Source organism: Epinephelus fuscoguttatus, linkage group LG1, assembly GCF_011397635.1.
Source record: "Epinephelus fuscoguttatus linkage group LG1, E.fuscoguttatus.final_Chr_v1".
NCBI lineage: Eukaryota > Metazoa > Chordata > Actinopteri > Perciformes > Serranidae > Epinephelus > Epinephelus fuscoguttatus.
This window is the reverse complement of record NC_064752.1, coordinates 41,773,916-41,908,558: the sequence shown is the minus strand read 5'-3', so window position 1 is coordinate 41,908,558 and position 134,643 is coordinate 41,773,916. Positions and strand designations below refer to the sequence as shown.

Genomic DNA, 134,643 nt, shown 5'->3' with positions numbered 1-134,643 from the left:
GTAAATTTACAAAGACAGTACCAATAGTACTCTTAGAATGATACCAATACCAATAGAGAGCTTTATTTGATACCTTTTTACCAGCAACAAAAATGTTGCAACATCTGCTACTGATTTAACCTTGTGAGTCTGTGTATGTGTAGCCTGGTGTTGCCAGACCCAATTCGCAAAACGTAAATGGGTCTGGACGCAGAATATACATTTCCTCTATTCCCAAGGGGCGGTATCAACGGCTGTCACTCAAAGTGCCCTTCACACAATTGGAAAGACGGAAAACTAGTCAGAGTAAACGAAACGTGTGATGTAGGCTAGCACAACGCCACTGTAAACGGACTAGCAAGCTGCAGCGGAGATGAGCTGTGATGATGTCTGGGAAAGAGTGTTGCCATCTTTGCAGATTTCCTCCTCACTGTGGACTCTGAGTTGCATGGCTGTGATTCCCAGCTTGGTCGCTTCCCTGACCTGCTCCTCCATGAGAGCAACTAGCGGAGAAACAACAATAGCCACTGGGTTTTCACTGAGTCCCATCTTTTTCCCGATCAACTGAGCCAGTTGGTAAATTAAACTTTTACCAAACCCCGTAGGCAGGATGGCAAACACAGCAATTTTTTTCAATAAAAGCTTTCAGTGCAGCCGTTTGCTCTGCTCTTGAAGAAAATGTACATTCCAGTTTGTTCAACACATTTACCATAGCAGTTTCAAAATCAGTAGCCATGTTGGTTGTTTACGAAATGCATTCACTCCGGTCCTTGTCCCTCCTATTCTGATGACGTGATTTCAAATAATCCGCTCCAAAGTAATAAACGGTTGTGACTGGCCCAGTTTTAACCGATGCCAGAATTCGCGTTTATGATTGCATGGCCAAACTGATCTGCGGAGCAAAACAGAACATGAGCTCGCGAGATCAGGAGTTTCCCCAGACTAGTGTACCGTGTGTCATGGCGAAATATTATCTTGATGACACTACTAGGGACACATGATATTGGATTTCTATGCCGATGTCCGATATGCTGATGTGTAACAACTCATTTGACCAATAAGTGATACCGATGGCAATATATTCACGTTTTCCCTACCTACTCAACTATAGCCCAACATAAATCAAATTTCATACAGTGAATTGGCTTACATAACTATTAAACATGAATCTCCCTCAAACACACAAGTTGACTGCAAAAATATCACAATATTTATTTCACACCCCCAAAACAAAATTAAAAAATAATAATGAATAATAATAATACCCAGGATTTTCTAACTCAGTCCATGGTACCATGTTTGTTGGCGCGCTGTTGGAGCTCATATATAACCCACAGGTGGAGAAATGTTCGTACTCACGGTCCCTTGGGAACTCAGAAAGCTGGTAGTAACAGTCCATTCAAACCCTCCATGCCGCAGCGAGCTGAAGGAAGAAGAAAAGCTCTGTCCACGTGCACGAAGTCCCTGGCAGCGGCAAGTCCTGAGCACCTCTATTGCAGCAGCGTGAGTGGCAATGTCCGAAGCACACTAACATTAAAAGTCAAAACCTCAAATGAATATACTGTTGGAAAACCATAAATGTGCATAATTTTACAGTTCACACTATCTATACTCACTCAGAAACTTGTACATAAACCCAGGCTTCCCACATGCAGCCTGACGCAGGTCTCCTCCGCTCCTGTGAAGGCGCACGCTAGTCAGTTAACTCAGTTTCACGTGCTAACAGTATCAGCTAATTCAGCAACAATACTCACTCGAACATCTCTCAATACGGTTCACACTCCCGCCGGTTTACATTACACACAGTCACAATCCCGCTGGGTCTGACTTCTTACAAAATACTGCATTTATGATGACTATAACGAACTTAAAACATCGTATCATCCTCTCTTTCTGTCCTCGCGTTTCTCCACGCTCCGTCTCATCTTGTCTGAACTAAGTCCCCCCCTTCGCAGAATCCGACAGGTCACAATCCTCACCCTAACTTGACTGATTGACACCTGTCTATCCAATACACAAAACGGACATGAGAAGTTCAAGGTCTGCTCTAAATGTGGGATATTTGAAGATCTCCAAATAAACAAAACAAACAAACATACCTTAACAAAAATACACATTTTCCATATTAATGCAGAAATCGAAAGAGATAAGTAATAAATGAGGTGGTATTTCACGAAATCAGCATAAGGATAGAACTACAATACAAATATCCAAGTACTACAGCATGAACTAAAATCAGTGGGGCACTACAGTAATATTTATTAATTGTTTAAAATAGGAAAAAGCATATTGGCTGATTCCGACATTTCATTTTGAAGCCAATATCGGCCGATACTGATGACGTGCAGATATTATCGTGCATCCTTGGCTGTAAGTAATTTGCCAAGGGTATATGTGACCCAATTCCAATCCGGCCCCTAAAGACTCAAGCCCTGAACCCTCACTGACTTAACTGACGTCAGCTGTAAGTGATTGAGTGTGAGAGTCTGAAAGGGCTCCGGATGCTACAAATAGGAATAGGACAGCACTTATCCCCCTCTCTACAAAATGTTGTTGACACTGGCGCCTCTGGGCATGATCGTTTATCAGTTATTGTCAGCATATATTCCACACACAAAGAATATCTAGATAGATAGATAGATAGATAGATATAGATAGATATAGATATAGATATATATTCTTTGTGTGTGGAATATAACCACTGGTATTCCTCTGACTTCATGTGTATTTATGTACCATCTTAAATCCTTGTTAAATCCTCCAATGTAATGTTTCATTGTTTATCTGTTTTTTTTTTGCTCTCCTTCCATAACATTACCGTTTGCATATCTGCCGACCGTGTTTTCATTGTTTTTTTTTTATAACACTTCCGGTGTTCCGAGGGCAACCCCTGTATTTGACATCACAATGCTATGAACTGTGGGTAATTTCCTGACCGTAAGACCGCATCGATGCTGACCTACGGTAAGGGGGCATAAAGGGCTCACTCACTGATTCTCTGACTTGACGATTTGACAGTGGGACAGCCCTCACACACTCACACATTTCACATGAACGCGCCTCTAAGTCAGTGAGTCTGTAAGGGATCGGTTTGGAATTGGGCCTTTGTCTCTTTGTCTGTCTTAACAGGTGTGTAAATGAGATCAAACGAAGGCCAAGTTAAAAGATGGGTGTGGTCCAAGCAAGAGAGTACAGGGATAGGAAGGAAGGAAGAGGCCATTGCCCCACCCTACGCCCCAATTTCCGCATTTGGCTTACAAAACTTGCACTGTTTGCAGATACTCCCATAAAAAGTTTGGACATATCCTCTGTAATTATGAGCCAGTAATTCATGTACAGCCCATGTTATCAGGAAGACCGATGCTGTGGGAGTAAAGAAGGAAAGGGTACCATGAGGAGGCCGGCTGAGGTAGTGGATGGGTCACAAAGCACATAACAAAACATGGGACTTTGCCTGGGACTTTCTCCAGGAGACCAGTGTTGGGGACAGTATGAACTTTGATTGAACTTTAAGTCATTTTAAGGTACACCATCACAATGTTGTTGTTTTTCCCTAAACCTAACCCCAATAACTTCACTTGCCTTAAACCTAACTTCTGTAACTTTACGCTAAGGACATAACATAATTTATGGTGCGCTAATTCACAGGATATCATGCAAACTGTTGTATGAGGATATGCTGCAAAACGTGTGTAGTTGAGATCAAAATGAAGGCAGGATTTAAATATGGGCATAGTCTGAGCAAAGGCACTGGAGGGAGGGCCAACATTCACTTTTAGCTGCAGAGGACCATTTTGCAAGTACAGTAGAGCGATCCAATCCAAAAATGGTCTCTGGTTTCCTACTTCATTTGATGCCCAGCCATACTTTTCAACGTTTTGGTAGCATCTTGGCATGCTGAACAGCCACCTCCCTCAAATACACTGCGTTCTTCACCACACTACAGGTATGGGTTGTGGTTGCTGCGGTAGTGGGCCAGTGACACGTCACATCAAATCAAAGAACGCTGAGTAAAACTACACAAATGATCCGTCTTTTGTAGATCTGGGTACTGAAAGGATTGAATATAGGTATTGTTTGACTGGAAAGGATATCCACCATATAAAACAACAACGTCCTTCGTCTCAGCCCTGCAGCACTAACTGAGTATCAGCTAATTCAATTTTACAATTAATTTGAAGTATGAGGTTACAGCACGACAACTATTTTAGCTGCCAGTCACCACTGACTGTACAGATTTCACAAATAACCTTCCAGCCAAACAAGCTGTTTTTCCATTAGTCCAAATGAACAGATGCTCTCATTCTCACATGGCCTCGGCGCAGAAGCAAGTTAAGTCAATCTCATAAAGCCTGTACACAGTACACGTCTCTTTCTAGTTAAAAACTGATTTACCACAGCCAGGATTCAACCCAGTTCATGAAAAGTTTTATATTTGCTTCTTTTTTCCACACCTGGTGTCTTTCCAGGGAGTCCACAGGGACCATAACATAATATTTTTTATGTTTCCTGCAGCAGGAACAGTGGTTTACTTGTAATAAGCACCATCTAAAACTGCACCAACAGAGAATGCAAAGAAAAAGACATCAAGGTGCTGACAGTTGATGCGTAAGTGTAATGCAAAACACAATAGCAGAACAGCAGCTCACTAAATTATAATGATACAGTCACATAATAAATGGGGATCTTGTAGAGTTACTCTTAGAGTGAATATTACAAGCACACACACACACATTCACCTATTCCTTATTAGAGGTCAGAGGTCTATATGGAAGATTCAAAACACCTAAATGCAGTGAAGGAAAAACACATGTTAAAAAGGACAATTCACTCACATCCCCTCACACCCTGATCTGATTCTGATTACTGTTCGGAGTCTCCAGTTGTTCTTTTATATATAGGCCCCCCTGTGACCTTGTGTAAGTTATAAGTTGTTATGACAGAATAGCTAGAATGCTTCAGCTTCCATTTGACATGAATTCTCATGTAAATTAGCATCATCTCAGTTTGTCACTGTGTCAGCTGAGCAGACCTGTTCCCCTCAAAGTAATTACAGAAATTAAAAACATTAACAGTCAAACACAGAGGAAAAAAGACAATAGCATTTATTAAAGATCAGTCCGATATAGTCAGGGCTTCACATCTGTGCAAATGTTATCTTAAAAATCCTCACATCCCACTTACAATGTGAGCATGAATGATTGTCTGTCTCTCTGTGTCAGCCCCTTGTTGGTCTGGCAACCGATCGAGGGTGTAATCAGCCTCTTGCCTAATGTCAGCTGGGATCAGCCTCAGTCCCCCTGTGACCCTGAGTAGGATACGGCTACAGATAATGGATGGATGGATAGACATCCCACTTACCAGAAGTCTTTGTGTTGCTAAAAACTTCAATAAAACAGTCCAATGTTAATGTACAATAGACTACCAGCTGATAATTGGTAATATGAATGTATTTAGTCTCTGTTACTACCATCACAGTCTCTTCCCATGTCATCACATGTTGTCACTTTGTCAGTGGCCTTTCACATTGACATGTTATGCACTTAAAGCACGTGGCAACCAACGCCAGGATTTCAACAAAAGCACATGGTTAGGTTTAAGAAACAAAAGCATGTGATTAGTTGTAGAAAAAAAACATAATGGTTTGGCTCAACATTCGCACAGGGAACAAACACCCAGCTCCCCGGTGAGAGTCCAGGGTTTGTTTGACACAACCACTACCCCACCTGCTCACCCTTTAGGGACTTTCCAGCTCCTTATATTACATTGCTACTAAATGTCACCATCAGCCACACAGTGTATTCCAACTCTCATTTACAGGTCATTTGTTAGGATTGCACCTGTTTTTTTTCCTTTCCCTCTTCCCTTCCCCCCCTCCTTTCTGTGTGAGTGTGAGCAGGTGAGGCAGGCTGCAGCAATCATCTCCACACCTGCAATCACTCAGCAATCCACCTGGAGTATTTGAGAGGCTGTTTACACATGGCCGGCTGTTTTCATAAACGGACATTTCACTGTCTCCGTTTTCAAAAAGATCTTCGTTTACACTTACCCGTATATATATACACAAGAGCATGCCAAACCTGTAGGTGGCAATGTAACGAGAAGCTCAAGCCTTCCATGTATCCATTGTCACCATAGCAACATAGGTCGCACTTTTGACACAGGCGCAAGTTCCGGCGCATACTGTGATGTCGGCTGCCTATAACTCCATTTATCTCCGTTCATCTCAGTTTACATGCAAACGCGCAAACGGAGTTTTCCAAAATCTCCACTCTGGCCGGAGTTTTTAGAAAGACTCGTTTTCAGAGGAGAAATCTCCGTTTGCGTGTAAACAAAGGGCACAAATGAAGGAAGATGTCTCTGTTTATCAAAATCACCGTGTACATGTAAATGGCCTCTGAGACCGGCTCTTCTCTGCAGTCGTCTCTAGTTCATTGTCAACCTTTGTATGGTAAAGCCCTTGGCACCTGTCTTGCACCAGATTTTGTGCATGTTTGTTTGTGGCCGTTTACCTTGCTCCTAACTCTGATCTCCTCGGTTTCCAGTTTGCATCTCCAGAACTTCAGCTGCTGACCTGCCTCGCCTGCAGCGGGCACCTCAAGCTACATCCTGCTCTGCTCCTCTGCCTGCTCCACTCCTGATTCCCAATCCTGGGTTTCCCCCCACCCTGCCTCAGCCCAGCTTCGTCCTCTCCCAGGTCTTCATATTAGGTATCCTCCTGTGTCTGCTGTTAACATTTTAGGATGCTGCTACCAATGGCACGACATCAACAAAAGCACATGGTTAGGTAACCACCCGTATTACAAACTGACACTGACAAAGCAGTGGTATTCGATGACTTCGGAATGAGAACAGGCTGGACACACCGCTGAAACACATTGTAACACACTGTTAATGTCAAACAGTTGCATCTATGTTTACACCAGAAAATTACTTGAGGTTTACAATAAAGATCATGATTTGCGTTAAAACACGTACGTTTCTTACGTAAGGCAATGTGACATAAATACATGTCACATTATTGAACGACAACTGTATGTGAATTGTGTAACATTACGTTAAAATAACATTGATATTTGGTTTCATTCGTGACACAAACTGTGAATAATAACCTTGCTTTGTTTGACCCATCCCCCTCTGCACTACAAGGAGTTTCTTGCTCTTTATACTAGGTCAGCTGCTCTCAGTGTCAAGTGTTGCAGCTGATGGCTTTACATTGCATGGTGCATCTTATAAAGAAGCCAAAAGCCGCCTTTGCCATCAATATCGCACACCCAGGGTTGTTACAATCGGTATATGATGCACTGGGAGTCATTGTTAATTTTGAAAACTATTTTGAATTTAGTCTAGTCTTGAGACGAAAATGCTTTTTAGTTTTAGTCACAGTCATTGTTTTCTATATTTTTTAATCTTTAAACTAAATAAATCCAGTAATTCTTATTCTGGTATCAGAAATTAGAATCAGTGTGACAGGTTAAACAAACATTTCATTTAGACTTTTTTTTATACAATGACAAATAATTCCTTCACACTTACAAACTTGCTTTTCTCCAGCAGTTTCTGACAGGTTTAAAGGGTTGATTTACGAGCACACACAGTTACTGATGATCATTTGAAAAGCTCAACATTTCTCTATTTATGCTCTCAAAAACTTTGACACCACAGATAAATTGTATGAGACAACTAGGATTTGTCCCCAGGTTCATTGTAAACTCTGACTGATCCATCTCACTGTATAGAAGCAGAAAAATAACTTCTGCAGCATGTTAGTCTGGAGGTTTAAACTCATGTCTCACAGAGTTGGTGATTAGAAATAAACTTTCAGCTCTGTCAGAGAAAACTCTGCAGAGTTCAGACTGTTTACTTACAGCACAGCTACACTCACAGGTAACTGAGCCTCCTACCTGCCTGTTAAACAGCAACCACACAATAAACCTTCTCGAGACAGTCCGGATCTGAGTGTTCTGCGGAGATCAGCTATGAAGCCCGGCGACCGGTGGCCGCTAGCTCCGCTGCCATTAAGCAGCTGACAGGAAGAGCTAACTGCTTACAGTTACTCACACTGGTGTGAGTGTTTTTGCTGGCTAGCTAAAAATCCTGGCGCAGACTTTTTAGTGGGGTTTAACAGCCTGTTGCTCATGCTGCATTCAAGGATATTCAACAAGCACGGCCCTTCTAAGCTTGCAATGTCCTATAGTCCACCACAAACATTTTTTGTCATGTCTTGTCTCATCAAAGAAAATGAAACATAGATTTCTTCTTAGTTTTTATTATCAAGATCTATTTGTAGCTCGTCATCATCTTGTTTTCATCATGTTAAAAAGGTTGTTGATGAAAAATTTTGTCATAGTTTTCATCAATGAAATGAACACTGCTAGGAATGAGAATGGGCTGTGTATCCTGTAAAAAAAAAATGTCATATTGTTAAGTCAACAACAACAGACCTGGCTCATTTCAAATGCCAAAATGAAAAGCTTTAGATATTTAACGTTTTGTCACAAAAGGCTAACAAGTGGCTAAATGAGACTACTGAGCATCATCACATCAAACACAGCTTTACAGCCTTGTTGTGGTGGTGACGTTTAAGTCATGTGACCATGGTGTAGTTTGTTTATGGCCTAAAGTTAGCTTTTATTTATCACGATTTTATGTGTCAGAAATAAAAAGTGAATATTATCTTGGTGAGCAAAACTTGCAAGTATCAAAAAGTTTTTTTCCCCATAGCTTATTTTTTACAATGATCCCATCCAATGGAAAATCCTGTTTGTTTTTTTGACAAGGGAACCAGGGCGATGTTAACTTCCATGTTGGCTTTCAAATAAACATCATCCCCTGCAGCACTCTGTCCATAGTCCACCCCCCAAGCTGTGATATGCATATTTTATTTCACTGGATTTCTTTGTTTGATTTGTTTTTATGTGAGCATTTTAAATATACCATACAAATTTAAGGTGGATATAAATGGCTATTTTCAATGTATGCTACATTTCAGACAGATTTATAACTTTACTATGTACTTTGTAGCTCATACAAAACCTTTAATCTTTTATTATGCCTTTTTAATATATTGGTAAAACCATATAGTGATGACATGTACACAAATAATAAGATACAAATATCCAGTAACAGTCTACTGCCACTTTCAGTTAGGTTAGAGTGTATAAAATGAAAGCAAGATAAAGTATGAGCTCTCACACTAAAAGTACAGCATCAAAACTTCTCAAGCATGATGGTGATGCTTCACAAACACAGTGTGAGAGTGAGGACAGAACTGCCGGCCCGTTCAAACCACTTTGGCAACATGGGGTGTAAAGAACAACACAGTCTCTGGGGCTGATAGTGGGGGGCAGGCAGTGTGTTTAAAGAAAAAAGAGCAACAGTGCTGCTGAAAAGCAGGCATGCATTACAAACAGTACAGCTTATCATATACAGTCAGAGCGGGTGCATATCAGGTCACAGGGGCTCTACTGAAATAACATGGAACGTCTGTGGTCAAAACATTTACGCTGTTCATGATAGCCGTTGGAGATTTAAATGTTGTAGTTTTGGTGGTTTTATTGTAAGAAGGACTGCCTGTGTCTTGGTTGATAACCTGCGTGCTCCAGTCAGCGTCAGTAAAGTTGGTCAATATGTGCAGAGGCGTGAATTGTTTGGTCATCCCCCCGCAGAGCGATGGGCGCCACATTTGGGGGGCTGGTGGCAGATGGTGTGGGGTTTGAGATTAGACTGGCATTGGCACATGGCAGGAGGCTGCGCTGGTGTGAAGTTGCTGTGGGTGAGAGTGGAGTTCAGAGATCTTCTCCATGGGAATTAGCACAAGAGTTGAGGAGGAGGGGATTTACATACGTGTGTGTATCAGCCGTCCAATTTCAGACAGTGTGACTCCAGCACCTTGGGGGAACAATGTTAAACGCAACATTTTTTTTTCTTGCTTTTAAAAGAATCCAAACAGTCAGCAGAGAGTACTGTTTGCTTTTTATGCTCCATTTCTCCCTCTGGACTGAACTGCGTGCCAGAAGTTTATATATAACAGGATGAATTACTAAGTAATCACTGACCAGCCCTACTTTGCATACGGCTGCGCTGGGAAAAATAGACTTCTTTATGTTATTGCTATCATAAAGCAGGATGATAGTGCTGCAGGAGTTCATTAATAACAATCCCAGCCCATAACTCTTTGAGAAATATGATGCATTTTATACATACAGGAGCACATTGGAACAACTGTATTTTTACTGGGGCAATTAAGGACAAGAACCTTGCTCAAGGGCATGAATAGGAGTGGCTCTTTGGATTCATCTCCCTGGTGTTAAATCACTTGGCGATTGACCCTGTGAAATCTCCCGCTGCTGACACAGTAGAAAAGGGACTTTAATTATATATTCAAGAGAAAATGGTGGGGGGAAAATAATGGGATACCCCAGTGGCAAGGAAAGCTCAAAGTCAAGAGGAGCTTGAAAAGAATATTGAATTAAAAAACATCACATTTTTTTTTATAGTGAGAGTGCTCTCTACCCCTCTGTGCAGGGCAGGTGTTAATAAATTATGATGCTTGATCATTTTCAGGCTTTTGACCAGGGTGACACTGTGTGATAAAAAAATTTTTGCATCGTGATGTCTGGATGTTAAAAAGAATGATAAAAACCAGCCATTTCAACACTGTGAGTGCATGTGACATTAGTCCCGTGGGTTTCGAGGATTTTCAAGAGGACTGTGTAGGAATAAATACCACCATAGGGGGGCGACAGACTCAACAAAAATGAATCGAGAATAGGTTTTGCTTGAAAGTTGTAATTCTTAATTCTACCAACAGAGGGAAGCAGAGCACAACTTATACCAGCAGGCTCATGTTTAAAAGCACGGTCTGCATTTTGGGAGCTTTGAGACTTTCAGTGGATCTCAGTCCATGAATCAATTTGTGTCAGTCACTGCCCACTGCGGAGACATCTGAGGTTATCTTTTCTCAACAGTACACCTTTAAATTCCCATTATCTTCCAGCGATCAAGATGATGTTTGACAAGGTAGACTGCTAAACATTAATCCCGAAGCACATCACTGATCTTGCCACTGATGCAAGGTCACACTGTGACACAAATTATTAGCACAGGGCGAATACAAATCTGCTTATCAATGTCTGCTGCTTGTTAGAGCAGCCAATCAACTATTCAGCACACTAGAGCTCATGTCAAAGTAAAGAAGCACCAAAAAAGGTTCAACAAGAGCAGAAAAAAGTCTTTTTTTCTGTTGTGAAAAAAACTTGAAGCCCACAGCTACAGAGTCCCAAAATCGTCAATATAAAAAAAATTCATTAAATGAATAATGAATTGCATAAAATATATAAATAAATGAACAATTTGGGAAATAATTTGCCTTGTTATTAAGATTATGACTTGATCATAGACAATTTAACTTAAAATGTTTTTTTTAACGTCTGTTATTATTTCGTAATAGTATTATCCCCAAAAGACACCATTATTTTATATAACTTTTTCTAATTTTATAATTATAATAATCATTATTTTTATTACAAAGTAAATGGTATGAGGTCACACATCCTAGACTTCATATATTGTCAAAAAGACAAATGACAGACTGAAAATAATCATCAGGGTGCTGAAAAAAAAAAAAACAGCATTTTGAAATTATGTGTTAGACAGATCACCAAGTGGTTATAATGAGAAATGGTAGACAAACTTTTCTAAATATTAATGTGTTCCATAGACTGTATTAAAGCAATAAAATCCAAAAGTTTTAAACAGGAGGATGACTTGGCAAATTTAGATTTGTGTATATCAAATTTACCCAGCAGGATTATGAGAATTCAAGACTCCTTTTAATAGAGTGGCCTGTTATGTTTTGTTACATGTCACATTTTATGACAGTAATGATGTCACCATCCCCCTCACCTGTCAGCCAATCACATCAAATTTAGCAGGCTTGCTCCTCTTACGTAGAACAACAATGATACCAAAGTAAGGCTGACTCAACCAAGTGGCAACGTCTGGGGCTGAAAAGTGGAGCCAATGCAGAAGTGCGGAAAAGTTGTGCAGTTCCTCAAATGGCCACTTGAGGCTGGCTTCAAAAACTATTCAGATCAACTTTTCAGCAAACATAAACATGTTTACAGCCTGTAAGGGGGAGAATTTACTCTCATACAATGGTTGTATAATATTGTATAAAAATACACACATAACTGTTAGTATGATATCCTACAAATTAGAGCCACATGAATGATGTTACATATATAATGTACAGTTAAGTAGATTAGGTTTAGGCAAGTAAATTCACTATGGTTAGGGTTAGGAAAGGGTGATGATATTCCTTAAAATACTTCAGAACACCAGTCTCCGGGGTAAAGCCCTGTGTTTTGTGACAAATCCACCACCCTAACCTGCTTCCTTATAGGGAACAAATTTTGGTGTATTACTCTTTTTTAGGAAAACGTACAAACAGTGCATGAGAACAGCCTGAAATTTCACCAGACTTAAACTTTAACATAGTTACAGACACGACCTCTTTGAGTGACGGGTGGATGCCAACTGTTGACAAGTCGCTATCACAGCGACAATATTGGTCAGTAGCCTAATGTAACCATGGCATAACTCCAGATTCAAAAAGTATAGGCATAGCCATAGCTGTCACTATTTCAGTGTGTTTTTAGTTCATGGAAGTTAATTGTAACATTTTGGTTGCTTTAAAAACTCTTGTTCATTGTTTGTTGCACAAGACCCTCTAATCTTGTGAGTGAATTACATGTGAAATTAACGTAAAGATGCAATTACACGCGTTCTTTCTTCTAAGTGGCGCGATGGACACAACACAAATGAATTTACACTTATTACATGAAGCAGGTCAACACAAAATATTCTAGCGTCATAGCGTTTGGTGTAAATACAACACAAGGAGTCGGATGTTCAGTTTTTCTGCTGAGTACATTTTGTTTAATAGTTTTCAGCTTGTTTGATGCTAGCAAAATTAGAATTAGCATCATCACGGTTAACCATTGCTGTAAATGCATCGTTCTAACCAAGCTAGCAGTTGGTGTTAGCTCTAGCGATGGACAAAATGCCAAATTTGAGGCTTCAGAATGGTAGTCTACAAACCAGTGGGTGACAACACGGTGGCTATGTTCCCTATTTTATACAGTCTATGGAATCAATCACCTGTCCACTATCACTGTCAGTAAACACAGAACTACAGTACCTAAACCTTTGCGGTTTTTTTTTTAGCTTTGCTAAAAAAGAGGTTGCACATGCTACCTACCCTGCTCTGTCTCTTCTTTGATGCTAAGTAATAATCCAAACTCAACTGCAGCTAGCAAGTTAGTTAACTAGGTGAGAGGGCAGATTGAATGAAAATACTGAAAATTAATATTGTACATTTGACTGATAGGAACATGTAGGTTACCCAAATCCATTAGTAGGCTCAATGAAATAAACAGGCTGTGAATTAATTATTCACGATTGCCATGCTTTCATTCGAAAAAAACTCCAATCAGCGTTGCAGAATACCATAAGCATTTTAAGTGATAAGTTTTACAATAAATATTCATTATGTGTGCTGAAGTGGGAAATAAGTAGACACAAACACGTTAAGGGGGCTGGTATTCTATACAGGGGGTGAGGGGGTGTGGAGGGGGGAACTTCATCAGATCTTCATCTGAACACAAAGAGGCGAGACAGAAACTCAATTACTGGGAAATGGAAGTCTCCTGTCGTGTGACAGTGACAGTGTGGGGGGGCTACGACTCCGAGATGATACCATCAAAGTCCTCCTTTATTTTGCTTGAAGAGGGAGAGATGCCGCATCCCCAGTGCTGCCCTAGGGCACACTGATGTCATCTGCCTGTCAGACACAATGACAGGAAGCTTCGCTGCTGCCAGGAGAGACATGTAAATGAATGAATGAACGGACTGGTGGATTCATCAGGTCCTACAATGAAACTGGCCAAGGTGGTGATAATGGACAGAGAATGCATTAGCATTTTCCTGGATACTTGTGACCCGATATGTGCTATGATATATCCAGTGCTGATGATAAGCTCTGCATTGCCTTTGGTGAATCCGTATTGCTTTTCATTAGCGCCGGTGTGGTGCCGTTTGGAATTCACATTGCAATATCAGACGCTGCTCTAAGGTGCATCTGGGGGTTGGTTGGGTGATGCTGTTGCTTACTGCTCATGCTCCACCCTTGATCCTCAGAGACACAATAGAGCTGCAAGAGACAAAAGCAAGCAACTTCTTTAGAGTGTTTTTGGAGGCTCATGCAAATCACGGCAGGCTAATCATGTGTGTGTGTGTGTGTGTGTGTGTGTGTGTGTCTTTTGAAGACTTTGTTGCACGGACAGATTTATCAGCAGGGCCTTTTGTGACCGACCCCAGCCTACAGCACAGGGAGTGGAGACAAACATGTGGTCTATCCAGATTATACCTCATTTGAGCTGTACAATAGCCACATTAGAGCATCTAAATGGAGCCCTGAGTCGTCAACCTTCACACCGGTGACAGGTCACAGATGCACGAATTGTTAACTGACCGTTGCTCGTTGAAGCAAACCACAGGATAAGACATCCATGAATGCTTATAAGGGTAATTCTCCCTGATAAAAAATAAATCCCAAACTCAACCGCTCACCGCTGCCAGACAACACTTAATGAGATGCAGCCAGATTGCTAATTGACTTCCTGAATTCCATGTAGCCTATATCTCCATGGCAACTAAACCAGCCATCTCCTTTCATACACATAGGAAAAGGAGAAAAGTTTCTGAAAGCCTCCATTCACTCTGTTCTCTTTTCTTCTCAGGATAATACATTGGTGATTACATTTCAACTCATTCCAAACTATTATCTGCTAATGTTATTAGAGGAATAATGAGTTTAATCAATGCAACACATGATTACACTGATTCTGTCTGTGAGGAGCATGAGTGTTAATGACTCAGATGTACAAGGCAGGATTGTGAGAGGACAAGACTGTGAGGTAAGGCCATTAAAAGAAGTGGAGAGAGAGGGAGGAGGAGGAGGGTTTGTCTGAGTGTCTGGCTCCCCGCTGACACCAACATGGCCCTCTCTGTTCTCTGTCAAAGTGACATCAACCAGTCCTGAATCACTACTCCCGGCCTCCTGACGGCGCCTCTGTGAATCCCTCTTCCTCGCAGACACACTGACCCCCGCATAGATCAGATCATGTGTCCACATCAGATGAGTAACAAGATCCAGAAGGTCTCATCCAGCTCGTGCAACACAGGAAACAAGCTCCGCAGGAACACGCTGTAAATTGCATGAGAACATGCTGCAGACAGCAGGTCCTCTAAACAAAGTACTGATTTGTTTTTGGTTTGCTACACTTGGCTTTCTCTGCTCATGTATACATAAGCATAAACCTGTATTTTAAAAATACATATTATATTTCATGCACTTTTTCAACCCTGGCATCAGGGCCATATGTAATGACTTCAAAGACTCATTTATTTAAATGTTTTATTTAAAGAGGAACTTAACTAACGTAATATTGCACTTCTATAGTTGGAGCACTGAGCTATACATTAACAGAAGCAGGAAAGGTCAAGATATCCTGACTTTTAGTTCCTGGTCAGGCTTCAGAGACGTTTTATTGTACATTTCCCATGCTGCAACTTGATAGCATCTTGTAATCAAACATCCCTAGCTTTCAAATCCACTCCTTTAGTTTGTAAGACAGGTTTTCTGTTGAAGCTAACCCTGGTGACATCACACTATCAGGTTTATTTTTTCAGACTTGACAAAGCTCATTCAGAGCCACAGAAAACATCACACAACCATTTCTACCAATGTTCCTTTGTTCAACAAGATTTCAAAAAAAAATATTTGTTGTCAGTGTTTTACGATGAAAATGGGACCAAAACCTTGACAGACAAAGTAACCCATTAAAACCAAAAATGATATTACAGTTTCCATCAACAAATAATAACAACAATAATTTGCTACACAGCAACAGAAAAATAACGAATAACTGCTAAAAGTCTTATTCAGTTGCCTCTATCCACACACTGTATACTCCTGTTTGACTAAAGATATTCTCCATCACCCAGAACACATATACGGAAGCCCTGAGAGGCAAGGTGAAGATAAAATTAGCAGGCATTTGCCAAAACTTATACACGTTTGACATAATATCTCCTACACAGAATAATAATACAAAAAAAAAGTTCACGTTTCCTCGCTTCCATAACACCTGTTGCTCAGATACTGAATCAGCTGCATGACCTGTTACACTACATAGCAGCTTATGTCTGCCACAAATGTTAGCTAACATTACCAGTTCTTAAAAGAAACAATGAAAGGACTAAATCAATCCACAGTCCCTAAGTGTTGGCAAAACAGCTTGGACAAATTCAGAAAAACGTAAGCTAACGTTATCATAAATGAATCAAGGGCTGTGTGTGGATGTGCTATTAGCGTTATTTTCAGTTAGCTATCTTTAATGTTTTGATGCTAATGGTGGGAGGGAGTGCAGGATAAATGTTGCAATTGTTAACCATCTAAATTTTCCATCTGATGTTAGCTAGAGGTACATTACTGCATTGAAATTAGCTGTTAGCTGTAAACCCAGAGAGTGAACAATATGACAACTGGTACACAGAGCAACACTTGAAATCATGTTGACTGTAGTCCTACACATGATGACAGCTGTAGTCTCAGAATGTGAAAAGACAGAATAAACTACAATTAAACTAAAATTTTACAAATGAAAATAAAGCTAAATGTCGTCAGTTTTCGTTGACAAAAATAAAATGAAATGAGTCCAGTAGTGCATCATTCCTGTCTCTGGGGGTTCCCCAGATTTATATGGCACATAATGGGAACATGATAAAGGGTCCTAAGCTCACAGGGTCTTGTATTCCCCAGTTCTACATGTGTGCTCTGCCAGCACCCTATGCTATTAAGGTCCTATGTTTGCCAGCTTTATCACATAATGGGAACCTGAGAAAGATGTTTTGCAGCTCTGTATTTGCTTATTATGACATGGATTAGGTTAGGGGACTATAATCATGGCTCCTGAGAGTGATGAAATTGCACTGGCACAGATCTTTGTCTAAATATAGTTGCTATTGCTGTCATGAGAACAGTTCCGAAATTAATTGCAGCCAAAGAAATAAAAAAAATAAAGAAACAAATGAATCCATTTAAAAAATAACAACTTACCAACTAAGGAATGCATAAACTGCTAATACGGTAAGAGGTCTAGGGGCTGGTTTCAATTTCCTGTTTCTATACAGGTTAAATTTAAAAAGGTCAGGCTATTGTAAACTATCCATAACCACTGACTTTTCCCATTTCCAAAAAGGTTAAGAGTAGGAAAGAGGTCAAAGGTCAGGTTAAGGTGAGATATCCATAATAACTAACTTTTCCCTTCCCCAAACAGGTTATGATTAGAAAAAAAAAGGCCCAGAAAAAGGGTCTGAAACCTTCACATGCAAACTTGCTCGTCAATGTTAATCTTACATTTGAATCTTTTTGTGACTCTTTGTCTTCTGTACTGATATGAGAAGTAAATCAAAGCTACTTTAGGGACAGAGAGTAACAAGAAAGTGGCATGAACACAGTATGCGGGTTGATGTGAAGAGAGTATCGTAGGAACATGGGAACACAGATACGCTCCCACTGAGTACTACTTTCCATAAAATACCATATAGCACCACATTAATATACAGGACATCTAAATGGAGCTCCATCCATGCTCTTATCACTGGAGTACAACATATCATTCTGAAATCCACGCATAACCCTTAAACTGCTGGGGTTTAGGGAATTTTGAGACCTAAATACAGGATCAAGGACCAGAAAAGGCAGAGAAACACTAATGCAGTGTCTTCTAATGGATTTTTTTTTTCACCCAATGGCTGAAAATGTCACTTGTCACACTTAATAATGTCATGACAACACAGCAATTGTAACGTAGTGTCATGTGTGCTATCAAATGCAAACGTCTTCATATGCCATACGGGCAGCTCTTTGTGGTTACAAATTTTTTTTCATTATCTTCACAGATAATAAGAGAATGTGAGAATTTTCACTCTGACTAATGCCCCAGATATTAAAGTAAAAGTGTGAAGACGGTGAAGCAAATGTGCAGGATTATTTCTATTGATTTCCATTGTTTCTTTTTAATTAGCCCCAGGGCTTAGGTCTTGATTAGATGGGGTTCTGGATCTAAAGTTATTGATTTGTTGGTAGACTCCTTAACAGCCACTCTGCTGGTTATTACCAATCCCCCCTGCTCCCCTGTGGGCAGCGTTTGCCCCTCTTCCAAACATGTAGTCGCCCCCTCGGATGACTCCCGAAGACATTTAATTGAAACAGACAAAATAACACCCCTGTTATCCCGTGGGCCCAATTCTATTACCTTCTTATGCACCTCCCCTGAGAGCGCTGTGCAGCCGCAAACCAAGACTAACACCAGTGCATCATCCACACCTACAGATCTCATCTCAGAATGCTCATACAGCCTGCAGGGCCCGTCAGAGCAGGAGACATGTTTTCCTATTGTACAGCTGCTGTATGACATCTTCCTTATCAGAAACCTGATGAGGTTGTTTATCCCGGGGATCCATTCACACAATAATGAATTAATATACAAACATCGCTGTGTGTAAATTTGAGCCCCGCTTGTGTTGCCGGAGATCTGATATGGCCATGCCTGCCGACCTATCTGCCTGAGTACAAGCGGAAAGGCAATTATTTGCATGATCACACAGTCATTGTGTTGCATCCAACCAAAGAGAAATTTAATTATCTAATGGTAAATTCTTTCACAAGAGGAGTGCGGTGACTTGGGCCCCATCTTTTCTTGCCATATTGCTTCATTTCTTTCGCCGCACAGCATGGTCAGTTGCGTTTTCAAGTCTTGGGTATGAAGATAAAATGCTCCAAATGTGAAATTCAAGCCAGAAACTCAGGCTCTTGAAGCTTGGTGCTTAAATTGTGCCAGTGTTCTGTGCAGAGTTGGAAGTGCACAGCTTCACCTGTGCTGATTTGCCTCTGATTTTAAGCAATAAAGGGTTTTCTAAAAGCTCTGGAGTATGGATCCTGCACTACAGTCGAATCAATTGTTTGAGTTCAGTGGTCACAGAATACTAAGCTGCAACAGAAAACCAAGCCCCTGCATGCTTATAAGAATCACACATCTAATGATAACACTTCATCTTCATCAAGTGGTCCAGCAGTTATATTACTGTAGAAAGAGAGGGGAAAGCTTATTCCCTATTTCCTCCTTTGTTAAATGATTGACGGCCGCTTGGCACCAGTCTCCCATCTCAGCTCAAATTTCATAGCTGCAATATTTGGATTGCTATGGAAACAGCTTTCATACTGTGAGCCCCCACCCTCTCCTGCCTTCATCCAGACACCACGGTATCTCCCAGCCGTTATTGGATGAGAGGATGCTCCTTGTCGCTCTCATAAAGAGTAAATGATTCCACGAAGGCATGTGATGAAGCTCTAGGAGCAGAGCGATGCGTTGTCTCTGGGGGGAGCGCCCACGCACAGAGCAATCTGCCACAGGAAAACGCCCTCTCCCAACCTGCTGCTGATATTAATTACGAATCGAAAGCTATGGCTGTGCCTCCAGCGCTTCCTGCATGAAGCTGGGAGGTGCTTCAAGGCTGGTTCGACAGGAGCCACGGGGAAGCCACAGATGCTGTCTGCACATTCTTATGGTAGAAAGTGGGAGAGGCTCTGGCTTTATTCTGATCTCTTTGCTGCAGGTGGATTGGAGCCACTGGATGTCTGAACAGAAAGCCGTCATGCAATAAATCACAGCTGCCCTCCATCATACAGGGTGTGCTCAGCCAAAGATTCTTATGCGTCGACTCCCATGATGTATTCCTGCAATATAGCCTACAGTGTTCTGTAACCTTCATCGGTTGTATGTCTGGTTCCTGTAGGAGGATCTTTATGTATGCAATAGCAGTGTTTCATTCAGCAGGATAATGCCTACAAGGTTAAAAATGATACATTAATAAATTATATTTGCAAAAGCACATGCCAAACCAATGCAATCTGTATTCTGAAGCATCTGCCATGCAGGGACTCAGAATGTTATTATTGGATTTTGGGGTTCAGTACTTCCTCATTACTACGGTAATGTTTTGGACTACAAAAAACTGAATTTAAAAAGACTAGCAAATACACTTATGTGCTTTCTTCTAAAAGAGAGATATGACATTTGATAGCACTCTCATGTCTGTGCATTAGTTATGGAGCTTTAGCCATGGGTGTATGAAGAGAACAGGATACAGTATTGGAGGCGGGACCCTGTTCTTTCCTATGAAAGTTGCTCAGTGACGCATGAAGCTAAGAAATTTCATCTGCTGTGTACAAAATTACCCAGATGATCGGCACTGCTTCTGCTCTGTGTGGCCCATAGAGCAAGCATGCTACAGACTTCTGTTGGCAGAGCCGGCTACTTCTGGTTTAGCACTCTGCTAACTTGAATGGGAGTAAAATGATTCAATCATGTGGCTCTTCGAGACTTTCCACATGGACTGAATGAACTGAGTTCTGATAGTGAAATTATCCACTGATTTCAGACGCCTCTTTCACCAAGAACATCAGTGTGAAAGTCTTTCTGGGCCAAAGGGCATTACATGATGGATGTAATTCCATTGTTTGGCCACTGAAAAATTTGGCTTCAAAGCTTTGTGCATTTCCTGGGGTTCTAAGCAAACTGCTAGCTTTTGCCAAAGTAACTTAAGTTATAAAGATATAACCTAAAACCACCTCTAAAGCTGACTTGTTAACAGGAGTATTTTGTTTGTTTAATGGGTCCATAGAAAGAAATGTGAAAACAACAACTTAGGTGAAGTTGTGTGCTGGAGCTACTCCTCAATTAACAACAGTTTATCCATCTGCCCAGTACTTCTGTGCACCTTCTCTAGCTACAGTGTTATCGATAGATATGATCAGGGAGCATAGATTTTATATGTCTACATAAAGGTAGATAAATGCTACACCTGTAACCTCATTGTGACGACATGTAACTCCTTTTCCCATTGAAACCAGTGAGCAGTTACAAGAGGGATTCAAGTAAAATCCTTCACATTTGATTGGACTGCTAAACAGTTTGTGGGCTTAGAGTTTAGTGCAATACGGAGCTGGAGCTCACATGAGAGAAGTTTTCTTTGTAGACTTTGTCACAGAGAGCCTTTAATGACAGAAATCTATTAATTTAACCCCAAACCATGACTTTTCCCCAACCTTTTTAACCAAGAAATCCCTTTCTGATAGAAAGCCCACTAGGAAAACTTTGCCTAAACATGGCACAAGTACATAAATTGGCTTCATTTCAACTCACAGGATTACACATTTTTTGCTGGACACATTTTCCCCACGAACAACATGCAAACGTTATTAGCACAAGCCTAGCGTCCTTCACTCATATGAAGCCAGGGACAACAGCAACATTGACAACAGTAACGTTACAAAATTCAGCTCCATTAAGGTTCACCGACAAAACAACTGTCTTATAATTAACACGTCTTCCAAACAAATACATCATGCTAACAGTATTAGCACAAGCCTGTGGCATTGTATACATTAGCCTAGCAGAGATTTCCTCTACTCATATGAAGCCAGGATAAATCACACACAAGACTTAAAATGCTTTTTTGTTGGGACTTTACTTTCTTCACAATTTATTGTTTCTTATCTGTGAAATAAAAGTTAATTAAGGCTTTGCTTCCACTGAGGGAAATAGCTTTCACTTTACAGAAATAAATGGGAGGTATGCCTTGCCACAATGTGTATTCTTGGGGAGATGCATGTCAGGCTATGGCGTAGGTATGGCATCGATTGGACATAGAAGTATAAATTCCACTCAAGGAGGCATCTCGGGGTGGTGGAGGAGTCCAACAATACAGGACTTTCTCCCAGGAGACAAGTTTTTTATGTCCCATGTGAAACCAAGGGAACTTGAGTTATTTGAAGGTACGTCATCACCATGTTTCTTTTCCTAAGCCCAACCAAAGCAGCTTTACTTGCCTAGACCTAACCTACGTAACTTTACATTAACTACGTTACTTTATGTTCAGTACGTAACGTCAGCCCGTCAGTCTGTTAGCTGCTACAACCTACAAATGGTGAAGTGCTACTTTATATGACTGTCTTGTGTCTAGCTAGTTGCCCACTCAGGATGAGTCATCACACTGTTGGCATTACAGAAAAAAAAGAAAAGATTTTGATGTAAAAATACAGTGATAATAATTTTTTATTAACACACGGACAGAGGATTAAAACTGGGAAGATATATTTTTCATTTCACTTGGTCTTTAAAAACACAAACTGACATAAAACAAACAGGATACATAATATTACTTCAGGAGCTTTAGTGCTGTGGAGAGCATGCACAATACCAGGACCTTGAAACTGAAGCATCTAAATGGAATTCAGCATTCATTAACTGTATTATTTACACCTGCGCTCTTCCTGCAGTGACATGTAAAGTATTCCTCTGTGAAAAATGACTGGTGGTGGTAAGCGTACTGTGTCATGATGGATTGAGGACATGTTGTCTTTTTGAAATATATTCTACAGCTATACCCAAAGTCTGCCTACAAAATAAATCAGGACATAAATTATCATAAACTGCCTTATACTTAAACACATTAACCATCTGAAAATTCTTATTTCTCTGCAAAGTCTGTGTCCGTATGCGATTCCACAACTACATTTCCTGCATGTTCTTATCAGTGCAGTATATATATTAATATTTGTCCACCAGCAGCTATGAGTGAACAACTTGCAGCTCGGAGCGCACACAATTTTCGATAACACACTCTTTAAAAGGAGGTTTGCGTTTTCTCTCTAGTGGCTTCAGAGCTGACGAGCAGGACTTTAATCCACCCTGACAACTTATTGTTTGTTTACATCATGTGGTGTGTGAGTGTTGGCCTGCGCTGTGTTCTTGTTTGCAGTCAGACTAACAGAGCAACTCATCTTGTGTCGTAACTCTTTTGCCTCGATGATATTCATGAATATTTCAAGCGTGGGGTCCTGTATTGCATCTTCTGTATATGAAGAGCTGTTTTGCCAAAAACAGATCTCTCTAGTTTTATTTATTTATCTGTATCATATTTATTTTATTGCGCATGCAAAGGGAATATCAATCAAACCGGTGTTGGTTTACTCATTTCAAGAAGGACTTTTGCGGATGAGCTCCTCATAATTTCCCCGTTGCAGGAGAAACTGCTAGAAGCCATGACTGAAAAAGTGCCTCCCTGGCCTGTATAACATATAAAAATAATTAAGCCACCAACTGTGTTACAAGAGGCTGGGGGAGGAGCAGCTGAATGAGATAGTGGTGATTCACATCCGTAGACCACCACAGCTACACAAGGTTGAATACTCTTCCCTTCAATGTGATACAAAAAACACATGTTAACTGTTTGTTTGAGTAAGTGGGAAACGACGCTGCAAATGCAGTGTCACATATTGGATCATCACCATCTTACTCACCTCAAATAAATATCAGCAACAAAGATAAAAGCATATAAACACAGTGTTCCACATGGAAATGAATGTGTATATTAAATCCTTTGAAATGGCCTTTGAATTTTGCTTTAGATAAATAAAACACTGTGTGGCATTGTCATGGGCTTTTGGCAACACAATCTATCTTAATTTTTGGTGAAAGCCTATGGGCTGACTGGTATAGAGCGGCAAACAGCACACAGCCTGCATATTTACTTCCAGCTCATTTATTCTCATTATGCAGCCCTGCAGACGTCAATGAGGGGATTTCTGCCCCACAGTGATATTCCATGATACAGAAGGAGAGGGAAGGAGAGGGAAGGAGAGGGATGGGGGAACTCTTCAGGAAAAACAAGACGGAAGCAGGGCGATGGGGGGTGGATTCATTCATGCTCTGCCCATGAACTCTGACACCTTTGACAACGTAGGGACTGTTTTCAGACCCTACGTTGACGGCACCAGCTCATTCTTTTCCCCTCGCTCAGTCTCCATTGGAAATTTCACATTCGCTGTCACGTAATGAGGCCCTGCCCTGTCTAGCTGGGGAGGTGCCATGATTTCATATCTCGGGTTTACTTCCCTCCAGTAATTATGGTTTATATGGTCAACAACATGTCACCTGAGAAATAATGAAGTCTGAACAACTGTTATTTCTAAAGGAAGGAAAATATCGGAGAGAAAATCTGTATTACAGGGTATTTTAGAACAAGCAATACAAAAGTGTGGTCTGCCATCCAACCATATGAACAGCAATTTAATAGATAGGTGAAAAGCTTAAACCTCCCAGACATTTTATGGCTGATACTAGTGGGAAACATAAGCGGTATTTTAATTGAGTAGTTTTGTTTAAGGATAATTATTTTTCTGCAAGTATGCTGGCATTTGCTCACTGAACAGAAATGGGAAATTTGTTTCATTGATGTCTGCATATAAGCACCTAAAAACTTGGTCAGATAATTAAAGTATTTTTCTGTTTACAGTTGTCAGTCTGGCTTATTTGGCAACACCTGTGGTTAGATTAAAAGAATCACAAAATGACCATTTGTATGCATGACTCAATGGTGAACGAAAAAGCCAAAACATTCCGAAAACCAAAAATCCCAAAACATTCTTGATGGCATTTCACAACAGCAAATGTATAAAACATCTTTTACAAACTCTCATACTACTTGTGCAGTGAAATGCAAATCTCGTTTATCCAGTCGTATGCTCAGTACTTCCCAAACACATGCATTTTCGCTAAAACCTTTCTGTTTAAAAACTACAACAGATGTAGCATGACGAGAAGCACAAACCTGGCAACTGAATGAAATGCAAAAAATTCAAACATGTGCCCTTACCCCTACTCATATGCTTAAGTATTTCAAATTGTGATGTTTTAGCAAAAATGCATGTGTTTGGGAAGTACTGAGAGTGCAACTAGATGAATGAGAATGCACGAGTTGTGTTGGACATTTAAACAGATGTTTTTTTCATATAGTTTTGCTGTATCTTAACACTTACCCCCCTCACTTTAATTCATCAAGATTCATGGTTTATTCATTCACCATTATGGCATGCAAGAAAATACAGTTTTCTTCACAAAATCAACGTAGCATGTGGTGAGTAATGAATATTTAAATGATCATTTTGTGGATGATGCATACCTTTAAATGCTGTTTAATACCATTGCAGCATATAAGCTACAGCATAATACTCCTTGAGTAGCTGTTTCAATCAGGAGTGACAGAAGAATGAAGTAAAGATAATGTTTAATACAGAATATGAGTGTACAGATTAACAGATGAAGTCTTTGGCGCTTGGACACCAGAGTGAGATATTTTGTGATCGAGGGACATCTGAGCAGCACCAAGATAAATCCCCTCATGGAGTCAAGACACTGCTGTTGGTGGTGGTGGCTGATGGCTCTGAGACTGATGGCTGATGGGGCGGATGAGGCTGATGAATCTGAGAACACTAGGGGGTGATGGGGAGATGGAGGTTGCGCATGATTGTAGCATGAACGAACTGCAGGCAGAAAAATATACCCTTAAACAAGAAGCATTAAGATGATAGGCTAATGGAGAAGGTGTGTTGCTGTGTACTTGAATGATTGAGAATCAGCTGTAGAACAGCTGATGACTCAAGTAATAGCTCCGGACAATGACAGCAAGAGATAGCAAGTGAGCATGTGTGCAAGGAGTGAATGGCAGGGTGAGAAAGATAGACACACGACAGAGGGGCAGCTAGCGTATCTGTTTACAGTGCAGCCAAACTCTCGTGCTATTAAAAAAATAAGTTAACAATACTTGTAACTGCAATCTAATGTCACGCCGTACACAGTGAGAGTAGTTTTCCACACAACAGCTGGACCAAATGTTGGCTACTTTGCTGAGAAGATAGAGGTGTGCAGCCTGTCGCCTGTCACTCCTCATCGTCTTGATTTGCAGATGCATTTTTGATGAGCGCTTACCTCAGTGACATATGCATTCTGTTTATTGTACTTGGTTCACAATAAATGTCATCCTATGTTTCCCCAGTTGAATGCTCCTAATGGGAAGCAGCAGCAGTTTGTGTTGGCAGTAAGTAAATGCAGCTCTGACACAGCAGTAGAGAGTAAACAGTAAACTGTGACACTGACAATAATGAGATCAAATTACACTGGATTGTTTCATGGCTTATTTCCTGCAAAGACCTTATGTTTGAAGGTAATGGCGGACTCCGCCACTATCAGTCAAAACAGCTATGTAGCCTACTGTTGAGAAGTTATTGCTTAAGGTTATTGCTGAGAAAGCAACCATAAATAATATAGTTTGATTCAATAAATGTCTTAAGGATTGTAACTTTGCGAAAAAAAAGATGTGTGTAGGTGTGGTTTGATAAGATCTGACTGAGAGGGGCCAAGAAACACACAAACAGCTGTCATCAGATTCTGATTCAAAATAGCTAAATTCTAATTGGTGCAAGGAAGTATGTGACATCACTTTATTCCAACTGTACCCACCCACTGAAAACCTGTGAGCGCAAAGATAAAAGAAAAAAAAAATACAGAAATGGTGTGAAATACTAAAAATGACTAAATTGTGTGTTTATGTGTAACCCCGTTATAATAACCCCAAAATGGGTTTTCAAGGCCCTTAAGGAATTCTTACCATGACACCATCTGTAAAATAGAAATCAACTTACATATAATTATATTTTTTTACCCAAACCTCTACAGGGTCAGCTGAGAACTAAGCCTTAAGCTACTGTATTGCATTTACCACTTATAGATGAGGCAGTTCCTGCTGAAAAAAAGGAAGCAGATGTTCCACCAAATTAAATTTGTTTTGATAAGAGCACTCAGTGTAACATGGAGCACCTCACAAAGATATCTTGTTACATTTATTGCTCAGTCAAGCCATTGTGTAATCCATTCAGTGTGATTATGATACCCTAAATCAGGTTATTTGGATTCAAGTCAATCTGTTCACTTCCCTTCTTTGTGTAACAGAGAGGTCTTAGTCTTTCCTCTGTGCTGCCAGTTGGATGAAGATGAATCCACTGTGGACAGAATAGAAACACGACCTGGCTCAGAACTCTGCATTCATGACTCGGTTACCTTTAGCCCTGTTTTGACCCCCTCCTTGTTCGGGTGTCCTCCACATGTGAACCAGCTAGCCATGCTGGAAGAGTCTCTTGTTTTGGAAGATTTTTGCAAGGAATAATATGTTTACCTGTGTTTCACTCCAAACTGTTCAAAAGGAAGCAATGTTGATGCATGGATTCAGAGTCGTAGCTTTACTGAGGACAGTGAGGTCATTTATTTCCTAAATATTCAGTGGTTATATGCTGTGGAGAATCCTGGGAAATAAAATTCACAGAAAATATGATTAAACAATTAACTGAACAAATAAAAATATCCACAAAATTAAAAAAAAAAAAACATTAGAGACTTTAATTTTGGTGCCAGTGGGAGCCCTGGAGGACACTGGGAGGGACTCATGACCTCAGTATTTCTAAAACCCTGGCTATGGCTCCACGTGGATTATAACAAAAATAATAAGATTATAATAAGCAGTGGTACAGAAACCCTTACTGTGCTAAAATTAGCAGGTTCAGGTCCACACTGAAAGTCATCACAGACCACTGCACGGGCGACAGCTGTCTCCTGACACTGACATTCAGTCACTGATATGAGGGGTGAAGATGGAGGTGAGCTGAGAGAGGTTGAAGCTAACCATTATATCTAAAGAAGAAGAAAAAAAAATCACAATTCCTGCATTTTATCATTAAATACAATATATACATTTCAAGAATGGACCCAGTGAGTCATATATGACAGTAAGTGAGCCTCTGAGCCTGACTGGCAGTGGTGAGAGGCCCTTCCCACCTCGTCATTTCCAGGTTGCATGGCCTCGCCTTTTTCTGTCTCGGGGTCTGAGGTTATTGGATAAATTGATTTCTAGCTGACCTTTACTGCCCACTCCTCTGATGCAAAGAGTTCTTAATGATCTTGTGCTGTCAGAGCTGCAGAAATCACACATCCCTACAGAGACTATTAGTCTACAATACAAGGGTTAGCACTGTGATGACAGGAGTGAAGAATGTTGATATACAGCAGCTCCAAACAACAATGTGAACACCTGTTATTGTAATGCAATCCAATACAGCAGCCAGGAGATAAATACTACCTCTGTAAAGTTTAGTAGAAACCTCAGCATGTTGATTAAACATTGTGGTCATTTCGTAAGATTTTTTGATATATGTATCTACTTTCCTTTTGCTGATACATCAGCATGATAATATTAGCTAATTTCAGCCTTTTACAAATACTGTATAAAGATATGGTGACCAATAAGTAACAAGAAACTGCAATATGGAAAGACAATGACATACCACTTTGCTTTATGTTCATTAGCTCTGTATAATTTGTTAAATTAATGATTTCTTTTAAAGGGTTAGTAGGCTGCATTACAATAATTTAAAGCCACATTATTCTAATTTCAACCTTTTTTATTGTTGTTGTACTTGTGTTGTTTTAATCCAAACATTATTCCCAGTGAAATCTATTCTTTAGATTTGACTTTGCTTAAATTAAACACTGTTAGTGTTGGTGTGTTTTTTGCCAAGTTGACTTTCAGTAGTAAAGTATATTCATATCTTATTTGAACAGCTTCGATTGTGACTCAGTTGCAGAGTTAAACATTCATAAAAGAGCATCTGCTCCTCTGCCCTCGTTCAAAAATTAATAACATATGAAACTGAAAACTTTTTTTATTGAAAAAGTTAAACTTCTGGTCACAAGATGTCTCCTGTAAAGAGCCCATTCTTGGTGTATGTGCACAGGAGGTTTCAGGTTTCAGCATCACATGTGTGAGTTGCATAGTTGACCACAATATGTCTTTTTAATGGCAGACATTTTGACATGTCGCAGGTGTAATTAATAACTTAAAAGAACAGAGCTGTCGTTAATGATATTAGTAACACTTTTTTCCCTATACCGTGACAAGTTTGTCTGCTTTCAGCCTTCAGATGATTTGTGATGTGACAAAATCCACTCAGCCACCTAAACTCTGATCTAAGGTCAAACATTTAGCTCACCTTAGGTAACAGTAAGCAAGACAGGCTATATTTTTTTAAGGCCCGCTTTTCCAGATGTGCCTGGTTGTAGGGTGTAGGTTTGCAACTTTGTTGGGGGGGACCATGGGTGCAGATCCTGGGGGGGATGGAGGGGACATGTCCCCCCCAAATTCTGAAAAACACAAATTGTCCCCCCCAATTCTAAATAGCTTAAATGATTGAAATTGAACAAATGTATACAGTAGTCCTATATACTGGGAGAAAGGGAAGATGATGAGGAGAAATGGGAATCCGTGAGAGGCAAGAGATGAGAACGTGAGTGGACATAACATGCCTGAGACTCTGAAACTAGAAGTAGCATTAACTAACAGCGAAGCAGTGAAAAGGAGGGTGATGGCTGGTTCCATGTACTACCGGCTGCTTAAGAGAAATAAACAGTAAAGGTAAGCATATGATTCTCTTTGTAGTGTTTTTTGAATGACGTGGTGATGGTGATGAGCGTCTATGAAATCGTGAAATATGCTGGCAATCTCAAGCACTCTGTGGACATGATTTGCACGCGTGCAATTAAAAAAAAATCACAACTGATTGTGTCCCCCCCAAACTTGTCATCAGATCTGCACCCATGGGGGGGACGGTGATGTATGAAGCACTTCACACATCAGACATTTAATGACCTGCACTTTGGTATTTTTATCCAACAATTAATGGTGGAAATGTCTTAAATTATGTCAAAATAAAGTCCTTTGTCACTTTCATGTGTCTACTGGGGGTGACAAATGCACATTCTAAATGTTGAGGGGGTCATGTCCCCTGCGTCTCCCCCAGAATCTACACCTCTATGCATGGCACATAGACCAAAGGTGATCAGGGAGGACATTCCTCAATACCAAGAGTAAATTTTTTCTCACTTGCAAGATCATCTGTAGGATTAGGTCTTGTTCCACTGAGAGTCACACCCAAAATTAAATAAATAAATTTCATTAAAATTCTTATTTAATAGAATCAGTATAATTAAACACTTTCTTTTCCAAAATATGCAGATGGTGAATAAATAAATGGCATGGCTGGGTGAGAACGGGTGGGGCCAATGAAAAACATGCAGTCCATGGACTGTAATAAGCCAGGATAGTGATTTGGTAAACTTTTACGGGTGAAATAAATAAATAAATACATTTCATTAAAATCTAAATATTTAATAGAATGGGCAGAAATTAAAATTGATACTTAAACCAAAACTGGTGAATGAATGAATAAATAAATAGGCAGAACATCCCATTAGAGATATTGGGCACTACACCAGAGTCTATACTGGACCAACACTGAATTTAAGTGTTATTTGGTCTCATGTATATTTAAGCACAGAGCAGTTTAGTGCTCCTCTCTCCTCCTCCCACTAAAACCTGCTCATTCTGAAGCTTGGGAATAATGTCGCTGTCACTGTTTGGGGGGCTGGGGAGCGCTTTAACCCGGTCACAACGTAGGGAAGTTGCTCACGGTTTTTCCGCGTTGCCATGGGGTTTTGTAAAACCTATTGACTGCGATAGGGTCCCTTCTTTTCTTTGAGTCTGTCTTTGTGGAGGAGGAGGAAGAAACCGCTATTACTTTTTCTTTCCAGAGGCGGGTCGGGGGGAGCGATAGTAGCATCCAGGGGAGGAGGGAGGTGCTCCGGCTCAGACCAACTGCGAGGCACCGCGGCGTTACGTTAACAGTTAAACCTGCCTCTGCTCTCCTCTTCCAGCGGTGGGGACAAATTCAACTTTCTCAGCGGCTGTCACGACATGAGTTGCACCTGAAGGTGAGTTTTCGCAGTATCTGTGTTTTCCTGTCTGAGAAAAAGGAGTCTTTCCCCACATTTCCTTCCTGTTTAGTGTTGTTAGTTGTGGCACTTGTTAAAAATTTCAGCTAGCTTTGAACACGGAGCTCTCAGTTGGTGCCATGATTTGAGCCGGCACCTGTGCAGACTGTGTAATAGCAGGTGGGTGAAATTTGGAATTAAAAAGGGGGGTGACAAGAGAGAGAAGAGGGAACTGTAGTCACGACTGCTTTTGTAATATCTTCAGTTTTCATGAGCTGAATATTAACAAGTTTATTCATAAGCAGTGATGCTGGAGATAAACAGTGGAGTGCTAACCTAGCTTTAACAGGTTTACCCACCTTGCAGAGGCAGAATTATCCCACTTTTTAACATAAATATTATCATGAAGCTTTCACACCTTCCATCTGATGCAGTGCTATCTGTGTTGATAAGTATCAAATGATGTCATTCTGAGAACATTGTTCATTTCCCCCCCTTTTTATGTGACTGCCTGTGATGCCTGATAAGAATCAGTGACTGGAGATCACTCTCTGCCATCCCTCTTATTTACCACTGCACTGCCCATTACACAGTAATGATCTCAGCCTGCTTATCACTGGCTCTCATGCTGAATACTGAACCGCAGGAGTGAATCATACCTTGTCATCCAGTGTGGTGAATAGCATTATCTCAGTCTGTATTGGCAATAAGTGCATAAATTCCCCCCTTTTCTGCATGTGATGAGACAGGCTCTGGGATAGTTCTGTTTAGCAGGAGAAATGCATGAGCAGACATCTGTGTAGAAGCCCTGCTCATGGCTGATACAGTCATATTTGGAGGGCAGGTTATTAATGTAGAGAAACTACATGTGCCGTTTCAGCAGGTTTATTCTTGTACTGTGAAAAGGTAAGTGGTGTCATGTGGTAGTAGAAACGGCATTGAAAGTCTGTGTTACTCTAGAGAACAGGGAAAAGGATTTCTTATCATTTGTTCTGACGCAGCTGACACCTCTGACAGAGCATAAACAATGCATTTAAGAGAAAGTTGTTCTCGCAATCTACTTCCTCTTTCTGTAATCCTGCTCCACACTTAAGGAAATTGCTCTTTATTACGTGCACTTCTGTTGCACAAGTGTTGAGCATGCATGACAAGATTAGAATGACTGATGAGGCGTCAATGGGTGTGATTAAAACCGCATTATAATGACATTTAAATCAGAGGCTTGGTGTTGTGGTTGGTTACCTATAGCTTTGGTAATTGATGGGGATGTGGATGGAACAGTTGTGCATCAGGCTTGGGAGCTTGACGTGTTGCATTTAAAGCCCAGATATATCTCACGTGGTTAACATAGTGATTCCCTCAGTATGAATATTTACAAGGTATGCAAATTCTTCACACACTGCATGGAAGTGCTGCAAATTCACACACTGGTTTCCTCACTGTTGTTGTGTAGTGTCTCATTATAGATTATGCCTTTGAGGGAATCCCAGGAAACAGAGAAATGTTTCATAGTTTACCCATAATTTAATATTTGTATTCCTTTTGATGCTTTTCTTCTGTTGTTCGCAACAAAATCAGCTTGGCCTATATTGTTTGTGTTTGCTTCAAAAAGTGAAGATAGCGGTAAACACCCCCTACTCCTAATATGAGTAGAACTAGCAGTGCTGCTACTCCTAATACTGATCCTGCTGCTGCTTCATGTTAAACACAAAGACCTTCTGAAGGTCAGACAGCCATTAGCGAATGTAATCATGTCAAGCTGCTCTTCAACAAGAGGAGATCCTATTTGTGTTGTCACTCCCGTTCATCCCATCAGGCCAATCCACAGGCACATACGTTCTCCAGTGGTCATAGCCAGAATTATCCCACGTCAGGTAAGTTGGCTGATTTTCATTTCTAGGCCAAAGACAAGAGCCTCTAATGGCACTTGTCATCACACGTGGTCCCCAGCCTCTCTGTATTCAGGGCAGTGGTGCTTTGTGTCCAGAAGTAGGTCGAATGCTTCTCACCAAACAATTTGAGCGAGAGCCAGTAATTGGACAAGCAAAGTGTCGACCATCTCCCAGCCGGTCCATGTCAGCCAGCCCTCTCACCACTTAATATGCAGCTCCGACCCGACGCATTTCATGGACCTTTTTCATCCTTTTAATCGTTTAGATTACAAAATGCAGGAAACAGGACATCCTTTGTAGCTGCAGACAGACTCATTCTTAATATGTTTGTGGCTGCCATACTTGGTTGCTTGCAAATGTCAGCGCATATGTTGAGGAACACCCAGTTACTGCTTCTGTAACTGTTTAGTGAAATTAGTTTTATTCATATAGCTCAATATCACAAATCACAAATCAGCCTCAAGGGGCTTTACTATCTGAAAAACATATGACACCCTCTATCATAAGAAGAAGAACTCCCCAAAAAAACTTTGATAGAGAAACTTCAGATGAAGCAGCTGAGGAGGCATCCTTCTTCCAGGATGGACAGACAAGCAATAGATGCTGTTTGTACAGAACTGACCAACATAGTAAAAAAAAAAAAAATGTGTGAGTCAGGATGCCAAAAGTATAGAAAGACTGTGACGATATGAAGAATAAACATATCCAGGAGGATACTGAGCATCTTCAGATTTTGCCAAACAGACCTCCTCTCTGCCATGAAGACCTGGAAAGAGGACAGGCTATACAAACTCACAAGAGGCAAAGCTCAAGCACACCATTCACACAGGTAGGAGGAAGAAAACAAGCACACAAACGGAGAGAGAGGCGAGAGGAGAGGCTGAGTCTCCTGGAGGATGAGGACTCAGATCCAAACATGTGGAATGAGGCATCGACTGCCAGGAGAAACAGAGAGAGAGGATGGCCGATGGTCTAGCACAGAGAAGCCTGAGTGAAAAGAGAGCACAAGAAGAAGAAACTAGGAGGAGAAAGAACGGAGAGAGGGAGAGAGAGAGAGAGAGATAGGTGCACAGCTCGGATGCTCTTGTGCTTTTGGGACACAAACAAACAGAGGGTCAGAGAGATGCAGAGGTTTTTAGAGAGTTCACAGGATTCTGATTGGCACCACAATCTGAAGATGAAAAGATGAGGCTTAGAGAGATATTTCATTGCTTGAAAGATGTTTTTTTGTTGTTTTTTTAAATCAAACTTGTCTGTCTATGCAGTAAAGAGACAAACATACTTTAAATTGGTGCTACATGACCAGAGAAAACTGAGAAAAAGAACTGTGGCATTTGCTTTAGCTCAAGAGGTAGAAAAACTAACAACTACAAGAATGCACTGCACTGCACCGGACCAACAAATGCTCTTGTTGGTGGGTGACATAATGCAAGCTCATCCGTTTTGACACAAAAACCAATATGGCGGCTGGCTAGTAAAAACAGTCTCATATTACGGTAAGATAGAATATGTTCTGACAACATATACAATACAGGAAACAGTATGGTGCCACTGCTTGTTCACGAATTCTCGTATTACAGCCAAACAGTGCACTAAACACTAAACTGTTTCTGGAAACATTTTAGGTGAGAAATAGGTAACACAGTAACCTAATCTTGATTCATATTTGATTAGTATTGCTGCGTTTCACCATTAGATCTCAGATTTTTTCAGCCTCTGTTAGACAATATAGGAAACTGTATGGTGCCCAGCTTTCTTGTATTACAGCCAAACAGTGCACTAAAATATGTTTCTGGAAACATTTTAGGCGAGAAATAGGAAACACATTCACAGAATCTTGGTTTATATTTGATCAGGTCTGCTTACTTTTATAGTATGGTCTGGAGTTTTTCAGTCTTTACATTTACAATATAAGAAACAGTATGGCAACCACTACTGATTCACAGATTCTCAGATTACAGCCAAATAATGCACAAAATATATATTTCTTAAGGCATTTTAGGGGAAAGTAAGCAGTACAGTAACAGAATCTTGGTTTATATTTGATAAGCACTACTTAGTTTTACAGTTTGAACTAAGTTTGTTGTTTCGCTTCAATACTCTTTGTGTCCATGGTGGCAGCAAAACTGAGGAAGCACAATCTGTGGTTCGAGCAACAGCTGTATAGCCAGTGAAAATCTGCTGGATGACATGTTTAGTGTTGAGCAGGGAGATGAGCAGGGAGATCTGGTGCTGTCAAGATGAAGGGAAGTTTATTATAGTTCATTTAAACGCACATTGTTATGGTACACAACTGGTCAAAAATGAGTAAAGTATCCCTTTAATAGCATAATTAAGAATGAGACTGGCTTGCTGGATGGATAATGGTTACGTGCCTGACCTAATTAAAGAATTAGCAAATAATTAAAAATTAAGGTGAATTTAGGGTGAGTTTTAAGTTTTGATTTTAAGGCCGTAGGAGATCAGACAGACATGAAGGGGCATGCCCATTTACAATTTTGTAAGCCAACCAAAACACCTTGAAGTCTGATCTAACATGGATATGAAGTCAGTGAAGGCAAGCTGCAGCATTCTGAACCATCAAGACTTTGAGTACGAACACACAAATTGAAAATCAGTCAGACAGACGAGTGATAAAAACACCTACGCTCACACCTCACACCCACAGACATCACAAACTGGCAATTTTTCAGTGGTAACAAGTGCAGTGAAGATGTAAAAGATGTTTTACCTGTTCATACAGGTGCGTGTTTGCCATGTGACCAACATGTTTGGACTTACAGTATGTATGTGGGCTCTGTTCTGTTGTCCTGTGTGTATGAGTGAGGTAGGGCTTGAAAGCGAAAAGGAGAAAGGGAGAGACACAGAGAGGCCTTTCTTTGTGCCGGGGATGTGTACACCTGGCCTTTAACAGTGCAGACTGAGGGCTGAATGTATCAAGATACAGTGAAGCCAAGGCTCCCAGCTTCAGTGATACGTGGGTGCAAGTTGAGCCAAGTTGGAACCTGATTTTATGTACTTGATTTAGAGGGTTTTTGTGAATTTGTGCATCTAAACTACTGTAAATGTTCATCTGTGTCTTATCTTTGCACAGTCTGAAGCATCTCTTATCAGCAGCAGCAATGTAATTTCAGGCTATGATTCAGTCTGTCAGATTGAATCTGGAGTATCAGATGGCTATTAGAGATTAGACAAAGCAGTGTAACAGCACTGAGCAGGAGTGAACTGCTGCATCAGACTAATTGTCCGTTTAAGCTCCCTCGTTATCAACCTATCTAGAACGTGTTGCTGGTGGTGATGTAAAAAAGTGATTTTTAGGAAGTGTTAGAGTCGTGTATACAGGTACACTGATCCACGGATACAAAATGTAAACTTAAACTGTGATAATGACAAACACTGTACAGATACAAGGCAGTGTTGAGATGTTAAGAGTGTGTTTCCAGGAGTGGCTGGCAGACATGGCGGGAAGGTGTGAAGCCTAGCAAGTACCCAGGCCCCTAATTGAGGTTCTACTCAGGCTCCAGCACTACAAGCAATTACAGTGACGACTCATGCTCCCTGTGCTGCAGGCAGAGTTGAGAGTGCTGCAGCGCCGGCGTACCTGAGCCCTCCTCTTTCATGTTTGTCACCGATGACAGGTGGAAAAGGCAAATTCTAGCCAGTATGTTCTGGAAATGTGTTTGGTTACATGAAATATTCATTTCCTTGCCTGCTTTCCGGCAGTGTGCATATTTATTTACCAGATTTTTTATGATACCTGTGACCGGGACTGAGTAGATATGGAGGAGTGTTGGAGATGATTCCCTCCATGCAGAGTCTCCGATGGGGGATGGAGGAAAAATGCAAAGATAAGAGGTGCTGATCATCAGAATCAAGGTTTATTTCTTATTTAACAGGCCACTGCATCATTGGGGCCACTGGGTGAACATGATCAATGGCTTCTCACGCTGCACGGACAATTAATCAGTAAAGTTAATACTGAAGGACAAACCTGCAGTGAGGTCAGTGTTATCTCATATGTTCAGCACTTTTTTTCCCAGCAGGAGGGAACGAGAGGTCAGCAGCCAAACAGTGGTGATGTGTTACGCATGCGTCCCTGCCTGAAGGTATAGATTGGCCTGTCATTGTCCTTTCTCTGTGGTACTGAGGCTGTTTTCTCACAGCCGAAACATTTTACCCAGACGTATTATTTGCTGCCAGCGTCGGGACTTGCAAGCTGTTCATGTCTTTCATAACGTCTTGTGTTTACGTGTCATCACTCAGAAAAAATAAGAATGTCTCCGTATCGTTCTGTCCAAGTGACAACATTTACACATATCCTTCACTTGCTGTGTTATTACCCTTTCCTCCAGGCTGTTTGTGAATGTGTTTCTTTATGGGAATTTTCCATCCTCTATTGGATTCAGTGCAGAGGCAGCGATATGTTCTGTTTTTCCTGCCTCTTATGGCTTTACAATTGTAATTTTTATGTTTAATTAATCAAATTAGATTATGCTCACTTGAAAACCATAACCAATAAAGGGAACCAATATGATGGTGTTTTATGAGAAGACTTCTAATCCCACTGTGCATTGCTGTCAGCTTCAAACTCATTTTCCAATCGTGTTGTCCCCATTCTTGCACGTCTGCTCAGATTTATAAAGCTGCTGTTGAATCACAGGGTACCTATCCTCTGGATTCAGTGTTTGTGTTAAAAGCCTCGGTGAAAAGGGCAACACAACCATACGATTCTCCAAGGAACAACAAACATGACAGCTATGCCTCAAAGAGTAAGAAGTTATTGCCCTTAAGTCTCTGGGATACAGGGATGATTTCCATTTCAATTGCGGGCTCAATTTGGGATAACTCATGCATACAGAGGTAAGACGAACAAAGAACCTAGGAATAAAAGTGACAAATGTAGAGAATGGAACAGAGAACAGCGGTATCATTGGCTTTGTGTCCCATGAAGGGTATTGTGTGTGGCTGCTTGGATAAGGTTACAAGGGGACCCCTGGGACATGGAAGTGAAGGGCAGCAAGGATGAAGAAGGACACATGCGACAGGCAGAGGACATAGAGGAGGTACCGGGACAGAGGTGAAACAGGCCTAATACTATGTTGCTGTGATACTGGTACCATTTGCCAGTTAATTTGATGTAATTGTCCCTCACGGTTTCCCACACCCCACATTGCTTGTTAGCAAATAGCAGTCCAAAACCCAAAACCTCATTTAATTCAAACCGTAAAAAAGAGTGCAGCAGATTCTCCTATTCGCTAAGGTGAGACTAGTGTTTTGCATTTTACTTTGATGAATAAGTTGGATGCTAATTATTCTCAAATGATTTAATTTGACTAATTTCTATGCAAGATACATTTTCTGTACCTGAAACATGATTCACATGCATAACCATGGAATTGCATGTGCATGTAGCAAGCAGCTAATTGCCAAAAACTGCAGTTCCTCTAACAGCCACTTGAAGCTGGCTCCAAAAATAATTTGATACCCCAATTTAAAATGCCCAACTTGGCGGCAAAAATTAACATGCGTGCAGCCTGGTACAAAAAACGTTTTCCCCATCCAGCTGTATGTGGGGTGCATTTCTATATAACTAACCCATTTAAATTAATCAAGGCTTAAAGTTACACAAAATTAAGGGTGTGCCACTCTGAGGCGTCACCACAGTCTCTGATTCAGATCCATCCCTTGCTTTTCCATAGCTCCGCCCTCTCGTCCAAATACAGTCAGTTCCGGCTTCAAAAGTCCAAGATGGCAATGGCTAAAATGCTGAACTCAAGGCTTTAAAACGGGAGTCCACAAACCAGTGGGTGACATCACGGTGGCTACATCCATTATTTTACACAGTCTATGGTATATAGTCATCTAACTGCCTTTTTATGTTACTGTGGTGCCATGGTCAGCATTGAACTGTCCAAGAAACTGACAGAAACTGTCACGTACTTGATCTTTGATAAGATATTTCTTGATATAACTCAATAATTTGCTAATTTTAGACTGTATTTTATCCATCCAGACTTCTTTAATGGCTGCTTTGTCTTGTGAATATATTTTGAGAAATTTGGCTTCTATTTGTTGAATAGAAAACAGGATTCTGTAGGAGACAAGCTACAGCTCAGATCTGTGAGGGTGGCATACTGGTGCTTTCAGCTAAACATTGACAATGCTAACTTGCTGATGTTTAGGCAGGTACAGTAGCATGCTAATATACAATAATTAGCACTAAACATCTGTAGAGCAGGTCATAAAAGAACGCACGGGACAAGTGAATGATGATGAGGGATCCTCAAAGTTTGTATAGTTCATCCTGAGGGGCCATGAATACCTGTACCAAATTTCAGTACATCCAACAATTGTCAAGACCTTTCACTCAAAACCACATATATCACCCTCATGGTGGTGCCAGTAGAAAAGTCAGGAGATCAGGAATGTCAGTTGGCTTTATCATCTGGGGACTATGAATGTCTGTACAAGATTTCAGGCCAATCCATCCAATTTCATTGTGGATTAAAGTAGTGGACTGACATTGCCATCTGTTGATCCATGCTGCTAGCAATGCTAAAATATATATACAGTATAAGGAGTCAAAAAGGTATTGTTTTGGTTTTAGTGTTGAAACTTGAAAGGCAAACAGACATTTTTCACAGCAGACATTTTGACTTGTCATAGCAGGAAAAGCACAGATGAAACACATTTTCTTAAAGTTGCCTCAGTTCCATCAAGTGTCCCAGTAAGCGATTATAGTGAGCCAGAATGCACAATACCAGGACCCTGGAAGTAGTTCACCTAAACAGAAGGTTGTCATGTATAATGTTAAATTACGCCTGTGCTGTTTGCCAAAATCTCTGCTGTGCAAAGGCTCACAAAGTCAAGGAGCTCATGCTGCTTTCTGTTCCCTGAGACCTTGTCATAATTTACAAACTTTAGAAAAGTATAGTTTCAGATTTTCACACAACACCAGAGATTTTCTTTGCATACTAATAATCACTATCAAAGTGATGTGGTACCATATAAATCTTTACTTAATCATTTGTATGAGATAATATATCCCTTAAGTGCTGTGGCAGTCTGTCTCGAGGTACAGTAGTATGTGACAGTGTGACAGGGTATGCAGTGAGGGCAGCAGTGCTCTGTGTCCAGAGGCTTCCCCTGGGACCTCATTACATAGTGTTGGGCTCCGTTGGGTTCTGTAAGTGGACTGCTGGGAGCCCCAAGCCAGTGCAGTTCCACGTGTGTTGATTTGGTGTGAACATGCGAGCCTGGTGTCTGCTCTGCATAGTAAGAGCCTGTTTACTGGCCCAGTGCGGCCTGGAGTCAAGCACAGCACTATCCTCCAAATGGAAGATTAGAGAGCAGATCAAGCATGATTAGAATCACGAAACAAAGAGGATGTGCTGCTGAGTAGTCAATTTGCTAAGTGGGCTAACACATTAGAAAGAAATATAATCCTTTTAAGTTTTTTTGTTGCAGCAGTTGCATTGATTCATTTGTCCTTAATTGTCATTTAGGTTCGATCATGTGTAGACAACAAATGATCTCGTCTTTCCTAATAGGGATACAAGATTTCATAGACTTTGTAATCAAAATAGAAAACTTTGACAAGAGATAGCCTGGTCCCAAGGCATTGTTTTGCTATGCTCCAAGGACATAGTGGTCCTTGTAATGTGTCAGAACTTAATTAATTTCTTCCCAACTAACATTTTCAGCAGTTTTCATTGTGATAGTTTGTGAAAGTCTTTGCAGTTGTCCTTAAGGGTCTTCCAGAACTCAGCATGTCTATTTCTTAATGTACTCACCCCCTGATAGAGCAAATGTTGAGTGGAAGAATCTTGCCAAGCTGGTACGAGTCCAAATTAATTCATCAGCTTGGGGGAGCTCCGCTCTCCATTTTTACAAGCGTGACCCGCAGACCACCAGCTATGAACTGCAGACCTTCTTGACCTCATTATTTTTACAGCTCCAGACTTTTTGGGTCCAAACCAAGACTTCTTGCAGAGCACGTTTTTATAGCCTCATATCGGATTGCAAACGATCTCACCTTGTAACATTTTCTGCGGTTTACAGTGGATTTCTAATGAGCATCGGGGGATGGTTTTACCCCATTCACGGTGTCTTATTCTGGTTAGGTAGAGCTATTATGATGGTGCGGCTTAAAGGAAATAGCTTGGTGCCAAATTACTAAGCATTTTAGTCACAAATTGACTCATTTGAGCACACAAGAGGACAGTGGTAAGGGTAAATACTGTTTAATTGCATTAGCTAATCAGTGTAATGCAGGCTTTCCTGAACACATCTACTAGAGTAAAGCTAATTCTGAGTGTAGTGCTCATTATGAAATACCATCCACTATAATTGGAATTATTTTCCTTTTTGAAAATAGCATGGAACCAGTGTAACGTAGCAGCTTTGAACTCCTTTCTCAGGGAAAAGTGTACTAGGTAGATTAAAAGATGTTTTTACTTTGATAGTTTTTATGAATATTATGCCTTAAAAGCTCATTCCTTTTTGTAGTATAATAGACAATAGATTACAATAGCAAAATAGTTTTACTGTTAGACTAGACCCAAAGTTCACCCTACAAATCTTTTAAGGTTTTCCTTGAAATAGCATCCATGTCTTGTGCCTTTACAGAAATACAGCTGCAGGGTCTTTCTTTCTGCCGTGATCCCAAGTGCAAGAAAACAGTGTATTTTGTGGTTTGGGTGTTGTTTGAATTGTGTTTCTCCAGAGCAGAAAGACAAAACTACTACAGTAAACTTATCATAATGCACAACCTAAGAAGAAAATCTGTTCAAGGGAGGGGCGCAGGAAAATAATGATGACATTGTTCTGTCGCAGAGGCAATGCATGATTAATAGCCAAATGCTAATTTACTATGTTGGAGAATTGCAGATATATTGGGGGAAAGAAACAGATGTTTATTTCATATTAATTCCGTTGATATTAAGGGGAACAAATACTTTATAGATAAAAATAGTGCCCTGCAGCTTACTAATAACTTCTTTTGGCTTGTATGTGTACATTCATCAATGTAGAATCCTCATATCTAGGGTTGCAATTGTATTGCTCATATTCACAAATGGTTTCAGGCTGACTTAACACATTATTTTATGCCTAAAGAACATCAAAAAAACAAATAAGAAGAGGACAGACTGAGTTTTCCCCAGCAGAGAATTTAAATCGCCTCTGGTTCCAGTAAAACAGCAGACATCTGCAGGCTATTGTAAGAATCTGGGTTAGATCTGGTTTGGGTTCACTACATTCTGCAGTAGTTCAAGCTCTGGTCAGGTTAAAACAGAATCCACATTGGTGTGAGCCAGAATTTTTTAGCTCTATAAAAATTTTTGTGCATGAACAAACCCTACACCATTTCAGTGTGAGAGCTTTGCCAATTTGAAATGGCTTAAAGGCTTGAGGCAATGGCTTTTAGAAACAAAAACAGATCAATAGAGGTGATCCTAGAGAAATCCGACTTTGATATCCTTGGCTTCAGCCTGGAAATGCGCCCATCAGTCTTCGTGTGACATATAACACAGGCTTTCTTGTCTAGATGGATTCTCACTTCTCTGTGGCTTTCTGCTGACCCTTCCGGTTTCCTGTGGCATGTTTCACAAGCCAGAGGATGTGTGTCATCTTCCCAGTAAGGACATCAGGGTGGTCTCCTGTTGTATGATTCAACTTCAGCACCACAACTCCTTGAGATACGGTACTGTAGGCAGCTTGTTGTCTTAAACATTGACATTTGCATTTAAATTGACTTCATGCGGCCGTGATTTATTTTCTTGAGAGAGTGGCAGAGTTTTGTCGGCGGCTTTGCCTCTAATTCTCTTGCATCTGCCACAAGTATGATAACAGAAGCAGGATTATTTATTCAGTGGAATGGTAGTCTAACTTTGTTTCATAGTGTGCTATAGCCACACACCAGCCACAGACCACTTGTGTCTCACACATTATTTCAAAACTGCAGATTAAATTCTAGTCAGTCATGCATGATGGCTTTTCTCATGAATTAATTGTACTTGAGAGAAAAATATTTCTTCACATTGGAGAGAAAATACAGAACAGTGTTCCTATGAACTTCTAACTTTTTACTCACAATTCTCAAACCAAGGTAAAGACCACGCTACGACATTATATTGCAGATTGTGTCTTACTGCAGTGCACATGTTTTTCACATACTTATATGTGGTCCTGCACTAATCCCCAAGGGCTGGGTATAGGTACTCAGTACTTTGAAGGTGTTAAAATAAATAACCCAGTACCAAGTAGTATTGAAACGTCTCGCCCGAGGTCTGGTCCCTGTCCACCCTGACTCCCCACTGGATAAGCAAACTTTCTGTTGTTGCTCCCAGCAACAAACTCGAATTGACACTGAAACAGCTTGACTTTGTTGTTAAATCCGTTAATAACCAGTAGGTTACTTTAACTGTTTGATGGTAACATTTAGCCCTGTCACAGAATCTCACAACTGTCCTCACTGTGGAGCTCACACTCCTGCAGCAGCACCTTCAACTAGGGTTATCCTGAATACCAGTTTTGGGGCATCAGAGCTTTGTAGAGAAGTATTTGCGATTAAACAAAGTTTTGAGGGGGTGAAGGATTTCAGGGTTGGGGGAGTGGACGTAGAAAAAAACAATTCTTTGCAAAATGGCTAAGCTGTTACTTACAGTTTGTAGGTGATTTGCCAAGCTTGTTATAGATTTGTGGTATGCCAGTTTATTATGGTGCTTAATCTGGCACTTGACTTTTAAATCATTCCAGATGCCTGACTTTTTTGACATCTTGCTATCATATTTGTAAGCCTGTCATTGGTTGTCAAACTTTCAGAATACAAAACAAGGCCTGTCACCATGTTTTAAATGTCCTTGTCTAAGAAGAACTAATAATTAATGTTGAGCATTCAAATACTGATGGCAGTACAATGGCAACAATCAAAGCCTCAAAGCATTCAGGTCAGCCGTAGCTACAACCCACACAGTCTGTGGTGTGGTGAAGTCACGCGCGGTGTATTGACGCAATGGCAGCTCAGTGTGCTGAGATGCCACCAAAACACCACTCCATTCACATTATGGGTTTCAAACAAAGTACCGTATTGGTATTGGTGTTACTTTAAAGTCACTAGAATTGTATTTTTTACACAAAAAATACCCAGCTTTACTATCCCCTGTAATTCCAGTGTCACTACAAGGGGAATAACACCTGTAAAGCGTATGTTTCCAGTTGAAAAATACATGTATTAATCTCAGGCGCTTTGAAGTCATGTTGATGTCACTCCTGTGATTTATCCACCTTACAAAAATAGTCAGAACTAGAGACTGCCAGCTCTGCAGGGGTCATGATAATTTACAGGGCTATGATGCTCATGGGATGACAGTTTGACACAGGATGTTTGCGGAGATCACCTCAGAAAGCACGAATAATTGACACCATTAGCCTTGAGGTCTGTCAGTTTTCTGACAGTTGATGGATTCACGTGCGCCGTCCCCCCACTATAGATAACAAATTCATACCTCCTGTTTTTAAACCATTTTACACCTCAGTAATCCCTTTCTAACAACCACTTGCCCCAGCTGAGCCACAGTTTGCACCCTGTGCCATGGATTTGTGATTGTCCTTTTCAGAGTGTGAAGTGGGTGAAGCACCGGCCAACATGCCCTCATGAAAGTCTCTCCACAAGTCTGATTCCCTCAGGGTGTGCATTCTTGTCTTCTTGTTGAACTGGCGCTGTATAGGCCCCTTGGCTCTGCTGTGTGGTGTAACTCACCTGCTGCTGAAACATTTGGATCATATCCCTGAGCAGTGAACACTCCCTGGTTCCCCATTTGCAGCCAAACCAAAGTTACAGATGGCTTTGCTTCTTCCTGTGGTTCAGTGGAAGAGGTATAGAAAGTCTGAAGGTTACGGGCAGGTCTTCCTCCGTTGTTCCATGTCGAATGTCATTACTAACACACTGAGGCCTGCTTAACACTTGAGCTCCTCTTTTTCTTTACCACCTGCAGTGTGATGGGATTTTAGCTGGGGTCGAAAGTGTGCCAGAAGCGCTGCTATTAACCCCTGTGCATTGTGCCTTTCTATGAAGGGCAGTCCTCTGGCAGACACTTCCCCTGTTCATAATAGAACAGACTGCATTCCTTCCAGCGAGCACGGACATACTTTGCTGGCTCTCAAAGAGCCTTCATGCAGATTTTGCAACAGTGGAAGCTCTTTTCTTCCCATTTACACAACCCTCATTTTTCAACCCTGTTTAGACCAAAGTTTCTCCTCCTCCGGGATGGTTTCAGCTATCTCAGTATTGAAGTAAACACCGTCCTTCCTCTTCATTCGCTACACAACCGGAGTGTAAAGAACTATTCACATAGAGTGAGAAACAATGGGTCTTCTCCTGTGTGTGTGGGAGTGTATTTTAACTTCACAAAGAGAGGCTGATGCTCATTTTGTAAACTGACAGAGGCATGTTAGCATCACAGTGAAGAGAGGAGGATTTCTTTCAGCAATCACAGCAGTGGTATTTTGATCTACTGCACTGGGGAGATGTAAAGTACTTCAGGAACGCTGTTTGCACTTTCTTTTTCTTCCCAACTGTGTTAGAGATAGCAACACTTTTGAGAGGGATTTAGATATGTTATTTAAATACATTTCTATTATCCCTCAAACAAAGGGACAGTTCACTCCCAAATAAAAAAGACATCCTCTTATCTAAGGTGCTATTTATTAGTCTAGATTCTTTTGGAATGAGTGTTGGAGATAATGGCTGTAGAGATGTCTGCCTTCTCCTGAATATAATGGGACTAGATGGCAGCTTGTGGTGCTCACTCTGCCAAATACAAGCACATTTGAAAAACTTACCAGCAATGTCCCTTTCCAGAAATCATGACCTGTTTACTCAAGATGATCCACAGGAACTATTTTCTTTCCAACAATGTACATCTGCCAACTGTGTCATGGCACAGAAGGAAGCGTGCATCTACTGCTAGCTCACGTAGCGCCACTGAGCTAGTGAATGTCACAGCTCAGTTGAGAAGAGCGCCACTAATGTTTCAATCTTGTGCTTACAAGAGAACAAACCTCTTGTCCATGAGTAGGTGCACGCTACCTTCTGCGTGGTCATATGGTTGTCAAATGTAGTTGTAGTAAAAAAAAAAAAAAAAAAATTCCTACATGAAACTGCTTAAGACAAGATGTATAAATTATCTTGAGTAACCAGGTTATGATTTCTGGAAAGATACATTGCTGTTGTGTTTTTCAATAGTACATTTTTGGCACTTTGAGCACCACAAGCTGAGTGCCATCGTATTTCATTATATTTAGGAGAAGGTACACATCTCTACGGACGATATCTCCAACACTTGGCAACTCACAGCAGAGCAATCCAGATTGGTAAATAGCACTACAGGTAAGATCAGAAATACATATTTTTGATGTTGGGGTGAACTGTCCCTTTTAATTTTCAGAGTGAATTATTATTTCACAACATTAGTCTTTCACGGACACACACTGACACTGGCTGCTGTTGGAGCTGTAATCTAAATTCTCTTCATGGTTTTGTAACGCAGATGGTAGAGCATCTGTGATTGAGAGAATTAGTCAAAAAATGATAAAATAATCTACTAGGTCTGGACCGCGCTGCATCATAATTTGACTGAATGCTTATTACCCCAGAGAGATGGGAAAAATACTGAATATGTGGTGTGAGTGATGGATATTCTTCTCTTGTACAGAGGCTGTCAGTGAGGTGGTTCAGATAGCTGGAGGAGCATGCTGTTGCTGGGAGTGTGTGTATTGCCAGTGGAGTCACGTCCGTCTGTCTCTTTTCTGTGAATTGTGAAATGGGGGCCAATACTGATGAAGCCAACCATAAGCATAGCTCTAGGTGGGGGATTCTATTATAATGCTCAGCCTGAAAAGACCCCACACTGGCTCCAACATGAACCAGAGGGGGATTTGTTTTGCTCAATAAGTGGCGAAAATGGTATCAAAATGGTTTTCCCCCCACACAGTGGCTGATTTATAAGTCTGTGTGTCTCCAGTTTCCTGCTGCTGTGTTATAAAGCTGGAGGTGGGGCCATTAAACTGATGGCAGAGCTTTGCTTCTCTGTCACTGTCAGTAAACAGTACCCGGTTAGTCGGCTGGGGTTGGCCACAGCAGCCTGCTGCTTTGATTTTCTGAATTTGTAGATGCTTTTTCTTTGCACTGCTTACTTTTATAACAAGATAAGGCTGAGGACTTAAGCAGTGTAAAACATTTACATGAAAAAGAGAGAGTAAGAGAAAAAACAGGTTTGATCAAAGCTGCATGTGCTTCAGTGCATCAAAAGAAACATTGTTCTGAGCCATTTGGTTCCAGTCTTGACCCAGTAAATGCAGCAAGGCTACTGTCTACGGAGGAGCATGTTGGAGAGTCCATCCCACAGCTCTGGTGCCCAGAATGCAGAGCACAGCAAGTCCACAGCCATCATCATTAGAGCCGCGCTGCTGTGGACACTAATGGCTGTCCCTGTTCTGCTGCCTCTGCACATTCACAGGGCTCATCTGAGACTTCAGGGTGTGAACACATGAATTAATTCAAGAGAGATGAATTCACGGTTCCTGTTCTCACTTTAAAGCAGGACGTAGAGCTCATTGTAGCGAAGCACCACCACGAGTGCATTAGTGGTGACGTCGTCTTTCAACCAGCCTCGCATGATGAAAGGAGGCTAATTGGAGAGTTTGTCCTCGTTTATCTTCATTTAAAGGCTGGAAAAGATGGCGTTGTTTACTTGTTTCAATATTGAGAAGGGGGGAACGGGGAGGAGAGACAAACAGTGGTGGCAGTGTTAAACTGGGGGATGGGGCTGGTGAAATTGATGTGCTGTGGATGTGCTATCCCTAGACTCCTAATTGCATTTTAAGATTTCAAATAGCCGTATGAGCACCTTCAAACGGAAAATATTCCAGCATCAAAATGGTGGGCTAATAAATGTCTAAATGCATATTTCAGCAGAATGAAGATTTATCACCTCTATTTCTCAAGAAAGTGTTAAATGCAATACTTGAAAATCAATACAGGGTCGTGACAAGACACATTCATCAAGTTTGTTTATTTCTTCAGTCATGGTGAAAACCTTTACATGGCCATCTTTTTCCAATTACATGCAAAGGCGGACATATTCCAACCCCCTTTCTGTAGGTTTTGTAGTGGCAGTATAGATTTTCAGCCATCCAAATGAACTCTTGACTGAAGAGCCTGCAGTCATTGTGCGTAGCCCTTTCCCTGGTTTTAAGCACAATCATTCCCTCCTCTTTACAAATCAATAAGCTTTCACAGTAATTTAACTCTGTGTGCCCCTGAGAGGCTGCAGTAAATTCACTGCATTATCATAGTAAAAAAATGAGTGTGGTTTCCTCTTGTCCTTGCCACTGAACAGGCTGGTTAATTGATGTCACGGCAGAAACTGTGTTTCTGTTCATCTCATATGTTTATTTTATTCTGTCTTATTCAGGGTCAACCAAACAGGATGCAGAAAGATAGTAACTGTTTTTTCTACATGGTTTGGCTGCATTTATCAGCCCCAGATAGTGCGTGCTTTAATGTGATTCTGGCAAACAGGGTGTCATCGATGATGACTGGTCCAATTGCTGTACTCTACCTGATGCGGATCAATACTCATATTGCAGGAGATCAATCCCCCAGAGGCAGGGATCCCCCCAGTGCTGCGTTTTGGATGAAGCCACACCAAAACTGGACTTCCGTGGTCCAGTAAAGAAAAAAAAAAAATTCTACAAGAAATATGAGCTGACATTTCTTTAGTTTTGATCATCAAAGAGTGGTGATAAAGGGCACTATATTTTACAGCTGAAGAATTAACATACTCCTCATGTTCTGATCTGTAATATGCTGCTCAGCCAACTCCAGAGCCTATGTATTGTGATACCAATCTTGCTAGTTGCAAATACAGTCTCAACATGGTTGCTAATTAGATGTGTTTTTAGACATGCACCAAATTGTTATCAAGGTATCAATCAATCAATCAATCAGTTTTATTTATACAGCCCAATATCACAAATCACAATTTGCCTCACAGGGCTTTACAGCATACGACATCCCTCTGTCCTTATGACCCTCGCAGCGGATAAGGAAAAACTCCCCAAAAAAACCCTTCAACGGGGAAAAAAAAAACAGTAGAAACCTCAGGAAGAGCAACTGAGGAGGGATCCCTCTTCCAGGACGGACAGACGTGCAATAGATGTCGTACAGAACAGATCAGCATAATAAATTAACAGTAATCCGTATGACACAATGAGACAGAGAGAGAGAGAGAGAGAGAGAGAGATGCAGGTAATGACAGTAGCTTACAACAACATTATTGAAAGTAATAATATTATAGTTATAGTTCTGGCTACTGTGGTACAATATGTTGAAAGTATGTATTAATATCTGGCAGTATACATGTGTGACAATAGTCGTGTATAATAACAGTAGAAGTATGACTAATGACTAATGATGGCAGCAGCAGCAGCAGCAGGAGGCATCTGGCAGGACCACGGCAGCAGCACAACCACACACGTCACGCTGTCCAGGCACCGCTGCGATATGAGTTAATCTGAGAGACAGTGGAGCACAAAGGCTCCGGAGAAGAAGCCGAGTTAGTGACATCCAGAATGGCCGGGTTAGCAAGATGCAGTAATAGAATACGAGAGAGAGAGAGAGAGAGAGAGAGAGAGAGAGAGAGAGGTATTCAATTCAATGGTATTGAAATGAAGGTAGAGGATTGTTCCACAGGAACATAATTTATATTCTTTTACGATGCCAAAACAGCTTCTTACCCACCTGCTATCAAATAACCAGACTTTTATCATTATAAATTCTTAGCACATACATCAGTTTTGAATCTGGTTGTAGTAAAGAAGAAAATATCACAAATTTCATCCAAATATAAGGAAAAAAACTCAAAAATTAAATGTACTGACATGGTTTTACGATTGCCTGTTAGATGTACTGTTTCTAGTTCACTTGTATTGTAATCAATTGTGTTTCTCAATAACCTCATTCTGGATTAGCAGCTGAGCATTCCAGCACGGCAGACAACAGTGATAACAAATCAAAGCTGCCTATTGAGAAGTGTACGCATGTTGCTAAGATGCAACCATTGTTCATCATCAGGCAGGGCTGAGGCATATGCATTATGGATGATGTAGTCATTGGAAATGTGACACATAAAGTGTTTAAGGCTCGGAGATGAAAGCTAGGATGTCAGACAGTGAAGAGCCTGCCTCGGACTGACCACACATCCTGCTGCGGCCACAGCATGAGATAGAATCACAGATCAATCAAAGCCTTCATTAATGGAGCCAGCAGTGTGGAATTCTGCTTGGTCTGTCACCAGCTCCCTACAAAGCTACAAGGTGGAATCCATTAAACATTCCTGTCTCTATGACATGTTACGTCTGTAGGCATGTGGAAAGTGCCAGTTGACATGTAAATTGTAGCTATGGTCTGGTAAAGGCATATACAGTATATTTTCTTTTGGATATGTGGTCAAGGTTTTACGCTGTCACAGTAGGGAAAGATCCTAAAGAAGCACAGTCTGCTCTTATTGACTTGTTCTATCTAAACCCCCTTCAGTCACACACTAACCATCTGGTGGGGACAAACAATATTTAGTGTGCAGTATTTGTATCTGTATGTTTCAACCTTTGACAAGCACTGGCAGCAAAAACACACCAGTGTTTCTTGAAACATTGTGAGGATGTTTAAACACTGGAAAAAGCCAATTGCTTTTACTAGCCCGTCTTTTTTATATGTCAGTGGCATTTCTTTGTGTTCACATACAAATAATTATAAATCAATAACCCCGAGATGTTTTCTAGGAAAATCTTCGGTCAAATGTTCTCTTCATGCTGCCCCAACTTCAACATGTCCAAAACAGAGCAATTCCTAAACCTCCCTTTAATAGAGTCTTTCAGGGAGGCACAGGAAGAGGAACAAATGCCTCCATTCAGTAGCGTCCAAAATGCTAATGCCTTCGGCTCTTAACACGTTTATAAGGGTTCCCATGTCACGACATGGCATAGTCCACCCTAATGGGGGCTGTGGTTGGGGACTGCATGAAAAAGTCAGACAGATAACAGAGCATGAGAAATATGACAACAAGACAGCTGGTTTCCTGGGGAACAGGATGTCTGAAGCTGCTATTTTCCTCGTGGAAGAAACACGTAAGCATGTTATGTCACAATGAATATTGAGGTTTCTTTTTTGGCAAAATGACTTTGGAACCTCTGTTTGGGGCCTAACATGAACTCTGACATTTAGAATATCTATAAAAGTGACTGGCCTTGTGTGGCTTTCTTACTATAACAGCCCACTCATCAGTGTAGTCACAGACCTTGTGGGATTGTTAAAGGGGGAAAAAAGAGGCAATAAAGTAACCGATAGCACCGGTGCTGTCAGTGGAACTGTTGGCCAATCCAGTGGGTGATATTGAATTCCAGTAACTATGTGCTCCCATATGTAAATGATGGCAACAAAAGGTTGTGTATTGAAGAAACTTTCTGCAAGCAAATAAATGAAGGGCAGGCAGGCTTTAGTGATTGCTTGGGAAAGTAATTACTCCTTATCTGTATCTCGAGTCAGGCTGCAGCCTCCAGGCCCCTTTGGATTGATATTATGTCAACTGCTCAAAAGGTATTTCTTCAGTGGCATTTTGGTCAACCTGTGGAACAGGTTCAATGTTGCATTGACCAGTTTGAATGATTAGACAACAGAGTTTGTCAAACTTCTCTCTGAACTCTTAATTCTATTTTCAATATGTCATTTCATGATCCAAAGCATACAGCTGTTAAATTGAGACAAGTGTTGACAAGACAAACATTGGATTGACATTATTGAGGACGAGATAGAATCGCTCAAGACAATACTCTCAATAGTCCTATTGACACAAAGTACATGATTAACACTAGCAGTGATGATGCTAGGTTTTCCCTTATTCGTCCCTGACACATTTAAGTCTGAGATGATGCAGTAAACTCTCTACTGATGTGTCCACAGGATGCATCTTATTATTTTCCCTGATAATGCAACACTGTGAACAACAAGTCCATACTGAAATCATTTTGAAAGTGTTTATATTGTCACAGAAACCATTGACAGTGAAACTTGTGTTTTTAGATTTGCAATTGTATTTGTTTAATTGCCAGATATATTGACGATTTCAACAAATACTAGCTTAGTTATAATCATATAACATCAAACTTGAGTTTACCATAACAATTTGTCAAAAAAAATATTGGGGGGGGGACCCACTCACATGACCACTTGTGCTTCCCAGGAAAACCTATCAACATTGCACTAGTGTAAATGGCTATGAGTGACAAATTGCCATTAATGTGACTTTTTTAACAGGATGGTATTACTGCGTGTGAGTGCCTTCCCCATGTTTTTCCCTGAGCAGTATCACTGTTGGATCATTTAAGCAGTTCAAAAACCTTAATTACACATACCAGTCAACATTTGTGCCCAAGTGTGTCAACTTCTGTGTTTCCACTATCAGTTACATTCATTCTGTCACAGCCGGCTGCCTGCTTTGTTTCTGGTGTCACAGTAATCCCTGGCCTCATGTTACCTTATATAACAATGATTCCAGTCACAGTGAGGTATACAGATTTATTGGGATTGGTACTCAGTATTTATGTTGAGGAATTCATATTTTGGGAGAAACAAAGTTGGACTGATGCAGTATCAATATTGCATCTAACAATTTATTTTCAATATTCAAAAATAATAGCAATACATGTCAGTGTCATTAAATGTTGTTTTATAAAACCAAATATTATGAGTTATAAGTACTAGAGATGTTCCGATACCTCTTCCAATATCAGAAATGCCTCTGATACTGCAAAATATTCTGGATCGGGTATCGGAAAGTATGTGTCTCTGCATCGATCCGATACAGTATACTTTATTAGTAAAATATAAAGTAGTTTCACACCCAGATAACAGTAGCCTACACAAAGAGTTGCTTTGTGCAGCCACTGGCAACCACTGTTTTAGAGCAGTGAAGAAGACTTGATTCCCGATAAATAACGTAACGTTACCATTTAGAAAATGTGAGCAATTTGGCAATATTTGACATTTATTTGTTATACATTTAATTTCATTTTATTTTGTTACGTAATGGTTAGTGTTGCACGGTATACTGGTACTAAAATAGTACCGCGGTACTAGAGTATTCCAAACGGTACTATACTGCATTCGGAAAATACCGGTACTTTGAAACTGATTCAATTCATTAATTTAGTTAATTTATTTTACTCAGTTATGCACGTACACAAACGCATTTCTTGTTGCTATTGGAGCACAGATTGCACAAGTGGTGTGTATGACAACACCTATATCAACATTCGCAGCTGGCGCCCGTGAAAAATGACAAGAGAAAGTCTGCCTCGCAAAGGGAGACAACATGAGACAACACAAACTTGGTGAAACATTTGAGCAACCAAACCATGACGTCCGTACTGAGGTACTTACCAAACCATGATTTTTTTGGTACCGTTACACCCCTACTATTTATTGTTCTAAAGGTTTGCATCCAAAAGGACTTTTCCTTAGGAAAAGTACAGAAGAGTATCAAAAAGTATCGAAATTCATATTGGTATTGGTACCGAAACAAAGATTTTGGTATCGTGACAACACTAGTAATGGTAAAGTTTAAGTATCGGACTTAGTATCAGGAAGAAAAAAAAATATTTGAACATCTCTAATAATATTTCTAATATAAATACTGTAAGTCAGTATTGTGCATGTTTCCCACCATTACTGAAGGCCATCTTTTAGAACAGTTTGGTCAAATATTTAAGCATTCTGCCATTAACAAACAGGCTGCTTTTGTACCATTGCAAAAATCACTTACCATTGTGCAGTCGATGCTACATCCTTTTTGATGATCCACCTTTGTTGCCATTGTTCCAGTTCCTTTTCTTCTCTAACACTGAGTGTTCTGCATCTTCACCATGACATCATTGACATTGCTTTTAATCTGTTGACATGTGCATCAAAAGACATAATTAGATTGAGGTTGCTGGTGCTTTTAGTCACTTTTGTGTTGTTTGCTTTTGGGCAGCCTGTTGTAGAGCTCACAATGTTGTGTGTTCAATCATCAGTTAACCTGATTATTTAGCCACTGCATGGAACCACTGAGAGGTCAGTTGTGTACCTGCCTTGTCATCGGCCAACCTGTTACCAGGATGTGGTCCAAACCACATCACAAAACAAATCTATATTGCGCCACTGTTTGAGGTAGCATTTATGATTACAATACACCTTTCTTTCCAAAGGATGCGTCTATAGATACAGAGGGCATGCCAACACTAATGATTTTTATCTCAATTTCCCTCCCTCACTCTGTCCTGTTGTAGGTTCGATTTTATGATTAAACAAATTAGATTTTATCCCACTCAGTGCAGATTCCAAACCGCAGCATAGCAGATACAGTACTTGACTATATACTCAGAACCTGAGGACGGCATCCTCGTTTTGCTCTAACCATTCCATACCTCTTGAGACCTGAATTAACACCCTCTTTGCTCATTTGAAATTTGCACTGCTATTACCTCTCAACCTCCCACAGTTTAACCCTTTAAGCAGCATGTAACATTGGACATTAAATACACAGTGTGCTTGACTTTCCCAGGGTTGCATAGCTTACATTTTTTGTATGCTCTGAATTCTCAAAACCGGCTTGAACAAGATACGAGTTTGATAAATGGAAACCCGAGAACTGCAGCCAAGGTCGCCGCTCATGACACAAATTGTACTGATTGGTCTACAGAGGGGTGCTATAATCTTTTCCTCCAGAGCCCAACTCACTGTGGTGTTAGTTATTGAGCTACACAGCGTAGATATGTCTGGAAAAGCCAACAGTATGCTAAACATTCTAAAGTTTGCTAATCACAATGTCCCAGACAATAATCTGAGCTTGTCTAATTGCTGTCCAACTGAGTGAATGGTAGTCAATATTTTTCACAAAAACAATCTAGGAGTTTTTGTGTGTGTATTTTGAATATAAAAATGGACAGTTAGTTCTCCTCTATGTGACTTCTAGTACAACAAACAGAAGACCTCCACCCACACACACACAGAAAACACAAAGCTATATTCTGTCTTCAGGCAGAGCTTTTGATGTTAGTCTGACAAAGGCACCAACTCCAAAAGCCCCTTTCACTGGATTTTTCTAATGCCCCATGTGTCCTTTCAAGTTGTGAAAAGATAACTTTCTGGGTGTGCCTCGTGTTTCAGTTTGAAGCGGGCATTTGTTTCATTTGTTCGAGCATCCTTTCAAGTGGCACCAGCTCTCAGAAACATTGAGAGCTTTAAGCTCTTGATTTGGTGAGGCACTCCACATCTGTCGTAATGGTTTGATGTAGGGTAGATATTTCTACATATTGTCCTGTGGTTACATTTCCTGTTCTGTGATTCGTTCCACAGTTATATCACTGCACGTTACCACTAGTGCTCATAAACAGTAAAATAATAATGGAATCCAGCCATTTTTAAGACTGGCCATTCAGTATTACACCCAAAGAGAGAACTGTACCTGCTTTGCCCCAAGTCACAAGGTGCTGCTTTATGTTCATCCATAAATTTCTCAGGTACTCCTGTTATTTATTAAGCTGATCATGTCATTCATGAGATTGTAGGCAAATGTCAGGTTCTTGCAGGTCCTAAACAGTCCCCCCAGGCACAGTGAATAATTTATGTAGGTTTTATAAGCCACTACTACCCTGAGCCTCAAGTATCCCATACTGTGAACCATGGACTGTAATAATAAAAAAAAGAATGAATGTAGAGAGGGTGATGGAACTTACTGGTTTGTGGACTCCAGTTTTGAGGCTGGGAGTTTTGCATTTTGGCCGTCACCATCTTGGATTTTAGGGCCACAAGTGACCATATTTGGAGGAGGCTGGAGGTACTCTAATGCTAGCTGCTAGCTTGATCTGCACTTTTTTTCTTTCAGCTATGGTTAACTGTGATAATGCAAATGCTAATATTTGCTAGTGGAAAACAGGCTTGACAGTATTAGAACAAAACAGGCAAGGTGAAAAAAGTTGAACATCCGACTCCTTAGAAGGTCTTTCAGTACAACCCAGTGCTGAACAAGACTATATGTGATAAAACATTACATTCAACTTTCATGACGTGACAACACAGTGAAATAGCACCTGCATTTGTGAATCTGGGGTTACGCCATGGTTACAATACCTAACTAATGTTGTCACTGTGGTAGCAAATTGTCACTTTACTTTTCAGACCTGGAGGTTGCCACCTGCTGTGAACATATGAACCATAAAAATGTAACTAGACACTGATAAGCATAATCCACCAAGTAAAGCCAGAAGGGATATTTGCATTCAGTTCCTGGTTTACCTTGTAGAATTGTGCCTGTGGGCTACTACACTTGACGTTGGCTAATTGGCTATCAAGAGAGGCTTTGAGAACAATAGAGCTACATGTTTCCCACCACCGCATGCTTCCCATGCTCAAAAGTAAAGATATGTGTGGTACTATTGCATGCTAAGTTCTCCTAAATGGACACATTTTAAAGTAAATATTGGAGAATCAAGGATTTTCGCAGTGTTGCTAAGGCAAGTGACTGCTAGACAATACTGTCAGCCCACACACACACACTGAAGTAGACCTGCCAGTGTTCTTTTTATGTGCTCAGTGAATGGCCATGAGGATGAAGCCTGAAAAGGTGTGCAGCCAGCCTATTGATGAGCATGTCTGTGTAAAAACACACACACACAGACGAGGCCTCGCCCTCTACACCCCCAGTCCGCCACACACACACACACACACACACACACACACACACATCTTTAATTCGTCTCAAATATTGGTCTGCCTCATCTCTTGCTGTGCGTCCATGTGAGACGGATCCCACCGACATTTTCCACTGCAGGATTAACTGTGTAGCGCGACGGGCTGCTCTGCCTCAGTGCACCTAAAGGGCTGACCCCAAGATGTGTGTGTGAAGAGGTGGCCAGCAGGCCGCTCCTTAAAAGGCTATTAGATCCTTAGTGCTTATTATGGGGGGCGTGCAACTGAATTATCTGCCCTGCTTTCCCTTGTCATAGGACTATAGGCGGAAAAAAAGCTTGTTTTCCGGAAATAATTAATCCTACTTGTTGGCATAATAATATTGAGGAGAACACTCAGGCTGTGCCTTGAGTGTTTCCTCATGAACTGTCTTCTCCGACAGGTGGGCAGTTGCTGATGGAGATCATCTTCTCTTGTAGCTTTTTGCCTGCAGGACCTTTCAATTCCATTACAACTGAGCCACTCTCTTGAGAAGGGGATTTGATTCAGACTAGAGTGTACATTTGTGCGAGCAGATTTGTGCATGTGTGCGTACGTTTGCGCACAAGGCTGTGTGTCCAGGGTGTATCTCAAAGGAGAGCCAAGCCTGGTTGCCATGCCTACACATTTTACTAAGAGACATTGCATTTATCTTAATGAGTTCATTTTCAAGCTCATGTTTGCCTCTGCCTTCTCTGTCAGCTGTGTACACACTCTAAACAGCTATAGAGTAGAGGCCTTTTCCATCGCTAAAAGTCACTTGGGTGAAATAGCTTATTGATTCTTGGCGGAAACATGATTAAATTGAGGTCTAAGTGGACACTTTATCTGAACTTGTCTACAGCAGAGAATATAAGAAAATATAAAAGCCAGACTGCTTTTGTCTATGTTAAGTTTTACTGTTTTCTCTTTGATATGGATAAATTAATTGCTTCCTTCTAAGTTTTTGGAAATAGGTTGACAAATTTTAACTTCAAGTTTGAATTAAAAAATGAGGCTACAAAACTCTGGTTAAACATGTAGCCTAATATATTATTAGTCTGAAAGATTACAATTATTTTACCGCACTTTTACAACTTGCAACATTACAGTATGAACCTGAATTATGTTAAAGACCAAAAGTAAATATTTTTTCCTCTCAGTGCTTTTTATTAGTCTAGATTGTTTTGGTGTGAATTGCTGAGTGTTGGAGATATCAGCCGTAATGATGTCTGCTGTTTATCCAATATAATGGAACTAAATGGCACTCAGCTTGTGGTGCTCAAAGTGGCAAAAAAAATACATTTGATCAACTCAACAGCAATGTCTCTTTCCAGAAATCATGACCTGGTTACTCAAGGTAGTTAAGGGACCTTGTTGTGAGCAGTTTCATGTGGGAACTATTTTCTAAATGTTTCTTAATTTCACCTAGGTAGTTTCTGCTAATGCAACGTTACACAATGCTTCATCTAAGTCTGTTATTCGGCTGCGCACAAGTGAGAAAACGGCTTAAAATAACGTTACAGACTGCTGTTACAGTCTAATCGATGAATTAGTTGTTAGATTAATCAACTAATAATTGTTAGATAAAACAAAAATGGCTAGATTAATTGATAAAGAAAATAGTCGATAGGTGCAGCCCTAAGTCTGAAATGTAAATATTAATGGTGTCCTTCTTGGCTGAGCTGAATTGTTAGCTAGCTAAGTGGTGCTAGGTGAGCTAGCAGTAGCCGATGCTTCGTTCTGTGCAATGTTATGGTTGGGGGTGTAGTTGGCAGACAGAAAATAGTTCCTGCATGAGCTCACAACAAGGTCTGAGGATGATCTTGATTAACTGGGTCTTGATTTCTGGAAAGAGACATTGTCATTGAGTGTTTCGAATGCATTTTTTTGTGCTTTGAGTACCACAAGCTGAGCGCCATAGAGTTCCATTATATTGGAGAAAAGGCAGACATCTCTACGGCTGATATCTCCAACACCCTGCAACTCACACCTAAACAATCTAGACTGATAAACAGCACTACAGGTTAGAGGAAAAATATGTATTTTTGAATTTGTGGTGAACTGCCCCTTTAAATTTTGAAGCCATGCTTTCACTGCCGTGCATTTTTTTTCCCAAATATGAATAGTTTTAATTAAATGAAGAATATTTTGCATTATTATTGGTCCAGCTTTGTAAGAGACAGAGCGTTTGCTTGATTTCACAGTTTGTAAAAGTGATGTTTGTTTGCTTACTGTTTGGTGTTGTGCAGCCAGAGATGGAACAGACGTTGTTGTGCACATTGTGTTCAGTAGGTGTGCTAATCAGGAGTAGAGATCCCCTGATCACTGCCATGATCACCGAGCACACCATCTGTGATGCTCTGATGGCCGGCAGTCTGGCTGAGAGAGCTGGATAACAGTCTGGAACAGTCCCTCTCCTGTGCTCTCCGTGTCCTCACAGGGCTGCAGTCAGCTCGCCTTCACACCCTCTTGTGAGTGTGCTGTTTTACTATCTCGAAATAAACTGGAACCTCTTAACTCTTCTTAAGCTACACCACTAATACATTATTAAACATTTTGTGGAGTTCAGATAAACCACAAAATGTGTGCAACACCCTATGGATGTTTTTTGATTTATCTGCTTTTAGATATCTGTTGTTTGATCAGATCCTCTGTAGTACACCGCACTGAATAAATCAGCTGTCAACGCAGATCTGGAAATAATTGAGGAGCCTGTTAAAGTGCCACGGATAATGGAGAATTGCTCATAAATGTGGGCAATTTCATCGCAGGAATTTAGTCTGTTTTTCATTTGCAGTCACAGGTCATAAACAGTACCAGTCACATCTGTGGCATAATGCACGGGCTCTTGCTGAGTTCAAATAGAGTCACAAGTTGTTTGTAATGGAATTCCCAAACTGTGACCTGAAATAAATGTAAACACATGCACATGTAGCATGCTGAGGTAAACAACTCCACAATGCATCAACCCAGGACAACTTCTCATCAATGCCTAAGTGATCAGCAAGAAGATAGGAGCACCTGTTACCATGACAACTTATAAAAACCATACACAAAAATGCATTGGTTTTCATACTGATTCAGAGCTCAGAGAATAAAGCGCATGGTATCAGCCAAAAGCAGGTTGCCCCACTTCTATCGGCGAGTGCCAGGTTAGAGGCTTATTGACCGTTTTTGACAGACTGAGTAACAGATGACTTTTTGGTGAAATGGGCCGTGTGCCCAAAGTTCAATTAAAAGCGCCACACTGTGTGTAGTAAGCATATTTGCCAAATGGTGGAAAAAGTGTAAATCAGTCTCTGCGCTGCCTCAGCAATTTGGTTGTCCTTCAGGGACATTGATGGCTCTCCCATAACTCATTTTTTTTAAACATCTCTTTGGTGCTTCAACATTTGTCTTAACCTGACAGGTCGAAGGAGATTTTAAGGTATCACGTGAAACACATAGCTACATTTCGAGGTTTTAGTGGGGTCATGAACTGTGGCTAAAACCACCTGCATTTTTCTTTCTCTGCTCTCAAAGCAGACCGTGGGGGAGCAACATGGCTCTGGCTCTGAATGCGCCTGGTGTTATTTGTGCTTTCCACTCATTTGGTTTGGTCTTGCCCAAGGGGGGCAGCAGGTCAAGAGAGCATTATTTTAATTCCACTGATACAATACGGCTGCAGACCTCCATCTTGTAGCAGTCAGATAACATTAAGTGATTGCTGCTTGAAGGAGATAAGAGATGTGTCATAAATTATAGATGTTGTAAACATTTTTTTCCGTGAGAGTGCGGTGGATTATCTCATTTTAAATTGAATTTCTGAATGAGTCCCACCCAAGCGAAGTCAGAGTGTATGCTCAAAACTGTATCAGACTGGCAAATGTGACAAATGACACGTCAGGTGCCAGTGAAGCATGGTGACAGCAGAAAATAAGCCAGTTGAATTCATGAGAGTTTATTGAGTTGCGCGATCTGCTTACACTTTCTCCCTGACTTCCTTTATGGCATTTTAACAATCCGTTCAAAGTGTGAATAAATGTTTGCCTTCTCGCCTCTGTAAGTCATGTCCAAATCAGTGAATCAACTGGGCTGGAAGTGTGAATGAGCCAGGGTAGTGGAGAGAAAGGGGAAGAGGCTTTCCCCGGGGCAGTGCCCAGGACAATGTCAGGTTTGTCTGGCCCGAGTGCATGAACACTAAGCTTTTCGGAACTGGCAGCCCGCCCCGGTACCTACCCATCTCCCCCGGCTTCCAGAGCTGTCCAGCCCCGGAGCACTAAGCATTTGTGCAAAGTTCATAAGGCTTCCCTCTGTTTGTGTGGCCATAATGGCAGCTCCATCCTGTTGTAGCTCAAAGAGTGCTTATGGGCTCTAAGGGCCTCGCGCTGGCGCTGCAGAGGCGTGTGAGTGTTCTCAGTTACTGACTTTGGCTGACTGCTCTCATTATGAAAAGACCAGTGTCCCCCCCTCACCCCCCAGCCCCCCAACAGCTCCGAATCCCAGCCATCAGTATCAGCATTTCCTTTATCATGTTCTCTGTCTGCCTTTTAAACCCAATTTGCTAAATGGAAACCTCAAGCTAAATAAAATGAAAAGTCCATCCGCTCTCTTCAGTCCATTCATTTACTCAAAGAGCGGGCAAAGAAAGCTGCATCTGTGGGTTAAATCGAGATGATTTATGTTTAGGGATGCACCAATTTTGAAAGTCTGTGCTGATACTGATGTTGAAAATAACAATATGGCTGTTTTTGTTTTTGTTTTGTTGTTGTTTATTCCTCCTTTCGTACCAAATAAATCTTAATTATAGAAATAACTGCACAGTTTTAAAGTCATTCCGCCCTTTATTATATTACCTTTGAATGAGCACAAATTCAGTTGTACAGATTTATGAAGCAACCTTTAATATAACCTTTTTACTTGAAAATCATTATGAAAAAAAACTGCTTGAAAAGCCTTTTTACTATATATGATGTATCATAATTCCCTCTCTTAAATCTTTTTTATATTGCTGTGAAAACATCAACAAAGTTTACCCTCAAACAGCTGCATTAATTCAAGGCTTTTGTCAAATACAAGATTTCATGAGAACAAATCATAAGTTTAAATTTCCCTTCGGCCATTACTCATTTTTTTGTGAATAGAGCTTGAACGCATCATAATGTAACTCAATGCAACCTTTAGGATATTGACAAAAATAATCAAGTACCAAGTAGTATTGGAGCTTCTCCAGTCAAACAGTACTTGCATTCAGTCCTTTTTGTATCTAGATTTAGAAAAACAGAATATTTTTATGGTTTTACTCTTAGCCAATCACCACAAGCATTCTTCAGTGTAATGCGACACGTAATTGGCCCACTACTGCAGCAGCTACAACCCACATACCGTTTGTGGTGTGGTGAAGTAGAGCCTGGTGTATCTGACAGAGCTGGTCGTTCATTGTGCCGAGATGCTACCAAAATGTTTGAAGCATAACTATAGCCTATTACACATCTGTAGTAGAAAACAGAGGTATCAAATGAAGTACTCTCTTGGTTCCACTTTAAGGGTACTGGTATTGGTACTGGTATTGTCATTTTTTTGACAATACCCATCCCTAGTCCTTTCACCCTGAAGTCATCCTGGGAAGCTCTCTGGTCATCCCAAACACATTTTCATTGTCCCTGGCACGACAAGACACCATTACTCTTAAACCCTGCTGGTTAGCCTGCACAGAATTGATGTAATACAACAGAAAAACATTGGTCACTGCCATCGGTGAATCTCATCTTATTGTAGATAGGCTGATGGCAGACACCAAGGTGAATATTGGCTGATATGAATAGATAGGTGCATCCATGTCGAAAATCAATATATAGAGAGAGGGCAGGCAACATATGTTATTGTAATTTATCGTTTTCAGTTTAAATAAATTTAGAATTTAAATTGCCCGTAACAAGCTGCTAAATGACTACATATATCTGTCCAGTACTATAAAGGTACACAATCTCACCTCCAGCATTTCCCAACTGTCAGCATTTGTGAGGCCCGAGTGATAATAACCTCGTTATTTGTGGCTGCAAGTTCCTTGGAAGCAGCCCTGCCTTTGGTTGGTTTTCTACCGCGGTTACGACCCACATCAGCATAATTCAAGCATGACCCTCCTCCCCCCTTTCATTTTCTGCCTTTCTCCCTGGTAAAACCCAAGTCTCAGACTAGGGTCCACACCATACATCATCCAGACCGGGGGTGCTTCCTCCCTTCCCCCTCATGTGTCGTGGGAGAGAGACTGCGGCTTTTTTTTTTGTCGGGCTGGTGGAAGGCTCTTATCGACGGTCTCAGCACTCTCTGTGCACTGAGCTTTCCCCTGACATGTCACCCAGCCTCCATTTAGGTCCATATGTATGGTCATGAAGTTGAGTCTCTCTTTACCAGCATGGAACAGTCTAGGTCTACTTGAATCCAGATGCATACTAAAACAACCCTATACGTTGATTTTTCAATCCAATATCTATTCACAGTAGGAAGAGAGGAGTGTGCTTCAGTGCTTTAATACCAGGCAAATGCTGAGCGACAATCTCCAGCAGTATTAGCAATTAAGGGGATTGTTACTAGCTGACAAAAGAAGATTGCAGATTTTCACACAGCAGGTGATCTGTGCTCCCACCATGTATACTCTTCATATTTTCCCTTCAGTCCATCATTGCAAATAAACACTTTGCGTTGCGACTTCAGGTGCAGCAAACATCTTTCATGACACTAAAGGGGGAGGCGAGATGGAACTTGCATTCCTCCACTCTCTTTTGTACACACCCGGTGAATAGCCTTCAGATCGGGCTTTGTGGGAATGATTGTCAGTGGCTTAATGAGCGTCTTTGCCAAGCTAGAGGCTTTGGCAACATATGTGACTACAGTGCCTCTGTTCCTCTCTGTCTGTAGCCTGTATGACACAACACACAACCGGCTCAGCAACTCTCTATTTTTTTTTTCTTCAAATCTGATTGTTACCTATAATGCATGGTTTCTTTTTCCTGTGGATATTATTACCTGGAAAGGAACAGTTACTCCTCTCATGGGGACCTGAACTGAGAATGAAGTAAAATCTTGTAAGTATCCTGTAGTATCGAGGAATGTCTGTAAAGCTTTTGCAGCAGATTTGGGTTAAGCATGTGTTGGTGTTTCCATGTGGGCTAGACAGGCAGTAGGTTTATTTTCTAGGAAAGCAAAGACAGAAATCAAGTTTGTGATTCAAATTAAGAGTTAGTTGAACGGTCATAGCTACATTAGGTCGTTTTCTTGCTTTTTGTAAATGTAATATCCTTCAATTTGAAAACAGCTCCTTAGTATATAGTAGAAAAACCTGCCATTACAGTTTTCTTTTAATTAATAATCAGTATTTTTTTAAGTGTTAATGTCAAAAATGTTCCTATTACCCCAAATCTAAGGTCACTTTTAGAAAGTTTTGAACAATCAAGCCAGAAATCAATGACTAAACAAAGTGGTGTTAAACACTTTGCAACTCCAGATACTTGTGTTATTCACTAGTCCAACACACATCTAAATGGGGGGATACTTAATTTGTGAAACATTCACAAGTGCTCTATGGGAGATATGTCACAAGTACCATCTGTATACAGCTGCTGATTTGGAATTGTGCTGAGTTGCTTGCTTGAGTGCTTGAGTATGTCAACATGTAAGATAAAAGTTCCTTGAGTCAACATAAGATATAATCATAAATCAGATTGTTTACTATGCTGTTGTTAAACAAGCAAATGAGGTTAGTGAGATTAGACATACAATTTACTTAAGTAATTATAACAGCTGGCTACACCAGTTCATTGATTTAGCCCATTCAGAACCCCATTATGTTCCTAAGACAAAAAATATTATAATGGTGGATTTCTACTCTACATGCACTCATAAATCATTGGCAGAAAAAGAATCAATTAGGCACTTTATCCAATGTTGTTGTTTTTTGTCTGTTCCAATGGACGGACAATCTGAAAGCAGAAACCATTTAATAGAAAAAAATAACAATAAATGGTCTTAACGGGATCTTTTTTAACAAAACATGAATTTATTTATTTTTCATGAATGGTTAACTCATATAAATAAATAAATAAATAAATAAATAAAGTGATGCTTTGAAACACATTGCATATATAGTTTGCATTGGTATTCGTCATCCTGGGTCAAAAAATCCTCAATTTCTGAAATACCTCCAGAAAATAATATGTTGAAAACCATCTAAGATTAATATTTTGTGCACATAATCAGTAGGATGCCTGGTGATTAATTTTTAAAATTCAAATCAGAACAATATCTCCCCTATTTATTTCCCAGTGACATTCAGATCCACCATCCATTCCAATGGACAGATATTTCTGAAAAAAGTAAAAGCCATAAATCTTTCATATTATTTTTTCACATGTATGAGTAATATAACATCTCCTGTTATCTTTAAACACAGTTTAAACACAAATTATGTTCGTCAACAATATGATTAATAGACTGAAACATGTCCTGTGCTTCCTCCTTGCCTCACGATTGGCCATGCTCGTTAAAAAGAAGGGGTTGCGGCTCTGCTGCAGTCCACTTTAGATGATGTGGAACACTGTGATTGGTTTATAAACATCCCATCAGTCTTTGCCTTTGGGCGGAGTCAGAAGAAAGGGATTGTAGATCTAGACATCAAAGAAAAGTTATGTCCATTGGAATAGATGGGGGATATAAAATAGCTAGATTAAAGTTCATCCCTTGTTCCACTGGATGAATCAGAGTCTAAAATACACAGTCTAAAATATACTAAATTTATATACTGTGTAGTTAAGGACTTCAAAAAGCCTGACCTCACTGGCTTAAATCTAGACCAGGTGTATTGTATTGTTCAACAATTAAACATACAACATAGTACAGTATGCCAGGATCATCTGTGGAACACTCACTAAACAAATACAGATTCATGTTTACTTGAGTGCACTCTGCCTCCTGCCTCTTGCCAAAGCAAATTTGCATCACACTTGTACTGAGCACTGAACAGTAATGGTGATGACCTATAGGTGCATCACTCCAGACCTCCAAATACTTTTATTTATATTTACCATGGACTGAACATACGTAGTGTTAGAATAAATAACACAAAATGAAACTTGGTTCTCATTTATAGTGCAACAGATTTATGTTCATTTTCTTGAAGTGATAGCTGTGTTTTAATTCATACTGCTAAATAAGTTGGTGATTGTGTTTTTAAGCTGTGGTATGAGCCATGACTTTGCATTGTACTGTAGTTACTCTATAAGTATAACCAAACTATAGTTAGAAATATTGTTGGTTTTGGAACATCTTTCCATTGGTTCACTGCCTCAAGCTAGTGTCTTAGCTCTTAATAGGAAACTTTAATAAAAATAACTTTTTGTCATATGTGCTGCAACTGTCACTAAATCCACACAGTAGTGCATGAGACAGACAATCTGTCTGCCTCCTTGTAGTGCTTCTAATGGCATTTGCAAGAATCCACCATGTCAGAGCCGAGGAGTTTCCAACACAGTTGTCAATCATGCCTCTCACAGCTCGTGAACTACAGTGAAACTGTCAAACTAAGCAGCGCTGATCAAATATGATTCAAAATTCTGTGACTGCATTACCTATTTGTCACCTTAAATGTTTTCAGGAACATATTTTAGTGTACTGTTTAGCTGTAAAAGAGAGAGTTTGCTCTGGCCAGTGGGCAGTGCTTAGTTTTGCCTGTACTTTTTTCAACCTGAGGGCAAAGTTTCTCATTTTACGGCTAAACAGTACACTAAAATATGTTTCTGAAAACATTTGAGGTGAGAACCAGGTAATGCGGTAACAGAATCTTGATTCATAATTGTCAGCGCTGCCGAGTTTGACAATTTTACCACAGTTCACTAGCAGTGATTGACATGATTGACAGCTACGTTACAGACTTCTTGCCTCCGATTGGTTGTTTTTCTATCCAAACAAATGCCTTTAGAAGCACTATAAGGAGACAGAGGACCATGATATTTTTCACAGACTATCTGTCTCATGTAATACTGTCAGGATATAGTGACGCTTTCAGCAGATATGACAAAAAGTTATTTTTTATAAAAGTTACCAGCTACAGCTTTAAAAGTCTTCTTAGTTTTATTTTAGAGAGGAAAATAGAGAGAAGCAGGAAGCAGAAGAATGATGCCTGTTATTGCCTATAAAATTGTGTGCATTAAAAACAGTGAGTGAAATACACCATTGCTTACCGCCGTTACCATTTGTTATTTGTTTATTAGGTACACTTGACCATGTCATCCAGAATGAAGGTTAGCACATTCGCTTTTGTTAAGACTAGTTTGGAGGCATGTTGGTTCAACTGTGTGGTCATCTTGGGGATTGTAGTTTGTGCTGCTGTTTTTGGACTCAGTAGTGGATTCAGGGACTTTATGATGATGGGTTTACTGTTGTTGTGTCTGCAGGCAATGAGCAATAGTGAGTTTCTGTCATGTCATATCTTGAAATCTTAAATCATGAGTATCTGGTCTTGCTTCAGCTCATTCCACTGAGTTTGTCTCAACACAACCTCAGCTCGACCCTATTAAGTGATGGAGAGGCACAGGAACTGGGCCACATATCCGACAGCTGTGTCAAACAGCTTACCCAGAGTAACGCTGTCCAGATGCTCGGCTGGAGCACGGAACAGGAAATTCAAATGTTGAATTACAGATAGCAGAGAAGCTCTCATTTCACAAGCTGAAATTATGATTTTGACTGTATGTATATTGGACACCTGAAGGGATTAAAAAATGGATGAAGCGGCAAAGGTATTTCTGTAAAAACGTGGTTTTGCAGCTGCTCCGCGTGCGCTACGGGGACATCAGAAATTCTCGGTTGTTGGCAGAAATAAATTCCTCCGGGGTCTGATGGAGGTAAGGATTTGGGATATAAGAGCCATCGATCATGTCTTGCTGTGGCACAGTTTCGTTTGGGGAAATTGCCAGCATCAGTCAGACGAAGTGAATGAATGCGGAGTGGAGCACGCTGTGTTAGTTCACACAAAATAATATTCCAGTCCCTGCAGTCCAACTTGTGAATTCATCTCTCTGCCGGCTACTCAGCGAGGATCACACACTAATGTGATTATTGTCCTGGGCAAGGGGCACTCCTGTGGGACTTCAAAGAGAGCAGATCAGAGGGAAAATGAGAAAAAGCTGTAAGCTGTGATGCACACAGGTGCAGTGCACTTTCTGAAGCCTTTTCTTTTGCTTTAAACATATTAACAGGTTCAAAGTGAGGACTCTGACAGCATCGGGTGTAGTTTTAGCCTACATACAGTGGCACATACAGTCCATGATTTATTATAACGTCATGTGATGTGCTCTGGTGATCAGTTTAAGTGTTTTCACTCAGCGTATAAATTATGCAAAAGACTAGAATTAAAAGTCATAATCCGTAGCAAAATTAATTGTGAGCTTCTCTATGGAAATACCACCGTAAGTTTTATTCATACATTCTTCACTCCTGTTTTGCTTGATCATTCTGAGCAGAACTTCATATTTCACAGAGACAAACAGCTTTCAGACAGACAAAAGAGCAGCTAATTAGACGCCGGGGAGCCTTCATGCTCTTTGTTCATGAAAAAATTAAAAGCTTTTCTTGAAATGCCCATTACTGACAAGATAAAAACCTCTAGTGGATGGAAACCTCTTCAGTTGTTTGTTCTTTTTTTTAAGTGAACTGCATCATACATTTACTTGATCACAATCATCTTCCTGTAGTCGTTACATAAAGCTCTGCGGGGTCACTGCTGGTTATATGTGGTGTATCCCAGTCTCTCCCCAGCGAGGTAGGGTCATAAAGGTCATTCTTTATTAGTTCATATAGAACACGGGTCAGAAAACCCCACATTTCATCAGTGCAGCCGCTCTATATCTTGCTCCAACTGAGCCTCATTCCCCCACACCTGAGAGTCTCGACTCATTCCTCCACCCTCAGCCTCCTCTTGTCCCCCCTCCACCCAGCTCCAGTCTCCCGTCCCCTCATCCTGCAGAAGCCACAGACCCCTGAAATATTAATGGTGTGATAATTGAACTGCCATGCTTTCTGAAGTGCAGTAAAATGGAGCCAAATCTCAATTAGACAAGCATATTATCTAATATTGCTCCCACTTCCTAATCTCATTTAGCATCTTGTTTCTGTTTTTTCTCCTGCTACTAATATTTTAATAATAGATGAATTGCATTTCCAAGCCAGTAGAATACTGATCACTGTGAATCATTGCCAAAGGTCAGAATGCAGTCTATTACAAATTCTGAAGAGCAAAGAGGAGAACTGAATCTCTAAACACAGATGAAAATTAATTTCTACATAAGAAAGTTTTGCCACTTACACAAGCTTTGTTTTTTTTACCGAGAGCCAGAGAGGGTGTCAGATTTGCAAGCTAAATGAGCAATTGATTGTACAAAAAGAACAAAACGACGACTGAATAAAAATGCACTCATTACACACATCAGAAGCAACGCGAGTCAATTGGCGCTTAGTGTTAATCAGCTGGGCCTTTGTTTTAATTGTTCTTGAGTGATCAAATGGGAATCAGTGTGGAGGCATTATCAGGGCTGTGAGAGGGGAGTGTGGAGCTGCCGTCTTCCCGTCTCAGGTCTTTAACGAAGAGAATATTTTAATCCAGCCTGACAAGACGAGGATCTGCTTAATCCTATTACAGGCTTGCACATTAAACTACAGTAGGCCCACACTTCTCTGCCTGTTGTCTTTGTGTGAGAAAGAAGCAGATGGTGCCAGCTCAAGAGCCTACTGTAGTGAACTTTGAATGGCTGCGCTTGGACCCCACCCGGTTACTAAACAACGCAGCCACAAGTGTGGAGAATGCTCCAGGAAACAACTTGTTGTTGTGGTGCTTTTTTCCCCTTAAAATCCCATTCTTGTGATCCTTTCAGTGTGCGATCCTTTTATGTATTTTTATAAATGTGTTTATCAATCAAAGTTAAGGTGTAATGCAACACCAGATGGCTGAACCATAAGAGTCAAGGAACAGACAGAGCTTGCCAATTGTGCTATATAAGTGTGCCAAAGTGAGTGGAAGCTGCGCAGTGATCATCAGAGATGCAGTTTACAATAGTTTGAGGAAAGCTGAAAGGCTCTAAATGGAGAGATGAAGTGAAGTGGGACAAGGCCACATAAACAAACTGAACGCTGGTTGCCAATTAGCATTATCTTGATTAGCAAATTAGAAATGTTACATTCTTAGTGCACTAACATCCTATTACACAGAGACAAATCCATGGCTTTTTTAAGGAACTGAAAGTCCACTTCCCCAAATAGGTGCACACACCACATGCTAATGTTTTGGTTGAGGGCACTGGTTTTGTTTTAATGCTGGGGAGGACACATATAAATCAGGGGGTTTGGGAGTCCCCCACCAGAGTGTCAAACATGCATTCTGGTGAATTTTTATGCACCAACATGTGTCTTTTCTGTATCAATTTATGATGTAAATGTCTTTCATTTTGCCAAAATAAAAGTCCTCTGCCACTTTCATGTTTTGCACATGTTCTAAATATTGAGGGGGACGTGTCCCCTGCGTCCCTGTGGAAATCTACACCTATGGTTTTGGTTTCAAAAGTTAGTGACATGAGCACTTCCTCAAAGGAAACTCTTGCTTGTCACAGACACGAACAGCTCTTAAATGCAAAGAAATGTTAGAAACAAGACACCAGTACATCAGAGGTGTGGTACTACTTTGACTACTGTAGCTCAGTTTGCACATTCAGTGGAGAGACAGTTCCTAGGCTGCACAAGTCTGACATAAAACTATATTTATTACCTAAAGCATCACCTTCTGATAAAGCATGCAGAGACCAAGCGCCCACACACTAAGACATCAGCAATTAGACACATCCCCTGGAACGAGAGAAACACCCCCACAGCAGACTGGAACATTGCTATGTGCTTTTACCCCATTTATAGGCAAGGCAAGTTTATTTATAAAGCACATTATCATGCACAAAGGTTATTCACAGTGCTTTACAGGCAGAAGATAAGAAACATAAAAAGATAAAAGAAAATAGGAGAATAAAATAAGGTAAATTAAAGCACAGGCAAGCTGAATAAAATAAATAAAAGAACCATAAAAACTGATTAATAAAAAGCTGCAGGAAAGGGAACAGTCTTAAGCTTAATTTTAAAGATGGCTACAGTTGGTTTCGGTCTTAGTTTCAAGGGGAGCTGATTCCAGTGGTGGGCAGCATAATAGCTAACAGCTGTCTCACCACATTTGGACCAATCACAAATGATTTCGCTATCTTAATGAAAAATAGCACGGTACTGATAGATACTAGCTGAAATAAGGGATTTTAACTGATACAAACTGACCTCAGATACAGGCCACTTGGCTGTAAAGATTCCACACTGAAGGATTTAAGGGTAAATGCTTTGCTCATGGATTCAGGCAGACAACACCTTCTGGCACAGAATACAAACAGTCAGGAATGGCAACAAGGCAAAATGAAACATGCATGACAATATGTTGCTATGGTGATGCTGTCTTATTTACAAAAAATGAAATAAAATATATTAAGTAAAGGTATGGGTGGCACGGTGGTGTGGTGGTTAGCACTGTCGCCCCACAACAAGAGGGTTCCTGGTTGGATCCCGGGTGTGGGAGCCCTTCTGTGCAGAGTTTGCATGTTCTCCCTGTGTCAGCGTGGGTTTTCTCTGGGTACTCCGGCTTCCTCCCACAGTACAAAGACATGCAGATAGGGGACTAGGTTAACTGGTGACTTTAAATTGGCTGAGGGTGTGAATGTGAGTGTGAATGGCTGTCTGTCACTATGCGTCAGTCCTGTGACAGTCTGGCGACCTGTCCAGGGTGTACCCCGCCTCTCGCCCAATGTCAGCTGAGATAAGCTCCAGCCCCCCCCCACGACCCCCAGTAGGATAAGCGGTTAGAAAATGGATGGAAGTAAAATTATCTTGTATTTATTATTTTATGTAATTAATAACGATTATCCCGTGTTTTCTCCCTGTGTGATGGAGCTACGTAGCATCGGGGTGTTAATTATGTCATGGAAGATGGCAGAAAGTTAAATTATTTTAACTTCGGATAGCAATACCATTTGTTGTTAACGTTTTTGGTATCCTCTGCTGGCCTCATTACTTTGCTGTGCTGCTCTTGTCCAATAAAAACATACACAGTTTAGCGTCAGCCATCTGTCTGAATCCCAGTGAACGCAGCATTAGACTGACAAGTTGAAGAGAAATTTTGAGCTCATATAAAGAAAAGCATCAGTATTTTTTTGCCACATCGCCAAGCTTTAAGGTGAAACTTGACAGGAATTGGGTAAGCTGGAAGTCTGAAAACAGTTTGTGGAACTTTTCATTGTGACAAAGGCATTAATGATGACGGGAATAATTGGGTTACATTCCTTTGTATCAGTGTGGTCGACATTTGAAAGTGATTTGGTATTGTTTACAAGAAGAAAGTTTACTGGAAAGTGCTCTACATCTGTCACTCAGAGAGAGCTTTTAAGCGCGGGGACACATCTCATTTGGCCCACATGTCTTCAGCTCCCTCTCTGTGCCCCCTCCACCGCAGAGCTTCTGTCCCCTCTGAGCCTTGGCTAAGTCAGGTTAGGGTTCATATTGGCCTTCCCACAGTGAGCAGCTTTTAACCTCCTGCCAGCTTCATCAATCTCAGGCTGGTGTGATCGCTGCTGAAAGGGGCGGGGATTAAGAACAGCCTGCCGTCTGTAAATCAGGCGAGCTTGAGGGGCCCCTCTGGTGTTCATCATATAGGTCCAATAGGCACCATACCCTACGACTTCGATGTAGACATTATCACCCTCAGCACTTAAACCCTAGGAGCGGACCTCCCTCAACCAGATGGCCGAGCTGGTTCTCAATAAATGTTTAACGAGGGGAGAACAAATTAAATCAGAAGGCAAGTGATCAAGCACAGTTTGAACAATGTAATCCATCTAAGGTGGTTTTAGGTTGGTGAAGGATTTTGGCCAGCACAATAGGACAATGAGAACACAATGTCTTGTGGGGATTGTAACCCCCCTCCATCTCCTCTTAACCAGGCCAATCTTACCAACAAAGCACAAGCCAATTAGCACAAAGCCCTTACCTTTTGATTTTAATCTGTGTTTAGCAACATAAATCACCATGTCTGGGAAAGACTGAAACAAAGGAAAGCCTACGGCAATTTTCTGAATGACTTATGACTCTGAGACACCAATCTTCAGTTGGAAATAAAGTCAATAGTCCTGAATTGTGATTGAGTGGTCTGGATGTATGTAATGTATAGCACACTGAGAGTCTGGAGCCTTGTTGGTGATACTTTGGATGGGTGGGGCAGGGGTCACAATGGTTCAGAAAGCCAGTATTGAGTCACGGACAGAGTTAATTCCATTAACATGAGGCATGGTCGAAAAGTTCAGAGTGCACGTTCATCTGAAAACAGATCTGCACCAAATGAATGAAATCGACTCCTTTGTTCTGTGGTCAATTATTTAATTACATGTTGTGAACAGGAGTTTGACCTCAGTGTTTCCTATTGAATTTGTTAAGGCAGCAAGAAGATTAGAAAAGAGTCAGAGTAGGAGTCAAGTACCACAGTGAACAGCAAGCTCATTTCTAGATACTGTATGGGTGGTTGAGCACACACTAGTTACTATACAAGTCCTGTTGACTGCTGCTTTACAACAAGTGTTGGGAGGGTAACTTTTACAACACATCCCACTAGAGATTACTGAATACAGGCCCTAAAATGTAATTTGTGCCATATCCCATGAGATTACTCATACTAAGTAATGTATTCTAAATACTGTGGATTACATTTGGATACTTCAAAATCATCTTGTTGAGCACATTTGTCTGGGTCTTATATTTTCCATGCCACAAACACATGACAGTCTTCTGGGTGTGCATCTCTTCTGCTATTGGCGTGTGGCAGGTGCACTGCACACACTTTTTAAAATCTATTTATGGGAAATGCACTTCATATGAATTTTACACTGTTTCCAGCAAGTAAGCATCACGCTCTGTTCACAGTAAGTTGGTTAAGTATGCACTGCTGTGCGCTCAACTGCATACATAACCACTTAAAAGATGAATAAGTTCTTGCTATCTTTCTATGTTTGCACTAGAAAACATGTTTTATATTCGTGACATTCTGTACTGTTATGTTATGCATTGACTAAAATATGTCACTCAATAATAATAATAATATGAAAAGGGCTGGAAACACACAGACACACAATATAGCCAACAGCCAGTAGATTGTTACTAGCAATGGTTATTTACCAGAAACTTTCAGCTCCCTGGTGATCTCCCTCCAGCCAGCTGTCGCCTTATCTAGGGTTTTGTAGTGGATTAGTGGAATGAGAAGGTATTGTTCAGATAACTCCTCTTTTTATCCTTTTGAATCAGTCGTTCTTTGACCATTGTGGAGCTTTCAAAGCAAAGTAATCCTTTTTAGTAATCTATTTTTAAAGATTGTAAGCGTATTCAGAAAACTACCCATTTAAACTAACGGAATTTAGTTACTCATATTTTGTGTTTTATTTACGTAATGCTGTTCCTTGTATTCCATTACTCCCGAAACCTGAGCAGTGAACTCTTTTTTAGATATTGTACAGCTTGTTGAGCACATACTGGTTACTGTTCATGTCTTGGTTACTACTGCTGAATAACACGCATCCCTTCTTTGACATTATTAATTGCATTTTATCAGTGTGATGCTCCTTGCATGTTAAACTGGTTCTGTTCCGCATGAACACCAGCAAAACTCAATGTAGAACAGCCTTATGATTTCACATTCCTCTAAAACTCTTATGGTTTGTTGTTAGTTTGTGGCGGCGTTTGTTAGCTGCTCAGCTAATTACTCCAGCATGACCCACCGGGCTGGGACCCAGCCAACACGAGGAAGACTAATGAACTGACACCCCAGAGAGTGAACAGACCCACTGCTACAGACACTTAAATTCCCATACATCGCTCTCTTCCGTCCTCCTCCCTCCTCTAGTTCTGCACTCTGGACCGATCATGTGCTCATTATGGTCCAGACTCTGGTCTGTTAGCTGGAAAATGATCCAGTGCTCTGTACTCCACAGCCTGTCAGTGTGCGAGCGCAGACAGCTTACTCTCTCTGACTGTTAACTATGTATGCTATTTATGCCTCACACCCCTCAGGCAGCAATATTTGCTGCAATAATAGATAAATGTGTAGCTGCATTGTTAATCTCTTTGAGTCATTGTTATCAGAAACATGCAGGCACAGATGAAAACAGCACTGCGATTAAATCGGCTGAAAAGTATCTTAACTTTGATGGTAATTTTGATTTCAATCTTGGCTTGGTTTTGGAGTAAATGCCGTTCTCGCAGTAATACCGAACATCTGCCATGCATTAATAAATCCACAGGCTCCTACATTTGTTTATTTATTTATTTCCATTGTCCCATGGAAAATACACTTTCTGCTACACACTTCTACAGACATCAAACTACAGAACATGCTGAGTCCCAAGGGGAAGGAGATGATAGGAGGCTTTAATGTGAATATTTCTTTGTCACAGCAAAATTTGAACCAGCGCAGAAAAGAGTCCCTGTTGATGCAAATGAAAATGTGCGGCGTGCCTGGTTATGCCTGGCTGAGCAGAGAGCAGTCGGGCTCCCAGTCACGGGGGATTTGTTGTGTTTGGGGTTTGCCTTTCTGTCTGCCAGTGTGTGGGTGGATTCATGGGGCCTTCTCCGTCTGTGCTACTCTCACAGGTACCGCATCTTTGGTGCACCAGAGAGATGAACTGAGGACTCAGTAGGAGAGAGCACTCGTTTCCTGAGGACGTCCAACATTTAAGGAGAAACCATGAGGTTGCAGAGGAGCCCGGGACTGGTCACCGTGCTGGGCTTGATTGCCTGTGTTTGTGCCTTTCATACGACTGCAGCCATCAACATCCCTCTGGAGAGTGAGTGCTGACTTGTACTATGCAGGAGTGTACACATTTGTTTCATTGACTGCCAGACTTCAAAGAGCAGTTCTCTATTGAACAAAACAATGACATCATTTTGTTGTATCTCCAGGAAAACATAGACATTGTTTCTGTAAAGAAAATGTTGCTGTTGAGATTTTAAACTAAAAGAGAAAGATATCTTAGAATCTGGGTAAATACTGTAAAACCAAAGCTATCTGGATAGATGGAGAGATACCCTGGAGGCATCCAAGTAAAACTGTTTTTTGTAATTGTGGTACACCTTTTAAATAATTGAGGCTGTTTACACCTGCTATTACCATGCATCTTGGGTGATCTGATTGCAGCTGCACAGCTTTAAGTATGTCTGTTCACACCTGGCATTTAAATGCATTTCTACATTCGTCTCAAGTGACCCCTTGTGATCGGATCTCACTTCCTCGCTCTATATGCAAACAAACACATTATCATTTCTGTTTGCAAAGACCAAATGTGTTGTTGTTTTTAACCAGCAAGAGGTTTTAAGCACCTGGCGTTAAGAGAGTCCAACATTTTAGGTGCAAGTATGAGTTTGCACACTGTACTGATGCCCTGTTTATACGTACACTTACAAAAAGTAATGCACCACGCTTTGTATGTAGCACATGTGAGCCAGTAATTCATTTATAAACTATGTATTTAGGAAGGCTGCGATCACATAACTAATCAGCTGCTCGGAGAAGGAAGTAGATTCAAGAGCAAAAGTCCAGCTAAGGACATTGCTTTGGGTAGTGGATGGGTCAAATGTGACAGGACTTTCCCCCAGGAGATTGGTGTTCAGGACCATGTGAAACCAAGGAAGCTTTAAGTTATTCTAAGGTATGTCGTCACCATGTTTCTCCTCAACTTTACTTGCTGTAACCTGACCTACGTAACTTAATGTGAAGCACGGAAGGCCTTTATTGGAGTACTTATTCATAAAATATAATATGAACCGTTGTATGAGGATAACATTGAAGTTTGTTGGGGGGCTTAAACAGCTGCTGCTGTGTTAGCTAACTGCCAGACGTTGAACTGACTGGTCACTGGGAGGAGAGCTGCTCCAGGGACGATCCTTCAGTGTTGCTTCAGCAGCTACAGAAAGTTAGAGTTAGATAAGCAAAGAAGTTGGCTGGGTAGGTGGTCTTTCAGTGTGGCTAAGGACACATAAGCATACACTATGCTGAAAGAATGTGGCCACATGTGGCCCAGACACCCTCAAATGTGGTGAGTGATCAGGTCCCAAGGCGCAGTGAGGACACATTGGGTGCACTCTCACCAGTGCTTAGAGTTTCCTCATTGTGATCCAGTCACCTAGGATGCATGTTAGTAACAGGTGTATACGGGGCTATTGCTAGTACACTGGAAAACATAGTTAGCTGGTTCAACCTAAAAACATAAGAATAATTTGTTGATTCGGCTCATGAGTTGTGAAAATGTGAAACCAACTGATTTAAATACACTGAACTTGAAAAAAAAAAACAAATTAAATTAACTAAACATGTCTTTGAATACATGTTATACACATGTGTTACACACAGCAAGTTTCCATCATGTTCAAGAGAAATCAAAGACAGGCTTCTGGATAGCTTTGCCCCTAAGGCTATGCATGCTGGGAAGCCTGATATTATGCTCATCATGTTTGTTTGGTAGCTAAATTTGATGAGTTTAGTGAGCACCAGAATATTCATTCAAATTAACATTTCAAGTCACAAGACTTCAAGTGAGATGAAGTTCTGAAATGACACTGAAAATAAAATAAAACTTGATGTTTTACAGTGTAACTATTCAGTTTAAATTGGCTGAATTTGACATAACAGACACTTAACTGTTCTTCTGAAACACATTAAAAGCTACATTTAGTCATTCATGAAGCAAGATGCAGTAGAGTACAAGGACAGGTTATGTAAAAAAGTCTTACAATTGTTAATGCTCAGCCACACAGAAGTTGTCCTTGGTTTAACTTGAAGTGCTTTTATCAGAAAAAAAGTGTTGAATAATTTAGAGGCAAATAAATCACACCAAAGAGAACTGTTACAATCATAAAGTATTCTGTGAATGGAATACATTTACAGCTATTATCTTGTCTGAATCAGGTTTTTGTTTCTTTTGTGTTGGGTGTGCGTGCATCCCAGTTTCCTTGGAAACGCATATCAAACCTCTCCCTTTAAATTATTCAAAATATCTCTTAAGGGCTTGACAAAGAACAGTTCAAACAGGTTTTCTGTAAAGGCAAACGTGTTTTTAGGCTCTCTGATGTCACAATATCTTTTTAATTCAGTCTTCTGTTTTGCATTACTCCTGTGTGTGTTTAAAAGGATTTATATAGCGAGTGCTTGTGACATGAAAAGATTATTCCCAAACTGCTGACTGTTTTTGTTTTGTTTATTTTCCCCCTGCTGCCATGGATTTTGTAGTTTTAGGTCATGTAAACAGTAAGTTCACTCCGCCATACCGTAGCTGGTATTAGTGACATCCTCGGCTCTCATCTGTTAATCTCCTTGGCTCGCTGTTGAGCGCAGCAGCAGCTTTACTCACAGCCATATGTGTTGGATCTGAATCTCATGTGTCATCAGTCATGACTCCATAATACTGATATCTCAGCTTATGTGCCGCAAGACTCAAGGCATGTCCTCATTTTACTTCACACTTGGTCATGCAGCATTATTAACACTCATTGTGTTGTGTTTGTTCCATGCTTAGCACGCCACAACTCTGACATCATAAGATCATACAAGACCAAACAAGAGTTTTATGCCAAGATAAAACCATTGTAACAAAATAACATTTAAATGACAAAATTAAATATGTTTTATTAATTTTGAGTAAAGTTTTTATCAGTATTTTATGACAAATCATGTTTTGGGATAGAACTCTGTACATAGAGACATAAAATAATAACCATCATAGAACAGCGGTTCCCAACCTTGGGTTCAGAAGTAGTCACAAGATGATTGAAGGGATAAGAAAGAAAATTCTATTATTTTTTTCTGCCGTTTTTGTAATTTTTTCTTTTTTTTCATAAAATAAAAATAAATACTCTCCCATATATTCATTGGCAGCCCACCACAATATACAGTAGTATCCCTCACGTACTCTGGGCAAAGGGGCAGCAGAGTGCCAGGCTCAGTGAAAGTGAATTAATTTATATAGAAATGTAGCACTCTCATGTCAGTGCTGTTGTTCTAAGAATCGTTTTTCAGACCTACTTTAGAATAAATTGGCAGCGTTTCCATTGAAACTGTGTACCCCACAATTCAGCACTGGGTCTAACCTGTGTAATGGCAGCAACAGAAAGTTTACTTTCACTCGCTTCTGCATCAGCTTCTCCTCAGTTTGATCTGTTCAGCTCTGATCAATCTCACCACAAACAGATTGACTGATCTGTTCTCCACCCTGCAAATCAAACTCAACAACTTGCTGCTTAGGAAAAAAAAAAATCTCATGAAGAGTTTCACCTGCTGGATGTACAAGAACCTCTGAATTCAGAAAGGGAAAGAAGGGCAAAGAATCATCACAAAGGGACACACACACAGACAAAAGAAAAGCAAAGTTTTTTTTACTTCAAGATTCTTAAAATCCTTTACATTAAACAATCTAAGCAGTAGAAATTACTCTTCGGTTGAACTGCTCACAAATATGTCCTCACAAAGGCTGTATAACCTGTGATGAGGGGTCACAAGTAGAAATTGCTTTGTTTATAGGGGTCATGGGCAGGTGAAAGTAGGCTGGTAAAATATTCAGTGCTGGCAGAGGGGAGGATGGGGTGGCAGCTGCTTGCCTAAACCAACATACAACAAGATGGCATTTTAAACAAGAAAACACATCTGCTAATGTTTGGTCAACATTTAAAATAAAACAAACAAACAAAAAAAAAAACAGTTAATCTCAAGCACATCATAAAATAAATCATAACTCATGGCATGAGGAACCACAACACATAAATAGAGCAGTCAGTCAGTCAGTGAGTCAGGTTCTCCGTCAGTCAACAGCTGCCTCCAAAGATGGTGTCTGTAAGCTTGCGCCGAATGGAGCTGATGGTTTAACTGACTTGACTGTACAAATCTACTGCAATCTGCAGGCTAATTGGAGAAAGGTACTTTCATCCGACAACTCCGTCTGCTGGTGGGCTTATGATGATGTCACACAAGTGCAACCTAACAGCCCGCAGTAGCATTCACTATTCCAATAGAAAGCCATTTTTCCGTACTGGCAAGGACTTATATCTGTTCACTCCTGATCACTAGCCAAAAGGGTTAGGAACCGCTGCTGTAGAATCATGTCGATTATGAGATACTTCTGAGTAGAGCTCTATATTGAGGGCCTGTGTTGTGTTTCTCACATTTTCATGCTGGTTTGTTTGTTGCCCAGTTGAGCAGCTGCCCGACATCACAGCTCAGTCACCCAGCTCTCTCATCGCTTTCCCTTTTGATGAGAGCTTCCCCATGACGTGTGAAGCCAAAGGGAATCCCGAGCCAGAGTGAGTACCAGGCCTTGCATCACTTCAGATGGGAGGAGGAGAGGATGGAGAGCTTGTTAGCAGCGACACACACCAATAACAAACAACAACAACACCAACATGTTGCATTTGTGTGCCTCTGTTATGAACTTTATAAAAAGAGCATGCTGCAGTCTCAGCTGAAGGACTTGACATTTCAGTACTGGTTTCTTTATGTAGATTCAGATGGACGAAGAATGGCCAGGAATTCGACCCCTCTCTGGACCCCCGTCTGATGAAAGAGGAGAATTCTGGGACTTTTGTGATACCTAATAATGGGAACCTCACAGAGTACCAGGGAACCTATCGCTGTTACGCCTCAAACAAACTTGGGACCGCCATATCGAAGGAGATTGAGTTCATTGTGCCCCGTGAGTAACATACATCTGTGTGTGTGCGTGTGTGTGTGTGCGGTGCTCTGTTACAGTGCTTTCAAAGTGATTCAGGACCAGTAGTCCCGTATAATGACTGCACCTCTCCATTGTGAGCTTTTCATCGTATTGGACGTGGCAGAAAGTCATTGAGGCTCCTGAGCTCTCCACCCCTTGCAGCATCTCATCTATAACACTGTATTGGAAAAAGCATCGAGTGTGATCCAGGCTCTCCATCATTTCCTTTGCTACATTTTTCATTTTGTTCCCAAACACAGTACATAAATTCTCACAGAAAATCCACTCCAAGGGGGACTTTGACTAAATTTGGCTGGGCATCAACCACTCAGCAGCAGTGACAAGCAACACACAATAGTATAAGTGATGTCTGTTTTGTTTCTGCAGGCCAAGAAGTGAAAAAAAATCACATAGAATTGAATCTACTGAATGATACAGAGCCCAGAAAACACATGCCATGCCTCCCACTAGATCCAAGAATGATATTACTGCCATCTCCTGGAGAATAAGATGACTACATCTCACAATTATTTATTTCTGTCTGACATCATTGACTCGCTCTAGTTTCTGTCTCTTTCTACTAGATGTTCCGAAGTTTCCTAAAGAAACACTCGATCCTGTTGTGGTGGAGGAAGGCCAACCCTTTGTTTTAGAATGTAATCCACCTAAAGGAATACCTCCACTGCAGATCTACTGGATGACTATCAGTAAGTCATATCTTTTATTTATCATAAATCTAGCACTTAGGTGAATATTGGGATGCCCATTAGCTGATATACAACATCAGTTACTTTTTCTGGGGTCCACAGTAGTGTTGTAGTGTTGTGATATCAATTGAATATTTTAACATATTTATTATAACATATTTTTACACCTTTCCCACACCGTGTGTGTGTGTGTGTGTGTGTGTGTGTGTGTTTTTTCACCTTTCACGTAGCATATTGATGTTAAATGTTTTTGCACGCGACTTTGGTGAATGAAGAATCTAAAAATGGTGGCACGTTCTTGATGAAACGGCAACCTATTTAACAACAGCAAAACTATATGAAAACATCCATTTATAAACTCTCACCCAACTCATACGACTGAATAAATGAGACTTGGATTATACTGCACAAGTTGTGTAAGAGTTTGTAAATGGATATTTTGATATACTTCTGTTGGTGTTAGATGCCGACCCCCTTTACTTTAATTCATCAAGAATTTTCTCAGTTTTTGGATTCTTTGTTCACTGCTTAGGCATGCAAGAAAAACAGTTTTCAGTGGCGAGTAAGTGATATATATATATGGTCATTTGGGCAAGCAAAGTGCTCCTTTAAGATCCGTTACTCAAGTGAAAGTATGTTACAACAATGTAAAAAGTAAGTACAAGTAAAAGTCCTTCTTTCAAAGTCTTAAGTAAAGCACAGATGTATTATGAGAAAAAATGTACTTTAAGTTTCTAAGTAAAACTACCATTTCTGCAGGAGCATGTCCCCTGTGACTGATATGTTATCATATGTGGCATTGTTAAATATATGCTGATGGATCAATGCCTAACCAGCATTTTGCTGTGACAGCAGGTGGAGATAGAGCTAGGTTCAACCACTTTATGCATATAGGTAGATAACCTTGTGGCCCTTGTGGAATTTTTTATATTTGCATGGATTTTTTTTCTGATCTTTGATGTTTCCCAGAACCCCCTGGTTTATGATATAAAATGCATTATATTTATAGACTTCAATTTTGATTGAACAATTTTGTATATACAATTTTATTCTAAAAACAATGAGTAACTATACTGTCAGATGAAAGTAGTGCAGTAAAAAGTACAATATTTCCCTCACAAATGTGGTGATTAAAAGTATAACTCAGCATTAAATGATAATATACTCAAGAAAAGTACAAGTACTTCAAAACTGTACCATAGTATGACACTTGAGTTAATGTACTTAGTAATATTTTACCACAGCTTAACTGCAAAAAAAAAAAGGAAGAGTTAATTTATGTCAGACTTTCTTGTGGCTTATAAATGCTCTGGATGTTAGACAAATTACCAAAAACATATGAAATCCTCCTCTTTCTCTGGTCAGATCTTCAGCACATAGAACAGGATGAGAGGGTGTCTATGGGCCTGAATGGAGACCTGTACTTCTCTCACGCGGTGGAGAAGGACAGCAGGAGAGACTATTGCTGCTTCGCCGCCTTCCCGCGAATACGAACCATTGTTCAGAAGACCGCCATGTCTGTCGTTGTGAAGACAAGTAGGTGTCACTTCAGCTCTGTTGTCTTTGCTCAAGTGCTGTTTTCCTCTCAAACCAGCATGATGCAAACTGTGATTTGTTTTCAGAGCCCTGATCATCTCCAACATGTTCATTGATGTCCATATTCACAGTTGCACTTCAAAAGGCATCCAAGTGTTATGCTGTCTTGTTTATGTGCATCTCCTTGGTTTTATGTTGTGATTTTGATCTTGGTGATGTTTGTCATGATGTATCCATGCTGTCCTCATGTTCATTGTTTTTTTTTGTCTCATCCACCTTCACCTCAGAAAAAAGTGACACGAATCCTGACACTGGTAAGTTTTACATTTTTAGAATCAAACACACTGGTGCTGTGTGTCACCTATAAACATCAGTGTGTACAGAAATGTATAAGATGTAAAAGTGAAGAAGTCTGATTTCATTGTACTAATTATCTGCTGTGCTTCCTCAGCCAATGCAATCCTTGAGAGAAGACCTTCTCTTCTGACGCCCTCTGGTGGCGCATCAGCAACACAGCTGGTCAAAGGGGAGGACTTGAAATTGGAATGTATTGCTGAGGGATTGTGAGTAATTACTTTTTTTTAATAACTTGAGTTTTGTGAACATTTTAACACTTTTACCAACATTTTAGGATTCTTGTTTTTCACCACATGTTTGTATCTCATCTGCTGTCATTTATTGGCAGCATGTCATATTTTTTAGACTCAGACTTTGTCCTCTTTCTGTCAGTCCAACTCCACAGGTTGAGTGGGTGAAGATGGGTCATCAGCTCCCAGTTAAAGCAAAACTGGAGAATCATGGGAAATTGCTGATTGTTCCCAAAGTTGAACTGGAGGACAGCGGGAAGTACATGTGCAGGGCAAAGAACGTACTTGGGCAAGTTGTCCATTACTTCACCGTGACAGTAGAAGGTAACTATAGCGTGCTGTGAAGTAACAGTGATGTTAGCACGTCTGACTTATTTGAAATCATTATAATAGTTGCCATTTGAATAACAGACTGGTAATAGACCAGTGCAAACTTTGCACAGAAGGGCTCCCTCCTGGGATCAAGCCAGGAACCCTCTTGCTGTGGGGAGACAGTGCTAACCACCACACCACCATGAAGTCCTCTTTGAAATATATGTCAGTATACTGTTGGGTACTTTGGTCCTGTGGTTCCCAATCTAAGGATCAGATCCCTCAGAGGGTTCATAAGATTAATCTGAAGGGTCGCATGATGATCAATAAAGCGAGAAACAAAAAGAGAAACATACAAAGTCCTGATAAACACATTTATATTCATATTTTGGACTTTTCCTCTAATCTTTGTTTTTTTGTGAAATATTAGGTAATTTGACTTCTGTGGGTCTCAACCATGTGAGAAGAGGGGAAATATCTCTTTGATGGAACAGCTAGCAGCTCAGGGCCCATGTCCACGTAGCATGTTTTTCTGAGTACCAGCATTTTTTCTTAATTCTTCCCAATGAGGAAAGAGCATATTAGGCCGCCTCTTTTTTCAGCGCACTCTGGCTTTCTTTTGCAGCTGTTCTAAGTGCTTCTCGTGTAAAACCTCTTTCAAAGAGGCGCTGGTGTCATCGCTGCCACTGCTTTAGCTACTGTATATCCTGAGCTGTATAGTATGCCAGTCAGAAACTATCACAACAAAGACAGAAAAGCGTGGGAGCAGATCAGCTGGACACTGAATGCTGCTGGTGGGGATTGTGCTTTTATCATTGACACGTTCTAAGCTTGTCTTGTAGCTGTGTAGTCAACCCCTTGTTTTGTAGCGTTGTTTAAGCTGCATAGCTGGGTATTGTTGTCCGAGTGTGTCATAAAAAAAAATAGCTGAGAGCACTTTTTTGATGTCACACTGGGATGGAGCGCTCGCCAGCGCCCGTCACTGCTTTTCTGTCAAAGAAAAACACTGTGGACACACGCCCTCACAGAAAACTGAATTTCCAACTAGACACTGATTTTATGAAAGAGCTCACAAGCCAAAAAGGTTGGAAATCACTTGGTGATTCTTCAACTATACACTGTGTAGTGACATAGAAAATACAATGTTTCCTTTGGAAATGTAGTGGAGTAAAAGTATAAAGTAGCAGAAAATGCAAACATTCATAAAGTAAAAGTACTTTAAAAGTGTGTGTAAATACATGACTTAAGTAAATATACTTAACATTTCCTTTAAATTTCAAATGTACTTAACTTTCCACCGCTGATGAAGTTAGGAGAACACTGTGTATGTGCTGTAGTTGTTAAAGAGGATGTTCTGTAAATAAAAAGAAAGGAGCATTTTTATAGGCACATCACTATACATGCAAAGCCACTATAGACCTCCTCTTGGTGAAAAATTGTGTGTAATACACACCTACCTGATGATGATGCAGCTCAGAGTAAAGGCTTGTCTCCTGAATAAACCTAGAGCCATTGTGCAGGTGTTACTTTTTAATTAAATACCTGTAAATAACCACAATGTCCTCTGCTTTGAATAGTTTCTATGGCTTTCTGCTGTGTTTTCTGCTATGCTCAGCATTGTGTCATCCGTGTCTGTACGGAGGTGTATCTGATTATACATGCTCATTAAAGGTATAATTTCACAACAATGTATGATTGGAATTTTTATATAATGCCTATTATGTTCTAACAATGATTGCGGGGAGACAGTCGGCAGCTGAAGTGCCTTTTGTGCCTCAGTGTCTGTCTGTCATGGTCAGACCTGTAAATGTAGTGTTCATTACAGCAGGACTCTTGTACCGCGTAACATACTGTATATTGCACAACTGTTCCTGTGATTGCATCCACTCTCTGTAAATGCTTAGTGTCTTTCTCATAATGACACTCATCAGTTTGATCATATGCTGATTCTTCCCAGAGCCTCCAGAGTGGGTGGTTGAGCCTGAGAGTCAGCTCAGCATGATTGGCTCGGATGTGCTCATCAAGTGCTCTGCCACTGGGACTCCTCGGCCAACTATAACGTGGAGGGTGAACGGTGAACCTCTGCAGGGTCAGTCTCACTTTCAACTCACTTCACTGTTTTAAACCTTTCTAGATTGATTATGCTCTATGTATCGCCGCTTGTTCCATGACGGGTGTATAAGATAACTTTAACACAAGCATTGAGTATATATTGTCATTCATTTTTTTAAACCTCCGGCATTGGACTCGCTTTGGTGTTTCGTGTCTCCCACTCTTTTCCTTTCACAGACACAAAACCGCCCATCTAGACCACTCTCCTGGGCAATACTGTATGAGCAAGCAAAGCGTGTGTTTATGTATCTGCAGGACCCCAGCCCACAACTATTTAGTTGCATTTTGCAAGCACTGAGCACAAGTGGGACTTGTAGATATTATTAATATATGAACTGGAGAGCTGTTAGTTTGTTTCCTGCTCTCAGTGAGTAAATCCTTATTTCTCCTTTCTGCTAACCTGGGCTGCCCCCAACTAAGAATTTTAGTCATTGCCCAATAAGTGTCATTGCCCTCATGTTTCTGATATTAATTTAATTTTTAAATGATATATTGTGGGCGGGACAACACAATGGTTTATATGTTATTTGCAAGTGCACGTCACACACTGAGTGAGCCGACTGTTAATTACGCTGTCGGCAAAGCAGTAATGATTGTGCTAAGTGGCTAATGGACATGTAGCTACTTACATGTTTCAGATGATACAACATGTTTGTAGACGACAAATGAGTTTACATATCACCTTGGGTTCATCCTTCACCTTCTTAAAATGATCCCACACTTTGGATTTCCTGCCCGACATGTTATTAACTAGCCTGTGTAATAACCGCAGGAACCAACCCTGTAAATGAAACTGTCTGACTGCTGTCCTTTCAAATTAAAGGACCGAGAGGCAGGGTACACCCTGGACAGGTCGCCAGACTGTCGCAGGGCTGACACATAGAGACAAACAACCATTCACGCTCACATTCACACCTACGGACAATTTAGAGTTATCAATTAACCTAGTCCCCAATCTGCATGTCTTTGGACTGTGGGAGGAAGCCGGAGTGCCCGGAGAGAACCCACGCTGATACGGGGAGAACATGCAAACTCCGCACAGAAGGGCTCCCACGCCCGGGATCGAACCGGCAACCCTCTTGCTGTGAGGCGAGAGTGTTAACCACCACACCACCGTGCCACCCTGTTCCGGTCATATAGGTCTTAATTTATTTTGAGAAGGCACAGCTTCTAATAGAGTTTAACTTTTTTTCTTTGACTAAGCAACCAATGAAATCTTGCCAACTCATTACCTTTCTGGTCAACTAATGTTTGGTCAGCTATTAGGGGGCAGACCTACTGCTAACTGCTAATAGCTAACAGCTAACTTTTGACTGAAAGGCTTCAAGTTCACTGGTACAATTAAAAAAACACTTCTAACCCAAGACGAGCCGGATGTTTCAGAATAAAAGCACCAGTGGCTCTGCTTTGAGTTACTTCATTATAACAATACTTTATCTTTATTTCAGCAATACTTTATTTAACTTAATTGTAACAATACTTTTTTTTTAATTAAAATATTACTTTATTTTAACAGTACTTTCTTTAACTTTTTTGTAACATTACTTTATTTAACTTAAAATTAACAGTACTTCAATTAATAGTTTAGTATTTTAGGAGTCTACAGTAGTTTTTATGAGATTTTAAAATACCAAATATATAAAGGGTATTGTGATAGAGCTTTAGAATATTGTGATATTGTTTATAGGCCGTATCTGCATGCCATACTTTCCACTTGAAGGTTAGTCCTGGTGACCTGGTGACTTAATATGTACAAAAAGGCTGAATGTTGAGGTTGTCTTGCTTTTCTTTTAGTCAGAAATATTACATAAAATAGGATAAAGTGTTTAAAAGTGGTGAGAGATAGCCCTAGCGTGTCGGACTTGAGGGTATGATCCTGACTTCAGCAGAGATTTTAAGTCCAGTTTATCTTTAATGTATGTACAGTGTTGCAGCATGGATGTTGATGATGTGAAACTCCTGTATTAACTGGATGTATCTCTGGTCTATCACAGGTGCTCCTGCAGCCAACAGGAAGGTGTTCGATGACACAATTGTTTTACGTAACGCCAAAGAATCTGACAGTGCAGTCTATCAGTGTGAGGCCTCCAACAAACATGGAACCCTTCTGTCAAACGCAAACATCATGATTATGAGTAAGTACTTCTAGGTCTGTGTTCCCCCATCATGCTTTTACCAAGTACATGAAAACAAAGATTCTGTTGTAAAAAAGTATTTGTTTCACAGTGTTTGTGAGTAAGTGTCAGACTTTGCAGTGAGTCACTGGGAGACTGCTGACTGATGTGTCAAGCAAGAGAGCTGGTGCTGATGTTGGCGTACGCCCATAAAGCAGTGAGGAGCCCTGGGACGGAGGGCTGTCTACAAGCTGTGCTCCTTCATTCAGGCTAGCAGTTCTCCCTGTGGAGCAACAAGCCCAGTTCCCTGCCATTTATATGCTAACAAGTTCTCTCCAATTCCATACTGATTTCAGGGCCATAAGATAAACATGTGCTGCTTTACAAGTGCAGATAAAAAACAGAATGTTGCTTTTTGTCGCTCCTGCACAAACGTAGGGAGTTTGTTCTCGGTGACACAGGAGTTAATAAAGCTGGACAGTCGCTGAATGCTAAGTCCCAGCGGCTGCCTTTGTAAACAATTAGCAGAGACAGACCATTTTAATGGGAGGCTTTGGCTACAACTGATAAGCCGCACGCGCTCGGCTAACTCATTATTCCATTGTTTTCTTCTTTGATTTCATTTTCGCATTTACACATTTCTGACAACCTGACAGCTGAGTCATTTTTTTGACACAAAGGAGCCTGCAATTAGTGCAGGGGGAAAGCAACAGTGTTGTCGCCTCATTTAACCCATGATTACTCGCCTCATTCCTCCCTGTTTTGTCTGGTTTTAAGACTACTAAATTAGAAACCTGATCTTGCTCAGTGTTTTACTGCCTAAAAGTCCTGAAAGTACAGTAGTTAAGCGCCACACCTGGGCTCCTCTGCAGTGGAATATTGACATCAGGGCACCCTGTGCTTTTCTAACAATCTTGGATTGATGATTATATTCTGCTGCTTGGTCTTCACAGATCTGCCCCCTATGATTCTGACCAAGGATGGGGAGGATTACTCTGCTGTGGAGGGGAAGGGAGTGATGATGCACTGCAATGTCTTCAGCTCTCCTCCTTCTACAATCACTTGGTAAGTGTGCAGTTTGTTCCTGTCTCCCACACACCAGCAGAGAGCAGTAGATCTCAACTGTACATACAGACCCTCTGTATACAGCGTGTTTCTTTATTGGCCACCTGCTGTGTCTTCCACTCAACATTTATGTTCTATTCACTAACTTTTAATTCTTCTTTTCTGCCACAGTCCAGTGTTTATCCAGTCAGACTCCAGCTGTGTTCATATTTAATTTGGCCTTAGAGTACTTTGAGTCTTTAATGCTCTTGCTGAATGTTTTCCAGGAGCAAAGACGACTCCTCTGAATCCGTGGAGGGACCGAGGTTTGCAGTTCACGACAATGGTTCGCTGGAGATCTACAGCCTGGAGAAGGATGACACAGGACAGTACACGTGTTTAGTTAAAAACACAGAGGGAACGTCCGCCATTGATGCCATGCTCTATGTGAAAGGTAAACAGTTTTACCTGTAAAAGTGTTTGCAGTGGCTCACAGTCCTTGAAATGTAACTAATACGCTTGTGCCTGTGGAAGATCCCACTAGAATAGTCGTGGCCCAGGAGGACCTGCAGATCTTAATAGGTACCACGGCCCAGCTCTCATGCCTCGCAGAGTACGACAAGTCCTTCAGCAACGACTTTGAGCTCCTGTGGGAAAAAGATGATATGGAGATATCCCTCAACTACACTGAGAATTCAAGGTAGGATACCGCATTTTATTTTATTTTTTACAGCACTGCAGACTTAATCCCAGCTGGAAAGTCATTTCACTTTTCAGTTTTGTCAATCAATACTGCGTCTCCATCTTTCTGTCAACAGATACTTTGTGGAGGATGGTATCCTACAGATTATCAATGTAAGCCACAGTGACCAGGGTGTGTACACGTGTGTGGCAAGAACTCCAGTCGACCAAGACTCGGCTTCCGCTCTGCTCATGGTGTTAGGTGAGCTAACATACAAACAATATTTTTGCCCTCAGCCATAAGATCAGGGACTCCTGGTGCTACATTTATGTATGACACAATCATAAAGGGATCAATATGTCAGGAAGCCAAAGCAGAGTGTGAACATGCAGACCATTGCTTTATTGGTGCAGTGCTGTGCCTGACAATCAGCCTTTTGAGATATATTTGACATCTTCAGTCTTAAAGAAATAGTGGCAGCTTCTGCAGCGATGCAGCTCGTTCCACATCCTCTGGCTCTCGGGATGATTCGATTGAACATATGTTCCCATGGCCTTTTTTTTACTGTAGAGATTGATGTGTCTGTGATTTTCCAAAGCCATGTTGTTGTGATGGTTTTCAGATGTCCCCGATGCTCCTGAGTACTTGGTACTGTCTGAACACAAGAGCAAAAGTGTGAAACTGAAATGGATCCCCGGGGACAACCACAACAGCTCCACCACAGGTAACAGGAGCATCTGTGTGTGCAGGTGTCACTGGAGTACATACTGAATCAGTGCCTCTTGCAGTGAGTGGTATTAATATGACACACACATTTTTAGGGCATCATTCTGCATGTAAATAGATTTGTTTGATACCATCTTGTACAATATGAGTCTATTATTGATTCATCCAAGCATGAGTTATGATTCGTCTCCCTCAGGGATATACAAGCCCAGAGCAGGGTTTGAGGAGTTTTCTGCACAGCTGGTGGTTAGATAAGCAATCCTTTGGCAAGAACCATAGCAGTGAGGGGCCGCTCTGATTGTCTTTCTGCCTGTCAACAGAGTTTATTATTGAGTACGAGGAAAGCCAGTGGGAGCCAGGAAACTGGAAGGAGCTGCTCCGAGTACCCGGGAACCACAACTCTGCCGTGCTCAAACTCCACGGCCACGTCGACTACAGCTTCCGAGTGTCTGGTGTTAACGCCATAGGAAGGGGTCCTCCCAGCGAGCCCACAGAGAGATACAAAACCCAGCCATCAGGTCTGAGGCTTCCTGCTTTCATTGTTTGTCATACTTTTTGATAAGGTCCTCCAGGCCACTTGAGCTGGCAACACGGCTGCTCTGTGAACTTTAAAACACTCACACCCGCTACATAATTGATTCCACTCTTGTTGAAAATCTGTTCTCTTGTGTGCCTTTTTCACCGGAGATTTCTTCCACTAACAATAGCGACAAAATCTATATTCTTTCTTTTCTGCAGCTCCTGACAAGAACCCTGAAAATATCAAAATCGAAGGTCATTTACCACATGAAATGAATATCAACTGGGAGGTAAGAAATAGAGTTTGGTCTTTTATTATCCTCTTACTGCAAATTCTGTAATGTCAGCTACCTTTATACAGTGGATTATTCACATCTGCTGCAGTTTTTGGAAGTCGGAGAACAGAGATGAAGTTTTATCAATGTTTCATAGGCAATTACCAATAGGAATTTAATTTAATAGAAATGGCACACGTTTGATATTTCATTCTGTGGTTCAGATCTTTAGAAAAGCCATTTTCTGGGATCACTCTGAATGTGTTTCCATTGAAAGCTGCTCCTTTTCTTTGATTAGAAAGAGAAAGGAGAGCTCTGAAAAGACTTTTTTTCTTTTAACACGTACAATAATATATTCCGCTTTATTGTAAAAAGATAAATCTCTCCTTCACTTATTATCTGGTTGCCCTGTCATGGTAACGTAGTCTCGAATCCAGGATTCATGAGCTCCCCCACTGTTAATGATTTGCTTTTGCGGATAATGGTGTCTCATTGTATTTCACACGGTCTGACTTCTGTGAAGAGATAAATCTTTTCATCTATGATGTCTTAGAAAGCCCTATATCAAAGAAAAGTCATGCTGCCAGACCAGGTCAGTTGTTCTATTGGTTTATTAGATAGTGGGATAAAATACTGCCAGTGTTTCAAGCAGAGTTCACTGGGCTAGCTTCTCATTTAAATCCCAGGGAGGCATTGACAATGAAATACAATCGTCTTATGCAACTGTGAAAGTCTCTATGAAACTCTTCACACCATTGTTCCTCCTTTTCTATTTTTGCTTTCTTTACTTTCCATGATTCAGCCCTTATTACCCATTGAGCACAATGGCCCTGGTTTGGAGTATAAGGTGAGTTACAGGAGGCAGGATGTGGAGGAGGAATGGAAGGAGTACATGGTGAAGAGACACTCATTTGTGTTGAAGAACACTCCCACATTTGTGCCCTACGAGATCAAGATCCAAGCCAGGAACCATCAGGGCTGGGGACCAGAGCCCAAGATAGTGAGCGGCTACTCAGGAGAGGACTGTGAGTAGTAGTAAACTTAGCCGACCTTATGTGATTTTATCTTAAGTTTCACACACATTGTACTTTTTTATATTAGCAATGGATCAAATGACTGAAATGATTGTGAATGGGGTCACTGGCAACTCTAGGGAGCATTTTAGTGTATTTTAACTCATTCTTTCATTTTCCCAGTAACTACTTTGCCCTCATTAACTGTTAGCTGTTAGCTGCAGATATTTTCAGAAAAACAAACAAACAAACAAACAAACAAACAAACAAACAAAAACTGATCAGATAAAGTTACTTCCTGCCCACCATCAAAGAGCAGACAAATTTATCAAAGTTAGTGAACATAATGGATCGTTAATTTCCCTCAGGAGTTGGTGGAGACTAAAACAGAGCTAAAAGAAGAGTGAATATTGGACTTTTATTGATCTTATGTCAAAAAACACAACTCACTACAAAATTAGACTATGTAACATTTGAAAATATAAATAAGACAGCCTGAAGGCCTCTACACATGATCAGCTGTAAAACCGCTTTGCGCTGGCTGTCGCATTGTTTGTCTTTGACTGCGCCACTGCGCCGCACCTGGCGGTGAGCGAAGCACATTCTTCTTATCATGTGAAGGCCCCTTAAAAGAAAATGTTGAAAAGTTCCTCTGCCTCCAAACAGCTATGATATCAGTTAGAGCTACAGTAGGTAACTTTTGAGAAAAAAAATTGTGTCATATTTGCTGAAACTGTCACTATTTTGTGGAAGAAGTACATGAAGCAGAATATCTGTTAAAACATAAATCAAGATTCTGTCACTGCATTGACTATTTCTCACCTTAAATGTTGTTAAACACATTTTAGTGTACTTAGTGTACTTTAGCTGTGAAATGAGGAAGTTAAGTCCAGCAGCTATGCTGGAGACAGTCAAGCAGAGAACTCAGGAAATCTACTGGTGTGTATAAACTGACAGTTTAACCAAATGTGATTTTTAAATAAATGAAAGTTAGTTTGTAAAGTTTGGAAATTGCATTAAAGGAAATTTGACAAAAGATGTTCTAGAAGATGCCCATAAACCCAGAACAAACATAATAGATTTTCTCCTTGTACAATAGCAGTAAATTTACTTTTCTACTTACAAGTCAAATTGAATATAAAGTGTTTCCAGAAGAGCAAATGCACCATTGAAAGAAAGCTAGACCTTTGAATATTTGCATCTCCTTTCTTGTTGTTATTATCAGTGAAGAGAGAATACAGATTCTTCTGGTGGATAGAATTAGATAACGTTGTGTCTGGAGTTCTGACTCATGTTGTTTCTGGGTATTAAGGTTCACAAATTCTCCACTCACCTCCTGCTGCCTTTTGGATCTGCCACAGTGCCAAGCAGCTGTTGTAACTTTAGGATCTATGATCTTATGGAGAAAGATTTGGTTTAATTCAAATATGTTTTCCCCTTTTCGCCTAACTGATACTTTCAGGGAGACGTTGTGAAATGATTTATTTATAAGCTTTTTTGTGCTGTTGAAATGTTTTAGACCTGAGAGTTTGACCTTGACTTTCAGTTTCACAGCGGTATACTGTAGAAGTTACAGTTTCTCAAGAGAAAAGCAGCCTGTACAGAAGTTTACTGTATTTCCTGTCTTTAGCTTTCTTCTGGACTTGCCCGCAGGAAGTAACTTCAGGTCATGACTCCTCTCCTTGTTGTGTCCTCACTTAAATGTGGTGTTGTTGAATACAGTATTTAATCCCTTAGCTCAATGGTTTTATCATTTACATTAGCTGGTGTGACTGTAGGTAGAAGCCATTGATATCAGTCCCTAATAGGTGATCAGTGAATGTAGCTAGTTGTACAGTAACAGTAATGAAATCATTTGAGTTGTTTTCAGGATAACTCAAACTGGTATGTCATTAGCCATGTTTCCATTAACATACTTTTATGCACAAGTATCACATTAGAAAAGTTTTATGAAAATTCATTAAAACTTTCTCAGTTGCACAAAAAAAAACTTTTATGCTTGAGATAGTTTCTGCTGTTGTTGAAAAAGAGTTGATGCACTAAATGGGATATGGAAATGTCTTTGCCGAATAGCGAACATTTAACTCACATTACTGAGCAGCTTTCTGCTGTGGATGTCTTCCTGTGCATTGGAATTGTTTCACTTTGTCTTAGACAGCATGAAACATGGCCAATACAAGCTGACATGAAAGAACAATTAAAGTGTGTCCAGTTGAAACAAATTGCTGAAGACCTCTTTGTTTCTTCTCGTAGACTGGTTAGACGACCAAGGCGATTTGTTTTTTTTCCTGCTTTGCAACCGTTTCTTAAAGCGTAGCCTATACTGCCAACATCTGGGAAAAAAATGCTTTGCGTAGCCTGGTTTATTCGCTCCAAACCAGTTGATGGAAACACGTCTAATCTGCAGTTCGATTTTGCAACATTATAACAGTTCACTTAATTCACCTGACAATTGAATGGAAACATGGCTATTTTTGCAAGTCTTTCCTCTCTGCTCTGTTTTTCCTTGACTTACTTTTAGCTTACTGTAGGTTCTAATGTGTGTTTGCCTTTGCAGTTCCCTCTGCTGCACCTGAGGATGTAGCTGTGGAGGTGATGAACAGCTCAGTGGTCAAGGTTAGCTGGACGCGTGTACACAAGGACAAGTTACATGGACATCTGGGAGGCTACAGGGTAATACCTCAAAAACAGACCTTTGCTTTTAGACACGGCTTAAAAGGAATGGCCCTGACCTTGCTCTAAACGTTTGCTTCTTTCACCCCACTCTGTCTGCCTTACTTGGCCAGCTCAATGTTTTCCTGCACAGACCACCAGAGAGAAACACACAATAACTCATCCAGCATTCTGTCACACATAAACATACATGTGATGCACGAAGGTTTGATGTCTTGCAGGCATTGCTGAGGATGTGTCTTCTTTCCCAATGCAGGTAAGCTGGTGGCGTCTGCGCAGTCTGGTGGATGCAAAGAAAAGCCACGGAGACAAAAATACCCTAACGTTCCCCGGGGACCGCAACCATGCCACAGTACCAGGACTGACGCCGTTCTCTGAGTATAGCCTCATCGTCATGACCTTCAATGGGCAGGGCAACGGCCCCGGCAGCCATCCCCTCAACTTCAAAACCCCAGAGGGAGGTAGGATTGTGGAAAAACAGCATGGAGCGTATTGATTCACAACTACTGAAGGGAAAATCTAATAATAGCTAAGGAAACTGGTTTGCAGAATTCGACTGCTTACTGTGTGTATTACCTTCTTTGCCCCCACAGTCCCTGAGAAAAATCCTGTTTTCAGGGTCAAAGATGTACAGAGGCACACTGTCTCTCTGGTCTGGGCCCCGCCACAGGAGCCTAATGGGATTCTCACCGGGTACCTCCTGGAGTATCAGCTCAGTACGTATCCCCACACCTCATGCTTAACTAACTCAGATATAATGCTGATGCCCCTTGGTTGCCACGAGGATGTATTGCTTTTCCACTTGTGTGTAATAGTGTTTACATCTATGAGTCCTTTTCAGCTTGTACCTTCTTAAGAACAAAATAAACTGAGTATATACAAAAACACACAGGCCATATGTTATAGTTTGGAAACAGTGACTGTATATCAGAGATCTTAATAGTCTCACTGCTTTGAATGCACAGCCTCTAGTTCCATAATGTTTTGTATTGATACAGACATGTATTTACAGCACAGGAGTGTAATGGTAAAAGAAAGGTGGGAGATCTTAGTGATTGTCTAACCCATGATCCTCAACACGGGAAGGAAAATCATTGTGCTTCTCTAATAGGGCCGGGGTCACGCTGAGATCAGAGTGTGTATATAGGAGACATGTCAGGGTGATGTCTGCCGGCCTGCGTGTCACAATCGTGGCTCAGCCAGTGCTGACGAAGGCCACTGTGTCACAGCCGGTTAAGGCCCGGCTTTACTGACCCCATCCTGTCCGCAGGGGACACCATCGCCATTGCTCATAGTCTCGGGGGGATACCGTCACCGAACCCACGTGTGCACACACTTCACCGTCCTTAAACAAAAGTCATAACGAAAGCCAACGACTAACTTCTAACATCGTCTTAGTGCCACATTTCCCGGCTAATTGAGTTTGATTTGGCGGCTGCACAAGCAGGCCAAGTGTCATACGGTATTTCAGGAGAGGACGTTTTCATTGTACCCTAGCAATAAAGCTGATGGGCTCTTTGAAGTGTGACTTTTTTTTTTTTTTCTAAGTCCCCTTGAGGTAAGTCATGTGCGAAATGTTGAGGATAATGTAGCCAGCTGTCAGTGTATCATCAGCGACACAAAGGGAATCTCAAGCTGCAGCACAGCTGTTGTGGCCACGCCCATTTTCAGCGCAGCCTGTAATAGCTTCACGTCTCACAGGTTTCACAGGAAGGCCTGTTGTAACATCGTTTAACACTCTGAGTGTGCAGGAGTACCAGGGCGTTTAAGCGGTTAAACTAATCTGCTATGAAGTGGCACGAAACCTTTTGATCATCGTATCAAGTTGTCACCAGAGAAGATCAGTGCGTTTATCAGCACACTCGCCTGCTAATAGATGTGGTGGGATACATCCAATAGAGGACATTATTATAGAGGTTCTTCCTCCACCAGTACACTTTGTAGTGTTAATAATAGCTGTTCACTGAACTTAGGAAGTTTTTGTCAGAGTTCTTTTCTAAATCACTAAATAAATTCCTGAATGTAAAGGCTGTATGTATCCCAAAGCTCCCCTCAACATTAAGTAGGCGGCATGGTCACAGTGCCTCAAAGAGCTGCTAACCCACTTTAAGCCTGGGGCAGATTAGGCCAGTACAGACTGAACAACTACTAGTCAGCCTCTCTCTCAGGAAGCTAGTCATACCACTTGACAAGGCAAAGATAAGTTTGTCACAGAGGTAAAGATGAGGGCTCACACTTGATCCATTCACAGCAGTTTGCTGCATCATTTGTTGCCATGTGGCAGAGAAGCTGCAGCAGAGAGTTTACGTGAGGATTTTGTCACTTGATTAGTATTTTGTGCACATTTGTGAACACCAGTCTATATTAGAGTTACTCAGAGCAACTCATCAAGAGTGAAGTTTGCACTGCACTGATCTCCACGAGTGGGAGTTACAATGACCTTGGCTTCAATTCATTCTGTCTTTCTTCCCAGTTGAGCTCAGCTCATACTAACTGCTGGGTCACTCTCAGATTTCAGCGTTGCTAAGTCTTGGTCTGTTTCACACTACACAAGGCCAACCCTATTTGGCCCAGTAGGGCTGAAGAATATTTGGAAATGTTGTTGTCTGAAGTCAGCGGAGGAGCCAAAGTACACAGCCTTCAGCCAGTTCACTATAGGATCATGCGCACCAGCTGTCAGGCCTGAGTGCTTCCGGATAAGTGAGAAAGTATCCATCCACAGGCTAGAAAAGTGATGCTTATAGCCTCTTCTCTGCAACAGCCTGGATTGTATAATTTACCAAAAGTGGACTGTTTTTTGTCCCCGATAAACAAAACAACAACAAAATAAAAGTCGTGATGTCTGATAACAGTGGGTGGTGTCCAGGCAAAAAGAGAAGCAGACCAATACATTCTTGTCATTGTTTCTGCTGCCTCCTACCAGAGAGACGTAGCACCTCTTTCACAGCAAAGGTCACCTGAACACCTGCTGTGTTTGTTTTTGTTACAAAGAACATAAATGCCACCTCCCTACCTACTGTGCTGCTTTAAGTAGTGAAAAATTAGATCCCATCACAATGTAGACAAAGACAACACTAATAAATTCTAGTTGTGACTGTGCAGGACACGATCAACATTTTAAAGAGGAGTGAAGCCAAACAAGCAAATGACAAGTTGTCTTTTGTTAAAGCCAAAAAAAGCAGATGCGCAATCCAAAAATGACAAGTGACATTTGCTTTCTTTGGCATCATTGAAATGTCTTGCAATTGACAGTTGGAAGTATTTTAAAAACGCCAGACTTTGTGCTTCAAATCAGAGTGCAAGCTGAAAGTTAATTTTAGTGTGTGCTAAAGTAAAGGAATCACAAAAACATCAGGGTTCCTGTGGATCCTTACAAAGTCTTAAAATACATTGAATTCATAAGTCTCAAAATAAGGCCTTAAGTTGTATGAAAATGTCTTGAATCAATCTTTCAAATTTTTTGGGGCAATGGGGGGCGTGAGCAAGTAACAAAACGTTTAGCTCAACATGTGACGTGAACAGTGACGTACTCTGAGGGAAGCCGCGGCTGGTCAGTTCTTTCGGCGATTCTCATAAGCTGGCCCGTCCTTCACTGTTCCCGTCATTTGACGGTTAATGGCCTCTTTGTTTGCGAGGACAAGGGGGGCGCGCAATTCTTTGTCTCCCCAGTTGCTCATCTTTACAGTGTCTGTCAGGTTTGTGTTTCCCTCTTGCTACTAGCTGCTCGCTAATTCCTGCTATCAGCTGTTTCCTGTTTATCCACCGCAAGTGGGTCGCACGCGTGGCGTCATCAACAACTCCTCCCACAAGTCATCAACAGCCCCTCCCGTGGCGGAAGGGCGCCTCGTTCTTTTGAAACCAAAAAAGTTCAATATGACTACCCTACGAGGCGGAACATTGGGCATCTCGGATCAACTTGCCAATCAGCGAGGCAAAACGGCCCAACATTCGCTGAAAATCTGGCAGTGTAAAAGGGGCTAGAGTGAGAAACACAACATTGCCAAGAAAACTCACCAATGAATGCCTGGTATTCTCCAGTTCTGTTCTACCGTTGTCTCAGCCACGAGAAAGAAAGTCATGTTTTACATTACAATAAACATTTAAAACTGTTCCTAACCTGAAGTAATTGTTGTCAGCTCATGTTATTTTTCCCTTGAATTTTGCTGATTGTAAAATTGGGTTCAAGTGTCAGTCTTAGTGGCATTAAAACCTTAAAAAGTCTTAAATCATGTGGAGGAAAAGCTCCCTTATTTCAGTTTAAGTACAGGGCATTTGGACTGTAGAATAAAGCAGGCACTTGTTCACCCCATTGTGGTGTGAGAATGTTCCCTTATTACAATGTCAGTATGAAATTTGTGACTTATAAAATGAAACAGTTCCTCTTTTCCCCTCATGCAGTGTGTGAACAATCTAGTTACAGGGTATGTACTGGGGTGGGAACAATAGGTGCTGTCTTTCAGTGACACTAGGATACAAAGAATTTGACAAAAAACTGAAAATGATCAAAAAGGCTCCCTTTAAGCAGTGTAAGAACAAGGTGTGCAGACTGTAAACGTGCCTTGTTCCCCCTCCTTTTCATGTGCAAAGTAAGTTAGAGGTCCCACTTAAACACAAATTTGTTACCCCCTCTGTCCCTGTACTTCCTCTCAGGGTTGTAATCACCTATTGACATGAGGGGGTGGCATTTTCAATCAACACCTTCTGTAACCCAACTGGAGGGAATCCCAACCCCAAAGGAAATAACAGCTAAACTTACCATTTTGGAGCATTTTGAAACAAAAATCAGACAAAAAGATCAGGGGTTCTCTGAGTTTTAATGACTGTGTGCCATTTTAGGGAGGAAGCGTAGGATCAAGGGCCACACAGGAAAAGTGCACACACTTTGACTCTTTGTGACATATATCACTGACATGTTTAATGACTTTTTTGTATGACATACAAACACTTAACAAAAACTCAAACAGCTGAGAGTGATGAAGCCAGCGTAACATGTCGTATTATATTTTACCTTTCCACTTTATGTATTTGAAAGTAATGAAACAGAGAGACAGTGCAGTGTGTTGACAATGATTGAACCACAGCAACAGCCTCTGCTGAGGTAAATGAACAGTGTTATTTGAGGGCTGTATTAAAAGAATGAACCATTTTTTCTGCTGTTCTTAAATCTAGTCAATGACACCGAGGAAGTGGGGCCCCTGCAGACAGTAGACATCAGCAACCCAGACACCACCAAATGGATCCTGCGTGACTTGGAGCCTTTGAGCAAATACAAGTTCTACCTGCGCTCCTGCACCACGGTGGGCTGCGGGCCCATCGTCAGCGAGGAGTGCACCACTACCCTAGAAACAAGTGAGTGATGGAGACTCCAGAAAGCAATTGACTAGGTGCTGTATGTGTGGATAAGCTCTGTGAGTGCGGGTGAGCAGTTGGGTGAGTGGGCTGCCTCCTTGGGTAGACAATGACATCACAGACAAGCTTTGAGGTGCAGAATTGGCCGGGGAGCATTCAGGCTGAAGTGAAGTAGGTGACGAAGCCATTTCACCATTTCAAAATGGCACTGAACTAGTGGAATATGATATATGCCTGGGCAGCCAAGCTTTTCATATTTCCATGTAAGTAATTTTTGTGGATAAACAATTTCATATGGGTGTAGTGGAGGTTTTCATTTGTCACTGTCATGAGAGAGCAAGTGCTTATTGATTGGACAGAGAGTGTGAGCTATGAAACAATCAGCTAAGAAAGAAAATTGCTTTGAGCAGAAGGGAAACTGAAGGTTTTGATACTGAATTGTGTAATCATGAAAGAGTTGCTGGGTAAGTAATCATAATGAGACGGCTTGTAGCATGTAATCTTTTCTTTTCAATTACATATCATTTGTTGAGGACTGCATGCCATACAAACTCAAGTCAAGCTCCTGTGAGATTGCAGGCGCTGGTAAGAACGCCTGGACGGGAAATGAAACAGGAAACTGTGTTTGGATCCACCTGAGCGTCAGTGAAATGGACTGCAGCAACAGATACTGTCAGCATAAATAATTGGGTGGTGCTTTTACTACAAATGCACCCCAGAGAAATTTAATATGTCATTCAAGTTGCGTTATGCAAAAACAAAACGACTCAACTTAATGTTGCAACTCACTGCAGGTGTTGAATATGCGAGCGATTACTTAGTGTTTACTGGAAGAATCCTTACAATCACAGAAAGAAACTTAATTGGCTCTTAGGGGTTGTTTATTTGCATGCTGAAAAGCCAGCAGAAATGATTACAGGGAGAAGGACTCATTTTTTATGTATTGAATTTTTGTGGAGCTGTTTCATGTGTGTGTGTGTGTGTGTGCGGGAGACTTAAGATTGGAGCATGAAAGTTATTTGTGGCAGCTGCACTATCAGTGTGTGTGTGTATATATGTCAGTGTCGTTTCTGTTAATTGTCCTCTGCTTGCTTTCTCTTTTGCCACTAAAACGTGCACTGCTTAAAGCATTACCTGTGATCATTCAGTGTGTATTGTTAATGTGAGCGAATGTGTAAATGTCTGCTTAGCATTGTTTGTCCCCTCTGTCTGGTTTTTTTTTTCTTTTCTATTTTTTCCTGCAGCTTCCACTTTGGCTCCCACTGTTGGCCTCAGTATGTAAATCTGTGCTCATGTCAGTGCTGTGGCACTATGTCATACCTACACTGTTTTGAAACACTGCTATAACATTGGGGCCCAATCCCATCTGTGGTACCCACATCCCTTGTTTTTTGACTGCCCCTTTGCCACAACCCTTTACAATGGTCAGTATTTAAACATCCCCCTATAACACAGGGCAAACCTTCAAGACCCCGATAAGTAGTCATCAGCGGTGACAATGGCAAGAATGGCAGTATCACAATGACATTTGACACCAGAAAAGCAAGGACGCTTCCGATCCGTTCACAGCTGAAGTTTCATGCTGTCAATCAATCCAACAAGTCATCAAATAAAAAAGAGTACTGCTTCACTAAGATTTGGACATAGTCTCCAAACTAGTGAGATACCGCTGAGTCCAGAGTGAATGTCTGTTGAATTTCCAACCTGAAGCTAACTTCACAGTGGTGAGGCAGCTGCTGTTGTATTGGGTGTGGAGCAATAGATTGGACATGTGCAGTCGGCGCGCTTGCCATTCCTACAGTTCATGTAGTCACAAAAAATGTGCTGCACACGGAGGTCCACACAGGGCTCAATGCAGACCCTGGCAGACGTGTTGATGATGATATTTATGCCACACGGACCAAAGCCGACCGTCATGGACACACAGATGTGGAAACTATTATTGGCCTTAACCAGACCCATGCTCCTACGTACCCTGCCAGTCTGCACCATATACTGTGAAATAAAAGCCCTTTTAAAATAGGAATTGTGCTAATTTGCAGGAAAGCCCAATCAGCCTTCTTTCAGCATTGGTAGTATAAAAACAAAATCGGAGAGTGCAGCAAAATGCCGCCTGCCTACTTTTGTTTTTGGGGCAAGTAACAAAACATGTAGCTCAGCGTGTGACGTAAACAGTGACATACTCCAAGGGAAGCCACGGCTGGTCAGTCCTTCGGCGATTCTCTCGTCGGCCCATCCTTCACCGTTCCCGTCATTTGACGGTTAATGGCCTCTTCGTTTGCAAGGACAAGGAGGGCACACAATTCTTTGTCTCCCCAGTTGCTCATCTTTACAGTGTCTTTCAGGTTTGCGTTTCCCTCTTGCTAGTAGTACTAGCTGCTCATTACTGCTATCACCATTCCGAGGCAGAAAATTTGGGACCTCTAATCAACTCGCCAATCCGGCTCTGTGTGTCTAAACGCTCGCAACTTGCCGGCAAAACGGCCCAACATTCACGGAAAATCTGGCAGTGTAAAAGGGGCTAAAAATGGACCACATGACAGCTCCCCAAATGTAAACCCAAAACATCTTGATCACCCCCTGCTGGCTGGCTGCAGTATAGGTGATAAAGCCTGCCCCCTCCATGTTAGCAGATAGGACATGGGCCAAAGTAAAAAATCAAAGCACACATCAAATAAATTTTTCTCAAAGATAGTTTCTACCATTTTAGACAGTTGTGATCACACTAACATATGTTTAAGTGCTGGTTTTGCAAAATGGAAATATGTCAAAACGTGGGACGGTCATGCAAATCAGCAACAACAATTACAACAATGTTAATCAGCCAGCTAGTTAGCAACCAAGACATCAGCATACTACTCGCGTTTTTTTTCTTTGTTATGCTTATGTTATAAAAGAAAGGACCATAATAGATAATACAAAGGTTATCATAATTGTTGTAGCTTTATTAATGAAGAAAATACATTTGGTTTCTTTTGTTGCTTGTGCAGCCTTCCTGTCAATGATTTTTCATAACACTCGGTTTGGAGTGTGCCTCTGAAAAACCTCCATTTGAAGGGCCATGTAGCCCAAACACTTCACCCTGCCCCTCTATCCCAGCACAAATTGGGACACCCTACCCCTGGATGTGAGCACAGATTGGAGGTGTAAGAACTAAGTGGTAGGAGCAAGGGCTGTATTGGGATTGGGTCCAATATTTCATTTTGAATTATGTGTTTCTAAATTTGCTGTATGTGGGTATGACATGTTTCACAGTGGTGATTATTATTTTAGTTAGCGGGTGCATGCTTTAGATTTAGAAATTAGGACAGGTGCTACAGGCCTGAATAAATCATCAGGTTTGGGTTCTCAAACAGGTCGACACATTTTATATTTTTCTGTACAGAATTTAAAAGCTCCAAACACCGGGCTGCTCTGCAGATAATTGACCTTGTCTGCTGTGTGCCCTTGCCATCAGCAGAGAGCACTCTGATGCCTCCTTTCATTAGAAAATTGTCAACTTCTCCTTAGATAAAGTTTGTGGCTTCCTCTCTAATAGCAATGGTAATGAGTAACCTAATTATAAATTCATATTAATCTTGGCTCATTAGCGACTGTAAACGAATATTGACTTTTATCCGAACAACAGCAGACTCAGTGCAACATGTCTAACTCAAGCTGAGGAGATAAATGATGCTATAAGAGCCCAACCCAGGAAGAACATCAGACATCCCTCTTTCTTCCTGTTAATGATGTACAAAAAGAACATCCATTTACTTTTAAAACACAATATCAAGTCAAATTACATCTCACCTTGAGTGTAAACAAATGCAAAATATATTTTATCTCTTCTAGATGTTTCACCGTAGACATGACTAGTTACTAATTTTAGAGTTTAGCTGAAAAAAGCATGCGTGCTAACAGTAGTATGTCGAACCCCCGAGCTCTATCCCATTTGATAACCACAAGGTCTGTCTTTCTTTTCAGGCAAGTCAGCTTCCCCCTCACCTCCAAGCACTCCAAAGTCCCCAGTGACCAAACCCACTCGTTCCACCATAGGTAGAGCTGCAGCACATTCTGACACAACCAGCATCAATCCACGGAGACAAGCAAAGACAGTGACATAAATATGGAAAAGTCGGAAAACCAAATACATGTTTATGTTTAGTCAGAACATTTTGCAGTTACTAAGTGATGTGATGACCCTTGAACCCCTTTGGTTGGCTGCTGGCCTCAAAGTAAATTGATAACACATAAACAAAGATACAAAATACCTCCATATTATGTAGGCTGATTACTATTTCAGATTACTTTTAACAAATGGTGTCATCCAGTTGAAACAAGGATTGAAATGTGAAGTAACAGCTCTGTTTTATTGTTTGTTATAAGAGGAGGGCACACTGATGGAAAAAGCGGTTTTTAATTTCTCTGCTGTACCACAGGGAAATCTAAGATACTAGATCCATATCCCGACCCGACAGTGAAGCTGTGGAGTGCAGTCACTTGAAGGGGACAAATATGTCTAATTGTCAGTGATTGATCTGTTGGGCCTCGATCCCCCCTGTACACGTCAGTGTATTGACCCAACAGTCACCTGACATTTCCATGTAATCTTCAACTGGGTAAACAGCAACACTGCTCAGGGACAAGAAGTTGTCCAGGGCAGCATCTGAGCGGAGAGAAAATAGTGAGGATGAACGTCCTCCTGGGCCGTGCCGGGGAGGTGTGAGCTCATACTGGGAGGGTGATATTTGCAGGACACTGAGATAAGTGGATAAGTGGAAGCTGTTGAAGGCACCTGTATCAGAATATTTTCCGGCTTCTCCTTATAAAGAAAAGCCTCCTGACTTTGAAGGGGCGTCTTCCAGGGCAGCAGCTCCCTGCTGGGTGAGCAGCTGCTTTCTGCAGCATTTAATGGCAAACTGAGGAGTGCAGTGACAAAACACGGCAGCCAGCCTTGGGATATTTTTAGTTTCAGGGCCTATGTCAGGCGAAGTCATCGCACAGTTCCAATGACTGGAATTACCATAGATGCAGACTAATCCATCAGCATTAGTCAGAGAGTGTCATTTGCAGTGGTTGGTATGGGCAGTGCAGACGCAGGTGTCCTTGTGTGCCGAATTATCACCTGAGCAAATAATGCACCTGAGCAGGAGACACAGCAGAAGATTTGCATGTTTGCCGTGGGGAAATGAAGTGGATTGTGCTTTGTTGACTGGCTTAGACAGCTGCTGTCAAAGCATACTTTCCCCATACTAATGATGCACATCATTCACCACATTATTAGACTGTTTGTCTTCCCTGTTGGGTATCAAAAGGCTACATTACATGATATGTCTGAGGCAGATAAAGCTTTGTACGGATGGAATTTGTTCTTGCTTTCAAAGTAAATAACATAAAATATGATTATGAAAGCCCACTAATAATTGGACACCTCAAAGAAAGAGAGTATAACCAAGGCTGTAGCAGCCACTGAGATCACTGAGCTCATGTCCCCAGTGTTGCTTCTGGGAATTAAATTACACATCATTGGCTTCAAAGACTGAGGCAGATTTTTTTTATTTACTAAACATTAGAGCGGAAACTATTATTTGATTAATCAATCAACAGAAATGACTTTGATCATGGATTCATTGTTTAATTATTGTTTAGTAACTAGTCATTAATCATTCAAAAACACCAGAGCTCTGGTCTTCAATGTGAAGATTTTTTTTTTTTTTTTGCTTTAATCGATTTTGTTTCGTAGTGAATAAAATATCTTTGGGTTTTGGGCTGAGATGTACAAAATGAGACATTTGTAGGCATAACGTCAGGCCTGGGAACAGGTGCTTGGCATTTTTTATTATATTCTGTCATATCAAAGACTAAATGTTTAATCAAAAGCTAATCAGTTCTGGATAATCTATCATTTTTAGGGGTGATTAGACCTCAGGACTGTATTTCTAAAATTCTGGCTATGGCCCTGAGAACAGACATTATTTGAACTAGTGCTGGCTGAGTAAAACATCTTTTGCGATATGACCATGACATATCATAGTATGGCCTACTGTGGTCCTTAAAATACATATTTTTTCCCTGTCACCTGTAGTACTATTCATCAATATATATATTCATCATTATAAATTGTTTAGGTGTGAGTTGCAGAGTGTTGGAGATATAATCCGTAGAGATGTCTGACTTTTCTCTAATATACATATAATGGAACTAGATGGCACTCATCTTGTGGTGCTCTAAGCTCCAAAAAACATGTTAACTCAAAAGTAAGATCTCTTTTCAGAAGTAATGGTCAGGTTATTTAAGATAATCCACACACCTTTATGTGAGCAGTTGCATGTAGGAACCAGGGATGAGCAGGTACCATTATCTGTATCTGTTTGCCCATTTCAAGTACAGATACAGATACAGATAATTTAGTTGGCTGGAGTTTGACCAGGAAAGGGGTGGGAACTGGGTAGAAATTGATATGTTTTGACCAGAAGTTGCTATATTTATATTTTTATCAGGAAACAATTCACACAACAGTCTTAGAATGGAGCTTCAGGTCATTTTTGATCAGACAGCGACCCAAATGAGGATTTTGCTTCATCATGAGCACGAATATTGAGACATTTTACTTGGATGATACTCATACTCGTAAAAAGTACTTTATCTGTACCAGATACTTGTTTCATCCGAGTATTTTTCTCAACCCTACTGGGTTTTTTTTCTACTGAACAACACCCACTAATTGTGTCCCTGCACAGAAGGACGTGTGCATCTACTGCTAACTCACCTAGCACCACTGAGCTAGCTAATGTCGCAGCTCAGCCAAGGAGGATGCCATTAATGTTTCCATCTTATGCTGTCACAGGCAAGAGCCTCATTGTACAGGAGTAGATGCACTCTTCCTTCTATGCTGTGATATGGTTGGCGCAGTGATATGGTGTAGTTTGGTAGACAAAAAATTGTCCCTATATGAAACTGCTCACTGCAAGGTCTATGGATTATTGTGGAGTAATCAAGTCATGATTTCTGGAAAGGGGGCATTGCTTTTGAGTTTTTCAAGTGTACATTGTTTGTTTATTTTGGTTTGTTTTTTGGCACCATCTAGTTCAATTATAATGGTGAGAAAGCAGAGACCTCTATGGCTGATATCTCCAACACTCAGCAACTCACACCGAAACAATCTAGACTGGTAAACAGCACTACAGTTACGAGGACAAATGCATATTTTTAAATTTGGGGCTGAACTGTCCCTTTAAGGTCTCTGTGGCTCTTCATTTTTCATCTTTCATTTCCATATTATTATTCACCCAAAGTCCCCATCTGTCAGACGTAATTGATACCTCCTCACGATAGTGTTAAGAATCAGAAGAGCACACTTGTTCCTTTCATGGAAGGTGAAGAGCAATAAGCATCCTTCATCACATACTGACAACACTCCTAACCCCTACATTAAGGCTTTGATCTGCTTTGTCCTTTACTAACCCTTCTCTGCCATTTCTCTCCTTTCTCATCTCGTCTCACTTCTCCTTCAGTCCCTGCCATCTTGAATGTTAGCTCAGCTGTTAGTGACAGCTTCGCAAATATCAGCTGGATATCTGGAGGAGAGCACACAGAGTTTTACATTGCATACATGAACAACCGTAAGCTCATACTGCTCCTTTTCATCTGTTAGTTTATGGACGTTGTTAGAGGGATGCTTCAGTGAAACATCTGATACCTTTAGATGTGTTGTGTCTGAAATGGTCCTTCGTGTCTTTTCATTCATATCCTCACTAGATTCAATAGTAGTGTGTTGTCATGAGTACTAACGCACCCTGATCATTCACCCTCTGCACAGGTGAGGGTCTCTGGAAGATATCAGAGGCCTTAAACACCTCTAAGACTTTCCACGTCATTGACGGGCTCGATCCTGGGACTGAGTACACTGTGCGCCTCATTCCAAACAGCTGGCTTGATAATTCTAGTTTATTTGAAGATGTTATCACGACCGGGTTTACAGGTGAGGAGGGCAACTAAAAAGAACAACAAAAGAAAGAAAAGCAGGCAGAACTAATTGACCTCTCATTGAGCGGAGTGCAGTTGCACCCAGCGCGTCCTTGAGCAGTGACTCAAGCCGCGGCGTGTGGTCCTTAGCGGTGTCACTAGGATTTAATTTGGCCGCGCGGACTCGCTGAGAGGAATTACATTTGTACAGCGTTCCTTACTTGATTAATTAGACAAGCAGGATTAGCTGTTTAATATTAATATTGGACCGTTTCCATCAGCGGCGTGCCCGGCCACCTTCAGCCTTTGCATCAGATAGGCTTTGTCGATGTAAACATTCAATCAAGTGTCCTGATGAAAAGGCCAAGGCGTGTCAAAGTCACCGGCTATTGTTCTCCTCAGGTCTGGCCAGCGTCCACGGAGGAATATCCACCCAGGGCTGGTTTATCGGCCTGATGTGTGCCATCGCTCTCCTCACACTCACTGTGTTGATCGCCTGCTTTGTCAACAGAAATAAAGGAGGGAAGTACTCTGGTAGGTGCTCACGTATAGACACACACTCACCTTGCTTGAATAGTAATTGCTGCTCGGAGCATCATTAGATTTCCATTTTGCTGTTTGTTGCTATGAAACAAATTATCAATCACACTAGAAGCCATTACAGGAATATGTAAGCTGATATGTTTTTTTTTTCTCCCAGCCACTAAATTATTTTAATGCAAATGTATACATAAATAGGCTCGTGTATTGATAGGAAAATGAGCATTCCTACTTCATGTCCAGCATTTGAATTTCGCATTATTTGCAGCTTTTTCCAGCAACAATCTAAACAAAGTGCAGCCCACAGCGAGACAGAATGCAAATGCTGCACACGGAGCAGCTGAACAGGGAATGATGACATAAGCTCTGTGGTATCTCAATGTTATTCCTGCTATTGGGGGCATGAGAGTCCTTATCGGCTTTATTATTCACAGCTAATGGCCGTCAGGTTGTCGTCTGGGCAGCGATCGCTTCGCTCGTCAGCAGAAAAAAGAGCGAGACGCAGCTCTGTCCTTTGTTTTCTCATTAAGTTCTCATTATCACCCGTAGCTCCGGCAACCTTTTCTTTCATTTGCCTGAGCTGCGTCTTTTTTTCTCCTGTTACTATAGAACTATACTTTTAAATGTGCACTGTATCATGAATTTGACATTCATATAAAAAGTCAGGCTAGATGAAAAATATTTTATGAAAAATACAGCTTGATATTTTTAAAACTAATGTGAGATAAAAATGTATTTCTTGAAATTTTGCAATCTTTTCTGAGGCTTGCACTGATCTTTCATTAAGCGAATAAGTGCGGGGAATCAGGGACTGAGAGTCTTATTCAAACAATGAAACAGTCAGGGGACACAGTGATCGTCATTGGCAGCCTTCTCTTGAGGAAATCACTGCTATCTTCTTTTCATTTTGTGAGCAGTAAAAGAAAAAGAGGACCTCCACCCAGACGTGGAATCCCAGGGCATGAATGACGACACATTTTGTGAATACAGGTAAGCGTAACCCTCAGAGCACTATTTCACCACCTCGCTGCAATACACGTGCAACAGAGTATGAAATTCTCTTCTGCTGTCCTCTTCTCTCTGTGATTCTCTCTGCATTCCTCCTCTCGCTGAAAAGACACCCCAGCATGCACCAGGTTCACGTGGAGCCTTACACTTCTTCTGTTCAAGACATTTGAAGGCCTGAGTAACTGGAAGTATGTGATAAACAGTGGTAGCATCCCTGAGCTGTTTGCACATTAGTGTTGTCCGAGTGATAGCATCCCTTTATAGGTCATTGTGATCTTAGATACTGTGTTGTGTTGTTGTTTGTGATAGACATTGTATCATAAAGGGAGCCACAGCGCCGCTCAGATGTCGCCATTTTCTGTCCGGAAGGAGCTAAACGCGAGCTGCCCGGCACACAGCGGGAAGCTAAAACCAATCAGTGTAATTGAAAGCAGCTCATCTCCAGGGCAGTGATATCTGGGCACGTTTCATTAATCCTTCAGTGGTCTGCTTCATAAGTCTACCCCAGCATGAGTCTCAGTGTAATTCTCCAATCAGTGGGATCTGCACAGCACAACAAACGCTGATGTGGCTCAGTGTGACAGGGTTCATACTTTGTCATGTTGACTCCAGGAGCTGGTTGCACCAGATACTCATAAATCTATCACCAAGGCTGCGTCCAGACTGTAGGCAAAAGTGGCCCAAATCAGATTTTTTTTTAATACAGAGATCTGGGTTGTTTTTTTTTTTTCATAACAGAGTGAACAGCACAAACCACATGGAATCTGAGCTTTTCAAATCTGATTTGGGCCTGAATCAGACGGGTCCATGTCATTGGTTCGACATCCCATTAGTCCGACTGTCCGCGGTGCTGAACAGCTCGCGGCGCACCATACGCCCGCCGCGACTGGCTTGAGGCGGAGCAGGCTCACGGCTTATGAGTTTGTCACTTTCTTTTTCATTTTAACCCACACCATGATCTTTTCCTAACCCTAACCAAGTGGTTTTTGTGCCTAAACCTAACCAGACCTTAACCACAGGGCATCATGATGATTTTGGAACGGACTTCGGAACAATGAGTTTAATATGGTCGGAACAATGGGATGTCGGACCAATGGGCTGTCGAACCAATGGGCAGTTCCCGAATCAGACACAAGTCTGATCTTTTGCAACCTGACCTCAGTCTGAACAGTCATTTCTAAATTCAAGCAACTTTTACGTCATTCACAGATGGGTCGCCTGAACACAGTGTCTTGCCTCGAGAGTCTTGTGGGGAGGCGTTGACAGATGTAAAAGTAGCCCTTGACAGCCTGAAATTTTGGATGTAATCTATTTCAGTAACATCACAATCCCAAAGTAGCTGCAAATTTGACTCTCTTTATCCACAGCCTCGTCCTCATTATTATCAGCTTGTGAATTCACTGATGGTACGCTACGGTACGGTTCGGTTCAGTTCATTTCGGTACGTGTTTTTTGCTGGAACCATTTTGTACCGTTCCCATTTTTGGTCCCCCCTCTGTTGGGGTACCTAGCACACAGATCTGGTACTTAAAGGTAGAGGCTGTGAACACTGCAGTCCATTGATTGGTCAGTAGCAGATGGTCACCCTGCTCAGGGCTGAGTTGCAGCTGGTTTTGAAGCTTGTGTAACCACTGTTCATACCATGGCAAGTTGTACATACATTAGTAAACCAAACTATAACCATAACATGAAAAGTAGTTTTGCTGCCTCTCACAGCAGCTGTAGTCTGAGAAAAAATAATTTAACTCACTGAGGAGGAACATTTACTTGGAATTTTACTCCATGCATGAGTTGACCCCACTCACATTTAAGTGTACTGTCTGGAATGGAAACGCTAAATGGCTGTCATATTGGCAACATTAAAAAAATAATTTGAACAGACAAAAAAAACAAAACAAATCAGAGCAATTAATCCAAACAACACCCACCAACATATAGTTTTTGTCTGAAGTTGGCAAGGTTACAATCGGCAGTCACTCATAGGACAAATGACACTGCAGTAGTCAACAGTATTTCTCAGCTCCAACTCAGAGCTGATTGGCTCCGATTGGCAGTGATGAAAAAATGACACCATTTTTTCTAGGAAGGCAAAGGCGTGATCTGCTCTAGTCTTCCTTTTTCTGTTTCTTAATAGCTTACCCTGACATACTTACCCTAACCCTAGCAGGGCAGGTCTTGCTTATGCAGTCCTTGAAAAGAAATTGGCCTCCTGTGGGGACATACCAATTATCAACCCTTTTACTTACGATGCAGTGATGTGCTGCCACAAATTCCCTCTGTTCTCATCAAATGTTGTCAAATACACAAGCTTTTTCACACCCCTCAGCGTCTCATAGCAAGGCGCAGGACACCCTTTAGCGTCTGTTTGTGACGCACAACTGAAACACACTGTAACATGTGGTTAAAGTTGTGAAACTGTTGCAGCTGGGTTTAGGCAACAAAACTGCATGGTCAGGCTTAGGAAAAGATTATTTTTGGGTTGAAATAAGTGCAGTTGTTACGTAAGACGTAACGTAATGTGATGTAAATACTTCATGTGAGTGACCTACGTAAATTACAAAATGTTACGTTAAAACAACGCTGAGTTTTGGTTTCACAGGGGACATGAACTGCAGTGTCCTGGGTGAAAGCCTTGCTTTGTTTGACCCATTCAGCTCCTCTTCCTCCTTCCTCCTTTCCCACCCTTTATATTATTTCAGTTGCTCTGAGTGTCAACTATTGCCGTGGGTTTACATAGGATTTAGTTGAAAGCCTGGTGTGTCTCATAGAGGCGCCAAAGAGTGACACACCAGGAAAAAAATTTAAAAAAAATAACGCATTCTCATTTACTGCAGAGCCATGTGCACACTCTGGTCTGCTGGCAATAGAAAAGAAGCCTATTTTTAGTGTGTTTTCCTATATTTAAAGAACCAGCATATACGTGCTAATTTTGGTGAAAACAGGGAATTACTTATTAACCTAATCATATAAAAGCATATAATGTTTTGTCATCTGGCAAGTAAGATGTGTTACAGGGCCAAAGCATGTGCAGCTTAAATAATCAGCAGCAGTTTAATGCTCCCCTCAATACCTCATTTCTCTTCCAGTCATCACTTTGTCTTAGCACGAGTGTTTGTTTGATCGTTCCCCAATGTTTGGCAGAGAGGCTAATGTCAGTCACAGAGGCTCATCGTAGAGGTGATAGCAGTGATAGCTGGAGCCTCTCCAATAAGCCATAGAGTGAAGCCATGGGTGAAATGAGGTGATTCTAAATCCACTGTGCCGCTCTTGCAGTGACAACGACGAGAAGCCGCTGAAGGGCAGCCAACACTCGCTGAGCAGAGAGATCAAAGCAGGGGACAGCGGGGACAGCCTGGTGGACTACGGCGACGAGGACGCTCAGTTCAACGAGGACGGCTCCTTTATCGGCGAGTATGCGGGGCGAAAGGAGAAAAGGGCGTCTGCTGAGATCAAAGCCACCATTCAGACCCCGGCATGAGGAGCGGAACGGCCATCCATCCTCTCCCGGACAACGTTTTCATTAAACCTGCTGCGAGGAACAAATGAAAAAGGAAACAGACATTATCCATACCGAGCACAAGTTTTGTGTCAAATGTAATGCGTCATTGCCAACTGCACACTGCCACCCACATTTTATAAAGCTCTGTTTTGTCAAGTTGCAACAGGATGACCATTACTAAATACTGTGTATATATAGTGTATATTGTATGTGCGGAGTGTCTTTTTTTATAATTATTATTACACAAAAAATGTAGAGGGCTTGGATTTTCTTTTTATTATCTCCATTACTTCAGCTGCAGTGCTGTTTGTACAAATGTTAGGACATTTCACTCTCCATTGCACATCATTATATGCAGCTTTGCCTCTGATGTCATCTTGTAGTAGACCACAGATACAGTAAGTGGGGATATCAAGTTGATATTTTTCAATTGGAGCATATATTACTGACCTTTTATATTTGAAATTGATTCATTAAATATGATGTAAGATGTGTACAAAGGTTGCCTATTAACTTATTTTTTTGCCAGTGGTTTTATACCTGACGAAGTAACAAGGACGTTTACATATCAGAAATAATGATTCTTGAGTCACGAAGCTCCCTGTGATCTTAGAGGAAAATAAAATGTAGCTATTATGTCTTGTTTAGTATTTTCATCCATTGGACACTATAAATTACAGATCTTGGTCTGTGCTTACTATAACAGCTCCATAAACTGCCGTACCAGATCTGAAGGAGATTTTCAAACATGTTATCCATTAAAATTTGCTATATATCTCATTCTTTAGAAATTGTGTAAACCAGTTATTCACCCTTTTTTTTTTTAAGAACTTTAGTATTAAAACTACAACTACACAGTTGAATCCAGTTTATAGACAACATATATTACAATGCAAGCCTTTGCCACAAGCTGGTATTGTAAATGTAGTTGCTGTGAAAACACAGTAGCCAAACAGTCTTCAGAGGAATAGTTTGACATATTGGGAAATATGCATATTTGCTTTCTTGGTGACAGATGAGGCAGTCTCATGTTTGTATGGTAAATATGAAGCTATAGCTGGCAGCCAGTTAGCTTAGCTTAGCATAAAGACATGAAAACCTTCTTCAACCTTTGGGGCTTAAAAAAACATAAAAAATAAAAAAAAATAAAATGAAGCCATCTTGGAGGTGCCAAAAACTGCAGTTCCTTGAATGGCCACTTGAGGCTGGCACGAGAAGTGAGTTAATTCCCATAGACAGCCATGATTAAAAAGCCCAGTTTAACAGCAAAAATCAACATGTTTACAGCAAAACAACGGTTTTGGACTCTCTAGCTGACTTCCTGTTCATGACAACTGTACGTAGTGTGGATTTTTATATAACTCACCCATTTACATTTTATTAAAGTTACCCACAATTAAGAGTGTGGTTACTGTGAGTGACAGGCATCTGCAGATAGTGTCCTCGGGTTCTCAGTCAGATCCAGCCCTCGTCCCTCAGTGGCTCCACCCTCTCGCCTAAATATGGTTTCTTCTGACTCAAAAAATCCAAGATGGCCACGGCCAAAATGCAAGGCTTCAAAACGGGAGTCCACAAATCAATGGGTGATGAAATGGTAGCTATGTCCGTTATTTTATACAGTCTATGCTGGAAATGGTGGTCCCAATGCTACAGCTAGCAGCCAGTTAGCTTAACTTAGCATGAAGACTGGAAACGATAGTCCCAAAGGTAATTAAATCTGTCAAAATTGTTCTCATAAGCATAATAATAATATATTTCCCATAACATCAAACTGTTCCTTTAAAGCAGCCTTCCAGGGATTTAGAGTCTTTTGCTAAAACATATTTTAAAAAAAATGTGAAAAATGGAAGCAGTCCAGAAATCCTACACTTCCCATATATCTTTCTCTCATTAGAAAGGTACTTCTGAATAACACCATTTTGTCAAAGACCTTTACTTTGTCTCTTCAAAATAGTTTTGATTGTAAAATAAAATAAAATAAAATAAATTGTTCTCTAACAGCAACACAGTAATTTGCTATCTCAAAGTCTGAACTGAGATAACCCTGGTGACATCACTATGATGTCATCAGTTATTTTTTCAGACCTGGCAAAGCATCTCCAGAACAACAGAACATTATCCAACTCTACTGAGTACTACTCCCCGTGATCAGTGAACTGATTTTCATGTGTGAACTGTATTAGGCTCTTTAAGAAGAAAGTGCACAGTACCTGTAATAGATTATATATATATGTGACATCTTCCCACCCTGCTGAGATACGGACACTGTAGTCACTGTTACATCAATCTTAACAAGCCTTACTGTGTTACTTTCAATATACTGTCATTCAAACCACAGTCATTATTTTAACTTTAGCACCATGATCAGAAGAATTGCAATGTTTTGTAAAAATTCAGCCATTGCATGTTAAGAATGTTAATTGGTGTTTTTTGATGTCATTAAATTGCTTTACTTTCTTAAATCCTGGTAATGGTCTGCCTGCCTGTTTGGTCACAGCCATCACTAGATGAAGATAATTAATGTTTGTGATACCTACGGGACTGTTTGTACAACCCTATAGAGGAATACTCAACTGAATAAATCTCTGCTTGTACGTCCAGTCAGCAGTAAAATATGACACGAGAGAAAGTGGTACCTGCTGAAACATCCTCATTGCCTCTGAATAAAATAGAAGATGTTTGACAAATGGTTCCCATTTGTAGTACGACTTTAACAAATGTCATGCCAGGGTCAAGTCTCTGTCTGAGCAGAGCTTCTTGTTTGATTACTTTGGCTACAGCAGAGAATCATGAGAAATCAAAGGAGTGGGCTCAGACAGGCACTGGATCATGGAGCGAGAGCTGTAATCATGTCTGATGGTTGATAGTAGGGAGTGGAGAGTGTCACTGTGAGGGTTCTCACTGCGTGGGTCACATCTGCCTCAGGTACTCTGTCATCACTCAGCCAGGTTTGCCTCAGCTGCAGCCGTCAGAGGCTTCAGCCTTCACATACACGACCTTCAGGTGTTGACAGTGGACCCTATGGTAGCCATTTTGAAGGTCCTCAGCTCTCTGGCAACAATGTGAACAGCTGGAAGCATCTCTACACATGCCATCCACGCTGGGGGAAGCTACTTACAGAGCTTAATTCTGCATCATAACAATTACTGCTCTCTGGAGAGAATGAATTACATCTCAGCTAGAGAAATACAGTTTGGACAAAGCCTCTTAGAGAAAATACTTTGAAAAAGACAGAATGATCCAAGGATTTGTCTATAATACAACCCTCACATGGCCAGATGTAAATTGACAGAGCTTTTGTGATATTTCCTTCAACCCATACTGGCCTGAAGTTCCTATTTCCTACAACTTGAGGTGGAGGTCAAAATCAGCGTCCTCACTCTTTGTAAAAATGTATTAAGTTACACTGATGGTTGCCAGAAGAAAATGTTGGCATTGTTGGCTTTGTGCGTTTCTGCGAACTATGACTACCTTAAATTTATACATTCATACGTTTCATAGTAACTTTTCTTGAGTGACGCAAGGTATTAGCTGTCTTTGTAATTTGTGGAGGGGGAGGGTGTCTCTTAAACACCTATCAAGATACAAACCACTGAGGAACCACTGTTCGAGACCAACAAACAACAAAACTGGTTGTGATTGAGTGAGTCATTGCAGTTGCTAACAGCTTTTATAGGCACCAAATGTGGGTGTTGTTCAGTGACTCGTGACTGTTTTTCTTGCAGCTTTCTTAGTAACCCATCACAGCTTTTCTAGTGGCTTTTCAGGCATGAGACAGAGACAGCGCAGATTTTTCTGTCGGTATAGTGGGGCGAAAAGCAGTCATTTTTACAGGTCACGTTGCTGTGTTTCCTGCCGAGATAGCGCCACGAAAAGCAGTTGATTTTTACAGAGACAGTACTGCCTTTTCTGCTGGGATAGTGTCACAAGAAGCAGTCACACTTTAACAAGGCATCGTTTCTTTTGCTGCCGAGATTGTGCCCCCCAAACGGGCACAATCTCGGCAGCAAACATAATCTTTTCCCAACCATACCCATATAGTTTTGGGGCGAAAACCTGACTAAAGCATTGTTCCAGTATATCAAGTGCATAAGACATGTAACGTATTTGTGGTTTGCAGAAACACACAACTTTGTATGAGTGAAACTAACATAAAGCCTCAGCAGCCAGAGTTGTCTACATGAAGCTGCTACAGTATCTTCCAGAACTGGCCTTATAAAAAACAACTAAAGAGCCTCTCAACGGCAGTACTGTTGTAAGATGAAAAAATCCAAACCTATGCCCTTGACTCTATTGCTATTACTATTTTTGATGAATAGAGTGAAAAGTGAATTTCCCTGATTTTCCTAGTTGAAAAAGCGGAGAGATTTGAGGGAAATGAGAGAAATAACTGAAACTCCTGGTGAGTTCTGAGTTTGACCTTTTTTTTGTCTGACTGTTATTTAGATAAACATAAAAAAAGGAAAAGAAGAAACAGAGAGATGTAGGTCCATTCAAACATGGTGAAAGCAACTCTGAACCCATGAAGTGAAGTCGCTCTGAGCTGCTCCACAGAGACGAGCAGGCCTCTACCACTCTCACTGTGCTTCAGCATCAGGAGGAGTTAATAATCCGTGTATAGAAAAAAGTAAAATGAGACAGTAAGAGCCACACTGCAATAATGAGTCTTTGATGCTCATAACCTCCCACTGCCCTTATTATCATCGCATTTAGCTTTGTGTGTGTGTGTGTGTGTGTGTGTGTGTGTGTGTGTGTGTGCACCCCCTATACGTTTGAAATAGGCTACTGGGCAACTTCATGTTACATCAGGTTTTTTTTTCAAGCAAGACTAATTTTCCTTTTAATTCCATGACTTAAGAACTGACACAGCACGCTGCTAGTGACTCTTAGACTTAGAGTCTAATGCACTGACTAATGATTAGACTTCTATGACAACATTCACGTGCCTGAATGAAGAAAGATTGGTGCCTTTCTTGTATAAAACACGCACCTTCTATACAAGGAAGTGGAATAATTCACTAAATATTCAGAAGGGCGGGCAGCACGGTGGTGTGGTGGTTAGCACTCTCGCCTCACAGCAAGAGGGTTGCCGATTCGATCCCGGGCGTGGGAGCCCTTCTGTGTGGAGTTTGCATGTTCTCCCCGTGTCAGCGTGGGTTCTCTCCGGGCACTCCGGCTTCCTCCCACAGTCCAAAGACATGCAGATTGGGGACTAGGTTAATTGGAGACTCTAAACTGTCCGTAGGTGTGAATGTGAGCGTGAATGGTTGTTTGTCTCTATGTGTCAGCCCTGCGATAGTCTGGCGACCTGTCCAGGGTGTACCCTGCCTCTCACCCAATGTCAGCTGGGATAGGCTCCAGCCCCCCCGCGACCCTCAAGAGGATGAAGCGGTTAGAAGATGAATGAATGAATGAATTCAGAAGGGCTCCAGAGAGGGAGTTTTTCACCTTTTGCTCTGCATCACTTGATCCTAAATAATAACGGTTTATACATCGACCTGTTTTTCTGTCCAGTAAGAATGAACAATTAACAAAGAACAATGACACACAGGAATTTTTCATAAAGAAAACAGTCCATATGAGACACATAGCACTCATAACAGACAGCTTTTTGTATTAGGTATTATATATGTATTAAGGATAAGACATTTCTTGCACTTTCTATTTTTAATTTGTTACCCTCAGACCATCGCAAAACTGGCTCTTTATTGTGAGAAATTAGAATTAAACTTGAATTCTACTAGTCACGTTTCAGCTCTTTCAGGCTCCAAGTTCATTAGGAGTGGAGCAGTTAAGTTGCTTTAGATGCAAAGATCAATATCGCTCTCATCGCTATGCATTAAGAACAGAGTTGTGTTAGAACGTGGCTAGCTTAGCTTAGCACAAAGACTGGAACTAAAGGAAAACAGCTAGTCTGTCTTTCAAATACTCATTTTTGCAGTTCATTTCATAGTATTAGAATGCTTCCTTAAAATATCTAATAATAGTTTTTAAGCTTGCTGGCTTAGAATTCAGTTTTGAGGCTGATGAGTTCAACTACAGTACTGATCTGATGCACAGGATGGTTTGTTACACAGAACTTCTGAGAAGCTGTCAGTGGAAACTGTTTGGAAAAGGGCAGGCACTTATAAAAAATACTCGACAGGTGGTTGGATGAGCCATTCACTATTCACCATCTATCCTGCTTATTTTCAATCAGTCAGATCATCAAACTCACAAGCAGAGCCAGTTGGTAAATCAAATTCTTGTCAAAGCCTGTTGAGAGAGAACGTATCCTCCACTGAGAAATTTTTCAGTGCCATTCTTTGCTCTTCTTTAAAGGAAGTAGTACTTTCCAGTTCTGACATAACTTTATGAGCTGCCATTGTTGTTTTGAATGAACAGTTGCCTCTCTGTGTGTTTTGTCTAATCACTTTAAAAATTTGCAGATTGCGACCAGCTGACACTTCTACAGGTTAGAATTCAGTCAGTGCTCATTGTTCAGGAGGTTTTTATCGGGAGCTGAACTATTCGCAGAGGTCTCTTTCCCTCCAAAACAAACAGATAAGAAGATTTAAACTGGTAAAAACCCTGAATAAAGCTCAATCATTCATTCATATTCCGTAACCGCTTATTCTGGTAGGGGTCGCATCGGGGCTGGAGCCTATCCCAGCTGACACTGGGTGAGAGGTGGGGTACACCCTGGACAGGCCGCCAGACTATCACAGGGCTGACACATAGAGACAGACAACCATTCATGCTCACATTCACACCTACGGACAATTTAGAGTCACCAATTAACCTGCATGTCTTTGGACTGTGGGAGGAAGCGGGAGTACCCAGAGAAAACCCTCACTGATATGGGTAGAACATGCAAACTCCACACAGAAGGGCTCTTGCTGTGAGGTGACAATGCTAACTACTGCACCACTGTATCGCCTACTGGCTGAACAAAGCTGTTTCACATAAAAACAAAAAACGCAAAACCCTGAATGGCCCTGTCTAGAGCCAATGTGTGGGTTGTCTGTTCTGGTGGTGCAACATGGCGGACTAAAGGAGGACCCGTTCCCTAGATAGATCTAGATATAAACAACTCATCTTACTATCTTACTATATAATGACGAAATCTCTGTGTGTGTGTGTCTGTTCTACATTTTTCTCCTGACTGACTTGGTCAGTCCATGTGAAATTTGGCACAGTGGTAGAGGGTCATGAGAGGATGTGAATGAAGCAATATTACATCAATTGGCCAAAGGGGGGCGCTATAGCAACCGATTGAAACTGCAAACTTTGAATGGGCATATCTCATGCCCCGTATGTCGTAGAGACATGAAACTTTGCACAGAGATGCCTCTCCTCATGAGGAACAAATTTGCCTCGAGAACCCATAACTTCCAGTTATATAGATTTTCCGCCATTTTGAATTTTTTGAAAAACACTTAAAATCGATCTCTTCCTAGGAAGTTTGACCGATCTGCATGAAACTGGGTGAACATAATCTAGGGACCAATATCTAAAGTTCCCTCTTGGAAAAAGTTGGAAAACTTACTAAAACTGAGTTTCTATAAGGCAATGAATATTGCGGAGGGCGTGGCTCATCACATAAAGGTGTATAACATCTCAAGGGTTCCCCTGATCACCACGCAACTTTGTAGGCATATGATCACACATAATCTCTAATAATATCTAGACCTAACCGCCATATAGATTTTTACTAAACTTGGTAGATATGTTGAACAGGACGCCTCAAGGTGACTGGAGAAATTTAACTCTAATTGGCAACTGGGTGGCGCTATAACAACAGAAAAATGCTTAAAAATGGCTAAAATGCGACCAATCGCTGTGGCTTCCCCTTGTGGCCAAATGTTTTTCCGTTTTTTTTCTAATATTTGCTATGACTAAGTCATGGTATGGTATGCTGTACATAATCACGGTAACTGTCAGTCAGTCAGTCAGTCATTCTATCAGTGCACCCCACTTTTAAGTCAATAGAACATATAAACACTTTAACTATCTGCCTTTCAACGTGCTACCTCAACTACTAATGTACAGTTTTAGCCCACTAACTATCCCACTATTGGCAATGGTACTACTGTACTTTCAATAAAGCAATCGTACTATCAAATTCACAAAAACTCTGTCTGAATACATTGCTCCTCTTAATGGGTTCAGTTGACTATTTAATCTGCAATTTCCTATGACCTGTATCCCAAACACACACCATGTGAAACTATACGTGGGCAACTGTGCACTCAATGGGCATGGACTAATTCTAGGGTAATAAAAAGACAACAATTCTTATTTTCAGGTGATTATACACTAAAGAAAACACACTTATTATATTCTATTTCTGCCAATATATCCCCCTAAATCTTACACACTGAACATTCAAGAACAAATGTAATTCAAAAGAGGGGGGGTTTCTAAAATTTTGTTCTGCTCACTGTGTTTGTGTTCACAAGCCTTGCAGCACCAGGTGAACCTTCGGTATGATGACTTAAATGAATGTCACTATTAAACCAAAACACACACACACACACACACACACACACACACACACACACACACACATTCCCATTGTGTTGTGTGCGTTGGGGTCACAGTGATCACATGATTAATTTGACGGTGATGCATTCAGGTAAACTCCTGTGTGACACACCAGGAGCCGCACTCAGCACAGAGGTGAACGGATTTGCCTATAATGTGAAAGCCATAAAGAACAGCATCATATATTTAACCACTCTTTTATGCACCATACCCTACATATGATTCCATGACCCCAGTCCATTACAATGACAATGTCAAAGGCTTAAAAAATGCTCCATTGTGAGTCCATACCTCTAATGGAATTCACAGCGGGTAATAGAAGGCGAGCGTCTCTATGGGCACCGCCATTTGTTGAGTGATGAATAGAGGAGAGGGCGGGTCAATGACTTAAAGCACAAGGTGGACTTTTAAGAGCTCCAATAACTTGCAAACGCCTTTTTTTCCCCCTTTTTCTCAGACAAAGCGCTCCGGCGGCGTATCATAGAAATCAGAGTTATAAATAATACAAGGCTCAAATGAACGTTAGAATTGCCTGGAAGGTCTCATACTGGAAAGAAAAAAATCATTGCATTATGTAAAGAGGAAAAATGGACCTTATAAATTCCTTCCCATGTTGCCTAAAAAATGCCGTAAGGCCGACATCACAAAAGCAAAGGAAACAGTGGATCCAATTATCATTTCACAGTGTAGAAGTGATAAAACGCCTGCATGCTGTTGCCTCATACCAGATGACTTCATATTCCTTGATAAAGCAAGACATATTAAAATCTGTTTCTTCAACAGACAGACACATAAAGCCACTTACTGGCCTATTGTCATCTACATCAGAAATTAAAAGTGCAAATCAAACCAGCAGATGTCTGATTCATACAGTCAGGTAATGAAAAATCCTGTATTACAGTGGCAGCAGGGGCTCCGCGCTTTAGAGTACTGATTCATTTGGAGCACTGCTGAATTTCCAGTGCAAGCACAGTCCTGTGACTCTTTCAAAGTGCTCAGGCGTCTGGGACATCTGAGGGACTGATCTCAACATATCGCACTTTCGCTGCAAATGAATTGGTCCCCCAGGTCTCCAGAGCTGTCAGCAACTCACTTTGTATGAGAGCTTCATTCATCAACACATTTTTCCCTGTGAGCAGCAACTTTTGAAAAAAAAAAAAAAAAAAAAAGTAGGAAAGAATTGTAGCGAAACTTTTTTTTTTTTTTTTTTTTTTTTTTGCTGTGCTGAATATCCATGTGGCACTGTGGAACATTTGTGGAGCTAAATCATGAAGCGGTGCCTGTCAGGTTGCTATATTTCTCAGGTGAGGTGTAATAGCAATGCTCTCACCTCTAGAGACGTGTGTGTATGTTTTTTGCCGCTTTGATCATTTTTCACTGTAGAAATCTGTCAAGTTTACATAGGAAGATAAATTTGGACATGAAAACTGGGTAAAACTTTTTTTTTTTGTGACCTGGAAAGAACTGTGTCGTTTGATAATAATTATAGGGAAAATGTTAAGTACAGCGGCACGGTGGTGTGGTGGTTAGCACTCTCGCCTCACAGCAAGAGGGTTGCCGGTTCGATCCCGGGCGTGGGAGCCCTTCTGTGCGGAGTTTGCATGTTCTCCCCGTGTCAGCGTGGGTTCTCTCCGGGCACTCCGGCTTCCTCCCACAGTCCAAAGACATGCAGATTGGGGACTAGGTTAATTGATAACTCTAAATTGTCCGTAGGTGTGAATGTGAGCGTGAATGGTTGTTTGTCTCTATGTGTCAGCCCTGCGATAGTCTGGCGACCTGTCCAGGGTGTACCCTGCCTCTCGCCCGATGTAGCTGGGATAGGCTCCAGCCCCCCCGTGACCCTCAAGAGGATGAAGATGAATGAGTTTCATGCAGATCGGTCAAACTTCCTAGGAAGAGATCGATTTTAAGTGTTTTTCAAAAAATCTATATAACTGGAAGTTATGGGTTCTCGAGGCAAATGTGTTAGAAGATGAATGAATGAATGAATGAATGTTAAGTACCCTATGCCCATACCTTAGATCATGCTGGCTCTGAGCCATTCTGGGAGGGACCACTCATTTACTCCCCTACCATAGACATGGTTTCTTCAAGGTAACCTGAAATAGCCTCAGATTATCACTCAAGAATCAGAAATTATAAACATCACATAACTTACATTAGAAAATGCCCATGAACTGAGTCAAAGTCTAAAGTCTTAATGATTTTTTTTAACTCTGACAAAAAAAAATCAACCAGTGTAGAAAGATTACTTCCAATATAAATCAATTTGTGTCAGGGATCTCATAAAAACTTGAACGACAACAGATTAAAGGGAAATTTCGGTTTATTTCAACTTGTCTCCTATCGTCCTAAATTTGTTTCAAGTGACTAGTGACATAAAAATAATAGTTAGCATGTTAGCCGTTAGCCTAGATACAGCCGGGGTGCATAGTAGCGTCAGACCTGTTAAAACATAAGTGAACGGGCATACTTCAAGTGCAGTTAGTCCACTAAACAAGCTTTTTTTCCACAAAGACCACCTCATATCATTAGGATAAAAGTCAGAGAACATATAGAAAACGACATGTTAATTTGTTGTCTTACCTTACCAGTGTGCTGTTTACCATTTAGCTCTGCTTTCCAAAGCGTGGCCGAAATATATCTCGCGAGCTCTAGATAAAGCCCAGCTGGATACTAACGTTACTCCAGGTGGAGGTGTCTCGTCCTCGGTCACATCCAGACCTTGAAAATAAGGCTGCAACCGGTCCCATTCCTTGCAACAGAGGCATTCCTCTTCTGTGGGCACTGGGGCACAGCATTCACAGGTACACCACCAATCTCCAGAGCTACGCAGCCTTGCAGCAGCCATTCCTCCTCTGTCATCCTCTACCTGTTGCACCTCTCTCTCTCTCTCTCTCCTCCTCTGTTCTTCAATTTCACGAAGCTCTTCATCAGTGTATTCTGGCTCAAATAACAAAGGGTGGCCATCAAACTCTGCAAAATCAAATTCCTCCTCCACAAAGTCAAAGTCTGGCAAAAAGTCAGCCATTATTCTATAAATCTTTCATAAAATAAATGAAGGAACTTTTCAGGCTACTGTCCGGTTCTGCCTTCCAGCTGTTGCTGCTTGCGAAATTTCAGGCACGGTATGAGATCGCTGCGTGTTCTCGCGATATTTCGGCAGTGCTTTGGAAAGCAGAGCTAAATGGTAAACAAACATGTCACCACACCAGTAAGGTAAGACAACACGTGTACATGTCGTTTTCTATATGTTCTCTGACATGTATCCTAACGATATGAGGTGGTCTTTGTGGAAAAAAAGCTTGTTTAGTGGACTAACTTTGCACTTGAAGTATGCCCGTTCACTTACGTTTTAACAGGTCTGACGCTACTATGCGCCCCGGCTGTATCTAGGCTAACAGCTAACATTCATTCATTCATTCATCTTCTAACCGCTTCATCCTCTTGAGGGTCACGGGGGGGCTGGAGCCTATCCCAGCTACATCGGGCGAGAGGCAGGGTACACCCTGGACAGGTCACCAGACTATCGCAGGGCTGACACATAGAGACAAACAACCATTCACGCTCACATTCACACCTACGGACAATTTAGAGTTATCAATTAACCTAGTCCCCCATCTGCATGTCTTTGGACTGTGGGAGGAAGCCGGAGTGCCCGGAGAGAACCCACGCTGACACGGGGAGAACATGCAAACTCCGCACAGAAGGGCTCCCACGCCCGGGATCGAACCGGCAACCCTCTTGCTGTGAGGCAAACATTATAGTACAGTTTCTGAAATAATCTCTGCCCATACTAACATGCCTGAAAACACATATCACATAACAGGTGACATTAACAGGAAGCAGATATGTCTATGGTTGGTTGCTTGGTGACAGAGAATACTATGGAGATGGTGGAAAGTAAGATCAGAGATTTCTCTGCTTAAACCAACAAGGTGGATCTCTTACTTATGGAAACATGAGTAGAAGAAGGTCAAGGCGGCGGAAAACAGAATGGAAGTCGTTGTAAAGCAATTATGGCGGAAAGGTACTCCGGAGTATTACCCATTGCCAGTGGAAGCCATGGCAACGGGAAAGGAGTACTCACACAAGATAATGTGTGCGTTATAATATTTTGGCTTGAAACATAACAACTGATAAGACCCAAGTATTAAGTGAATGTGGGCGTTTGCGTTAGTTTTCAGAAGTTTGTTTCCACATAACTCTGTGTATGTATTTCAGTCAACCACAAGAACAGCCTCTTTTTTGGCGAAAATCCTCCTTATTATTTTTTTTTTTTTTTCAGTCTGGAATTTGCCTTGAGTAGCTATGTTAAAAAAAAAGAAGACCTTTTTCTGCAGATAAACTGTACGCACTGTGCCACAGGAAGTTAGCATGAGAACAAAACAGCTAATAGACTGAAGGATATTGTACAGCTCTATTTATACTTTTCTTTTTTAATGAAAATGTCTACATGTTTAGCAAGCTAACTGGTAGCATGCTAGCTGTGTAACATTTATTGCGCACACATAATTGATGATTTGTCTTTTGAAAGAATATATTACAAAACTAGCTACACACCTGACAGGCTGACCTCCTCACATATTTGTCGCCATGCATCAGTTAGCCTGTTTTTGTCCCTGTACTGCTCCATCTGCTTATTCCACAGGATTGGGTTGCAAAAAAACATGCAAAATTAAATTTTCTGATATTTCTGCAATGGTGCATCCATCGGTAAAGAGATGCATTTCCTTACTTTGAACAACAGCGGGTGTACTCCACAACAAAACAGAGATACGAATGCAAGACATAACCCCCAAGTTTTCAAACTGAAGGGTCAGCAGCATTTTCAAAGGTCGTGCACGATTTACAAGCTCCAAACGCTGGAGTAATGTGGACGCTAGATGTAAACGTACCAATAATTCTGCGTTTTAAAACAAAATTGTATCAGTGAGGATGTAGCCTAAGATGAATATTTTTGCACTGCAGCTTCAAAGCCTGTGCTTACACAAGGCATCACAGGAAGGAGGAGTCGTTTTTCCTGTGGCAGACTGTACACACCATTTCAGGGTCAAACAATGTATTGTATACATTATGCTTTCATAACACATCACAAACCATAGAAAAAAACAGGTTACACTCAGACCACAGTTTCTCCAGATATTTACAGCTCAGCTAAACGGCACTTACATACACACTCCTTCAGATGAGGGGCAGTTTGAACATTGTAGCATTTACATAGCTTTTTATTGTATGATACTTGAGCGCTGACTTCCTTGTGACCCTACTTGAGAAGCAGTTGGGAGGGTAATGATGATTACACAGCAATGTCAACTGTCTGGGCCCAGCACTTGATGATGTGTAATCCAAACTCTCAGGCAACACAGCGCTTTCTTTCTGGGGAGGTGATAATTTACTGGAGAGGTGTGGAAAGCCTGGAGTGCGAGAATATCCTTTCAGTAATTGTGGAGGGGCTGTGAGCAGGCCAGCGCAGACTGACTTATCTAGCACAGACAGATGCTGATTGTGGGCTCGGCTGCCACCGATCTGGGAATGTAGGCTACGGGGGAACACATGGCGGGGCAAAGGTAGCAGGGGACCCAGGGGAGGGCGGCAGATGGGCCTATATTAGACATCTCAGATAGCTCTGCTTCTCCCTGGACGCAGCCCAACACTGTCAGGTCAGGGAGTGAAGCATCGGCCTCTTCAGATCCAGGTGGCTCCATGTTTGACCTCACTTCTCCATTCATCTGCAGCAGCGTGTTCACACCTTGTTCTGCACTGCACTGACGAGCACAAAGAAGAGACACCTGCTTTTGCTTCCTGCAGGAAAGCGAGTGATGAATTTTGATTTTTAAATAATGTTTTCATTTGCAGGTGGATTCTTGAACTAACTACTACAGGTAACTTCTTAAAGGCACGGGACAATGGTAAATGCTAAAATGTAAGGTAGTAGCACACATACAGTAGAGTCTGTATACAGGTAGTCTCTATATACAGACTCTACATTCAGTGAATGTAGAGTCTGTAGGCTAACCCCGGAGATCTTGCCTCCAGAAGAAGAGCGGAAGAGCCCTGGTTTCCGGTTGTAGGCTGTTTGTAGTCCACGTGATATTGACCAATCACGTTTGAGCCGGCTGCAGTGTTTGCCAGGTTAAACAGTCCGTGCTGAGAACTAACGAGGCGGAACATAATTGGCGTCACTGCAAACTCTGAATCCATCGCAATGGTTCAGCATATTTACTTGTATATAAACGGAAGTCAGAAATGGAAATTCACCTCCTCCGCCCAAATCAAACCGGAATGCCAAGAAATCAGGGGTCTGCCTATCGCCGTCTGCCGGAAGTCAGATGCCGAATACAGCCGATGGGTTCCAAGAATGGTATACAGGTACCTTCAAAATCTGAGCCATGCAAGTTCATAAGAGCCTGTTTTATTGTTTGTGAATTTGACTTTTCATTAGATATTTTTCTTTTAAAAGCTACAGTCTCGATTTAAAGCTGCATTAATTGATGTTTTGCCACTTGGGGGCAGCAAAACCAGCTGACAACACGACATCGCCATATTATTAGTTTACAAAGTTGATAAACAATTCACTGTTTGCTAAGTCCTGCTCCTCGAACGCAGACTGGCCAGTCATAGCGTCGCATCGTTGGGCTCCAACCACAGTCCAACTACACAGCTGTACTTCATAGACTCTATGTAACTGTTTCAGACTTTCTTCATTTCAAGACTGCTATTGTGGATTTTCAAGCAGTCATGCTTAAAAGTTGTGCCTGAGGCATGTGTAATAATGATACCTGTTATTTGGAGAGGATGGAAGGATAAATGTTTCCTTCCCATTCCAGAACCAAAATCAGACCCTGACAAAGTGTAGGGTTAGCTAGCCAGCTACTGAAGATATACTGAATGTATGTTATACACATGCTGCTTTTGCTCTTTAATGATTGTAGCAATGTGTCTTCGATGTGAGTGCAGATAAAAAATGTTTGCAGGCCTTGGCATTGGCGGCACAGGGGGTAAACCGAACACCATTCATCTGCACACACTGCAACAACACAAAGCTGGTTGACTATCACTAGAGCTTCACTTTAACTTTAGTGGCTTATGTCGTGCTCGCCAGGTGATGTGGTGGTTCACTTTTTATACTGTAATCTGTAGCCTTTATCTTTTATCATCTATCTACTGAGTCAGTTTGACATTCTGGGAAGCCTTTTTCTGTCAGATACTGTAGACCGGTGATTCAGCAGGTAGATCATTTTTTAAATTCACAATAAAAATGAACTTATTCCATTAATTAATTTTTATTTATTTATTTATTTTGACTGGTCAAAGTTGAATATCCCTGTTGTAGACCCCTCTGTCCGCTTCTTACTGAAATCCCTTTTTAGGTTTTCCAAAAATGAGATAATATTTCTTCAGGGATTGCAGTTTTAAAGTGAGGGCTCCATGCTAGCTCTGATAGCATGACAAAACAAGGACTTATGTAATGTTTAAATGCCTATCTGCCACAAACAGCAGATATGGAGCAAAATTACTCCCTGTGGATTTGTTATTGCGAGCGATGCTTTTCACATTTCACTCAGTTGTTCTATTATTAATTAATATAAAAAACATTATTTAGTGCAGCATTTGTTTTGCTCTTCCACTTCTCATATATTGTGTTGTCCTTAACACTTGTTTTCTGGAAGGGTTTTGCTAGAACAAAACTTTTTTTTTTGTATTTAATAATCTGGAGACTGTTATCTATAATGGTAATCATGTCTAAAAAAATACATCTGCAGACTAAAAATCAAGCAACACAACTACACAGTAATTAGCTGTTAGCATGCTGACAAAGAATAACATTACACATTACAACTGCTATAAGTGATGTTTTTATAAACTGAAGTGTCACATGATAATTTATAAACACTGCTGTTGTGTTTCTGGTAGTGATAAACCAACACAGAGAATTAATACCTGAATCTGCAGCTCTCATTGGCTGTATGGAGCTTTACAGTGAGTTTCAGGTGTCTGGCCGCCATGTTCTTGCAGGTTTGCTCTGACAGTGTTATTTTCAGCCACAGCAGGCAACTGCTGTCTGAGAAAAAGCTGTAAAAACCCAATATACACTACCTGCTCAGCACAGACACAGATAGTGGCAAAGGTGATGATATGTCAACGTTGTGTTCCCGACTTGTTTCCACTGCCCCCAAGTGGACAATAAAATCACTAATTGCAGGTTTAATTATCAACATAGTCTGTACTTTAAAGACCTATACCCCTGAAAACGTGGTAGATACACACGAAATCATAAAAACATCGTCACAGCACTTAATACATGTAATAGCTACTTTAGTGGATAATTAGAGAAAGTCAAAAGTTCAAACGATGATTAAATCCCATAAAGTTCCTCCACAGTAAATACTCCCATCTCTGTGTAATGTGAACTGATACACAGGAAAAAAAGGTAATCCAGGAAGTGCCCGCGGGTTGTATTCAATAACAATGCAATTTCAGAGCTGCTTGTATTATTTATTGAAGTGCTGTTGAGGGCACTGAACAAATTTTCTTTAATGTCCAAATGGCTTCTTGCAAATCCTGGTTCACTGTATTTTGGTTTGACAATTATTACCCTGGATACAACGTCCTCTGCAAAGGACAAATAGACTTCTCAATGCAAGTGTATGGCAATACATATGTTAATATATTGTATCTGTTGTCATAAGCTTTCCAGGGCATTAGCAGTTTAATTTACAGGCCATCTGGGGAAGTGTACTGCAGATAGCCAGATTACAATACGTGGGGTTTTGATGCATACGTTAGCAACTCTCCTTCGAATAAAGTTTTATTGCAGTGCAACATGGGATACTGGGAATGTGTGGCTTAATGATATTTCACCTGTGTGAGAACTGATTTTCAAAGCTGAGACAGAAGAGGAGGAAATAGATCACTCTTTGCTAAAACTCAGAAAGATGAGTCAAATGTGCATGCAGGGTAGTGTGAGATACTGATGTTTTAATTTAGAGAGCTAAAAGTTCTTGGCTTTTTAAACAAGAAATCAGTCCAGTGCATGTGGTGTCCATGTGTTGGGCATGAATGTGCTAAAAAGAGCACTATTCGTTTTAGGCACATTTTTGGGGTGAACACTGAACAACAAACAATGCCTGAAAAAGGTGTATGCCACTTCCCATGCAAAAGTTGTGATCTACAGAAACAGACTTGATGGGAGAAACTTTGACCCATGCTTACCAACATTTTGGAGACCGGAAATTTGCGACGCAGATGGTGAGGTGGAAGCCTGACTGCAGAAATTGTCGAATATTTTTTGGCACACACCATTTTTGGCTTTTGTCTGTACATACATTTTAAGTATGGATACTACAGATTGTTTTGTACATGAGACCCCTAATCGTTTTCCCATTACTGCTTTCTCTAAATAGTCTTCCTGGCATAACTGAAATCACAACTTTCAGCTATAGGCGCCTGTAATGAAGCCTGTTTTGGAGCCTGTGCCAGCTCCCTTGGAAGCGTGTGAATTTTCTATTTTATGCATTTGAACTGTTGCATAATTTGGTTCTTGCGGGCTAAATAAAATTTCCACTGAATCGCCAGTATAACTTTACTCAGGGGCAGATTATCAGACAATGGGCCCCTGGGCACAGATATGCAAAAACATCCAACCCCCCACCTTTTCTACACAGAAGCAAGACACACACACTTTACAGTTGTTTAGCCTTGTTTTGTGTCATTGTTTTGCATCTCTTTGGCGCTGTAATGCATCTTTTGGTGGTTTTGTGCTTCTGTATTTTGAGGTACTATCTTTCTTTGGTAATTTTTGTCTTGTGGTAACTGTATGTCTCTTTGTGATTGTGTTGCTCCTTTTTGTAGTTGTTTTGTGTCTCGGTTCTTTGTGGTTGTTAACATTACGTGTTAATTTGAGTCAAATTTTGGGAGGACCATTGGCCCTCTTACACTTTGGCCCTGTGTCCCCTAGGTCTATTCAGTAATCCTTTCATGCTCTTACTGTATCTCTTTCTTTGTTTTTCCCTCTTTCTACATCATATGATTTGTTGTTAAAGTGACAAAAATATACTCACTTAAGGCTTTTCTTTGACTTTATAGTAGGATATAGCAGTTTAATTCAGTTTGGGAAATGGGCAGTGGCAGTGTTTGTGGGCTGGGGATGGATATGTGGGAAAAGGTTCTACTTTAAAAAAAAAAACTCAAAGCAACTTAGCAACAAACACTAAAAAAAATGAACAAAAAAAAAAGCCGAAAGAACGTTAACTAGCTCAATTTTTATTTAAAAAAACATTCAAACGAATGTGAACTTGTTCATTTTAATTTATGTGAACTGACAGGGGTTAAAGGTTTCCGGCACAGTGGCAAAGTTTCTGTCTGGCACGGGCAGAAGTTCTCTGCAGTCCGAGCATTCACTCGCATTTGCCCCTAAAAATATATATATGTGCGAACCGGGAAAATGATTTAGGCGCACAGTGTGTGAGTAAACACAACCTACTGTTTAACATCATCGGCATCAGACGTTTTTTTCATCGACAACCGATCAAATAAATGTATTTTAAAACTCGCTCCTTTGGCTCTGATACAGCCGTCTCCCTCCCTGCCTGCAGTCCCCACTGCACTGGGATTTATAACAATGTCCCGCCTACAGCCCCCTCTGATTGGTTACACGGCACAAGCGATAGCCAATCAACACTGACGCCTGTGCATGCTTTCACATCATGTCACATAGAGTGTGCCAGGGCTGACGTCAAAATTCGGAAGTTTAGCATGGCTCTGGTTCCCGGAAGAGAAAGTGAATGTGATTTTTGCATAGTGTTTTGGATTATATCAGAAAATAAGCTCTGTGGCTAACACAAGTTTATGATACTTACAAGTTTTGTTCAGCGAGATAATCTTCACATATGAACACCTTTCATACCCCATTTGAAGCTTAAATGCGATCGCCAGAAGTAAAAAGCTAACGTTAGGCTTTAACGGACTACATGACTACTCCACAGTCGCATGACTCTTTACATCACCGCCACTAAGCTTTCAACTGATTTTGGCCGCTTTATTTTAAAAACATTGTATAATGGGGAAATCGGACTGTTTAAGCTAAATAAGAAGATGTAATGGCGGACTGCCAGCACTCTTGTCTGTTCGGGGGTGATGACGTTTAATGTCCCCGACAGGGTTTGTAGTCGTATTGAGCAACTTGTTAGCAACCGCCTTTTTTACGACACGTAAAAGCTTCAAAATTCACAAGCACGGTATTTACTGACGTGTTTTATGTCGTAGAACAAAACCTGAAACTCGCTTAAGCTTTTGTTAACCACAGACCTTATTTGAGGCATTTTACCAAAATCCCATTCAAAAAACGTATTGACTTTTAGACGAGAGAACTGGAAGTGCTAAAAGCGCTAACGGAGTTCCAGGTTTACTGGCACACTCCATTGAGACACAGAGCACAGGCTCCGGTAAGCCAGTGGTAATTTTGAAGGTAAGGTAACAGAAACCAGACAGAAACGAAAGTTGCAATAAAAATCCTCTATGTTGAAGTTTTAAAGTCACGACCACAACATTATATGATCCATTTCAATGATGACATGCCTGTTTAATTCACACTGCCTGTTTAATTCACATCAAGCTTGATACAATTTTGCAAACAGCCTAAATGATTTAGCTTCTAAAAATAAATAGCACCAAGGCAAAAAAGAGATGTAGGAGCTGTAAGTCAAAAAGTCTGGTAACCACTGAAAGTTTAATCTTTATTTATAAACTCACTATACTATAAAAGTTTAATCTGAAAAGTAACTACTAAAGTTATAATCTTTTTGTTCGTTTTGATAATAAACACGTTCCTTTGCAACACATATATTTCTATTTCTTAATTTTGATGCCTTCATGTCTCGTCCTTATATATCGCTCTGGTCCTGCCCATGCCCTCCTCTGTCCCTCCCTCCTCCCTGCGTGCATTCATCACGTGTCACCGTTGCCGGAAATATACAGCACACTCCTCAGCAGAAATGTCGAGTTAGCAGGAGTTTGCTGGACAATGGCAGAGAAAATGCAGCCAAAAGTACCACTTCCAGCGTTACTTGTAACGGCTCGCCCCACTAAACAGGCTAAGAAAAGAAAGTCGGAGGCAGAAAAGGCTGCGACTAAAAAGGCTTTGGATAAAGCGAGAGGACAAACCAGACGTCAACATCGGTGCAGCTTTTGAACGGTGGAGACAACTGAAGGAGATGAAGGGCCTGAAAAGCGATACAGAGGTTGCTGTCTTTCTGTTGGACAGGTAATTATTTGTTTGCTTCAGGGGGATTTGTTATTTTCATGAAATATGTAACTTTAGCCAACTTAGCTACTGCAGGATGCGGGTTCAAGTTTGTGGGGGCGTGGCTTTGGACGGAGCACTGACGGGAGGGGGAGGAGGGGGTGGAGCTTAGAGGAGGTGCCACTTTCAAATCTTGCTAGCTCTCCAACATTACCAACTATAGCTTTAACCCCTGGAACTGAACATTGGGCCAGCTCTTGTTAATTGTGACATTGCCTAACACTGGTGTACGAACCAAGTAGCCTTTTGTGTCACCGTCAGATGAATATATTAGTATTAGAATAGTCCTCTTATAATTTTAGTAACTTATGTTATCCTGCAAAACCTGTTGTAGTGTAATCAATCAGGCAAAGCCTCCTTCTGACACTGCTTTGGTATGAGGCGAGCTGTTTCCCCCGGGCCCCAGTCTTAGCTCAGGGTAAGACTAATGACTCTCTGGCTTGAGTGGCCTGAGCCTCGCTGTGGCCCTTCCCTCTGGCTCCCAGCTGCTGCAGTGCTGACGAGAAGGCTCCTCCGCTCTGATCCAATCAGGTGAGGGCTCGTGTTATCTGCTGCGAATACTCCTGCGCTGCCAGCCACCTGCACGGCCCACCTCATCGGGGGCTGTGGCCCGCAGAGGTGGGAACAGGTCTTTCAAAGATTTGGTCCACATTTTTCATACAAGTTACTGCAGGATAAGCTCTGAGCCGATCCCCTAACATGGCACTTTGAAATGCCCTCCTACTTAGAGAGGATCAGCCTCGATGCACCACAGTCATAGCAATTGAGGCTCTGGTGCTTCTGACCTTCAGGAGGAAGAAAG

At 41.1% G+C, this 134,643-nt stretch overlaps 1 protein-coding gene across 8 annotated transcripts; it reads left to right on the top strand.

Annotated features, from left to right (window-relative positions):
* The first annotated feature begins 30,489 nt into the window (after positions 1-30,489).
* chl1b (cell adhesion molecule L1-like b) lies at positions 30,490-115,282 on the top strand. Of its 8 annotated transcripts, XM_049573008.1 has the most exons (28): positions 30,494-30,827; positions 42,267-42,422; positions 75,267-75,460; positions 77,899-77,916; positions 79,853-79,961; positions 80,160-80,350; positions 80,953-81,075; positions 82,441-82,611; positions 82,899-82,925; positions 83,063-83,174; positions 83,341-83,522; positions 85,468-85,599; positions 87,617-87,757; positions 88,690-88,801; positions 89,068-89,234; positions 89,315-89,480; positions 89,599-89,723; positions 90,085-90,186; positions 90,509-90,706; positions 90,927-90,997; positions 91,785-92,007; positions 94,553-94,668; positions 94,925-95,129; positions 95,262-95,384; positions 99,838-100,017; positions 108,367-108,498; positions 109,422-109,494; positions 112,786-115,282. In XM_049573008.1, the coding sequence occupies exons 3-28, from the start codon at positions 75,361-75,363 to the stop codon at positions 112,988-112,990; spliced, it is 3,504 nt and encodes a 1,167-aa protein (XP_049428965.1). In that variant the 5' UTR covers positions 30,494-30,827; positions 42,267-42,422; positions 75,267-75,360; the 3' UTR covers positions 112,991-115,282. The 8 variants fall into 8 exon arrangements, with proteins under 8 accessions (XP_049428990.1, XP_049428982.1, XP_049428965.1 ...); XM_049573033.1 differs by lacking the exons at positions 42,267-42,422; positions 77,899-77,916 and adding an exon at positions 107,819-107,980 and having other exon boundaries at positions 30,490-30,827; XM_049573025.1 differs by lacking the exons at positions 42,267-42,422; positions 112,786-115,282 and adding an exon at positions 109,622-109,697 and having other exon boundaries at positions 30,491-30,827.
* The last annotated feature ends 19,361 nt before the right edge of the window (positions 115,283-134,643 follow it).

Excerpts from the sequence above, each read along its gene's own strand:
- chl1b (XM_049573033.1), top strand. The coding sequence starts at position 75,361 with ATGAGGTTGCAGAGGAGCCCGGGACTGGTCACCGTGCTGGGCTTGATT. Across the intron at positions 83,523-85,467 it reads CTTCACCGTGACAGTAGAAG|AGCCTCCAGAGTGGGTGGTT; the intron begins GTAACTATAGCG and ends GATTCTTCCCAG. Across the intron at positions 90,707-90,926 it reads ATACAAAACCCAGCCATCAG|CTCCTGACAAGAACCCTGAA; the intron begins GTCTGAGGCTTC and ends TCTTTTCTGCAG.